The sequence below is a fragment of the Mesoplodon bidens genome (assembly GCF_964165515.1).
Source record: "Mesoplodon bidens genome assembly, chromosome: X".
In the NCBI taxonomy this organism is placed as follows: domain Eukaryota; kingdom Metazoa; phylum Chordata; class Mammalia; order Artiodactyla; family Ziphiidae; genus Mesoplodon; species Mesoplodon bidens.
In genome coordinates, this window is record NC_138163.1 from 123,829,542 (window position 1) to 123,942,712 (window position 113,171).

The 113,171-nt window shown below is 42.0% G+C and overlaps 2 protein-coding genes across 10 annotated transcripts in view; both read left to right on the plus strand.

Moving 5' to 3' along the window:
* MAP7D2 (MAP7 domain containing 2) overlaps positions 1 to 20,061 on the plus strand; it is a 112,738-nt gene extending 92,677 nt beyond the window's left edge. Inside the window, exons 9-17 of the mRNA XM_081222475.1 lie at positions 908 to 1,176; positions 1,754 to 1,886; positions 9,399 to 9,624; positions 10,378 to 10,482; positions 11,439 to 11,495; positions 11,947 to 12,025; positions 12,738 to 12,924; positions 16,571 to 16,846; positions 18,549 to 20,061. Coding sequence (XP_081078601.1) covers positions 908 to 1,176; positions 1,754 to 1,886; positions 9,399 to 9,624; positions 10,378 to 10,482; positions 11,439 to 11,495; positions 11,947 to 12,025; positions 12,738 to 12,924; positions 16,571 to 16,820 — 1,306 coding nt within the window. The 3' untranslated portion in view covers positions 16,821 to 16,846; positions 18,549 to 20,061. The remainder of the gene's footprint in view (positions 1 to 907; positions 1,177 to 1,753; positions 1,887 to 9,398; positions 9,625 to 10,377; positions 10,483 to 11,438; positions 11,496 to 11,946; positions 12,026 to 12,737; positions 12,925 to 16,570; positions 16,847 to 18,548) is intronic.
* Positions 20,062 to 31,993: 11,932 nt separating this feature from the next.
* On the plus strand, positions 31,994 to 94,679 carry BCLAF3 (BCLAF1 and THRAP3 family member 3). Of its 9 annotated transcripts, none has more exons than XM_081222122.1 (14): positions 31,994 to 32,094; positions 34,258 to 34,430; positions 49,314 to 49,388; positions 52,924 to 53,493; positions 53,863 to 54,516; positions 60,998 to 61,173; positions 62,682 to 62,796; positions 63,506 to 63,569; positions 65,029 to 65,144; positions 70,532 to 70,646; positions 73,346 to 73,441; positions 84,398 to 84,553; positions 85,682 to 85,855; positions 93,644 to 94,679. In XM_081222122.1, exons 3-14 carry the CDS (start codon positions 49,348 to 49,350, stop codon positions 93,671 to 93,673), a joined length of 2,307 nt encoding a protein of 768 aa, XP_081078248.1. In that variant the 5' UTR covers positions 31,994 to 32,094; positions 34,258 to 34,430; positions 49,314 to 49,347; the 3' UTR covers positions 93,674 to 94,679. The 9 variants fall into 9 exon arrangements, with proteins under 9 accessions (XP_081078248.1, XP_081078252.1, XP_081078253.1 ...); XM_081222126.1 differs by having other exon boundaries at positions 85,682 to 85,814; XM_081222127.1 differs by having other exon boundaries at positions 70,532 to 70,604.
* Positions 94,680 to 113,171: the final 18,492 nt, after the last annotated feature.

A 113,171-nucleotide genomic window follows, 5' to 3' on the forward strand; every position in this document is an offset into this window, starting at 1 on the left:
ACAGAAAGTGGAAAGGTGGTTGCCAGGGGCTGGGGAGAGGCGGGAATATGGAGTTAGTGTTTAAAGAGTACAGAGTTCTGGAGATGGACGGTGGGGATGGTTGTACCACAGTGTGAATGTACTTAATGCCACTGAACTGTACACTTCAAAGTGGTTAAGATGGTGAAGTTCATGTTGTTTGTATTTTGCCATAATAGAAAAAAATGGGAGCAGGGTCGTTCATTGCCTTATGCTGAAGCCAGATCCAACCCTGGTGCTCCTCTAAAAAGAGGAGGTAGGAAGATGCCTAAGGGTTTATTCTTACGTTGTGGTCAAACTTAAGTGAAATTCAGACATGACGTCACTGGCTGGGCTTCCTAAAATATTGTCCCTTCCCCCAGGGACATGTTCTAGATACCATATGTTCCTGTTAGGGTGATAATACTTCAGGGACTTCTTATTTATTTATTTATTTATTTATTTATTTATTTATTTATTTATTTATTTATTTTTGGCTGCGTTGGGTCTTCGTTTCTGCACGCAGGCTTTTTCTAGTTGCGGCGAGCAGGCGCTACTCTTCGTTGTGGTGCGAGGGCTTCTCGTTGCGGTGGCTTCTCTTGTTGCAGAGCACGGGCTCTAGGTGCGTGGGCTTCAGTAGTTGTGGTGCGTGGGCTTAGTTGCTCCACGGCCTGTGGGATCTTCCCGGACCAGGGCTTGAACCCGTGTCCCCTGCATTGGCAGGCAGATTCTTAACCACTGCACCACCAGGGAAGTCCTACTTCAGGGACTTCTGAGTGTGTGCTCCGCGTTACATTTGTTCCCCTTGAAGGATGAAATTGTTCAACTTTTTGGAACCAGGTGTCTTCGGAACAGAGGGTTCTGTGGTCAGGCCCGGTAATCATCTTCTGGCGTGGTTTTGGTTTTCCAGGGCAACTTCAAAAGCATATCCACAGTCTCCAAAGAACGTGAAGCCACCATACCCAGGGTCTCCGGTGAAGTACCGCTTCCCCACCTTTCCTGGCCAGGAAACACCCAAGAAGAAAGCAGAGAAAGAGAAGAGCAACAAGGAAAGGGAGGGCGCCCTGGCTCAGCAGGCAGCCGGCCCACCTGGGGAGGAGGCCCCAGAGAAGCACGTGGCAGACAGGCACGCCACCGAGAAGCATGAGGCCGCGGCAGGGAAAGCCGAGGGCAGTGGAGGTAGGCCCTCCTCGCCCAGCCGGTTCTCCCTCTGACTCCATCCACGCGGGAGTCTCGGGTTTGGGGGAGAGACGGGGATTTTTCCCAGAGACAACTCCATGCCCTCGTGCCACTTTCTCAGGCTTGCATGTTGCCCCGAGTCCTTCCCCTCACTCTCCTGAGGGTCTCCTGGCAGAGGAGACTAAGGGGCTGACGCTGCTCCTAGCTGTGGAAGCCCACGGGGGTGCTCAGCTGCATCCAGGCAGCGTCTGCCTTTCCCACAGAGAGGGTCTTCCTTTAGTCCTTGAAGCTTCCGTGACAGCTGCGGTGAGTTCACCCAGATAGGCGCAGTGGTGGTGGCTGCCTTGGGACTTGCTGGTGACCCTGTGTCTCCCCGTCCCCTCTCCACTGCCCTCCATGGTGGAATGCATCCAGGGTCACAGCCAGCCTGTTGCAGCCTCTCTGCTTGGTGGCTGATTGTGCTGGTCCTAGCAGCATTTCCCATCACCCACTGGGTTGGATTTTTCAATTCCAAGTGGTAGCTGCCATGTGAGTGCAGTCACTGTTTCATTTCCCTTGATCTTTTCCTCCAATGCAGCCTCGTGGAAGCCCACAGCGGGCACCACTGATGCAGGAGAGGCCGCAAAGATGCTGGCCGAAAAGAGACGACAGGCCCGGCTGCAGAAGGAACAGGAGCAGCAGGAACGTCTGGAGAAGGAAGAACAAGACAGGTGTGGGGGTGCTCAGGCCCTTTGAGACCGCGCGGGAACTCCCAGCTCCTGGATGTCAGTGTTACCAACAGCCCCTGTCCTCAGCATACACTCTAGGACCAGCCAGTCCTCGTAGAGCTATCAAAGGAGTTTGAGTTTTGTTTATAGAGTGAGGTTCTCCCTGAAAAGACAGGAGGTTCCGGATGTAGATATCTTGATTCTGCTTCCTGAATTGTGTTTTTTTCCCCAAAATTATTCTAACTCTCACCCCCAGGTAAGAGAAAGGAGGGTTGAGCAGAGGCTCCTAGCTGGGGCCGAAGCCGGCCTCATAGTCCATGAGACATGAGGTAGGGGGACTCCCATCCTGGAGCACGAAAGAAGATGTCATGACAGTGGTCCCTAAACTTTGGAGGGTGTCAGAGCCAGTCATGGGTTGTGGTGAAAATACACAGGCCCAGGCCATGTCCCGCTTCAGTAGCTCACCAGACTTTGAGAACCACTGCGTTGACCCCTGGGGCACTTGGTCAAAATAAAGACAGTTCTGCCTATTCTGGTCTTAGTATTCAGAGAGAAATGCATGTTGAAGGGCAAGGTAGATTTTATCATTAAACTGATAAGGGAAGCTCTTAGGATAATCACAGAGTACAGTCCAGTGCTGTTGAGAGGATTTAATGGGACAGGGAGCCAGCCATGTTGCCGTGCTTCACTCAACCATGGCGCTGAGTTTAATCAGTAATAGAATATTCTTCATCCTTAAGTGACCTTGGCAAGTCTTTTGTGGTCTGTCATTACACTTCTGCTGATTAATTTTTTTGAAGGGGGAGGGGGGAGGTCTGGCTGGTTCCTTCTTTGAACTCTGGACTTCTCTGATGATTTTCCCACCTCCGACCTTTTGGTCAACAGCAGCAGGTCTTTTTACTGAGTGGTGTGCTTGGGCTGGGTTGGGTGGGCCGCAGGATGTGTGAAGGGAGGCCCCAGGAGAGGAAGATGAGTCGCAGGACCTCAGTGATAGGGCTTGGGATGCGCAGGCCCTGAGCAGGTGAGTCGCGTGCCTGTAGCTTGTGCTAAGGAAGGTGCAGCTCTCTGCCCTCCAGCCAGCACCCTCTCCCGTTTCCTTCACAGCGCAGCTCCTCGAAGAATTGACTGTACTGCCTGTCTCTATTTCCTCTACTCACACTCAGTCTGCAGACCTCACACTCACCATTCCTCCTAATTGCCAGACTCCTAATCCATTTCTTGGTTGACTTTGACCGTGTCGCGGTCGCCCTTGCTTCTCTGGCCTCTCCTTCTCAGTCTCCTCTGTCTCCCGCTCAGCCCCTCACGCATCACCTGGGCTCCCAGCCCTCAGTCTTTGGCCAGCTTCACCTGACAAGACCTTCCCGAGCAGCGCTGCGCCCTCCTGCCCTGCCCGCGCCCCCATCACGCTGCCAGCTTCCTCTGGCTTCAAAAGCTTGGGGCTCGCATTTCACACAGCATCCGCATGCTCAGCATTTGGGGTGCTAACCCACCTCTGCTCTCATCTCCCTTTCTACCCTCATCCGTTCTTTGCCTTGTTTTACCATCTATTTCTGAAGCCGATTTCATCTTGCTCTGTAAACCTTCAATACTTTCTGGTACAAGCAAGGCATTAAATCACACATGGGTACTGATGCCTCCTGAGCCTGTGCTGTCCAGTACCACTGCCTCTAGTCCCAGGCGGCCACCGAAATGGAAATACACTAAGATCAAGTCCAATTCAGTTCCCCAGCCATATGGCCACATTTCAAGTGTTCAGTAGCTACATGGCTAGTGGCTACCACATCGGACTGCACAAATCTCTAGAATGTTTCCCTCATCACAGAAAGGTCTGTTGGCTAGCACTGGTCTAGAACCTGCAGGCAGTATTACCAACTGCTTTATGCTTTCCTTTAAGTGTGTCCCACACGCATCTCAAATTGAGCATTTCCAAAGCAGACCTTACTGTCTTTCTCGCAGACTTCCTTTTCCTTTCACAAGCTCTGTCCTCCACGTCTCCAGGCAACCAGATCAGAAGTGTCCGAGCCAGCTCTCACCTTTCCCCTCTCCTTCCTCGTCAGTGTCCCGTCCCCTGTCAGGTCTGTCTCGGCCGCCTCTAGCATCTCTCTCGTCTCCCTTCCCCTCCAGCCCCTCCTCCCCTCCTGAGCTCTGGCCCCTGTGGTCTCTGACCTGGACTGTGTCTGTGGCATCCGCACTGAGCTCCCTGCTCTGGGTCTCCCGGAGCTCATCCACTGTCCACACTGTGTCCCCAGTGCCTGTTCTCAAATAAGTGTCATTGTCCTGCTCCTGTCCTTTAACAAACCAGTGACTCCCCTGCCCACAGGAGGCCTGCCACGGCCTGAGCACCCCCGTCCCCTGCAGCTCCACACCTCCTCATCTGCTTTCACGCTGCCTCCCTTGGCCTCGAGCTCCTTGTCAGCAGACACATTTTCCATTCTCCGACTCGGGTCAAGCCCTGCTCCCTGTCAGCAAGCCTTTCCAGCCCTGCCCCTGGGAGAGAACAGACCTCTCCCCCTCTTCGGCCGCCCAGCCCGGCTGGTCGGCTGATCACAGAGCCTCCTCATTTGTTCACAGGCCTACTTCCCCCAACTAAGCCCCTTAAAAGGCCGGGGTACAGTCTTTGGATCACTGGTGTTGGTGCTCAGTAAACATACAGGAAAGGTAGAGAAGTAGGAAGAGGCCCAACTGAGAAGCCATTGCAGTCACGGGTTAAGAGAAGACAGCGCAGTGTGGTGGAGCTCGAGCTGGAGGAGTGAAGGCGGGTTCAACAGAAATGGGCCCATTCAGAGTCGACGCCAAGGTTTGATTCTAAGCATAGGAGAATGGTACACCCAATGGCAGATAAAGGAAGGACAGAAGGAATTGATTTTAGAGGGTAAAAACAAGCCATTTGACTGTAGATAAACTAAGTTTAAGGTGCCTGCAAGATATCCTGGTGATCAGAAATGGAATTGAAGCCTGGGGCCTAGGTAAAAATGAGAGCAATACACTTGACCCAAAATCAGTTTTCCTCTCTCTTACCAGAATATGAAGCTTTGCTAGCACCACGTGGGAGGTGAGAAAGTACAGTACCACACAACCAGGGCCAGGAACACAGCGGACACCTCTTGGGATAAGATCATCCTCACTCCTGTTTTGTGCTTAAGAGTCAGTAGTTGAAGCCACACAAATGTAGTTGCCAGATGAGAGAATATAGAGAAATTAAAGATACTTGAGCTAAACCGTGGAAAGCCAATCACTGTCACAAACTGGTGAGGAAAACGCCATCCGAGTCAGGGATGAGACTGCTCAGAGCAGAAGGGCTGACAAGGTGTCCAGACAGCTGGGCCCGGAGGAAGAGCAAACGCTGGTCCAGTCCCCGCTAGCAGTGACCCTGGGGCTCTCCTGGAAGCATGCAGAACAGGGCACAGTGCCTGGGCTCGTGGATGGCCCAAGATAGAAATCAGGATTCTTGGAGCAAGAAACCCTAGACCCTGGGTTTGCCCCGGGGAAGGCACTGGCAGAAACTAGAAGCAAAGAGATCTTACTGGGATTCCAAAATGAGTCACGTTAAGAAGTTAAGATAGCTGCTGTGGGCCCAAGTGGAAAGACAGTTGAGTTAGGCACCCTCCATCAGCAGGGTCACATAGCCAGGCTGCAGCTCGGTGTCCGTGCAAGAGTTGGCCCGGGCCCGGGCCCGGCCCTGCCAGCAGAGGTCCTGGCGCCGCTCAGCCCTGGCAGCTCGTCGGTTGAGCCTCTGGGTGGTGGACTGTCGGGGTAAGAGCTGGGCAGGCAGGGCCCGTCCGGCGCGGGGGGTGGCGGCCGAGTCAGGAAGGGAGAGCCAGGCCCTCACAGAAGGAAAGTCGAATGCCGCCTGCACCTGCGAGACGTGTCGAGGCTGAGGAAAGGCCATTGGTCTTGGGGTTTAGGACATGAATGGAGGTTTGGGGGGAAATCATGGAGAGGGGTAGAGACATAAGCAGCTTGACAGAGGTGAGAGGGCAGAGGCCCTGAACATCAGCAGAAAGCAGGGGAGAGGGGACTGAGGAGAGTTGTTTGGGATGCCTGAGGCCTGAGTGTTTTGCAGGCCGTGGGAAGGTCCGTGTAGAAAGGCAAAGCGATGGAAGGAAGAGAGGGGGACGGTGGAAGGAACTCGGGTGCGGGGGGGTGTGGAATTAATAGTGTGGTTGGTGGCATTTATAATCCTTTGCATCTAAGCAGAAGAAAGGGGGCATTTTCTGAGCAGGAATGCTGTAGAGGAGTGAAGTTTAGGAAGCCCAGACCAGGTGGCCCCGGTCTTCTCTGTAAAGTGGTTGATGATGCCATCGACTAAGGAGGATGTGGAAGACGGTGGAAAAGTGGAGGTTTGGACTGTTTCCCTGGGGCTCTGGGAGATGAGGATGGATGGCTGGCGTGGCGGCTGAGGTCCAGGGAAAGATGACCAGTCGGCCTTGTCTGGGCCTTACTCCAACCAGTGTTGACAACCCAGGAGGGCCCAGAGTGGCCCCCATGCCATCCCACAGATGCTCAGGAGTGGCTGGGCGGCCTGGGTGCCCTGAGAGAAGAGGGAGCGGATGCAGGGACGGCACAGAGCTGCCCGGGGCCGGTCAGGAGAGAAGGCGGCGAGGGATGGGTGAGGGCAGATCAAAGGGGAAGGTTAGGACATTGAAGGTTAAGCTTTTTTTTTTTTTTTTTTGCGGTACGCGGGCCTCTCACTGCTGTGGCCTCTCCCGTTGCGGAGCACAGGCTCCGCGGCCATGGCTCTCGGGCCCAGCCGCTCCGCGGCACGTGGGATCTTCCCGGACTGGGGCACGAACCCGTGTCCCCTGCATCGGCAAGCAGACTCCCAACCACTGCGCCACCAGGGAAGCCCGGTTAAGCTTTTTAAAATGAAAAATTTTAAGCACATAGGAAGGGAGAAAGTGAAACCCACGTACTCATCCGGAGATTGAACGAGTTGAGACTGAACATGTGTCAGGGACATGGTGCAAATGTGAGAGGGTGGGACGAGAGGGGGCCGGCGTCTGGAGCTTGAGAGATGGGGATCGTTACACAAAAGACCCTCACCGGTGGCCGGGAACGGGGATGAGGGATGCATCCACTGAATGATGACAGTGCACAGTTTTCTGGTACTTTCTACCTGGTGAGGAAGGGGGGTAGGTTTGGGGTGGGTGGCAGGAGCAAGGACGGGCGGGGGTGACAGAAGTACACGTGGGTCTGGTGAGCTCCAGAAGGAGCCAGTAATGACGGCAAGGGCAGTGGGGTCGGGCTGCCTGCAGCAGAGGGGCGCTGGGGAAATGACACCGCCATGTCCTCTCTGGTTTGTTAAGCAGGGAGAGAAAGAATGTTTATTGTTGGAGAGGATTTTGAGAGACTCGGTTTCACACAGGGAAAGCCAGTTTTTAGCTACTTTGGGGGAAGCAGAGTGTGGTTAACTGGAGGGAATTTTGTCTGTAGGGCTTATGGGCCTGTGGGGAGGAATTTCTGTTGTAGGTTGATGACAGGGATTACGGAGACCTAGGGGCTAAGAGGATGTGTTACTGCATGGCTGTGCATCGGGCACCTCTGAAGTCCTCATGGTAAAACGGAAGAAACCGAGTGGCTTTTCAGGTCCTAAGGATGAAGTAGCTTGTGGGTTAATTTATATACGTATCCTTTGTGTATTAACTTCTCTGAGACAGTCACAACTGGCTCCTTAAAAGAGAGAGAAATACTAAAACAGCGCTCTCATTAACCTTGGGAGAAGTTTTGTTATTGACACATCCGGTTTTTATAATCCTGTGTTGGGCATCCTAGTCTTTCATTGAGGAATCTAAGAACTGGTGAGTTTCTTTCTGACTAGGCCCCATAATGCTCTTCTCCAAAGTTCTCCAGAATACTTGTTAGTAATTTCAGTTGTTCCAGCTTTTAGGCACTGCACCCTCTGTGAACATAGAATACATTGTCATGTCCCATTGTAGTTTTAGGCTAATGTCTTTGTGTATTTTTTTACCTTTTAAAATATTTCTTTGGTGGCACATAGGCTAATTGCCTCCGTGATTCCTGAAGCCAACCGTTAGGGTGGAAGGATGTTTTTTTTAAGTCTTGATCATTTATAACAATATACCAGCGCCCCAGTAAGTCAGTGATACATGCTTCCAAATAAAGATAATTTCTGAAAAACATACACATTTACAGATGCGCTTAAAAGGACACTGGGAATTGAAGAGAGCGTTCATTTTAAACTGTAAAACAAACTAGCATTTGAGAATCTACGCAGGACCAGGCATTGTGCTAAGTGCTTCCCATTATCTCATTTAATTCCCACAATGATGTCGAGGAGCCAATAATATAGCTATTCCCTTTTTTTTAAAATGGGCGTCAGAAATGTTGAGTGACTTTCCAAGGAAGGGTCACACAGCAAGTGGCACAATCAGAATGCAGTCTTGGTCTTGCCCATGTGGCACATTGCCAGTCAGTAACTCACAGCAAAATGAGTATAGTTATCCACATTTTTTCATAGAAGAGGAAAGTGACACACGTGAGCAGGAAGAACGTTAGAAATGTAAAAACAAGCACTTAGACTTTACAGAGTTTTCCCTCACTGCTTAAGCTCTTTATCGTTACACCGCTGACCATTCACCTGTGGATGAAAAATGTCTAAATGCCTTTTAATTTTCATTTAGCAAAGAATAAAAGCTCAAATTTTTTTAAAGAATGCCAAAGTAAATGGAAAATAGATGCTTTAATTCCTTAAATGTCAAGTTTCTGTTGAGCATTTTCTTCCATTTGCTGCTTCAGAAGTCACATACTAATTAAAACCAAAGTGAACTTCTTGAGCTCCTAGTCACTGCTCTCAAACCGCTGACTGGCACAGATGTGAGAGTCACTGAGACACTTCGAGGTTTTTTTTTCTTTTTTTTTTTCTAGCTTAAGTTGTTTTCTTTTTTTTTAAACATCTTTATTGGAGTATAATTGTTTTACAGTGGTGTGTTAGTTTCTGCTTTATAACAAAGTGAATCAGCTATACGTATACATATATCCCTATATCTCCTCCCTCTTGCATCTCCCTCCCTCCTACCCTCCCTATCCCACCCCTCTAGGTGGTCACAAAGCACCGAGCTGATCTCCCTGTGCTATGCGGCTGCTTCCTACTAACTATTTTACGTTTGGTAGTGCATTTAAGTTGGTTTTAAATATTTATCCTACTCAGTTTTTAAGGAATTCTCATTCAATAAGAATGATGGGGCTGTGGTCATTTGTAAATTGGCTAGGGAACATCTGTGTCTTCATTACAGTCTATTCACAAATCAATACATTATTACTCTGGGTATCACAGAATTTAAAGTCCACCCTGGTTAATATTTGTTTTGGTAAGTGTATGGACTGGAGTGGCTTTCTGGGAAGGATGTGAGTCATTTTCTTAAGTGGATGCTAACTCACATGCATGTGTCTGTGCCAGTGTCACGTGTTATGCTCTACTGTTCGCACACAGCTCTGGGTAGTTTACCTTTTGGGCACGTCGTCATTGTCTTCTAACATCAGTTATGTTCTCAAAAGGCTGGAGAGAGAGGAATTGCAAAGAAAGGCAGAGGGGGAAAGACTTCGCCTAGAAGAAGCAGCCCGTAAGCAGGAAGAGGAAAAGAAGCGGCAGGAGGAAGAAGAGAAAAGGAAGGCAGCAGAGGAGGCCAAGCGGAGGGCCAAGGAGGAGCTGCTGTTGAAAGAAGAGCAAGAAAAGGAAAAGCAAGAAAAAGAAAAGCAGGAAAAGGCCATGATTGAAAAGCAGGTACTGTGCAAGTCTTTATATAGACTTTCCTTAAGGGCCTTAGTTAGTATTAGGTAAAATTAGTTCAATTTGGATGACTCATAATGTTTACTTGAAGTTTTTCTTTAACTGGGCTAGTTAATAAATATGAGTTACTTTGGGCAACGGAAGTGAAGTTGCTAGTATTTGCTGTACGTCCATTTGGGTTCCCCCGAAGGCGGACCCTGGATGAGAGCTTGGGTGCCAGTAGTTTGTTTGGGAGATGATCGCAGCAAGCTGGCAGGGGGGTGGGAGGAAAGCACGTTGCTGAGTGGGTCGCTGTGGGCAGCTGGAACTTGCTCCCTATGGAACTCTCTGAGAGACTGTGGACCATGCCTTAGAATTATCCCCCTGAGTGGTGAGGAAACTAGGTTATTTGTCTTCCAAGTCCTGCCCCTTATGGTTGCAGGTCACTGAGGGGAAATTAACTTCCTGAAATTTCTAGCCACATGCATACTTATGGCCAGAGACCACCCTCAGACACAAAAAGACCTTGACCTTGTAGGCAGACTGTCTGCAGGTGATTTGCATGGTGGACCGAGGTCATATGAGTGAGACCCAACCACGTCTGCTGTGTCATACAGCAGGCTGTGTAAATCCACATTGAATATTGGAGCAGCACCCACTTTTCGGTAGACAACGAGGTGGAGGAATATAGGTGCAAACCCCAGGGAATTAACTAGCGTTTTCTTTAGCTTAGTAAAGCCTATCCCTCGTCTTACATGTTTCTACCAGAAGGAAGCAGCAGAAGCAAAGGCCCAGGAGGCAGCTAGACAGATGCGTCTAGAAAGAGAGCAGATCATGCTACAGATTGAACAGGAGCGACTGGAGAGGAAGAAGGTAAGGGCTAAGGGATCAGGAGTACTTAGGTTGAGACAGGGACAGGAAGTGAGTCCAGTTATGTTCTGCAGTTGTTGGGTACGGTGCTCTTAGAATTGTTATTTAGGTTGATTTCATTGATCATACTGTTGTGTCTTTATTAGTTTTCTGTCATCTTGTTCTTTCATTTACTGAGAGAGGGGTATTGAAAGCTCCATCTGTGATTATGGATTTCTCCACTACTCCTTCCAGTTCTATACATTTTTGTTTTTATATACATAATTTGAAGCTCTACTGTTAGGTGGATTTATCTTGCAAATTATTAAATTTTCCCATTGAATTACCCTTTTATCATTATGAAACGTCCTTCTTTATCTCTAGTAATATTTCTTAAAGTCTACTTTGTCAGCCTTTTTGTGATTAGCACCTGCATGATACATTTTTTCACTTTGAACCTATGTGTGTCCTTATAAATGCGCCTCTTATAAACAGCATATGGTCAGGATTTGTTATTTTAATCCAGTTTGACAGTTTTTGTCTTTTAATTGGGGTGTTTAGGCCACTGAATTACAGGTAAAGGGTTTAAGGAGGCTGATTATAAAGGTCCGTTCTCATGGTGTCCAATCTGTGGCCTCCCCTTCTGCACCTCAGCCTGGCTTTCTTTAGGGTGGTCCTCTTGAATGGCAGGTAGTGATTTGTTGATTTCTAGGTAAATTAAGGAGAGGAAGGAGAAAGATGGGATATAAATTGTTGATTCTAGATACTTAACTAGTTCACTCCTTAAGCATTTGACCTTGTTCCTATGGCAGAGGTGTATGTCTGCAAAATCAATGGAAAACCTTTCTATACACATTATCCTCTGCTGATGTTTCTGTTTTACAAGTTTTGTGAGGAATGTGAAATTGCGTATAGACCCGGCTTACTTGTATATGTTTTTGGTCTTGTAGTCCTCTTACCTGCTTCTTTTTGGTTCCCAGAGAATAGATGAAATTATGAAGAGAACAAGGAAGAGTGATGTGTCTCTGGAAGTGAAGGTAGGCATTCAGAGTACCATTTTCCTAATTCATGTACTGAGAAGAACAGAATGGTGGAATATATTCAGTGACATTGTAGGTCTCAGAGAGGATTAACCAGAAAAAAATGGGCTCTTCCTTGCTTTGTTCCTGGCTAGATTAAGGAGGCTGTAGGTCCCTGAAAGGAAAGAGGAATCTAAGAGAGGGATTTCAGAGACGGGGTGATAACAAAAAATGTCCTCAGGGAAATGGGGGTAGGGATGCAGGGAGAAGCATTATAGTCCACAGATAAAAAAAGAGAATGGTGGCATATTAATAAGGGAAACATAGCTGATTTGTAATAACCTCAGAAAATTCAAAGAATTACCGTGGAGCAGACAGCTGGCCCAGCATGGTTCCAAACATCCTCTGATACTTTTCAAAAGCACTTATCTTTCTACATAAAGCCAACCTTCCCTCTGTTTGTTTTCAGAAAGAAGACCCTAAAGTGGAGCTTCAGCCTGCTGTGTGTGTGGAAAATAAGACAAAACCAGTTGTCCCCAACAAAATAGGTGAGCGTGAGGTCTGGTTCTTAGGTTCTTCCTTTCAGGAGGTGAGGGCTCCTGGCGCTTCCTGTGGGGGACTAGCACCCACGGGTCCTAAGAGCTTTATTACTGGAAGGGGCCTGTGCACTTTCCCCTCCCTTGTGGAGTTTCCATCTCCAGCACAGGTCTGTCAGGTGCACTTGGAAACCGGCGGGTTCCTCAGTTACTCTAATAATCCCAGTGCCGGAGCCAGGCCATCTGCTGGCCGGGCTGCTTTCCGGGAAGCTTAATTGATGGTCAGGTTCTATTAAGAACTGACTCTGCTGTTCTACGGCAGTTTCTTCTGCCTTCCAGAGTTCTGGATAGTCCAGCTCTTTTCTATCATGTATACGTAAAGCTCCTCAGGTTGGACTGTTTCGTGGCAGCCAAAGTCAGAAAACGCGTACCCATCTCAGAGTCACTCTTCACGTTTCCCTTTAGCCTTGTGGCTCAAGAGCTTGGGGACCTGTACAGCATATGACACCAAGCCTCCCGGGTGGGTCATGAGACCTGCACAGACACTGATGATGTCATTTGTCATCTCTTCCCGGTGGGAAGGTGACTACATGGGGTTCTTTTTACAAAAGATATTGCATTGTTGGTACAGTAGAGGATTCATTGCCTCCATAGATATTTCCCCTGTTATTTCATTGTTTGGGATATTTTATGACCGACAGAATGACTTTGTGTTCTCCATCAGAAATCAATGGCTTGAACACCTGCCAGGAAGTTAGTGGTGTGGAACGTGCTGTCCCAGAGAGTTTCCCCCAAGATGTTTTCGCTAATGGACTTAAACCAGTTGGGGGACTTGTTCATCTGGACGCCGTTGATGGGAAATCAAACAGTCTGGATGATTCAACCGAAGAAGTTCAGTCTATGGATGTGAGGTAAGTCCACTGCTTTTGCATTTGAGCCTCATCTCTTCCCCAGATACCTCCACCACCTCTTAGTTGATTTCTTCATCTTTTCCACACCCAAATCTTTCTACACACCTATGGTAGACACGGTTGCCATTCAGGAAAGCTAACAGTGGTAAATTAATATCCATGTTTTGGGTTGAGTTCCCTGGAAACAGAGCCTGGGACAGGGATTCTAGGGCATGGGATTTATCAGAAGAGAGCCCTCAGGAGAAAGGGGAAGGGAGGGAAGCAGGATTGGGCAGGGGGCGTCGCTAAGCAAGGATCTGGTCTCAGCTGGTCCCAGTGGAGCTCTGGAGGATGGATTTCCACCAGAGAGGGGTCTGACTGCAGTAAGGGAGGTGGCCTTCATGGCACTGTGTTTGTCAGCCATCGACTGTGGAGCACCCGGCGTGGGGATGCTCCCATCAGCCAAAGGAAATGGTCCAGAGGAAGGGCGGCAGCTGTGAGCCCACAGCGGCTGGGGGGTGGGTGCAGCCACAGGTAAAGGGGGTCTGGGTGGGGCACCAAAAAGGCCCACTCACTGTGTCCAGTGTCTCATGTTTAAGTAAACTTGTCATTGGAAACTTTCTGAAGGAACAATGTGCTTTCAGATCCTAACAGCTTAAGGAATTCTTGTTTTGTTTTTTTTTTAAATTTTAATACATATATATATATATATATATATATATATATATATATATATATATTTGTGTGTGTGTGTGCGTGTGTGGTACGCGGGCCTCTCACTGTTGTGGCCTCTCCCGTTGCGGAGCACAGGCTCAGCGGCCATGGCTCACGGGCCCAGCCGCTCCGCGGCATGTGGGATCTTCCCAAACCGGGGCACGAACCCGCGTCCCCTGCATCGGCAGGCGGACTCTCTACCACTGCGCCACCAGGGAAGCCCCTTAAGGAATTCTTAACTGGTATATGTTTGTGGGTAACATTGCCTGGCAACTTAATCCTGGACCAAAGGAGAGCTCAGTTAGCCCGGGGTTGGGGCAGAGACGCTGGAACAATGCAGTGCAGGGCAGTTGGGCTGGGGGTCCTCTCTGTGACAGGAGGGAACGCCAGTATTTTGTACAAGCTCTGCCTGAGCTCCAGCCTGCCGGAGCTTACACTTCTCTCCTTGCCTGTGAATACTCAGCCTCAGTCTGGGGGGCACAGGTGGAGAGCAGAGCCTTTCCCAGGGCGCACTGACTGCAAATATCCCAGCTCGTGCAGCCTGGCCTTGAGCCAGATATGGGAAAACCCAGGGTCCAGCCGCCCTGTCACCAGGAGAGTGAGTGCCGCGCAGCCTGAGAGTAGGGCCTCCTCAGGCCTTGCCACCACCCGCCACCGTCATGGCAGACTTCCTGTAAGTGGTACCACTCTGCCCCCGGGGGGTGGGCAGGGAACTGCTGGGGCATCTTAAAGGATAACACAGTACCTCCCGCCGCCACGTTGAGGCAGTTGTGCTTATTCTTTGTGCCTCTGGGTGGGGGCGCGGGACGAGACCTGGCACTGGCCATGGTTCAAGGAGGTGAAGGAGCTTTGTGTGTGCACTGCGCTCTTGGTGTGGCCACCTCTGCATGGGAGAAGGGTGACTCCTGGGGGCAGCACCTAAGCTTGTGGCGCCATTCTGTCCTCCGCCTGCTCTGACCAGCTATTCAAACCCTGGGAATGGAGGTGGGCAAGGCGGAGATGGGGCGGGTGTTCCCACTAATGAAGCAGTTTGCCCAGGCTCCCGCCACCAGAAGTGGCGTCAGGTCAGCTGCTGCCCCTTAACTAGGCTCAGTGTGAGGGAGACAGATCACCTGAGCTTCTGCAGTTCAACTCGTTTTTCTAGATTCTTCTCTAAGCTCTTACGGAGGAAGAAAAAAATCCAGACAAACCTGACAGCAGCCCTACTCTGGCTGTTCAGAGAGACTCCTGGCGAGGGGACCTCAGATCCCAGCCCACCACTCATCTGAGCTAGGCCTCTGGTTGACACACTATGAAACTCCTCCCTTCCACCTCTAGGGAGAGGAGAGAGAGAGAGACAAGGCCCGCGGAGGGGGGGCGGGGGGGGGGGAGTGGAAGCCTCACTTTAGCGAGGGCGCTGTGGGAGAGATCGGCTCTGCAGGTGGCCGGGTGGGTGGCGGGGGTCCTTGCTAACGACCTTCCGGGCCTCAGCTGAGCAGTCCTCCAGGTGGCTCCGGCAAAGTCTTCCCCGCACGGTCGCCTGCGGGGAGAAACGCTTATTGATTGCATTTTGCGGTGGAGGAAAGTGAGGTCTGGGGAGGGAAAACTGCTCCCCAGAGGCGGTGCTGCTAGAGAGAGGCTGCACCTAGGCACCCCGTGGTGATTAGACCCCCCCCCCTTCAGCTCACTTTCAGCTTCTGGCATTGGCTCTGTTTGCGTTTCCCATTTTAAGGGTTTTGGAAGTGCTTGGTTTCTCTGCAGTAGTGCGCTGGTGCCTGCGGGTTTTTACTTTCTTCCCATGGGCAGCGTGAGCTTGGCCTTCGCAGCCCTGCTCAATCTGAAACCACACACCTCAGATGGGACTTGAACCCATGGGCTGGGACTCAAACCCACCGTCTTTTTTTTTTTTTTTTTTTTTTTTTGCTGTACGCGGGCCTCACTGTTGTGGCCTCTCCTGTTGTGGAGCACAGGCTCCGGACGTGCAGGCTCAGCGACCATGGCTCACGGGCCCAGCCGCTCCGCGGCATGTGGGATCCTCCTGGACTGGGGCACGAACCCGTGTCCCCTGCATCGGCAGGCGGACTCTCAACCACTGCGCCACCAGGGAAGCCCCAACCCACTGTCTTTTATTTGAAATCACACACCTGGTCTCAGGACTTAATGAAGCTCAGGTTCTTTATGTCTCAGCGCAGAAGGAATTCAGCGAGAGGCAAAGTGATAGGCAAGAAGTAGATTTATTAATATAGAACGCTTGTGAGGGATACAAGTGGGCAGACAAGGGGGCTCTGCCCCAAGAACCAAGTGGGAAAGCCAGTTTATGTAGGGAGATACACACTCCAGAGAGAGAGTGCAGGCCATCTCAGAAGGTGAGAGGCCCTGGGAGGTGCACGTTCCATAGACAGAATACGGTCAGTCTGAAAAGGCGAGAGTGACCCTGAATTATGGTGTGGTTGGTTTTTATGGGCTGGGTAATTTCATTCGTTAACAAGTGTGAGGATTATTCCAACTCTTTTGGAGAGGGGGCGGGGATTTCCAGGAATTGGGCCACCGCCTACTTTTTGGCCTTTTATGGTCAGCCTCGGAACTCTCATGGTGCCCGTGGGTTGTCCTTTAGCATATGCTAATGCATTATAATGAGGGTATAATGAGGCTCAGGGTCTAAGGGAAGTCGAATCTTCCACCATCTTGGGTCTGATCGGTTCTAACCAGTTTTTGTATCCTCAAGGGCTATGTCATTTTTTTAAAGGTTGTGCCCTGCCGCCTTCCCTCCTGTCTCAAATCGGCTTCCCTTCTGTCAGTGTCTCAGACTTGAACTAACTTGTATCTTTTATAATGTGTTACACACAAGCTCTGGCTCTAAATCCATCTTCTCTGGAAAAGAAGAGTAGTATAACAAAATATGACAAATAGAATTAATAGTTTGTCTGTCTCTCCATCTCTCTCTCTCCCTCCCTCTCTCCCCCTCCCCCTCCAGTCCTGTTTCCAAAGAAGAGCTTATCTCTATCCCAGAATTTTCACCAGTGAGTGAAATGATTCCTGGGGTATCTCTGGACCAAAATGGAACTGGTAATGCTCGAGCACTTCAAGATCTCTTAGATTTCACTGGGCCCCCCATTTTCCCCAAGAGATCCAGTGAAAATCTCAGCCTGGACGACTGTAACAAAAACCTGATCGAAGGATTTAACAGTCCTGGCCAAGAAAATACTCTGAACACCTTCTGTTGACAAATACAACATCTCTTTAATGAAAGGTACAGTCTTTTGATGATAGTCTAAATCTGTAACTCTCCAACTGGGGTTTGTGAAGATGAGATAAACGTCACTCAGCCTCCTAGTCAGTTTTATTTTTACAAAAAGCAAACAAATGTGGACTCATGGTATGTACAAGAACTGAGATGGATTTCAAGTGAATCCTCATCTGAGAGCTTTCTGCGCCACCCCAGCATGCCCACCCCTGCTGTTCGGGGCCGGTGGGTGCGTGTAGAAGCACTGGCTAAAAGTTTGACCAACCATCTGTGTCAAGTAGCAACTTTTTACAGACAAAGAGAGAATGCTGTAACAGTGGTGCAAGGTAGTATTAATAAAATGAATTTCCCCCCTGGTTTTATTCAGGGACACCCCACATCCTATCTAGAATCACTTGTATGCATTGGTGAGTGTTGGACTAAATGGTTTGCTGTTCTGTTGACTTCCTCTATTCTTGGATCATACCTGAAGGAGTAAGGTGGGGGAAGAACTGAAGTTTGTGCCCTGAAGCATTCCCCGCCTTTGGCCTTTTTTTCTTGCCGAAGTGCTTCTAGAAGCTTCTTGCTTGAGTAAGATATCTATGGGTTATAAACACTGGATTTGTGTGTACTTAGTTATACTCACCTCACATTGGGTTTACTTCAGTTTGGGGCTTATTTTTGAATGATGAAAACCATAATTAGAATCTGTCATCAAATACTTTCATAACTTAATTCCAATTGCTCCTCCCATTTTAGACTTAAATTTTTCTATTCTCAGCATTATCTCAGTCACCTTATTTTTTATGATATTCCACTCCTATAACAGAACTTCAATAACTGATATGATTTAGTCCCAAATGAGGAAACAGGCTGGGGAGGCCACACAGCCGAGGTCACAGTGTCTCGTATACTTATTTCTACCTGACCTCAGCTGTTGGCTGTAGACACTGCATTTTGGAGTTTGCTTCTCTTGGCTCTTGGGGAAGCGGTTGTGGTCCTTTCACACATGAGAGGGAATGCATGACAGGCAGTTTTTAGAATAAACCATATCCCTGGTTTGGAAGAGCAGCCGCCTTCTTGGACACTTTAAAAAATTCACCTGAGCATTCTCTTTCCCTGACAGTTACATGGATTAATATTTAGTAAGAGATTTCTCTTGTTGTTAGCACACCTTGCACCCTTCGGTTCACTGACCTCACTATCAGTTAAGGACCAGAAAATCCACAAAACTTGGAAGAGTGTTCATGGCTTCTCAAATCTATTTCCTACATTTCTAACTAAAAGAAGTGCAAAATCCCTGTCCAAAAAAAATCTTGGCTAAATAATTGTATTCATACTGCTTGTATATTTTCATCTGTCATGTAATTCTAGTTATCAAATTCTTCTCAGCCAGAGGTGGCAACGCCCCCGCTGGAAATGTGTTTGGAAAGGTGTTGGGGGTGGCTGTCACAGTGGCTGGAGGCAGCACTGGGATTTGCGACATTAAACGTCCTGCAGGTTTTAGGACAGTCCCGCGAAAGAAAATTTGACCCCCTAAAAGAATAGTCCTACACAAAATGCTGCAGCACTTCCATTGAGAGACTCTGTAAGCCAAGGAAAATGCAATTACCAAGAAGGTAGAAACTCGCACACTGCGATCATTTCAGTGAGAGAGAATAGATGCTACAACTTGCAAAATGCTGTCTCTCCATTGGTTTCACCTGATTTTGGTTTTGAATTGCCACAGGTGGCGTTTGGAGAACCCATGAAGCTGCTGGTAGTCAAATCTGAGCTGCCGGCCTTCTGAAGAAGCTTCTGTCGTCCTTAACCGCTGGATTCCAAACTATTAAATCAAAATGTAACTGTATTCCTACTTAGTATGTCAAACGCTGGCCACTCTCAGTAGACCCTTGAGAAGTTGGCCTTGTCGGGCTTTAGCAGAGTTCCATGTTACATTTCTATTTATGAGCTTCAGCTGCTGATAAAGCACTTCCTGTACTCTATTATCATAGTGATCCTCTGAATAACCCGTGTGATTTCGGCTTGGAAAGTCACCTTATAACCATTCTTATCCCCAGACTTGGAGCATATAAACATTTAGCTGTCTTTTCTTGTAAATATTCTAGACATTTACCCAGACTCTACTTAAACATACACTGAAAACTTGGGCTGCATATCTCCCTGTCTGTGTTTAGAAGGAGAAGAAATTCTGGAACATTTCCCCCATCTCTGGGGTTTCTTTGTTGGAAGTTACTATCAAGAAGCCGTGTTTTATTATTAAACTTAGCCACCTGCAAAATGTGTTGCCCCCCATTGCTCCTTGGGCGGCTAGCGGAGTAAGTCTGGCTGAGTAAGGGAGCCATTGAACAGCATGGAAGGCCGTCTGCTCTCTTAGGCATATTCCTCCAGACTTGGGCACCTGAATCTCCAAGGACCTTTTCATGTTGTACCTGAAATCCTCCAAGCTGTAGTCACTCCAGACCTTCAAGTGGCCTCTGGACTGAATGAATTGTGCACCTCCTGCCCAGGTGGTTGCTTTTCATGTTGTTGCTGTTTTTCTCTTGGCTCTTGGGGCTTTTGTTTGTTTGTTTACTCAACTCTAATAAAACCAGGTACAAATGAAAAGCATAGTGCTCTGAGACAGGGGACCCTGAACAGGACCCAATATGTCACTTTAACAGGCTTGAACATAAAAACATCTGGACGGGGGACAAATGACGGTAGAATGTGTACTTTACACGTTTTACGCCATATAATAATGTGTTTTCTTCATTTCTTGTGATGAAATGTGACTTTCAGATTAAAATAACCTTTTCTTCTTTGAAACCATTTTTTTTTTGTCTTGTACAATAAAGAGTTTGGAAAGATCCATAATTCTGACTGAGGTTTGCAACCAGGAGATACAAAAAAAGTCTCCATAGTAATCTTGTTCATGTGCTCTTAAAACCAGCTACAGTGTAAGACTGTATTAGGTATGGAAACTGTGTACGTTTGTGTATGTGTATATACTAAATAAAATACATGCCTCCAATAATACAGTGCCATAGATCTTGATGAATATCGGGGGAAAATCCCTTTTATGACAAGCACATAGAAAATGATAGCATGGTCTGACTTTCCAAAAAACGCCTTGCCATCTTTCTTATAGCCCTGTTTTGCTAAATGTCTGTTTTCTTGCAATCTGTTGTACCTCACAGCACCATTGTGATCCTGGTGATGCCTCATTTGCACGATGTGTACCTTGTGTTACCGTGAAATACATTTTCATTGAAGAGTCTGATGGTGTGCTAGTGCTTTGTTTGCTTCTGTAGGCTCGATGAAAAAAATGTGCTGAAACCAAACCAGAGACCAGATTTTTGAAAACCTATTTGGAAAAAAAATTTTAAATCCTGTGTGGGTGTCCTTTCCCTGTCTAACTCATTAAAATTCCTCTATTGCCAGTTCCAAGTGAAACCAACTGTGGAAATAAGCTTCAGTGATGAGCTGTCCCAGGACATGATGAACTTGTAAGTATAGTAAAGTTGCTGTACTTTCATACCACTGATGCGAGGGATTGCTAGCTAGCTAAGATGCAGTTAACCTTAGTGTAATCTCCAAAAACATTCCATAGAGCAACCTGGCATTTAAACAAAATTATAATGGGAATGGTGACCCCTGTTTTCCAGTAAGCTGAAACCCACACCAACTTTTTTTTGGTATCTAAATCACGGCCTGTCTACTGCCTGGGAGACAATACCAGCCAAGACCAGGAGCCAGGAGGGCCAGGACTGGAATGGGGATGTCGGATCCTTGTGGTAACTGCTGGGCTGCCACCTCCAAAGCCGAGGGCCCAGTTAATGCAGCTCTCCCCAGCTCTGATGACAAAGCCTCTGGTGAGGGCACACAAGTGGACATCCTCATTTTTTCCATGTGCTGGCCTTTGACAGCAGCATTATAAGTAGCTTCCGTCATCATGAGCTCTAGCCAGAGGGTCGTAGTGATGTCTAGTCACTCCTGAGAGCAATTTCTATTTTGTGAACATTCTAAATTTTTCTTAATATATACAGGTTTCCTGTTAGTCAAATGCTTTTGTAATTTTTTTTCATTTGGAAAACAAGTGTAAAGAACTAGCTTGTTTCTAGAGTTGTTATACCCATTACATTGGGGCACAACACTGAGTGACCTCCATCCCCACTCTTTAGCATCACTCAGGAAGCACAATTATATAAGAAAATGGAGTGAGAGCTCTTAAGAACATTAGAAAAGAGAAACCTTTACAGATAGTTTTTTTGTGGGGAATCCATGAGAAACAACTGGGAAACCCAGAATAGTTCCACAGGGGAGCTAACCACTAAGTGAAGAAAAATTGATAGTTTTCTTATACATTAAAAGTAAACAGAAAATTGGGCTTCCCTGGTGGCGCAGTGGTTGAGAGTCCGCCTGCCGATGCAGGGGACACGGGTTCGTGCCCCTATCCCGGAGGATCCCACGTGCCGCGCAGCGGCTGGGCCTGCGAGCCATGGCCGCGGAGCCTGTGTGTCCGGAGCCTGTGCTCCGCGACGGGAGAGGCCACAGCAGTGAGAGGCCCGCGTACAGCAAAAAAAAAAAAAAAAAAAAAAAAAAAAAGTAAACAGAAAATGGATCCTAAAAAAACTCATAAAATTCCTAGAAAGAACAAGCTTTGTCTAAAACTTGACCAGGGGACATTAGAATAGATGTAAATGGAAAGACACGCCATGCCCCCTGAATGGGAAAACCTACACACCCGAAGAAGACGAGTAGGTGACCCACCCTCACATTTGTGTAAATTAAATGAAGTTCCACTCCATGGGATTTCTGTTTTGCAACTTGAAAATATAACTGTACAGGGAATTCCCTGGCAGTCCAGTGGTTAGACTCGGTGCTTTCACTGCCGAGGGCCCAAGTTTGATCCCTGGTCAGGGAACTAAGATCCCGCAAGCTGTGCTGCGTGACCAAAAAAAAAAAAGATGTAATTGTACAGTTCATGTAAGAAAATGAACACAAAGCTAAGAAACTTCTAAAGTGAGTTTTTTAAAAGGGAGGCTTCCCCCAACCAACAGTCAAATATATGGTAAAACTTCCATAATTAAAACAGTATAGTCTTTTTTTTTTTTTTTTTTTTTGGCCCTGCCATGCAGCTTGCAGGATCTCAGTTCCCCGACCAGGGATTGAACCCAGGCCACGGCAGTGAAAGCACGGAATCCTAACCACTAGGCCACCAGGGAACTCCCTAAAACAGTGTAGTCTGATAGAGAAATAGAATTTGGAATAGAAATAGAGATCAGCGACACATCCAAGAGAGGTGAGAATTTAGTGCATGATGGGACTGGGGTCGGTTGATCATTTGTTCCTGGAGAGAGAGAGCACGTGGTTTAGTGTCTCCTGAGGGTCAACCGACTTCAGTGTCTCTGATGGGCTGGGGATAAGGACCCAGAAGTTAGTGAGGAAATGATAAAGTGAGGAGTGGGGTCCAAGGTGTGGGTGCCAATTATGGTTCAGGGTTTAAGTTGGGGAAATTTAGACACGAGGCTTGGAAATTTAGACACGAGCCTCCAAAGACCTCCAACTGATGCCTCCCCCTCCCCGGGATATGCTGTGATCTCAGGAGGTGGGAAGCAGTGGCCTCCACTCACCATGGTTTAAGCTTCTCCTTCAGGAATGAACCTTAACAGTCAGCACGTTCTGAGTTCCTGCTGTATGCGAGGTGGTCCTAAGACTTGTCCAGGATATGAGGTAGGTGGGAGAGGGTTACTTTCCCAAGGACACACAGCTGGAACTTGGCAGAGCTGGGGTTGACCCTGGCGCCGCAGCTTTGGTGCCCCCAGGGGAGCTGACGGGCTCTCCTGCCCCTGAGAGCAGAAGTGTTTTGCTAGAGCAGGTGCTTATAGTGGAAAAGGGCCAGAAGCCCCGTGGAGAATCATAGTTCTGATTCTTTTTATTTTAAAAAGCTATTGAGATATCATTCACATATCATAAAAATTCCTTCCTTTTAAAGTATACAACCCTATCTTTGATTTCTTCACAGCCATGCCACCATCACCACCATCTAATTCTAGAAGCTTTTCACCTGAGCTCGCTTTTGTAAGGGTTATTATCCATATGTCTACTCACAGCAGCAGAGCTTGGCTTTACTGTTGGTTCAAGTTTCCATTGTACCTGGAAGCAAGACCATGGGATTTGAAAATAGTATTCCCTGAACCAGTTGCTCCCCCTTTCCCCCTAGTCTCCAACAGGCCAAATTAGGGTGGTGGTTATCTAACTCAATCCACGCCACCTGTTTTGTGTTGTTTCACGTTCTGTGTGCATAAATACTTTATCAGATGCCAAACATGGCCTTTCTATCAGACGCCCAATGTGGGCCTTTTAGGCCGATGAGAGACATGGAGTGGTGAGTGCCTTCAGCTCCGTGGTAAGTAAGTGAGAAGTTTCTGTGCAGTAGTTAGGAAATGCCAAGTTTAATTCTTCCGGTTGGCCCTGAGGGATGGTTGAGTGCTAGGGGAAAGGTCTAAAGCAGCCAGCCTTCTGGACTTCCAAGAAAGTATTAAGGCAAGCTTTCCCCATCTCACGAAATGCAAAATGTAAGGAACAGAGTCCCAAGGAATTAAACTTTTGCTTAAAGGAACTTCTTTTTCGAATCAGAGCCCACAGCTCTCTGTTGGTTGTACTTGTCTTTGAATCGCATTTTCCTTGTAGCGCGTGCAGGCTTATCTTTGAGACAATCAGACAGTTGTCACTAAAGAGGGGATAGCTAGGAAGGCACTAGGTCCTGCGCAGTAGATGTTCGAAGAGCTTGCGGGGTTGAATGCAGCCCCCGCAGTGGGTCTTCATGGTTGTTTTAGAACAAACTGAATCTTGCTGGCATCACTGGGAGGAAAGAAGCAACACCCATTTGCTCAGTGGAACTGGCCTTCTGAAGGCTTCTCAGGGGCCACCCCTGTATGGTGACAGCTCCGATGGCTGGTATGGGGTGTTCAGTGTTCACCGATGGTAAGAAATTATCCAGAACGTGGAAATAAGGCCGAAAGATAACAGTGTGCCCTTACAAAGCCCTGTGACAGCATGGTCTCAACAAAGCAGCCCAAGGGGCCACTGAGTCTCAGGGGATGTGACTTCCTATGACTGCCTGTGTGCTGTGACCTAGAACCCAGTCTCCGGAGTTATTCACTTGTAGACGGAAAGTTGCAGATGACTTTTGTCCTATAGAAAAGCTACCTCCAAAGGTTATCCCTGTTTGTCCCCGTAGAGCACTAAGCAATTTTGTATCTAACTTTGCAGTCTTCTCCGGCATTCTTTGCTCCACTAAGTATATGTGTGTGTTGCTGTGTGTATACTTACATCCAAGTGTGCGTCACAGTTCTGTATCCTCCCTTGATCCAGCTTTGTCATCCTGCTCGTTAATGAGTTAAACACTGTCAGGGAGGAAGAAAATTTACCTCTAGCCTTAACAGCTTCTTCTGGCTGATCTAAGAATTAAATCAACGTGAGACAGACTAACAGGAGAAAGTCAGATTTAATTTCATCTCTATGGGAACTCCACATACATGAGAGGGTCAGAGACCCCACACTGATGAAAGGTTTGGAGACAGAAAGGTAAACTGAGGTCCCTGTGCCATCCGAGCTGAGGAATGGGATAGTGGCTGGGGGCTTCCCAGGACAGGAGCGTCACCCAAAGAATGATAAGAAGAGCAGCTGTTTGGTATCGATAATTAGATGTTTGTCCTGCCATATAGATGGGGCCACTTAGATAAAATTTATTTCTGCTAATAACTCTTTTCTGGTCAAGAAAAAACAACAATTTAAATTCTTCTAGGTAGTCAAAGGAGGGCAGTAGTTTCTCTTGAATCTGCAGGGTCTCAGCGACCTTTAGCTGAAAATAATCCTCATGCGAATGTGGCACATTTGGGGGAGGCTCGCTCTGAACCTCAACAACACATTTTTGCCACATGCTCACTGTACATTTACGTCGCAATTACGCTTTTAACCTTTGCGAAGTTGTACTTTGACAGTGAGGATGCCTTAAGTCCTCAGCAAGCTTTGGGAAAGTTTAAGCAGCTGCTCTAATGGCTTTAAAGGTTCATATTAAATGCTAGTGTCACGGATGTCATGGTGTGCCACCTGCACGGCCCTCCCGTTTAGGACTGAGGTATTTGTCCTTCCGGATGTCTCCTTCCAGATGCTGGAGGTACAGTTTGCTGAGCTTTGTTGGTGGAGTTCCTTTCTAAGAATTGCCCTTGACTGAAGGAGGCTGCCTCACCAAGGTTAAATCCCCTCACTTGGGCAGCCTATGGATAGGCTGGATCCTGACTGGATTGCTCAGGTATATGAAGACCCTTGCCTCAAGGTAGGACAACTCAGAAGGGTTGTCCCAGCTTCAGAGCTCCCTGTGGGTTCACCTGAGGCCTTTGTTGAGAACGTATTGCAGCCCAAGTTCTGGCTGCTGCTTCCTTCACTCCCCTGCCCCGCCTCCCCCAGCACTCCCCATGCCCTTCCTGTGTGCTAACTGGTCTCAGAGCCTGTTGCTGGGGAACCGGACCCGAGCCAGCTAGGCAGTGTGCTAAGAGCTTTCCACGCATTCTCTCCCTTAGCCTTCAGAAGGGCTTTCTGAGATAAGCACTGCTGTTGCCATGTTCACTTTACCATGAGGGCCAAGACAGGTGAAGTCCCGTCATGTACATCCAGGAAGTACACAGCTGGGCTCCAAACCCAAGGTTTCCTTTGGAGCCTGTGCTTGCCCTGGCCCACAGCACTTCCAAGTTCCTGCCTGGGAAAATCACACAGACTTACCCGCTAGAGACTCTTGCCAGTCCACACATCTCCTAGTTATATTTGCAGGTTTCCCAGTTGAGCTCAACCAGCTTCCCTCGCCAGAAGTTGTTGCTGATTTTGCAAATCCCTGGGCATCTTCTGCTGAGGGGATTTGGTCTGTCTATTGCTCAGTTCCAGCAGAATACCTGCACCCTCCACCTGGGAACATGGACAGTTGGTAGGATAGTATTTTTTTCCTCATCCAGGAGGAAACCCGTGTCATAAATGCTCACTTATTAAGCACTTATGTGTGAATACCTACTCCCTACTCTGTGCCAAGCAGTTTGCTAAGGATGAGGATAGAGCAGAGAACGAGACTAGATATTGTCCCCACCTTCCTGGAGCCCATAGTCTAGCAGGGAAGAGAGAGAGTAGACAAATAATTTAACAAGTTCTTATTTGCAGTTGTGATGGGTGATGAGGTCAGGTTTGCTGTTATACATTTTCATATTATTACAGTTTGCGATGAGACATTTATTTGTCTGATTCTTGGAGTAATGTCTTGTCTATCTCCCTCACTGTAAGCCTCCTGACAGCAGGGCTGCCATATTCCTACTACCTAACACAGGTATTCAGTAAATATTTGTGAGTGAATAAACAGTTGTTACTGAGGAAAGTTTTGGATTCAAATCCATGACCTCTGATCTACATATCCTTCTGCCAGACCCACATTCTATCATGAGATGGCAGTCTCAAGGATCCTGGTTCTTGTCTTTGCATTGGATCCTCAGCACCTAGAATGGCACCTGCCACAGAGGAGCCCCACAATAAATCTTTGTTGAATGAATTTTTTAAAATTGAGAATAAGTGTACTAGTTTTGATCATTCCACTATACACGACACAAAGTAGCTTCAATATTAAGGTTATTTATGAATCACACATAATATGTAACAAGCTCCAAAGACAGCTAAATGACATCAGGATTCTGGGGCAGCACTTTTTTGAGTTTCTTGGCTCTTAGGAAGGCTGCTATGGCACCAGCATCCCATCCTCAATGCCACTGTGTCAAAGTTGTGAAAAAGTCAGTGGCAGGCTGCCCTTTGTACTGCTCCCTCCTTCTGTCAGGGAGGAAACTCTTTCCCGGAAGCTCCCAGAAGATTTCTGCTTCTCATTGGCCAGTACTAGGTCTTGCACCGACCCCTAAGCTAATCACTGGCCAAAGGGAAGGAGATGACCATGTGTATTAGTGAAGGTAATGCTGGCTTCTATAACAACCCCACCCTCCCCGCAAGATGCACAATGTCTCAAATACAATAGAACCTTTTTCTCCCTCCTGTGAAGTCCAAAACAGATATCCTTTATTTATTTTTTTAAATTTTTTTATTTTTTGTGGTACGCGGGCCTCTCACTGTTGTGGCCTCTCCTGTTGCGGAGCACAGGCTCCGGACGCGCAGGCTCAGCGGCCATGGCTCACGGGCCCAGCTGCTCCGTGGCCTGTGGGATCTTCCTGGACCGGGGCACGAACCCGTGTCCCCTGCATCGGCAGGCGGACTCTCAACCACTGCGCCATTAGGGAAGCCCCAGATATCCTTTATTACAACTCTCTTTTGAGTGGTAATTCAGGGACTAGGCCCCTTCCATCTTGTAGCTCCCTCATCTTCCAATTTTGTCATGTTTTTCTGCATTAAGCTGACAGAATAGGGAAAGAGGATGGAGAAGACACACTGCTTTCCAACCACCTTGGCCTCTAAGGGACACGTATCATTTCCACTCACATTTCATTGACAAGAACTAGTCACATGGCCCCACTTAGATGCAAGGGATGCTGGGAAGTATAGTCCCTGGCTGCTTTGTTTCTTACCAGGGTTAGTGCTATTCTGTGTAAGGGAGAGCACCAGTATTGGGTTGGCCAGAAAGTTCATTTGGGTTTTTCCATAAGCTCTTACGGAAAAACCAGAACAAACTTTTTGGCCAACCCAGTAATCTGGTGGCTAGTTAGTTGTCTCTGCTATGCCATGACTGGCTGAGACCACAGCCGTCCAATGGAAAGATAGTGGGATCCACATTTGTCATTTTCAATTTTTAAGTAGAGGGCCTGGGAAGAGATGAGCAATAAATATTTTGACTGTATTATTACGAAATCTACCACAGGGTCCATTATGTTTTCTTTCCCTACCAGTCTAAGGGAGAGTGAAAATTGGTGTGAACATTTAAGAAGAAGTTGTGGAGTACCTAACAAATATGGAGTTAAACAAAGCAAATTTATCAGGCAGATGAAAGGTTTGAGAGCTTAGTGACTTTTGAACTGGTGTCTGGGTTGTGCCAGAACACAAAACCAGACCTGCTTATGGTAGGAAAAGATATGTGAACTGAATCCATCAAGGATCTGGGCAGGAGCTTCCGGGGAAACACTAAGGATTTAAATAAGGTGAGTAGTGAACTTTTTTTTTTTTTTTTTTTTTGCGGTATGTGGGCCTCTCATTGTTGTGGCCTCTCCCGTTGCAAAGCACAGGCTCCGGACGCGCAGGCTCATCAGCCATGGCTCACGGGCCCAGCCGCTCCGTGGCATGTGGGATCTTCCCAGACCGGGGCACGAACCCGTGTCCCCTGCATCGGCAGGCGGACTCTCAACCACTGCACCACCAGGGAAGCCCTGAGTAGTGAACTTTTAAACAATTATTTTGCAGTAAGATTAAGTTTTAAACCTAACCTCACCATTTCTTTTTTGCCTTGCATCAATGTAGGTAGTTCACATCAATCAAAAAAAGTTTTTTTCAAAATAATTGCTGACTTGTGACACCTTGTTTTAAAACCACAAATACTGTATTGCTTTCAGAACCAGGGCCAAGCTGCTTCACATACTGCATTACAAAAGAGTTCATCAGAAATAATTTATGGAACCAGAGGGCTGGTAGCAGCTACCAAATCTTGCTTAGGAATTTGTCCTCCATCTCAGTAGGAAGACAGACGTAAAGGCAGTGACTGGAATGAGCAAAAAGGAATCTGCTGCATAAGCCTGTCTAAAAACATTTTCTTCCAAATAATATAAATCATTTCTGTCTGTGCTCCACTGTTGACAAAGCCCTTTAAAAAGTAAAGGTAAAGAAAGAACAGCGTCCACAAAAAAGTGCCTGTATCATGGGATGGAAGAAAAAGAGGAGGAATCAGGGCCAGCTAAGCATTATACATCAAATTTCACTGACAGTATTAAGCAACATAGCCAAAGTCCAATACTTAAGGAAAGAGAAAATTCACCTGGTCTGTCAGTCCTGGGTTATAAGCACTAATGTAGATGCTGAAGCCATAACCAACACAATACAAACCATCTAGACAAAAACTATGAGAAAAATCTGGGCCAACAGCATTGTCAAGGGATGAGAAAGCTATTCGTCCTACTTCTTCCTAATTATCTTATCCTCACATCAGCATTTAAAAAAGAAAGCTATACAGAAGGATGGCTGGAGATACATATCAGGGCAGCTGGCAGGTTTCCCCAGAAAACAGTGTCCTTCCAAAAAATGACTGACAATAGGCACTTGATCTAAGACTGTATCAAAGCCTGATATTCATTCTCTCTCCCTCTCTCTCTCTTGCTCTCTCTTTTAATATGACTTTTCTTTTTCTGGTTTAAGAATTAGTAGTTTAAAAACTACTCAATTTTATCAAGTCTCTACGTCCATCTTCTGGTTTACAGGAAATACAAGCCATAGAGAAGTGGTTCTCAAACTTGAGCCTGCTTCAGAATCTCCTGGAGGGCTTGTTGAAACTATGCTGGGCCCCACCCCCAGAATTTCTGATTCAGCTTTAAAGCAGAAGCTTTAAGATCCAATGTATGGTCCCACTCTTGCTCCTTCTCTTCTGGTATGACACCAGGAATGTCTCAGATAGCGTCAATTTCTTCAGCCTGGGTTCCAGACAGAAGAACCAAAGCTGACCCATGATGGACTTGAAATATAAGTGAAAAATAAACATTTGTTGTTATAAGCCACTGAGATTTGGGGTTTGTTATAGCGTAATTTATTCTTACTAATATAGAGCCCTTATATTAAGCATACTTGGCATTCTAGAGCAGGTTTGGCTTTGCATGAACATCAAAGAAAAAATAAATGGAAAGGCAGATATTTCATTTCTCTTATGCTTGTTCTGCCTCTGTATGTGTGTGTGCTATTCATATACACACTCAAGAGCTATGAAACCTTATGCAACCTACTTAACCTCTCTGTCCACAGAAGCAGCATATAGGGCGAGGGCCATCTCCTTGTGCTTATTATTAACCAGTAATAAGTCTGAACAAAAATCACCTTGTTCAAAGATGAATCAAAAGAATGTATTGATATATATATATATATATGTATATTTTGTATACTTCATTATGTGTGCGTATATATATATATATATATATATATTTGTGAAATATAAAATCTAATCGTGGAAGAGAAAGAAGAGCATACTTATGAAAATGACTGACTACGGAATCCAAAAGAGGAATTTTATGACCAGTTTACCATCCTTTTGCAAGAAGATAGGCCTTCTATAAAACCAGAACAGAAATTCATAAGGAAGTGAAACGGTGAGATGGAAAGTCAATAGGATGAGTTGAAAGAGAAGGATGGGGTGGGGGGAGAGAAGGAAATGACGGAAGGAAACAAAATTATCAATAATAGAAATTGAGTAAAAACAGAGGCAGAAATAATGCTTTTGGAAATCTTATCGGTAACATTGAAAGCAGATTGGAGGTCTACCAGAATGCTGAAAAACGGTAAACAGGTGAAAATGATAAAACAGACATTTACCACAAATAATTGCTCTTCCTAAAAGAGAGACCAGAACAAATGGAGCAGAAACAATTCTTGGAAGTAGAATGGAAGAAAACCTTCCTGAACTGAAGCAAATTAAAAGGTCTCACACCTTTTAACCAGACAGAAGGGATAATATGTGCAATGGAGTATTCATCTTAAACAGCAAACATTTCAGTATAGCCAGGGCATTGAGTACAAAGAGGAGGGAAGTTACAGAGGTAAGTATGAACCAGATAACGAAAGGCCTCATATACTATGCTGGGGAATTTCTCTCTGCAAAACAGGAAGCAAAAATCATGTATGAAGAGAGGGAAATGATCACTGGTATGGGGCTTAAAGAGAGTGGTAAGGGTTAGTAACAGCAATTGCTGGAAATGAGAGTGGTCACATAAAAGGATTCCTAAGAGGCACCAAGGCTGTCCACTGCGGTGAGTCTCCATAAATTTGTAGTGGTATCATTCTATCATAGTTGTGTGGCTTTTTCCTCCCAAGTAGTGCTTGGAAACATAGACGTGGGGATGGAAAATGCAGATAACTGGAGTGTTTCAAGGTGGTGGTTTGATGTTGGGACGTATCAAAGGGCAATTCAAGGGGCTCTGCTTACAAGAGTCATTGAAGTCAAAGGCCATGGGCTTCAGTCAGGTAGAAGGTTCAGGGGATGTGAGACCTCTGGTTTTTGAAGAACAAGTATATTGGGACTAAGGGAGAGATAGGACTACAAGGATGAGGATTGAGTCCAAATAAATGGGGTTGGTAAACTTAAGGTTTTAGCCATGAAGCTGTATAAAGTGATGGGTGTCTAGATTTTATAGAATGGGTACCTGGGAATGCGTGGATTAAGTAGAATAGAGGTAAAGTCATCTGGACCGAGGAAGTTAAGGAAACATGGTTTGGTCATGGGTGTTGGTTTCATCAGGATGATGGCAGTAATTCAGATGGAGAGGAAAACTAATGCAGTCAGTAGACGACAGTGACAAGGGAGGGTAGAAGGTCCACCAGATGGGGTGGACCCTGAAAGAGAAATCTTGCAAGGGGTAAAAAGAACATCAAAGTGTCAAGTGAGAAAGCTCCAAGAGTGAGGATATGCTACCTTTGGGGTGATGGATGGAGTGTGGGAGGAGAGAAATCAAAAGAGCAGGTAAAAATGAGTCAGTATTTTGAATTGCACGGTGGAGAGATGTTGGTACCATTAACCTATTTGGGAGGTACACAGGGGAGGTTTTGTTTTCTGGGTACAAGCTTGGTTTGAGGCCATGGGGAATAGTTAGAGATTGAGTAGGCAGGAGAGAGGCCACAGCCTTGCAGGGTCAGGTAGGCTGGCTCTGGAAGGGCTTTGAGGGACAAGCCAGGGGCTGGAAGGCTGAGGCTCATCTGCTCCGCTCATCTGCACAACGCTGGCAGATGGCAGGTTGCGCATGCGCCCTGGACAGAGAGGCAGAGGTGGGAACGGCCGGCAGAGGGCGCAGGCGCTCTGGCCGGAGCCTCCCGGGCGGGGCAACCCTATCTGGGAAAGAGTTGAGAGCAGAGGTCAGTGGGAAAGCGAGCTCCGCGCTGGGCAGCGGGCAGTGGGCGTGGCTAGGACGGGGGGCGGGGCGAGGCGGTTCCGGAAGGAAGTGGTTCCGGGTCCCGCGGCCCAGCTGCGGGAGCTGTGGTGCGGCTCCTCTGGGAGGCGGCGGCCCTGTGAGGGGCGAGGCCTGCGGGGCCGGCGGCGGCGGCGGGGGCGGCGGCTGCGGGAACTTCCCGGTCGGGTGAGCAGCCCTGGGGGGCGGGCGGCGCGAGGAGGTCCCGGCCTGCGGGGAGGGCGTGTCCGTCGCCTGGGAGGGGCGGTTCTTGGGTGGCGGGTGGGGCGGCGGGGAGGATGCGGAGGCCCAGCTCGGGATCCCGGGGGACTGCTCCCCTGCCCCTGCCTCTGGCCACCGGACCGGTGCCTTATTTTAGACGTGGCGACCCGGGCACCTGCTGCCGAGGCCCCCGAACCTCGCCCATTGTTCGCAGGCTTTGGTCCCCGGCGATTTGGACTGTTTGTCGTGGAGACGGGGGGAGGGCGGGGCGGTGTCCAGGGACGGTGCCCTTTTCCCAGAGGTGGCTCCGGACGCATCGCCTGCGGGACCCGAGCCGAGGAGCCCCCGCTTTGTCCTTCTCCGGAGGCTCTCCTGCCGCGCAGCGGCATCCTCTCCGGTAACGTCCAGAATGAGTAGTGAAGGCTGCTCTTTATCCTGCATTGTAAAGTAAAACTTGTCTTTTTAGAAACGTATACTGAAAATTGGCGCATCTCCTGTGCTTCTTTAGGGTGTATTAGGAAACTGGGCCGGCCACTGTCAGGATTGTCCTGTCGGTAGGTCGGGAGGAAAAGAAACGTGAGAGAAACTTATCCTCCCAAATATTTTCCTGCCGAGGTGCTTTTCGAGCTGCCTCTTAGGTGACTGCTTTTCTTTTCTGGAACAAAGTAAAAACTACAGGTAGAAATCAAGAAAGTCTCTCAGACTTCTGGCCAGGCAACCTTTTTAACGTTTTTCTGTATGCGAACTGGTACGAATGAAAGACGAATTTGAAAAGAAAAGGTTTTGATGTGGATTCGTGGTGAGAGCTTTATTTTTCAATGGTGTTTTAATGATAACGGTATAGAATGCTTTATTTTTTCATGTGGTATCTTTTAAAATGGCTGCTAAAATGTTCTTTTGAAAGCCCTGCCCTTGCACACCCTCCCCAGAAGCCTTTAAAATGTCTGATTAGAAACATTTAGTCATATTTATATACAAAATTTCTAAATATGCAAAACCACGGTGAAGAAGGTGCACTCTTTCACCATTCAAGTAACCATTGTGAATATGGTTACACTGGGGATGCCCCTCCAGTCTTTTTCTATGCAGAGACGAATGCATGAATTTTTCTAAAGTGGATTCTTTTTGGTAACCATTTTTTTTCCTGACTACATAGCATGCCATTATTTGGCTGCAGTAATTTATTTAGTCGGTTTTTTTTATTCTCAGTTTTTCACTACTTAAACACATTGTTGGTGAATTGTAAAACCTGCACGTCCATGATTACTTCCTTAGTGTACATTCCTAGATGATAGAATTGTTGGGTTTTCTAATGTGAATTTCCCTCTGGAAAGGATGTGCTATTTTGCACTCCCACCAACAATCTGTGAGTGTCCTTTTCCCCACCCTAGCAAAAGGCAACATTTAAAGAATTTCTATAAGAACACTTCGGGGCCATTTATGTTCTTCTCCAACCAAATACAGGTATCCTTCTCTGGCTATCACCTCTTTTTTTTTTTTTTTCCTTCTTATTTGTTGATGGCAATTTGGTTTCTCATCTTCTATTTCACCTTTACCAGTTTAGTAAAGAAGGGTTATTTAAGTGAGGCAAAGGCATTATAAAGTGAACAGATTTGAAGTCAGGGCTTCCTTGAATTCCAGCATATCTGATTACCTTGAACATGTCACTTACCTTTTCTAAGGGACTATTTCCTCAACTCTGAATTAGAGATTATAGTGCCTTTGCCTTACCTTTCTTACAGGGTGATTTTAAGGGTCAAATGAGACATTTATGGAGAGTATATTTAAACATACTTTGTCTCATTGCTAATTATTGCCATCTTGTAAAAATTTCAGAGCACATAAGCATCTTGATTTTTTAATGTAAATTTCTGAATTCAAAAAGCTGTTCTGTGATACCTTTTGCCCCCACCCTTTCACCCCTTAAATTTGAAGTATTATACTGCTGCCCTAGATTATATTGAAAATGATACCAGAGTTATGAAATTAGGTGAATGAATGAATCCACACATGTTGAAGGAGAAAATATTTAAAGGCACTATATATAAAGCTGAGGGGGACAGATAAAAAGCTAAATAAAACACAGACTTGGGATCATGATAAATAAAACATAGTCTTTGTGCCCTACAGGCTACAGAATATCGAGGCAGCTAGGGAGCATAAAAGCTGCTTTCCAAATTTAGATGGCAATTTTAGATGTGATGCAGGACATCAACTATTCTCAAGTGTGCTAAAGTCCAATTCTGCTGACCAAGCATCTACGCAAATGACCAGGCAGTCTCTTCAGAGTCATCTTTATGAAGGTAGGAGTTGCAAGGTGGGGAAGTGTGAGTATTGGAGTCTGAGAACCTGGATGCTGATTTTACGTCTTTCTCTTGGGGCAGGTTGGTTAACTTTTTTGAGGATTGGTTTCTTCACCTGTGAAATGGGGGTAATTCCAGCTTCCTCAAAGGCTTGTGAGGATTAAAGGCATGAGATAGTGTTTGCAAAACACTTAGTGAACTAGGAAGTACTGATACTCATGTGATCCTTCTTAGCTAGTGAAGACTGAGCTTCTCTAGTAAAGAAACTAGGACTCTTCCAACTTTGTATGGCTTGCCTCTAGCAGTCACTGGCACTCAGCACTGTTTGCCAAATTAACATAAAATGTGACCGCTGATAAAAATTCAGTCTGGACCTTTGAAGAAGGTAATATGTAAATGTGGAATATTGGGAGAGGTTGACTACATTATTTGGAGTTGATATTAGGAATCAAAGGAAACATTGAACTAATTGGACCTAGACTCATTCCTACTATGACTGTCATTCTACATTATGTCCCCAATGCCATGCACATAGTCTCTCCTTATCAACATTAAACCTGCTCAAGTTGCTCCCATTTCAAAACCTCTCCCCTAGACCCCTGTCACCCAGCTGCAACCCACTTTCTCTCCTCCCATGCCAGACAAACTTGTTAGAAGGCGTTGGTATTAATTGGCTTTCTCAGTTTCCTTACCTTCCACTTAGTCCTCAAGCCATGTATTAACACCTTTCATTTCTTTTATTGGGTCTCTGTGCAGCTGTTGCCATAAAAGTCTCCTTTCTTGAAACATCCTTCTATGCTCTGGGGTTCCCTCCTTCCTCAGAGGATGTTCTTTCTCAGTCTTCTTGGCTGGTTCATCTCCTTGAAAGGTTGATGTTTCTGTAGGCTTGATCCTTCTCGCGATATACCAGCTCTGGAATAATTTATAGAGCATTGAGGCAATCTGATGTTTGAAGGTTTGGTAGAATTCCCCTGTGAAACGATCTGGGCCTGCTGCTTTTTTATGGGATATTTCCTTAATAACTTTCTCTGTTTCTTTTATGGAAGTTGGTCTGTTTAAGCTTTTTAATGCAGTCAGTTTTAGTAATCTCTATTTTTCTAACAAATTATCCCTTACTTCTGGGCTTTTAAATTTATTGGATATAATCTCTTACGATTCAAAATTTTTCTTCTATTTCAATGGTTATTTCCCCTTTGCTCTTTCTTATTTTGTGTATTTGTGCTTTCTCTCTTTTTTCCTAGGCAAGTTATATAAGTTATTTAGTGGTTTATCCATTTTAATTTTTCCAAAAACTACAGAATTTTGAATTATTACTTAGATCTAGTTTTCTGTTCTCTTTCTCTACTTTTGTTTTTATTGTTTCCTTCCTTGTGCTTTGTTATTTTTTAGTTTTTTTTTTTACCTTGGAAATAAATTTATTTACTTTTATTCTTTCATTTTTATTGATAAATATGTTTAGTGCAATGAATTTTCCTTTGATCACTGCTTTAAATGCATCCTATAGCATCTGATATGTAGTGCTTTTATTGTCATTATTTCTTTAAAAATTTACCTTAGAGTATCCAGGAGTTGTTTAATAAGAGGTTTTAAAATTTCTAGGTGGAATTTCTCTTTTTTGTTTTTATTAGTAAATTCTAGTTTTATTGCATTATGATCAGAGAGTATTGCTTGTAATAGTTCTATTATGTGGAGGTTACTGATGTTTTCTTTGTGACCTAATATATGATTATTTTTGGTGATGTGGTGTGGGCACTTCAGAAGAGTATTCTCTAGTATCAGAGTGTAGAGTTTGATAAATATCCTTAAGATTTACCCTGCTGATTATGCTGTTTAGATCTTCTATCTCATTTTTGGCTTACTGAATCTGTCTAATATACCACCGAAAGTGGTATATGAAAGTCTCCTATTATTAGTGTTTCTATCTGTGTCTCCTTGCATCTGTTGTAGTTTTTGCTTCATAAAGGTGGTTGCAGTGTTATATTCATGTAAATATGTGTATTTTTATTTGTTCTCTCTTCATCGAGGATTGTGGCTTTTAGCATTAAAAAGTGTCTTTCTGGGCTTCCCTGGTGGCGCAGTGGTTGAGAGTCCGCCTGCCGATGCAGGGGACACGGGTTTGTGCCTGAGTTGGGGAGGATCCCACATGCCGCGCGGAGCGGCTGGGCCCGTGAGCCATGGCCGCTGAGCCTGCGCGTCCGGAGCCTGTGCTCCGCAACGGGAGAGGCCACAACAGTGAGAGGCCCGCGTACTACAAAAAAAAAAAAAAAAAAAAAAAAAAAAAGTGTCTTTCTTTGGCATGATGAATGCTTTGGGGCTTGAATTGTGCTTTGCCTGATTCCAGGTTTGCCACCCCTGCTCTCTCTTTGTTTCCATTTGCCTTGTATAATTTGGCCATCCTTTTATTTTTAACTTTTCACAATCACTTTGTTTTAGATATGTTTTTTATACAACTCCTTGTTTTGTGAGCCAAATTGTACCTGTTTATTTTAGTAGATGAGTTAATAAGCCCACCACATTTATTGTTAGGACTGGTATATTTGGTCTATCGTAATATTTTATAATCATGTGTATTTTGTTATATTTGCTATTTCTTTTTGCTATGAGGTATAGTTTTTGCTCTTTTATTTTAAAAAGAGGAAGGTTTTTATTTTTGTTCTAATGGTTAACCTTTGTACTTACACCTTTTAAAATGCCCTTACTCCCCTGTTTATTTAACCTGTTCTGTGTGTGAGAGAAATACATTTCATCCGTGAAATCAAAGTAGAATAATGGTAGGCAACAGTGGGGTTCTGTATCCACTTCCAGCTCCTCCCTACTGAGGCACTGACAGCACCCAGCCGCTGGGGCTGGGAGAATAAGCCATGCCCCGCTCTCCTGAGGTCTGGCTTCCTCTGAACTGCTGATCGCCCTCTTGTTCTGTGGGCTCTAACTTGGTCCTGTTCTGTGCTGCCAGTGTGGCGTCTTGGTTGTAAGGGCTTTCCTGGGCAATTCTTTGCATTTGTAAATGCTGAACTCACATTTAGTATGGGATCTCTGTCAGTTGATTTTTCTTTTTTTTGGTAACAGCTTTACTGAGATATAATTAACATACCACACAATTCACCCATTTAAAAGTCTACAATTCAGTGTTTTTTTAGTATATTCACAGAGTTGTGTAACCATCATCACAGTCTAGTTTTAGAACATATTCATCCCACCAAAAAGAAACCCTGTGCCCACTGCCCCCAATGCCCCCCTCCCCCCACCGCACCTAGGCAACCACCAATCTACTTTCTGTCTCTATGGATTTGCCTGTTCTGGACCTTTCATATAAAGCAATCATACAATATGTGGTCTTTTGCGACTAGCTTCTTTCCCTTAGCATAATGATTTCAAGGTTCATCCCTGTTTGACTGTGTGTCAGTACTTCATTCCTTTTTATGGCCAGATAATATTCCATTGTACAGGGATACTACATTTTGTTTATTCATTCATCTCTCAATGAACATTGGAGTTGTTTCTACATTTTGGCTCTTGTGAATAATGCTGTTATGAGCATTTGTGTACAAGTTTTTATGCAGACATATATATTTTTTTCTTTTGGGTGTATACCTAGGATTTGAATTGCTGGGTCATATGGTAACTCTATGTTTAATTTTTTAAGGAACTGCCAGACTGTTTTTCCAAAGTGGCTGCATCATTTCTTTTGAGTTTATTTTCCCTTGAGCACCTTGTAATTTATTCTTCACTTCTCAGATAATTTAGTCTTTTTCTCCCATTCTTTCCCCTTAGTTCGATGAATTTTTTTTCTGTCATATCACTATGTTTTTTGGTATGTTTCTGTTCTTAGTTTTTAAATTTCTGATTCAAGGTGAGGTTTTTTAAATATATATTCCTAAATGCTTTTGGATATATTTAATTCTGTTTGAGTATACAGTTAGAGTTTTCTTCTGATTCATGTTTCTTTGGGGAGGAATTTTCCTCAGTTGAGAAATTCTCTTTTTCCACTTTCTTGTAAACACATGGGGATCATCAGACTAAAATTTTTGCAAATCTAATGAGTATGAAATGGTATCTCCTTGTTTTAATTTTATCTTCCTAGTAGGCAGTGTTGAATATCTTTTTGTATGTTTATTGGACAGTTATGTTTCCTCTTTGTTGAAAACTCTAAGGATAGAGTTGCCATTTATTCAGGTGGAACAGACCTTGGGAGGAGCAGATTTTGGAGGAAGGTCAGGAGTTTGCTCTTGGACATGTTTACAGCATCCAATAGGCTTTTGGATGTGGAAGACTGCAACACAGAGGATAGGTGAGGACTGGAGATGTCAATTTGGGGGTTCTTAGTATATAGAGAGTATTTAAACCATGAGACTGAAGGAAAGTGCAGACGGGGAAGAGAGTGTAGACAATGAGAAGTCAAAGACTGAAGTCACTATTTAGAGGAAGACTGTGTTCACTATTTAGGGGTCAGGCTGATGAGGGGGGAGGTGAGGAAAAACCAGCAAAGGAGACAGAAAGCATTGTTAGAGGTAGGAGGAAAACCAGGAAAGTGTAGTATTCTGGAATCCAAGTGAAGAAAATGTTTCTGGGAGGAAGGTGTGATTGACCATCAAGTGCTGCTGGTAGATCCAGGAGAAGGAGGGAAAATAGCCATTGGATTTAGTAACATGGATTTCATTAGCGATCTTGACCAGAGCAGTTTGGTGGAGTGGAACGCTAGATTGGTGAGGGGCCAAGTAGAATGGGAGGAGAAGAATGGGAGAGAATGACTGTGGTATACAGCCAGCCCTTTGAGGAACTTGGTTGTAAATGGAGAGAGAGGTAGTAGGGTGACGGGAGGGATCTAATGGAGAGGGGGAAGTGATGTCATGGAAGAGGAGAATTGCTTTCAGCTGGGTGAGGGGATGTGTCCAGTGCTGTCCTGGTTGGGGTGGCCTTTTTTTGACACCAGCATCCCCTTCAGCATCCTCCTGGGAGTGGATGCCCCTGCTGTCCAGTCATCTTTCCATGTTCAAGGGCACACAAATTCACTCACTGCCCCTACACAGTTCACTCCGAAGGAGCAGTATAAATGAATTTCTCTTTTGTAATTGACATCTCCTTCTCCCCAGTCACAAACCCTGCTGGTGTTTCTGCCTTTTTTTTTTTCCTCGCCCTCTCTGTCTTAAAGCTTCCTTTGATTAACTTTGCTAGTCACAAGTAAGTTAGTTTAAATCAGGGATCAGCAATCTTTTTTGTAAAGGACCAGATAGTAAATATTTTAGACTTTGTGGGCCACGTACAGTCTCTGTTGCATATTCTTCTTTTTAAACAACACTTAAAAATGTAAAAACCATCTTAGCTTAGACTCTAGGGTTTAAATTAACTCTCCTCTCTTATGCATTAAGCCCCTGAGCTACTACTGTTCATTACTAGCTGATGCACCTAAAAAAGCAAATGCAAATAAACTTAACTTAAAAAAAAAAGCTTTATTGAGATATATTTTACAGGTTTCAAATGTACAATTCAGTGATTTTTTGGTATGTTTGCAGAGTTGTGCAACCATCTCCGTAATATCTGCTCTAATCTTCCAGCACTTGCATCACCCCAAAACTAACTTTTTTACAGCTTTGAGGTGTAATTTATATGCAATAAAATTCACCCATTTTTGAGTGAATAGTTTGAATTTTTTTCTTGTTAGTCATCCATTTTATGCACATCAGTGTATACATGTCAATCCCAATCTCCCAATTCATCCCACCACAACCCCCACCCTCTGCCGCTTTCCCCCCTTAGTGTCTATACGTTTTTTTCTCTGTTTCGGTGTCTCAATTTCTGCTCTGCAAACCAGTTCATCTGTACCATTTTCTAGGTTCCACATATATACGTTAATATACGATATTTGTTTTTCTCTTTCTGACTTACTTCACTCTGTATGACAGTCTCTAGATGGATCCACATCTCTACAAATGAACCAATTTCGTTCCTTTTTATGGCTGAGTAATATTCCATTGTATATATGTACCACATCTTCTTTATCCATTCGTCTGTTGATGGGCATTTAGGTTGCTTCCATGACGTGGCTATTGTAAATACAGCTGCAGTGAACATTGGGGTGCATGTGTCTTTTTGAATTATGGTTTTCTCTGGGTATATGCCCAGTAGTGGGATTGCTGGGTCATATAGTAATTCTATTTTTACTTCTTTAAGGAACCTCCATACTGTTCTCCATAGTGGCTATATCAATTTACGTTCCCACCAACAGTGCAAGAGGGTTCCCTTTTCTCCACACCCTCTCCAGCATTTGTTGTTTGTAGATTTTCTGATGATGCCCATTCTAACTGGTATGAGGTGATACTTCATTGTAGTTTTGATTTGCATTTCTCTGATAATTAGTGATGTTGAGCAACTTTTCATGTGCTTCTTGGCCATCTGTATGTCTTCTTTGGAGAAATGTCTATTTAGGTCTTCTGTCCATTTTTGGATTGGGTTGTTTGTTTTTTTAATACTGAGCTGCATGAGCTGTTTATATGTTTTGGAGATTAATCCTTTGTCTGTTGATTCATTTGCAAATATTTTCTCCCATTCTGAGGGTTGTCTTTTCATCTTGTTTATGGTTTCCTTTGCTGTGCAAAAGCTTGGAAGTTTCATTAGGTCCCATTTGTTTATTTTTGTTTTTATTTCCATTACTCTAGGAGGTGGATCAAAAAAGATCTTGCTGTGATTTATGTCAAAGAGTGTTCTTCCTGTGTTTTCCTCTAAGGGTATTATAGTGTCTGGTCTTACATTTAGGTCTCTAATCCATTTTCAGTTTATTTTTGTGTATGGTGTTAGGGAGTGTTCTAATTTCATTCTTTTACATGTAGCTGTCCAGTTTTCCCAGCACCACTTATTGAAGAGACTGTCTTTTCTCCACTGGGTATCCTTGCCTCCTTTGTCATAGATTAGTTGACCATAGGTGCGTGGGTTTATCTCTGGGCTTTCTATCCTGTTCCATTGATCTATATGTCTGTTTTTGTGCCAGTACCATATTGTCTTGATTACTGTAGCTTTGTAGTATAGTGTGAAGTCAGGGAGTCTGATTCCTCCAGCTCCTTTTTTTTCCCTCAAGACTGCTTTGGCTATTCGGGGTCTTTTGTGTCTCCATACAAATTTTAAGATTTTTTTGTTCTAGTTCTTTAAAAAACGCCACTGGTAATTTGATAGGGATAACATTGAATCTGTAGATTGCTTTGGGTAGTATAGTCATTTTCACGATATTGATTCTTCCAATCCAAGAACACGGTATATCTCTCCATCTGTTACTATCATCTTTAATTTCTTTCATTGGTGTCTTATAGTTTTCTGCATACAGGTCTTCTGTCTCCCTAGGAAGGTTTATTCCTAGGTATTTTATTCTTTTTGTTGCAATGGTAAATGGGAGTGTTTCCTTAATTTCTCTTTCATATTTTTCATCATTAGTGTATAGGAATGCAAGAGATTGCTGTGCATTAATTTTGTATCCTGCAACTTTACCAAATTCATTGATTAGCTCTAGTAGTTTTCTTGTGGCATCTATAGGATTCTCTATGTATAGTATCATGTCATCTGCAAACAGTGACAGTTTTACTTCTTCTTTTCCTATTTTTATTCCTTTTATTTCTTTTTCTTCTCTGCCATGGCTAGGACTTCCAAAACTATGTTGAATAATAGTGGTGAGAGTGGACATCCTTGTCTTGTTCCTGATCTTAGAGGAAATGCTTTCAGTTTTTCACCATTGAGAATGATGTTTGCTGTGGGTTTGTCATACATGGCCTTTATTATATTGAAGTAGGTTCCCTCTATGCCCACTCTCTGGAGAGTTTTTATCATAAATGGGTGTTGAATTTTGTCAAACGCTTTTTCTGCCTCTGTTGAGATGATCATATGGTTTTTCTCCTTCAGTTTTTTAATATGGTGTATCCCATTGATTTGCATATATTGAAGAATCCTTGCATCCCTGGGATAAATCCCACTTGATCATGGTGTATGATCCTTTTAATGTGTTGTTAGATTCTGTTTGCTAGTATTTTGTTGAGAATTTTTGCATCTATATTCATCAGTGATATTGGTCTGTAATTTTCCTTTTTTGTCGTATCTTTGTCTGGTTTTGGGATCAGGGTGATGGTGGCCTCATAGAATGAGTTTGGGTGTGTTCCTTCCTCTGCAATTTTTTGGAAGAGTTTGAGAAGGGTAGGTGTTAGCTCTTCTCTAAATGTTTGATAGAATTCACCTGTGAAGCCATCTGGTCCTGGACTTTTGTTTGTTGGAAGATTTTTAATCACAGTTTCCATTTCATTACTGTGATTGGTCTGTTCATATTTTCTGTTAGTTCCTGGTTCAGTCTTGGAAGGTTATACCTTTCTAAGAATTTGTCCATTTCTTCCAGGTTGTCCATTTTATTGGCATAGAGTTGCTTATAGTAGTCTCTTAGGATGCTTTGTATTTCTGCAGTGTCTGTTGTAACTTCTCCATTTTCGTTTCTAATTTTATTGATTTGAGCCCTCTCCCTCTTTTTCTTGATGAGTCTGACTAATGGTTTATCAATTTTGTTTATCTTTTCAAAGAACCAGGTTTTAGTTTTATTGATCTTTGCTATTGTTTTCTTTGTTTCTGTTTCATTTATTTCTGCTCTGATCTTTATGATTTCTTTCCTTCTGCTCACTTCGGGTTTTGTTTGTTCTTCTTTCTCTAGTTCCTTTAGGTGTAAGGTTAGGTTGTTTATTTGAGATTTTTCTTGTTTCTTGAGGTAGGCTTGTATAGCTATAAACTTCCCTCTTAGAACTGCTTTTGCTGCATCCCATAGGTTTTGGATCGCCGTGTTTTCATTGTCATTTGTCTCTCGGTATTTTTTGATTTCCTCTTTGATTTCTTCAGTGAGCTCTTGGTTATTTAGTAACCTATTGTTTAGCCTCCATGTGTTTTGTGTTTTTTATGTTTTTTTCCCTGTAATTGATTTTGAATCTCATAGCATTGTGGTCAGAAAAGATGCTTGATATGATTTCAATTTTCTTATATTTACTGAGGCTTGATTTGTGACCCAAGATGTGATCTATCCTGGAGAATGTTCCGTGCACACTTGAGAAGAAAGTGTAATTTGCTGTTTTTGGTTGGAATGTCCTATAAATATCAATTAAATCTATCTGGTCTATTGTGTCATTTAAAGCTGTGTTTCCTTATTGATTTTCTGTTTGGATGATCTGTCCATTGGTGTAAGTGAGGTGTTAAAGTCCCCCACTATTATTGTGTTACTGTCGATTTCCTCTCTTACAGCTCTTAGCAGTTACCTTATGTAGTGAGGTGCTCCTGTGTTGGGTGCATATATATTTATAATTCTTATATCTTCTTGGATTGATCCCTTGATCATTATGTAGTGTCCTTCCTTGTCTCTTGTAACATTCTTTATTTTAAAGTCTATTTCATCTGATAGGTGTACTGCTACTCCAGCTTTCTTCTGATTTCCATTTGCATGGAATATCTTTTTCCATCCCCTCACTTTCAGTCTGTGTATGTCCCTAGGTCTGAAGTGGGTCTCTTGTAGACAGCATATATATGGGTCTTGTCTTTGCATCCACTCCGCAAGCCTGTGTCTTTTGGTTGGAGCATTTAATCCATTCACGTTTAAGGTAGTTACTGATATGTATGTTCCTATGACCAATTTCTTAATTGTTCTGGGTTTGTTTTTGTAGGTGTTTTTCTTTTCTTGTGTTTCCTTAGAGAAGTTCCTTTAGCATTTGTTGTAGAACTGGTTTGGTGGTGCTGAATTCTCTTAGCTTTTGCTTGTCTGTAAAGCTTTAGATTTCTCCATCGAATCTGAGTGAGATCCTTGCCAGATAGAGTAATCTTGGTTGTAGGTTCTTCCCTTTCATCACTTTAAGTATATCATGCCACTCCCTTCTGGCTTGTAGAGTTTCTGCTGAGAAATCAGCTGTTAACCTTATGGGAGTTCCCTTGTATGTTATTTGTCGTTTTTCCCTTGCTGCTTTCAATAATTTTTCTTTGTCTTTGATTTTTGCCAGTTTGATTACTATGTGTCTCGGCGTGTTTCTCCTTGGGTTTATACTGTATGGGACTCTGTGCTTCCTGGACTTGGATGGCTATTTCCTTTCCCATGTTAGGGAAGTTTTCGACTGTAATCTCTTCAGGTATTTTCTTGGGTCCTTTCTCTCTCTCTTCTCCTTCTGGGACCCCTATAATGTGAATGTTGTTGCGTTTAATGTTGTCCCAGAGGTCTGTTAGGCTGTCTTCATTTCTTTTTGTTCTTTTTTCTTTATTCTGTTCCGCAGCAGTGAATTCCACCATTGTGTCTTCCAGGTCACTTATCCGTTCTTCTGCCTCAGTTATTCTGCTATTGATTCCTTCTAGTGTAGTTTTCATTTCAGTTATTGTATTGTTCATCTCTGTTTGTTCTTTAATTCTTCTGGTCTTTGTTAAACATTTCTCACATCTTCTCGACCTTTGCCTCCATTCTTTTTCCGCGGTCCCGGATCATCTTCACTATCATTATTCTGAATTCTTTTTCTGGAAGGTTGCCTATCTCCACTTCATTTAGTTGTTTTTCTGAGGTTTTATCTTGTTCCTTCATCTGGTACATAGCCCTCTGCCTTTTCATCTTGTCTACCTTTCTGTGAATGTGATTTTTGTTCCACAGGGTGCAGGATTGTAGCTCTTCTTGCTTGTGCTGTCTGCCCTCTGGTTGATGAGGCTATCTACTAGTTTGAATTTTAATAAAGATAATTTTAATATTAGCAGAGGAAAATATTCTAAATACTTTTTTTCTCACATAACCAGTAAATCTCACTTGTAAATATTTTCTCCCAAGTGACCTACACCTTTCCCTTTAAATCAGTAGTTTTATAGTCCTGGTGCCAGCAGAATCCGCATCACCTGGGAACTTGCTAGAAGTGGGGCCCACCCCAAAAGAGAACCCAGCATTCTGTGTTGTAACCAGCCTTTCAGGTAATTCTGCCGTGCACTAAAGTTGGAGAACCACCACTCTAAGGTCTATCCCTGTGTGGAACTGCTGGGTTGTAGGATATGAGCGTGTTCAAGTTTAATGGGTACTGCCAACCCCTTCCAAAGTGGTTATACATGTGTATACTCACCTGCTTAGCAGTGTATGAGAGTCCCCATCTTTCCGCAGCCTCACCAATACTCTGGAATATGTAACTTCAGGGTTTTTTGGTTTGTTTTTTTTTTTTTTTTGTCATTCTGACAGGTGTGGCATGGTTATGATCTGAATTGGTATTTACCCAATTACTATTGAGGTTGAACGTCTCAGATGTCCATAGGTCATTTGAGTTTTCTGTTCTGTAATGTGCTGTTTGGAGTCTTTTGCCTGTTGAAATAAATACAATTATGTAAACAAATAATCACAATGTATTGAAATAATTGCAGAATAAACTCAGAATTCCCAAGAAGAAAGAAACTCAGGGGGAAAGAAAGAAAGTCAAAGAAAGAATTTCAGGGGAGATTATGGTCAAACAGTCCTGAAAGAATAGGGATTTGTCAGGCAGAGTGAGGGAAAGCCATCTATGTGATATGAACAGAACAGCCTGATCAGGGAAAAGCAAGTAGTTTGCTGTGGTGGACGAACAGGATATGTGGAGGAAAAGACATTTATGAGGCTAGGAGAGAGGTAGGGAGTGACTAGATGTATGTATTTTAAATTTGTTTAATCTTTTATTGATTGTTGGGCATTTGGGTTATAACTAGTTTGGGTGGATTTTTTTCTTTCCTCTTATAAATGAAGCTTATATAAACATCTTAGTATATATAGCTGCTTTTTTCTTATAAATTATTACCTTAGAATAATACATTTAAACTGAAATTATTAGTTTAAAGGAAAGTAGGCATGATTAGTTTCATAATTTCTTACATATTTCAAGGTTACCTATCATTAGGGAAATGCAAATCAAAACTGTGGTGAGGAACCACTTCACCCCCACTAGGATAGCTATAATCGAAGAGACAGACAATAACAAATGTTAGTGGGGATTTGGAAAAATTGGAACCTTCATACATTGCTGGTGGGAATGTAAAATGATGTAGCTGCTTTGGAAAAGTTTGGCAGTCTCCCAAGAAGTTAAACATAGAGTTATTGTATGACCCAGCATTTCTACTCCTAGGTTTATACCCAAGAGAAATGAAAAACTGTGTCTACACAAAAACTTGTACACAAATGTTCATAGCAGCATTATTCATAATAACCAAAAAAATAGAAACAACCCAAATGTCCATTGAGAGATCAATGAATCTCAAAATGTGATGTACCCATACAGTGGAATATTATTCAGCCGTAAAAAGGATAAAATACTGATACATGGTAAAACCCTTGAAAACGTTATGCTAAGGGAAAGAAGCCAGTCACAAAGGATCACATATTTGTATGATTCCATTTATATGAAAGGTACAGAGTAGTTAAATACATAGGAACCAAAAGTAGATTAGTGGTTCTCAGAGGCTAATCTAAGGAGGAGAGGAATGGGGAGTGACTGCTAATGGCGTTTCTTTTAGAGGGGATGAAAATGTTCCAAAATTAGATTGTGGTAATGGTTATGCATCCCTGTGAATATACTAAAAACATTGAACGGTACACTTAAATAGGTGAGTTGTATGGTATGTGAATTGTATTTCAGTAAGTGTTTTTCAAAAAATAAAATGGATAAAAAAATTACCCTCTGGGAAAGATATACTTTTTCATCATCACTAACAGTATTTGGTGTCTCCCCCACAACCTTTGGGTTTATTATATTTGTTCAATTTAATAGGTATATACCCAAAGCTTCTTTAATTAAATTATAAATTCCCTCAGTAGAATGTAAGCTCCAGAGGGCAGGAATTTTTGCCTGTTTCTCTTCACTGCTGTCTCCCCAGAACAGTGCCTGGCAAATAATAGGTACTCAGTAACATTTGTTAAATGAATACTTTTTTTTTTTTTTACCGTTTTTATTGGAGTATAATTGCTTTACAATGGTGTGTTAGTTTCTGCTTTATAAGGAAGTGAATCAGTTATACATATACATATATCCCCATATCTCTTCCCTCTTGCATCTCCCTCCCTCCCACCCTCCCTATCCCACCCTTCTAGCTGGTCATAAAGCACCGAGCTGATCTCCCTGTGCTATGCAGCTGCTTCCCACTAGCTATCTATTTTACATTTTGTAGTGTATATATGTCCATGTGTCCTCCCCGTGTCCTCAAGTCCATTTTATAGTAGGTCTGCGTCTTTATTCCTGTCTTGCCCCTAGGTTCTTCATTACCTTTTTTTTTTTTTAGATTTCATATATATGTGTTAGCATACGGTATTTGTTTTTCTCTTTCTGACTTACTTCACTCTGTAGGACAGACTCTGGGTCCATCCACCTCACTACAAATAACTCAATTTCGTTCCTTTTTATTGCTGAGTAATATTCCATTGTATATATGTGCCACATCTCCTTTATCCATTCATCTGTCGATGGACACTTAGGTTGCTTCCATCTCCTGGCTATTGTAAATAGAGCTGCAATGAACATTGTTATATTTTTAGTTACTAAGAAAACACTTTCCCCTTTAGTGTCTTAATTTCATAGTACATCTGAACTAATTGTTCTTCCTAGCCTCACATTCTTTTGGAAAGAAGCAGTGTGTAACTAAATGAATTGAATTGAATGTACTTCTGGTGAGTGATCTAGTTCATGTCCTTTGATCTTATATGCTATTACTTCCTTCTGAAATTTATTATAATAGTAGTTTGCAAATGTTTGACTATGAGGACTCCCTTTTCAAACTAATGTCCACATAGTTATAGTTGTACTTTTTGTATCAGTCAGTGGAAAAACTACATAGTGACAAGAAGCCATTTATATTTTAACAGTGGCCATAGTATCTTCAGAAATTTGCAAAATAGAGGTTCTAATATATGAGACATATACTTATTCATTCTATAGTCTGTATATGGTGGCTGTATGTATTATTCATGGGCCCATGGCAGTAATTTTGAAAGCCATCAGGGGTTTGGAGCCAGTAAGTTGGGCACTACTTAATTATAGTATCAAAACTGAGGAAGACTACTGAAATGTAAATAATAGTATGAAAGTTTATACCCAAATCATGTTATTTTTAATTCAGCTCCTAAACCTATCAGTTTCTTTTAAAGCCTGAAAAATATTTTAAAAATCAAGTTTATATGTCTTTTAAAATTTACTTATTTGACATTATTTGTTTTAGCAAAAAATCAGAAGCAAACTAAATGTCTAATCATGCTTAATTAAGTTTTGGTATATATATCTGATAGAAGTTAGGTGGCAATTGAGTATGATTATTAGGCATCGTAATTCTTATTATCCGACAGTTTTAAAAGTAGGATATATCATCAAGTATTCCTAAAGATGTTGACTGTGATTATATGAACGTAACTGCGATTATATGTACATAACCAACCGCGAAAGTTGGGAAGGGGTAGTAGTGGTTGTGCTCAGATAGAGGAATTCTGGGGAAGTTTTTCCTCTTTTTGAAACACTTATTTAGCAGTTGCTGTGTGCCAGGCAATATTCTAAGCTCTTTTCATGACTTAACTCAGGGATCATCAAACTACAACGCATTTGGGGCCCTTTGGGGCCTGTTTTTGTGTGGCCCGAATGGTTTTTATATTTTTTAAGCATTTTTTTTAAAGAAGAAGATAATGTGATAGAGACCTTATATGGCCTGCAAAACCTAAAATAGTTACTCTCTGGCCCTTTACAGAAAAAGCTTGCTGACCCTTGATCTAATTCATTTTATCCTTACAACATTCCAATAAGGTGGGTCCTATGAGGAAACTGAGGCACAGAGGGCTTAAATTACTTTTTGTCATTGGCATTCACTGTTTTTAGAGCGGGTAGCAGGCCCTTTCTACAAACTTGCTAATATTGTGTTTCTTTGCAGTGTAAAAAGTGGATAGTGGCTCACATGTCAAAGGATGGCACGGTCACGCTCTAGATCCCCCAGGTGGAGGCACAGGTGAGCACTCCTTAGTTTAGCAGCGTAAGCATGGGTTTGGGGTGTGCTTCGACTTTCAAATTCACCAGTATTGTTAAGAACCTATTTTAATAAGCTCGTGGACTTGGTTATTCACAGTAGCTACTTTATAGTGATCGACATTGTATTTCTAGATTCTAGGACCTGACAGCTTTCTTTAATTATGGCTGGCAGCTAGAATTAATCCATAATAAAAGAATGCAATGGCCACAGCAAGGAAGACTGAGAAACACCTTTGAGAGTGTTATATATTTTGCATCAGTAAGTGGTTTAGAACTCTTCAGTGTTTATTCAGTTTAATTATTTTCATAATCAATATGTTTGAAGAAATTGGGAATTTCCTATGTCTTCTTCTTCATGGCAGAATAATAGAATTTTGAACAACTCAATTATAATTCAACTCTCCTCTTTGCTTGTTGGTAATATCAATAGTATATATAATTAGATTGGAACCATTTAACCAGTTTTTACTGTATACCTGCTATAGGCAGGTTCTGGGGCTACAAAGGCAAATTTGTGTACAGGGCCTCAGCAAGCACGCGGCCTGGCTGGGGAGATTGACACCATAGGCAACTATGATACTGTAGGAAAAGTGTTGTGCTACTGACTGGGACAAGGTATTCTGGATCCACAGGGAGGGAATAGTTTTGCTTTTGTGGAGCGGAAGGAGGGATACCAAGAAAGTCTTCAAAGAAGAGATGAGATTTTAGATGGCAATTTAAGGATGGGTAGAATTTCTTCTTTCTTTTTTTTTGGCCTCGTCGTGCAGCTTGTGCACTCTTAGTTCCCCGACTAGGAACTGAACCCGGGCCCTTGGCAGTGGGAGTGCGGAGTCCTAACCACTGGACTGCCAGGGAATTCCCAATGATGGGTAGAATTTTTAAATGCAGAAAGAGAGAAGAAAAGTATTCCAGTTAAGGGGATTACAAGAGCAAAGGTGCAGAGCTGTGCAAGTGACTAGTACATTTTAGAACTTTAAAGAGGACCACAATTACATACACAAAAGACAGATCAGATTTTTCATGTTAATACGGCTTGGTCATGATGCTTGTTCATTATGGTTCTCCAGTGACTAATCAATCATTTCTTCAACAGTTTTCATTTTGTAGTTCACAAGACCAAATTGTAATGGGGAGGAACTTCAGAAAGAAAAGGGAATGCAAAGAAGCAAATGGCTTGAACATGGAGGGCCTCACAGAGGTCATTTTGTTTCACCCTTTTGTGGTAGGCTCTGGTGAAGGGGCACAAAAGACCCTGCCAAGCTTAGTGCCTGATTTCTGGATGCCTTCTCAGGACTCTTTGTCACCAACTGTAAAGGGTCTGATATCTTACCCGACTTGCGAGCTAGCACATTAGTGTGTCACAAGGCACTTTTGGATCAGAGACAAAGGCCTTTATTACTCATATGCAGCAGGCAACTTGAGCTTCATGTTCCTGTGCTCCCCTTACCTCTAGTCCCCTGAGGGTGGGCGCTGCTGACATAGCTGAGGAACCCGAGCCCCATTAGGGACAGCAAGCAGCCCTGCCCAGCCTTTGCCTTGGAGGAGACATTGTCTTGTTATCCTGGACAGCAAGCACACTGGCCCTCTGCCCCTTAGGGAAGCCCTATCCCCATCTTCCCAGGCAGTTTGCCTTGGAACAAAAGCTTAGGAGGCATGCAGCGCACAAGACATCCAAGGAGAATTGTCTCCCAACAGACTCTTTGGGTCTCTTTTGTCCCTTTAGGAGAACTGAAAATAATAGCCACCATTCCAGCAATCTCCTTCAGAAGAAAGGGGCTCTGTACAATAGAACCCTGAGATGAAATATAATATCAAAGCAGTATTCCATGTGAGGTAAGGATTAAAGTAAGAGATTAAGTTTTTCATCAGTCTGGAAGACCTCAGCCTCTGGCTGCCAGCTTTTCTCCTTAGCAGTGGAAGAGATGAAGTCTTCCAGGAAGTCCTCAGAGGCTCCAGTTGCTTCTTCCTGTGAAGAGGTGCAGCCAGCTGGATGACAGAGTTTCTACTTCAGCTAAATAATGCACTTGCCAGTACATCTAGCTTGGTGACTCTAAAGGGAGATATTGGCAAGTCCAGTGTATAAATCCCAGTATGTATGTGAGGAAGATAAATCAGCCTCCTTTCTCGTAGGGAGGACCCAGACATGTCACCAAAAAGGAAAGGCTTTTACTCCTGGTTACTCCAACTCCGTGGCAGCTGCTGCAGAGGGGGCGATAACAAAAGCTGCAAAGGTAGCTGCCTCATTGGTTAGAAGACATTAAACCCTCAGGGAGGAAATTGGGAGATTGGACAGGTCAGATGGGAGGAAAGGTCCCCAGGTGCCAATTTGAACTTTGTTGTGTTCCAGATAGTGTCACTCCTCTCTCTTAACCTGAAGTCTGGGCAACTCAGGCTGTTTCCCCAGATACTCCTGGGAGCCTTCCTCCTCAGCTGGAATGAAAGGCTCCATGTTGGCAATGCTGAGGTATTGGAGAAGGTAGTTACAGAAAGGACGTGCTGTCCCTGGAGAGCATTATAGCTGCATTAAAGCACACATTCACCAAAGTTACAAGCTCTGGTTCAACAGTACACCTTTCATTTTATATGTAAGGGGACAGGTCTGGGAAAGAAAACTTACTTACGTCAGTAGTATTTACGGAGGGACTAAGCATGAGGTCCACGTCTTAAGGCCCTCTTCCTCCCAACCCCTCCACTTGCTGTTTAAGGAGGTAGTTTTTGCTCCTTGATATAAACTTAGTAGAGAGAATAGACAATCAATTGGGGAAACTGTGGGGTCAGTTTTGGGTCTGAGTTTGGATTTATTGTGCATCATAAATACTTGGAATCTAATTTAATTTCAGAGGTTATGTTCAGTTTTCCAGAGCCTCCTACATATTTACTTGTGTGAATCTAGCCCTCCTTCTGCTTATTTCTTACTTGACCATTGAACCTGATGTAAGCTTTTGTTGACTGGCCCTTTTGCCAGAGCTTTGCTGTCAGCAATCTTCCAAAATAGATCCTGCTGCGTACCTAAGCTGGTCCTCCTCCAACAGGATGGGTGTGCTCAGCTCATTTTGATAGGCACATGGGGTACATTAGTTCAGATGAAAAGAGCATGCTTGTTGAATCGGGTGGAAGCATAATCAGACTCCCAAGTGAACAATTTAGAATGCAAATATCGCAAATTGATGAATTTAATTTGAGTGGAAGAAGCAGGGAAAAGCAAATGTTTTTTTTTGTTTTTTTGTTTTTTTTGCGGTACGCGGGCCTCTCACTGCTGTGGCCTCTCCCGTTGCGGAGCACACGCTCCGGACGTGCAGGCTCAGCGGCCATGGCTCACGGGCCCAGGCGCTCTGCGGCATGTGGGATCTTCCCGGACCTGGGCACGAATCCGTGTCCCCTGCATCGGCAGGCAGACTCTCAACCACTGTGCCACCAGGGAAGCCCGCAAATGTTTTATTTGGGTAAGTCATGTTAAGACAGACTTAGTCTATTGTCTTAGAATGGACTAAACTTTTCTGTATTTGTTTACTTAGGTCTTTATCACCAGTACCTAGAAATTCTGAACACTACAAGCAAAGACCTGAGCATTATGGCTATGAATATAGGAAGGATCCAAAAAGACCCGTCACTTGGAGAATGGACAATGAGAAACATGGACAGAGTAAACCAAGGGTTCCTTCTCGTGAAACTCTACATTACCGATCTTATGAACACAGATCATCTTCCCCAAACATAAGAAGAAACTCTTTAGAAAATTTTTATACTTATAAGCCTCCCCAAGTATATTTACCAGGAAGAGGGGATGATAGTAACCGAAGATCTCATTATATGCCCAAATACTCAGAAGATGTACTCTACAAGGAGCACCAGAGGAATTGTTATCCCCAGAAAGTGCAAGGAAGGTATTTTCCTGATGACCACAGAGTTAGAGGAAGTGGAAAAGGAGGGAAACCACCTCTGAGGTCAATAGCAGATTCTTTTAGATTCGAAGGACAGTGGCATGGAGATGAATTGAGGCACCAGAGGATACAAGACGAAAAATATTCTCAGTCACTTAGAAGAGGCTCTGAAGATTTTGAGAAAAGGAGCTCTTTTCAGATGAGGTATAGGAAAACATTAAACCTGGGTAATTTGGTATAAAGACTCAAGTAAAAAAGTCTGTTTACTTTGTGGTTGAAGATAACCACCTTGAAAAGCTTTTGTCTAAAAAGATTAAAAGCATTGTAATGTAGTTTTGGTCTACTGGTAGTAGTGAAGTGTTTATTTTTAGAGTGAATCATGTTGATGGCTAGAATATTAAAAAAAAAAGATGCTATTTTCCTAAGTGCCTTGTGCATCTATGAGTTGGCTTCAGGGATTATAGGTTAACTTGCCACTGTGCTCTGCATTTAAAGCCATGTTGCCCAACATTCCACACACATAAATTCTCACTTCTCTCTAGTGCAAGTGTAAACTGCTTTATGTCAACACAGGTATCCTGAGGATCGTGATTTCAGAAAATATGGACACACATCAAAAAGACCTCAAGACGTGGAGAGGTATGAAAACAGAGAGCCTGCCAGGAGCCCGCAGTGGAAGTCCAGGCATTTTCTCCCTTCTTACCAAGAGAAGAAAGATCAGTGGAACCTCGGACCCCAAACTCTTCGATACGCTCCGAGGGAATTCCCAGAGACCAGTTCAGCAGCCAGGGTATCCTGTGACTATCGCCACAAACATCGTAAGACCTCAGATGGGGACCAGGACTTTTATGATGGAAGAACTCAGAAGTACTCTAAGGAGGAAGATAGAAAATTCGGTTCTCAAAAAGGCCCTGTAAATAGAGAGTCCGATTGCTTTAATGCTGGAAGAGGGAGAGAGACTGAAGGTGGGCAAGTCAAAGAGCCTTTTAAGCCATCTAAGAAAGACTGCACTGCCTGCACTCATTCAAATAAAAGCGATGTTGGTTTGAGACCCTGTAATGACAAACGGAAGGACAAAATAAAGAAAGAAGGGTCTGGCAGAAAAGAGAGCAACTCTTCCCATAACCGACTTGATAAGAGTAAAAAACTTTCTGACTGGAAACCTTCATCTTCCGTTCTTAGGAAGGAATCACTTACAGTTAAAGTAGATGTGAAGAAAACATCCAGGTATTATCTTTGTTTTTTTCTTAATGGTATGCAATAACTGTTTCTGCCACCTTTATTTGAAACTTTGAAAGTAGAATTAATGATGTGTTTAGAGTTTGAGCTGGGGGGCGGGGATTGCCTGGATTTTTCAAAAAAGCCCTCTAATGGGGATGAATCCTATGATTAGTAACATGGGGTGACGTCACGTCTGTTTGTTTCCACGTTTGTATCTCAAGATGCTTTTTGGGTGAAGGGCATTCTATCGAGTTGTTCCTCTTCGTGAATTTACATGTTTTTATGCTGCCAGATTTTCTGTATCCACAGATAGGCTGGGTGGTGCTCAAGGAGACCTGTTCCTTGCTTAGTTTCTCAGAGCCTGTTGCCTGAAATTCAGAGAATTTTTGACCTGGAAGGGACCTTAGCAGACCCTGATTTTATAGAGGAAGAGACTGAGGCAGTGAGAGATGAAGTGACTCATCTAAGTCCGTGCCTGGGCCTCAAATTCACATGTCCCCTTGTGATTCAAGGAGGTGGATGACTTAAATGTGGTTCTTGCTGCCGCCTCAAAAGGAGTGGTGCTCAACCGACTAGCTTCTCCTAGGTAGAGGAAATTAGGCTAGAGTCTAGAAAGAGGCCTATTTATAAGACATTTGGTTTAGCTCTTGATTGTTTAACAAAAAAAGACTACTTTTGTAATAGGTTATATTCTCCTACAGTGGATTGCATGCTTTTTTCTATTATGAATATTACCTCTTTATGGATTCTGAGAATAAGGCACTGACACTTGGATGTGTCAGCTAAGTCTGTTTGTTACCTTAATACACTACCAGTATGTGAATTAAAAAGTGAAGGACCTGGGGCTTCCCTGGTGGCGCAGTGGTTGAGAGTCCGCCTGCCGATGCAGGGGACACGGGTTCGTGCCCCGGTCCGCGAAGATCCCACATGCCGCGGAGCGGCTGGGCCCGTGAGCCATGGCCGCTGGGCCTGTGCGTCCGGAGCCTGTGCTCCGCAACGGGAGAGGCCACAACAGTGAGAGGCCCACATACTGCAAAAAAAAAAAAAAAAAGTGAAGGACCATGTTGATTTGGTGTATTTATGTTTACCATTGACTCATATCTGTATTTGAATCAAAAACTAGAGGGAACAAAATGTGATGGTGAGGGAGGTAAACCCACAGTCTTTTTTTTTAAACAAAATATATTTTGCTTCTTTCCTTAAAGTTAGATATGGCAGTCCCCCTCCCTGATATTTTTCTTACATTCATTGTACTTTCAAAAAATATTTTAAAATATACATATGTATATTTATATGTATGCAGAAAGAATTTATAAATATGATTATATTACAGAACGTCGGACAAATAGATGGGCAGGGGAAATCACCCATAATCCTACTATCCTAGGACAATTTTATTAATATTTTAGTACAGCTCCTTTTTTTTTTTTTTTTTTTTTTTGCGGTACGTGGGCCTCTCACTGTTGTGGCCTCTCCCGTTGCAGAGAGGTTATTTGTTGGTTAAAATCTAGAGAGGTTTTTGCACTTTTTTGGAAAGACTAAGATGGTTCATTTTATGCATTTGTTTACTTTCTTAGCTTTGGTCAAGTATTGATATATGTTCTTCCAGTTATTAATGCAGTTGAAAACATACGGTTATCACCTAGTGATTTTTCTAGATTCTAATTTGTATCTAGAATAGCAGTAGGTAGACACAAAGCCGATATTCTAGTGACCTACTTTGTCAGAAGCTGCGTTATCAGAGGTAGAAGTTACACAAGAGTCATAATTATATATTTCAGAATGAAGTTAGGGAGTCACAATATGAAAATCTGTACTAAGGTTGTTATGAACCCCAAACACTCACTGTTGTATACCTCTGGAAGTCTTGGGGCAGGTGAAGGGAGTTTTGGTTTAATGTTGGGTGGAGTAGGTGAGAGACTGAACTTTGGTCAGGCTAGGAAGGAGGTGAGAGGGAGGAGGAGAGCCTGCCAGTCTCCGGAGAAGAGTAAGCTGGGGCAGGTGGACCTGGACCGAGGCTCCTTTGACTTCTCAGGTGCTGGGACTAGGCATCTAGGATGAGAAGGTTGGCTAGTGAAGTTGATGTTAGACTGAGTGCCTCAGCCACATTTGCATTTAATCCTTTATTTCTCACTGAAGAGATATAGAGAGGGCCTCCCTACCCCCCCCACCCGGTCTTTCCCCATACTGAAAGGGGGATGAGGTGGGTGATGAGCCCCAGAAGACACTGGAGCCCACATGCTCTGAGGAAACAACTGCTGCCTAGGCTGCAGAAGAGTGAAAAACCACAGCGAGCATTGAAGGAAGGTAGCTTAATCACACAAGTTTACCTTTGATGGGCATTTGGCTGGAGGCAAAATAAGCTGTGGGTGGAGATATTTTTGTGATACACATACCTGCTACCTTGCTGTTATGTATCACAAAAAATCTAAGGTTTTCTTCTCCCTAATATTTCTCATATACATTTTCTAAAATCAAAAATTAATTGAGAGAAGGTTCCCTTTCATTCCTATGTTTCACCCTAGCTTCTCTTAGTGTCTCTTAGGGGTCCTAGTATAGGGAGATAAACATTCTGTTTGATGTTGGGATGCATAGGTTTTTGTCTTCCAGTGGGTGACTGAGCAGCTCTGTGACATTGGGCAGGTCACCTGGCCATGACTTTGGGGCCCAAATTAACTGGTAGTTCTTCCTGGCTCTGTCAGTCTGCTTCAGTTGGTCATATGTTGATAACTATTGAAGCTGGCTTGACAGGTTCATCATAGGCTCCTCTGAACTTTTGTATATATTTGAGATTTTCTATTATAAAAAATGAAAATTTTTAAATTTAAATTGGTCTAAACTAAGCAAAAAATTTTAAAGTAAGCTAAGAAAGTTAAAAAACAAAATTAAATTGGCCTCAGAATTTTAAGTCTGTCATCTTTTTAGCTGAAACTCACCACTTCATATTGTCCAAGTCATTTTCCATTTTATCATGTATTCCTTCAGCGGGTATTTTTTGAGGACCTACCCTGTGAGACAATCTGTTAGGGTGCCCTGGGACTATGGATCCACATAGGATTAGGTTTCTTCTCCTCTGGTCTTATAGACCACGGGATGACATTGGTAATACCACGGCACAAGTGGAGTGAATGTGTGAGGTGGTGTGCGACTCCACCATCCAAAGAATTGAGATTTACAGCTGCTAGGGTTCTTCATGATGATGTTTCAGGCTCTGAAGATAAATCCAAAAGAGAGCCCTGAGATATGTCTTAAATAATAGCAGGACCACCAGAAAAAAATAATACCTCTTCATATGACAAAAATCAATCAGATGGATACATTTTGGCGTGTGGGTGTACACGTGTATGTATTTACTTATTTATTTACATCACTAACAGCCATATATCCAAAACTGCTCCAAGGTTATGAGGGGCTTACAGATATTCTTTAAAAAATTAAACTCCTCTAACAAGATGGTCTTAAGTGCCTATTTTTAACTTCTCAGAGGAAAAGCTTCCGTCTGACTTTTCATGCTCCCTGCTCTCAAACCAGCCCTGTCGAGACGACTCCCTGCCAAGGCAGAAACATGGACGAGTGATTATGCCACAGGTTGATGCCACTGATGTGGTTTCCTTGACTCATCAGAAAGAATTTCATTAGAAGGCCCATATCCTTTCTCTCCTCCTAATTTGCTCCAAGCTTCTCACTGTGTATCTGATAACTAGTAAGAGACATTTAGTGAAATGTCTAGAAGCTAGAATGCTAGAAGCTAGAATGGCCCTGTAACAACCTCCACTAACAAGAGAATTACAAATGTTCTCTGTTTAAAGGGGTTTAATGGTACAAAAATCCTGTTCCATACCCAAATATCAGCTTTAAAAATTTTTTTACAGGAGAAAAATAAGATGTTTAAATGAAACTATAAAAATGATCTATCTATAAGGGGAAATCAGTTGGTAATGGTTTTTATTGCAGTCTCAGTTTCTCCCAAGATGAAACCAGCTGATAAAGGCTTCTAATTTTTCACCAGGTAATTAGTAAAATTTACTTGTAATTTTTTATTACTGGCATAACTCTCATCCCCACTCCAAGTCCAACTCTCAATTCATAGGAGTGCTGTGGTATACTCTGAAGCTACACTTAATTCCTGAAATTTTAGTGTTTAAACTTGTTATCAGTTAAAAAATGTACTCTAGAGACACCCTACAACAAGATTTTTAATAAAAAATATCAGTGATCATCCTTCGAGAAAATACACATGAAAATAGTATAACCTGAAATTTAGTCTTTTAAAAATAATTATACTTTTGCTATAAGGAAAAGTTTCTAGAAACTTTAGAATGCAAAATGTTCTAGGTATTTCCATTTACAGATTTAATCACCTCTTTGTTCATATTTTCCTTTTTATATTTCCCATGACATTACTGATCAACAAGTTAAGAATTTCACGAAATACCCCCAATACAAGTAGTTAAGCTGAAAAGATCAAGTGTTCTCATTTGAGATGCGTTTTAGACAGTTTTAAAAATTAAAATATAGCCAACACCTGTATTCTAATACTACATCTACTTCCGGTCTGATTAAATCTTCCAGGTTCTCTGTTCCCTCCCACCACCCCACCCCGATTTTCCTTCTCTGTTTAAGGATATTTCCCCTGACATTCACTTGAGTGTTGTGCATAATAACTAAGAAAACATTAAAAAGCTAGCTACATTAAACCTTAATTTCCTCTTCTACACATTAAGATCCATCCACAAAACCAACTGCCTGGCAAAACAACAGTAACAAAAACCCAGCCACCAAAACTAATGGATAATCCCCTGCCCTCTGGAAGCTTATAATAGATAACAAAATCTGTATGACACATGTAAAGTTTTCCTTTCTCGGTTTTCTTCCAGCTAATAACTATCACAAAGCACTTTCCGAGTCATTAGTTTGCTCATGTCTTCCTAAGGACACATTTAGAATTTTTGGAGTTGAGGGAAAAGGATTAGGGAGACTGACACTCCCTTAATTCAGCATCTCATTACTTTTTTCACAAAAGTCCCCTAACTGGCTTTGTCAACCGCAACACCCTTCCAAGACACCTGATAGAAGGCAGTCTTCTGGCGGCCAGAACTGAGCCTCCCACCCTCTCCCATCAGCTAATCCTGTCACATCAGGCTGGCAGTGTGGCGGTCTTACCTTCACACCTCCTGCCCTTCTATTTCCTTTCCCCAGACTGCTCAGATCACACAGCTCAAAGTTCCTGGGTGTGTTTTCTGCCTTTGTTAACCTATAAATGTAAAATGTCTTTCATTGCATCTCCACATGTCTAAAACACACCAATCTTCAAAGCCTAGCTCACACGTCAACTCCTGAAACTTGTTTTTCGGGAAGAGCCAAAAGCTATTCAGAGTTAAATGCAGAGGAGTAAGGTGGGTATAAGCCAGTTAGTGCCATTTTGGGTCCAAAATGAGGAATAAATATAAATAATGAGGCATTTTCTTCTGTGACGCATAAACTGCCTCCAGATGAAGAATATGAGTAGTTTTAAGCAGGAGTAGCATTATTGGATTAAAGTAAACTTTCCCACTAAGACATTTGGAAGGATTATGTTCATAGGAATGCTTAACCTCTGGGATGAAAAGCAAAACAACCAAGACATCCATTGTCTCGATATCATGACACCGACCCATAGGGCTATTGCAAAGATTAAATGAGATAATGTTTGTAAGCTCTGAGCCCCTTCGTTTGGCATGAATAATTGTTAGTTATATGTCATAATCATGGCTTTATAATGGTACTTAAAGGTCAGGAAAGCTCTTAATGAAAGTTGTAAAGATTCAAAAAGCATTAAAATGGTAAGATGGTTGGGGTTATATAATAAATGGTAGTATTTCTTTAAGGATATATTTAGGGTAAACACTGTCATTGCTCCTCATGATCATAACTTTGATAACAGCTAAGGCTATTTTCTGAGAGTTCAGTGAGACTTTGTAAGTGATTAAATTAATCTCAACAGAATTTGATTTCAAAATACTATTCTCAGCTTCTCATTATTGACATGGAGGTTTAAGGACCTTTATGAAGTCAGAGACGTTATTATGTTTGATATCAGCTTTTAAAGTATGGTAGTATTTCAAGATAGTGTAAGCTTGCTGGCTTTACAATTTTATGGACATTTGGGAGTAGAAAATAATGATTACTTTTTGCATATTGAGTGTCTTTAATGCCTTGCTGTATTTTTTGAAGTAAAAATTGTTTAGCTTAGAACTTTGAGGATTTTATTATTGAAGTGGCAGATATTTAATGATCTCTGATTTGAAAAGGAGAACTCAAAACCGTGTACCTATAGCTATTTTCTCCTACTCATTATTGTACATGTTTTATGGCATACAATTTAGTGCCTTAATTATAAGAAAAGATAAACATCTTTTTAGTTTTATAGCTATCTTGATTAACTTTTAAAGTTATTTTCTCAGTAAAATAGTCTCAAATTTAGTTAAACATTTACAAATTATTCTAGGGTTGCTTCTAGCTATTCCACAGAGAGACAGATGTCACATGATTTGGTTGCTGTTGGCAGGAAAAGTGAAAACTTTCATCCAGTGTTTGAACATCTTGACTCAACTCAGAATACTGAAAACAAACCTACAGGAGAATTTGCTCAGGAAATCATAACTATAATCCATCAAGTTAAAGGTTGGTATATTTCGCACATACATTAGGGATAACAAAAATAACGTACTGACTTTTCACAAGACATAGGTAAATATCTGTGATATTGTAGTAGTAATTAATATTTCATTATAAGTTAGATCATTAATTAGGAAATCTGTTGAAGAGAGTAGCACGTATTAATTCAAGCCTAGTTGTTCTTTATATGTAGTTCCAATAACTTGATACTTCAACTCATAGTAGATTACAAATTGAAAGTTATAAAGGAAGAGGTTGGCTGCTGCAAAAGACAGGTGTACTGAGAGCAGAAAGAAACAATAACTGATAACTGAATAGGAAGGAGGAAATAACAAAAACCAGATATGAAACTCAAGAAACTCAAGAAATCTGGAAGTATAGGTCATTTGGTCATATTCTTAAAGCCCCTGAGGGCATTACTGGTACTTTGTGCCATAAGGCTGTTGCTAAGCGATCAATAGAAGATTCCAGTTTGATTTGTTACACATGATGACATCAGGACATTGCATAATAAATACTTGAGAGGTTTACATTGAGCTGTTGTGTTTTGCTTTTGCTTCTGGCCAGTTTCCATTAATTGGAAAATTTAGTCATGTAAAATAACTTTCCTTATTGATGCTGCATAAATAAGGCAGTTGTGGGTATTATAAACTGGGGTCTTTCGAGAATTTCAAAATTTATAATTTTATATTTCTTACTAGATAACTGTGTTAATCTTTTTTACCTTCATAAAACATATTTTGCAAATGAATTATTTTCTCTGCAGCCCTCAAACTAAGGCATATATTTACTTTAAAGCATGCAGTTTGAAACAGTTCACCTTCTCAATTCCAGCCCCTCTTACCCAAAAGAAGTGTGATTCTTGGCAGACAGGGAGCTGGTATTGCAGAAAAATTCAGGAGGTCGTCCCAGAACAGGAACAGTAAGCTAGGGAAAAGGATTGCTTTAGCATTCTCATGGGTCAAGTGTATTATCTTTCTCTTTATTCTGTTAAAAGCTTGTAGCATAGCCACTTTCAGAATGTCTTCATGAACTTCAGTTAATGTTAAAGTAAAATGGCATTAGGAGGCCTTCTGTGATAGGTAAACATAACATTTAACATTTGTTCAGAATTGTTTTGATGTTTCAGGGTTGTTTTGGGATTTATTTTTTACTCTAGGTGAAGAGTAGAGCTCTATACCAGCTTTACTTCCTAGATGTAGGAAGATCTTACCTTGGAGAAGAAAGGTCCTCTCTTTGAGAAAGCCACTATCTTTTCCCCCCCGGCAAGTAAGCAGACATGTCAAATAGGAACAGAATCTTTGAGTTCATAAATCCGTTTACTGTTGCTTGGGCTTGGGAAAGGGTGTGAGCGCTACAAATTAGTCTGTGGAATAAGCTTAGGTCCCATATGTTTTCAAGAGAAAACAGGTTGGATGTTTTTTAATAGTCCCTTCTTCCTGTGCTTATTATATATAATCTTTTAAGTGGAATCAGTTTTACATTGAGATAAAACTTTTTTTTCCCTTTTGCAGCAGATTATTTTCCATCACTTGGAATTACTCTACATGAGCGTTTCTCAAAAATGCAAGTTACACAAGCTGCAGATGTAAATGAATTTAAATTGAACTCAGATCCAGAAATTCACAGGTAATGAGTGATTATTGTATGCCCATTTAACTCATGGGTATGAGCCTCAGAACAGATTGTGGGAAGGTGCTGCCTGCCTCCTGGGCTTGCTGTAGACTCTAGAACTGCATTTCCTGCCTAAAAACAGGACTAACCCAAGCAGGTACTGGGCCAGTGCACTTTGATAGACTAGGTTGTATTGAAGCCATGACTAGCATTGTTTAAATGTGTAGGACTTTGAAAATATTTACCTACCTAACTTTGATTCTGCTGTGTCTATAGTAATTGCCTACTGAAGTTAACACTGGAAGATGAAAGACAGTTGTCGAGCCATTGAAATCATGGGTTGCTTCATGTGGTCAGAAATGGCTGTTCTGAGGGCAGCCGGATGAAAACCTATGTCTTCTGCTGGCACCTGTCCAAACAGGTGGCGCGCCCTGTCTTGTGAGCTGAGTTGAATCAATGTTAGAATGCGGTAGATCACCGGAGCCAGGTTTAAGGTTACACAGACTAGTGATTTGAGAACCACTGAGGCGTCACTGTGATGTTGTTTACAGGATATGTATGTCCTGGGAGACTGCCGTATAGGTGAAAAACCACCTGGTAGCAGATTTCTTTTTCTTCCTCCAAAACACACCAGCTTTATTTCAAAATCCATTCTGTAATAATGGAATCAAGGTATCAGTGTATAACATAATTATTTAATTGTAATGTGCCTTTATTATTTTAGGAGAATAGATATGTCTTTGGCCGAACTTCAGAGTAAACAAACTATGGTATATGATTCACAGCAGGTAAGTGAATGTAATTTTTGATGAGAGATTATCTTATTGTTGGTATACTAATGGGAAAGGGAACTGGTCATTGGGAGTATAAAAGGTAGTTAAAGTGGGTGAGGAAGAATGATTGAGACCCAGGAATCTGAAATTTACAAAGCTCTCCAAGTGACTCTAGTTATCAAAAGGTTGCAGAGAGAACACTGGCAAAAGACAAAAATATGCCCTAGGAGAGACAATCCCTAAGGGTAACAGCTTTGTAAAATTGACATAGAATTATAGTGTTTAATGTTCATTTAAATTTCACACTGTAAAGCTTGCAGAAAGTATGTTTGATACCTGTTTTTTCCAAAGCAGTCATGTGGGATATATTTTTAAGTTGTATGTAGAATGAATGCAAAGGAACTTAGTTTCATGTGACACTGCTCTTCTGTTTACTGAAGATTGTGTGAAAGGTTCTATGGAATATGAACTAGAAAAATAATGGAAATAATACTGAATTTTTTTTATTGTTCCCACCCATACCACCTCCCTCCCCGCCATTTCTTTGCTAATTAGAAAAACTATCTTAACTAGCCCAGGGGGAAGAAGAAATATATCAAGTTCTAAAAGAACTGCTAATTTATTCATTGTGAGTGAAGAGTTTTTATAGAGGAGAGATTTTAATACATTTGTGATAGAATATATAAATAATATTTTCACTTGTGAATGGTTACAGATTTATTGTACTTATGGAGATAGGTTAGTTTATTGAATAAATGATACTTTCAGAAAATTTCTGCTCATCAAAGTACTGTAATAAACTTATAGGAAATTTGAGGATTTTAAAAACATCACCTCTAATTCAACCACTTAAGACAAAATATTATTTGATCATCTTTCCTTGCAGTCTTATGTCTAGCACTTTAACATACACTATCACAGTACATGTAGTTTTGGATGCTTTATCTTTTTACTTAAACTATAGTAACATTCCTTTTATGTAAAATCTCTGAACTCCCAATGACCTTTTTATAATTGAGGCTTTGTAAGTTTTAATTAACTTTTTTCAGTAAGTGTTTTTCCATGGTTACTTCCACATAGTCTACATTATCATAATTTAAATGCTTGTACATTATTCCTATGACTTAAATTTACCATAAAGTTATTCTTCCCTTCTCCTTTAAATTTTTTTTCACACTTAAGTTACTTTCATTTTATGGTTATTTTTTAAATATAATATTTTGAATATACTTGGGTAGATAGACTTTTCTTTGGTATAGAGTCCCAGAAGTGGGATTCTTGGTTCAGTGTTATGAACTTTTCTGACTTTGTATTGTCAATTGTGTCTCAAAATATTTTTATCAGTTTACACTAGCATGAGCAGAATGAGTACAAGGTAACTTATTTAGGACTTTTACTTAAGGTTCTTGTTCGATACGGTCTTTATACAACTAACAGTAATGTGAATGGTTTGTCTTCTGTCAAAATTCCTCAGACTCTGGTCAAAATAATAGATCCAAATGACCTACGACATGACATTGAAAGAAGGAGAAAAGAACGGTTACAGAATGAAGATGAGCACATTTTTCACATAGCTAGTGCTGCAGAGAGGTAATCAGTAGATGAAAAACATCCTGTTATCAGACAGCTTTTGGTTTTAGCATATTTTCCAATTTTCTGTGTGTGATGTTAATTTTCACTTTAGTGGAGGAATTTAATTCTTCAAATCCATTTTACATGTTTAAGTGAAATCTGTTAAAATGTTTCAAAGTTATTCAGTGGTCATCATATGCTATTTCATTGAAACAATAAAAATTATGGGGTAGGTGAGTATTTGAGGTCTTTGTAATCTAGAGGGAAGTGTAATAGCTTTTTTTAATATTAGCAGGAGCCAAGACCAGCAAATTTATGGACTGTTTGGCTCGAGCTGATTGAAACTCTGACACATTCTGCCCTTTAGATTCTGGTAGTCTTTGAATGTTGCAAAATTTCCTGAGGTCAGTGCCATCCTCTTTCAGAACTCTTTGTGGATGTCTGTCCGTGAAACAGAGGCAGGTGTTGTAGAAAATGCAGAAGAGACCTGAGTTTGAATCCTACTTCTGCCAGTTTACAAGCTGTTTGCTCTTGGGCAAACTTGCCTAGTTTCTGGAGCCTTTTCCTCTATAAAATGAGAATAACCAATTTATGTTGGACAGGTTAGAAATATTAAATGGACTGGCACATGTGAAGTACTTATGCCATGAGTGGCAAATTGATTGTCAGTAGATCCTTGTTTTTCTTTCCCAACCCTGTACCTCTTTTTAGGGGCTCTGAGTATTCTAGATTGGTCCCAGTTTATCCCTAGTCCTGAGAAATATGTAGAACTCATGGCAACTCTAGGACCTCATATGATTATGAGATTTAATTTAATGGGAAAAAATTTCCAGTTCACTCAAGGGTCCTTAAACTATTTGGATCTCCCAGAAGGTGAGAATGTATGAATAGGAAGGACCAGTGCTAATTCTCTTTCCATAGTCCTTAGTTTCAAAGATTAAAATATTTGACTAGACTTATAGGTCATGTCTATGGCTAACTAGGTCAAGATACATGGAGCTTGTTTAAAACTGGACCTGATACTGACAGTAAGTTTGGGACTAATTAAAAGATAGCAAAACCGTGTGCTGAGGCATATGAAACAATTGAAAATAGTTAAAATCTTGTCCCTTGGTGGGTGAGCCTCCAGTTTCCTAATATGACATGGCATGACTGTGCTCTTTAGTGACACAAGCTCTCAGTCATGCTTTTCTTGACTACTCAGCAAGTGTGAGAAACTCAGTGTACCAAGAAAAAGGTTTTTTAAAACAGATTTAAGATAATCAACATATTATAAAGACCATGTACGGCCTCAGAATATACCTTTACCCTTTGAGGTGATGAAGAGCTTGAGCAATGGAGTTAACACCTGAGTTCAACTCCTGGCTCTGTAGATACCTAGCTATGTGACTGACCTTGGGCAAGTTACTTAATCTCTGTTTTCTCAGCGTAAAATAGAGATAAGAAATATACTTACCTCACGGTAGTGGTGAAGATTAAGTAAAGTGATGCATGTAAACTACAGAGAAGTTGGTCAGCATTAAGTATTATTAATGTTAGCTTTGAGGATGACGTTGTAGGGTGCAAAGATGTCTTCCTGCAAGGTGTCTTTTTCTGGATCTGTTGAACTGTTTTATTCATATTGGATGGCTGGTGTGGCATGGTGGAGCCATGAGGTGTTTTTTTTTTTAATTCAGATACTACTGACCATAAAATTCACCTTTTGAAAGTGAAGAATTCAGTAGTTTTTACTATAATCACAAGTTGTGCAACTATCACCACTATCTAATTTCGAAACATTTTCATCATCCCAAAAAGAAACCCTGTGCAATTAGTTGTCACTCCCTATTTCTCCGTCCTCCCAGCCCCTGACAGCCACTAATCTACTTTCTGTCTGTATGGATTTGCCTATTCTTGACATATAATTGCAATCATATAACAGGTGGCCTTTTGTGACAGGCTTCTTTCATGTAGTATAATGTTTTTTATGTTCCTCCATGTTGTAGCATGAATATTCCTTTTATGGCTGAATAACATCCCACTGTGTGGATACACCACATTTTGTTTATCCATTCACCGGTTGATAGATATTTGGGCTGTTTCCACTCTTTGGCTATTGTGAATAATGGTGCTGTGAATATTTGTATGCAAGTTTTTGTGTGGATATATTTTTCACTTCTCTTCTGTATATACCTAGGATTGGAATTGCTGGTTCATATGATAACTAAGTTTAACTTTTTGATGAGCTGCCAGGCTATTTCCACAGTGGGTGCACCATTTTACATTCCCACCAGCAGTGTATGAAGGTTCCATTTTTAACACATCCTCACCAGCAGTTGTTATTGTTCATCCTTTTAAAAAAATAATATGGAAGCTTTAATCTCTCACTTTATCCTAATTCAATTTCCTTGTTAACATAAGAAAAACATTTTATCTTAAAAATTCAATTTATCAAAATTGACCTCATTAATATTTTTGCATAAACCTTTTTTATCAAGTCAGTGTATAGATTTCCATAGATATTCAGAAGAAATGAAATATGAGGAAATTATAAATCATAGGATGTAGCTCTTTCCCTCCTGTGTGATTTTTTTTTCCCCTTAAAAGTTGTATGCAGACTCTGTGTCTATGTTTGCTCACCATTGTATTCCTACTGCCTTGGGCTCAATTCATCTTTGTTGAATGAATGAAGACTTCCCAAAGGTGCAGACAGGACAGAAGATACTGAAATTGTAATGCATTTAGATCTTGATCACTCTTTATTCCCTGATACCTTAAAACCTTTCCCAAGCAAGCCTCACACCAGGGCATTCTGTCTTTTCTCTAAGACCCTGTTGTTCTCTATTTTTTCCCACTTTCGACCAGCCTCTTACCCTAAAGTCTCCATGTCTCCTCCTGACACACTGTTTCTCCCTCTTATCACCAGCATTACTAAGTTCCCTACACTGTCATTGAGGTGCTGTGTTATACGGGCGTGGTATGTGTGTGATAAAGCAGCTTCAAAATAGTATCAGTAGACTTTAAGAGGACATCAAACTGCCTAGATTTTCTTTTTAGCTAGGCAAGTTATAGAAAACATCAGTTTTTATTTTTGCTGTTGTAACAATCTATAATCTACTGAACTAGAGTTAACTTTATAAAGATCATTTATTCATCTATTCAACAAATATGTATATATTAATGTCTATGTTCTAGTCAGTGTTCTAAACACTGACTTAGAACACTGAATTTGCACCATTTTAAGCATACAATTCATTGGCATTAAGTACATTCACAGTGTTGTGCAACCATCACCACTACCCACGTCCAGAATTTTTCATCTTCTCAAACAGAAATTCAGTACCAGTTAAACAGTAACTCCCAACCCCCAGCCCCTGATGCCTCTATTCTTTCCATCTCTATGAATTTGCCTATTCTGAATACCTCATACATATATAAGTAGAATCATGCAATAATTGTCCTTTTCAGTCTGGCTTATTTCACGTGGCATAATGTTTTCATCCATGTTGTATCATGTGTCAGTATTTCATTAAAATAATTTATTCCTTTATAAGGCTGAATAATATTCCATTGTATGGATACACCACATTTTGTTTATCCATTTTTGTGTTGATGGACATGTGGGTTGTTTCCATATTTTGGCTATTATGAATAATGCTGTTATGAACACCAGTGTTGTCATTTTTTTGATTATAGCCATCCTAGTGGGTTTTAAGTAGTTTCTTGTAGTTTTGATTTGCATTTCCCTGATGACTAATGGTATTGAGCATTTCTTCATGTGCTTTTTGTGTGTCTTCTTTGGAGAAATATCTATTCAAATGCTTTGCCATTTTTTAAATTGGATTATCATATTTTTATTATTGAAGTGTAAGAGTTCTTTATATATTCTGGGTACTACCCGTTCGTCAGATATATGCTTTGCAAAGAGGGTTTTTTAGAGTCTATTGTTTTGTTTATAGAAGTAGTACATGCCAATGGTGAACATTTGGAAAAATATAGTAAAGTATAAAAACAAAAATATAAGGCATTCTTACTTTCACCAGTCAGGGATGATTACTGTTAATATTTAGTACATTTCATATCATTTATTTTTTCCAGGCATATATGTGTATATTTTAAACAAGTGAAATTATTCTCAGTATATGACTTCGCCCCCTACTCTTTTGACTTACTATCATATCATGAACATTTTGACAGAATATGGGGTTTTTTAACATTTCAAAAAATCCTGAGTGGCTATTCTATGTCAGGTTCTGGGGTCAGAGCTGGGACCACAGAACGAACCATCCACAGTGCCTCCTGTGAAGGGATCGCACCTTGCTTGGTGAGAAGGTGCACCAGTAGTTACAAACACTTGTGAAGACCTCAAAGTGCCACATGTGCACATAGCAGGGACACCTAGTCCACCTCAGAGGGGTCTGGGAAAGCCTTCTTGGAACAGGTGCAAGTGGGGCTAAATCTTGAGGTTGATCTGAGTTGGAAGGAAATTATAGCAGAAGGCACCCAATGGGCCAGTGCGTAGAGGCAGGCGAGTTTGTGGTGTGTGCCGAGAGCTGCATGGAGCTGATGATCCCGCAGCTCGGTGTGGGTGTTGCAGAGATTAGGATGGAGCAGCCAGCAAGGCTGCAAGGGCGTGCGCCGGAAGAGTCTTGGGGGTCAGTGAGGAGGAGTGTGGATTTGGTCCCCATGTCACTGGGGGTCCTGTGGGAGGAGTGTAGCAGGGCCGAGGCTGTGAGCCGTTTGTTCGCCACAGAGCAGGAAGGGTCTGAGGACCACTGTGGGAGAGGTGGGATGTGACAGGGAGAGGACCCCCCAAGGGCTGTGGGAATGAGGCCCTGGGGTTAGAGGAGAAAGAAGCCCAGGGAAGGAGCTCCCTCCCAGGTAGGGCTGGCCAGGAATAGCCCTTGGCGGCCTCTGGGCCTCACTACAACAAGAGAGGGGAGCCAGCAGTATCAGAGGCCCCAGCTCTGCCAGTGAGCAGGCCTGAGCCACTCACTGGCCTCTTCTCTGGAGCTTTCACCACTGAGTCTCTTGGCAAGAGGGGCTGTCCCGTGCTGCCAAAGGCTCAAGAGCCGTGACTATCTTCCTTCAGGAAACATATGTTCTACATATGTATGGTTTTGGGGGTTACAGCCCTAGGAAGCCTGTCCTTGGACTTCAGATTAAGAACCCTGGTCCTAGGAATATGGTTTTCCTCCTATCGCTAACTGCCAACTTGGCTAAATAATGTTTTTTGATAAATGAGAGTTTTAGCCCCGGTAAATATTATTTGTAATTTTAGTAGTGATAGATCATTGAGATTTTTTTTTTTACTGTTGCGCTGCTTTAATTGTTTCCAAAGGATGTAATTTGATTTCTCTTGTTTATTTGTCAGATAAATGTAAACTAATAAAAGATTCTTATTTTTCTCTCTTTCATTTTATTAGGAGCGATCAGCATTCCAGTTTTTCAAGGTTGAAGAATACTCATGTTGATGGATTCCAAAAACCTACATGTTTGGTAAAATCAAATTTTAGAAAATTTATTCAGCAACCTTACTTGGTAAGATTGCAGTTCCAACTTTTTTATTTTTGTATGTTCCATTTTCCTTCTCACATGTATCTATAGGTACAGGGATCACCAATATTTTTCATAATGTTTGTAACTGTTCATTAAGTAAGTGTTATGATTCTGTTGTTCAGTGTTAAGATTCTGTTGAGGCTTATAGTTATTATGACCAAAGAAATGATCATCTCATTTGATTTATCAGGATTTTATTGCACTTATTATAGTACTAGCTTTCTTAAGTTTTTTTGAAACAACTTTATTAAGGTATATTTTACATACCATAAAATTCAACCATGTAAGGTATACAATTTAATGACTTTTTGTAAATTTACCAAGATGTGTAACCATCACCATAATCCAGTTTTAGGACATTTTCGTGACCCCTATTAGAACCCTCAGGGCTATTTATTTATTCCATGTTCCCACCCACAGCTAACAACTAATCTACTTTCTGTTTCTAAAGATTTGCCTTTTCATAGGGCAGTTCACAGAGTGGCAGCTGGCTTCCATAAGAGCAAGTGACAGCTAGAAAGATGGAAGTCAGAGTCGATTTGTAACCTAATCTCAGAAGTGACATCCATACTTCCACCATACTCCATTTGTAAGAAGCAAGTCACTAGATACAGACCACACTCAAAGGAAGGGAATAGCGTAAGGGCCTGGATACTGGATGATTGGGATCCTGGTCAGAAGCCGCCTGGTACAGTCTTCCCACTGGCCCCCAGTGATTCACATCCCTTCATGTGCAAAATACACCCCCTCCCTCTCAAGGTCCCCCAAAGTCTCATCTCATTACATGTGTCTTTATGCACTTATTCAAATGTATAGGCTTAGCATAAACTCAAGATGACTACTAGGAAAGGGGTTTTATATGACTTTTCTTAAACTGGGGAGAGAAATAGAGGTGTGAAAGAGGAAGATTTGTGAGAAATACAGACTCCATAGCAAATGGAATAAATAGAAGGTTATAAGACTTGATTTTGGAGAAAGAAACCATCTTCAAACTGGGCGCCATCGGGCTTCCCTGGTGTCGCAGTGGTTAAGAATCCGCCTGCCGATGCAGGGCACACGGGTTCAAGCCATGGTCTGGCAAGATCCCACATGCCGCGGAGCAACTAAGCCCGTGCGCCACAACTACTGAGCCTGCGCTGTAGAGCCCGTGAGCCACAACTACTGAGCTTGCGTGCCACAACTACTGAAGCCCACGCGCCTAGAGCCCGTGCTCCGCAATGAGAGAAGCCCCCGCAATGAGGAGCCTGCACACCTCAACGAAGAGTAGCCCCCGCTCGCTGCAACTACAGAAAGCCCGCATGCAGCAATGAACGCCCAACGCAGCCCAAAATAAATAGAAATAAAAATAATCAAAAAACCAAAGGAAGCAACCACCACCTTTAGGGAAGAAAGCGTAGAGCTCTAGAAGCTTAGAGAAAGGCCGCTGTGAGCTGGGTGTGGACCTCCGAGGAGTGGGGGCTGCCCAGCTGGAGCTGGCTGTGTCAAAACAAAAAACAAAAAAAACTGGAGGCTGAACCAAAGGACCACTGCCAGGATGAAAAGCAGAAAAACAAACATACAGGAAGGAGCAACCCCGCCTCCTCTCTTCCAGCCTTCCAGTCTCCCTCCAGTGTCCCTGTGGGCGGGATCTAAGTGGGAGCTGGCTTCAAGGACTGACTCCCAGTCCAAACCCCAAGTCGAGTATAGAGTGTGAGTTGGGAGTCTGAGACAAAGCTTAGGTACTAAGCAGCACACATCCCATCGGGGTGCACTGGTAAATGGAATAGACAGAGCAGCCCCCAGGAGCCCACCACCAATGATCCCGTCCCCTCACCTGATGATGAAGTGTGGCCCACATTAATGCTGACTGAAAAGATACTTCATATTTGATCGAATGGCTTCCTGAATGGAGGAAAATCAGCCTGCGTGAATGCCCACAACGTGTAAATATTGTACCAAGAATGTTATATGCATCCTAACATTTAATCTTTACAGAATAGTCCGTTCTGCTAGAACGCAACATAGGCATTCTTAAAAAAAAATTGGCCCCGTCTTTTCCGCTCCCATCAAAGGTTTCAGGTTCTTTGTAGTTACAGTCTTAATACTCTGCCTTCTGATACTTTCCTAGTCATGGCAGGAGCATCTACTCAAAGCAGGTAACTGATTCAGCAGCACCTGACTCCTATAGCATTGAGAATTTGTGTTCTCAGACAGTGGCAACTCTTTAGCAACTCCTAGTAATAATGGGTTTGTTTCTCTTCTGGATGCCTGAATAAATACTAGATTTACAGTCCATTTTCTAAAAGGCACCCATTGTGTTAAACAGGAGTATGTATTTTGTTACACTTCTCACATTCATGAATTAAACCAACCCCTCACAAACTAGCATGGGTTACATGAAGGAAGACGTGTCTATGTTCATACAGCTAAGCTACATGCTACATGTTTTGTGTTCTTAATCCCAGGCATTTAAAACGTGTATTTTTTGGGGACTTCCCTGGTGGTCCAGTGGTTAAGACTCTGTGCTTCCAGTGTAGGGGGAGTGGGTTTGATCCCTGGTCGGAGAACTAAGATCCCACGTGCCACACAGTGTGGCCAAAAACAAACAAACAAACAAAACCATGTATTTTTTGAATGGTAAAATGAACTTTTAAGAATAAAATTTAAAGTATATTAACCATACGAATACTTTTTTCATGCAGAATTATACTATGCAGAGAAAAGACATCATTACTCACAAACCATTTGGAATTGAGGGAAACCATCAAAATACAAGAGGCTTTAGAAGAACTTTTAAGGTAGAGTGTTATTCTCCATCTAATTCTAGCTTTGGGTTTTTGCTTTGAACATAATGTTCTAAGTGTTAGTAAATTAAAAGCTCTTTTTGTTATATTTCAAATAGTAGCTTTAAATTAGTATTTCTGGATTATAGTTAACTGTAATCAGGTTAATGATGGCCCCTTTCCTCAGGACTTGATTTTCAAATATTTTTTTTATCAGTGGAACCCTTTTTCAAATATTACATGGAAACTCAAATACATAAAAGAGATCCAGATGGAGTGGCTCTAGGTGGAGAGGTGGGCAAGGTCCCAGACCTTCCCTTTATTTTTTTTATTTATTATTATTTTTTTTACATCTTTATTGGAGTATAATTGCTTTACAATGGTGTGTTAGTTTCTGCTTTATAACCAAGTGAATCAGCCATACACATACATATGTTCCCATATCTCCTCCCTCTGGCGCCTCCCTCCCTCCCACCCTCCCTACCCCACCCATCCAGGTGGTCACAAAGCACCGAGCTGATCTCCCTGTGCTATGCACTGCTTCCCACTAGCTATCTATTTTATGTTTGGTAGTGTATATATGTCCATGCCACTCTCTCGCTTTGTCACAGCTTACCCTTCCCCCTCCCCATATCCTCAAGTCCATTCTCTAGTAGGTCTGTGTCTTTATTCCTGTCTTACACCTAGGTTCTTCATGACATTTTTTTCTTAAATTCCATATATATGTGTTAGCATACGCTATTTGTCTTTCTCTTTCTGACTGACTTCACTCTGTATGACAGACTCTAGGTCCATCCACCTCATTACAAATAGCTCAGTTTCATTTCTTTTTATGGCTGAGTAATATTCCATTGTATATATGTGCCACATCTTCTTTATCCATTCATCCGATGATGGACACTTAGGTTGTTTCCATCTCCTGGCTATTGTAAATAGAGCTGCAATGAACATTTTGGTACATGACTCTTTGAGTTATGGTTTTCTAAGGGTATATGCCCAGTAGTGGGATTGCTGGGTCATATGGTAGTTTTATTTGTATTTTTTTAAGGAACCTCCATACTGTTCTCCATAGCGGCTGTACCAATTCACATTCCCACCAGCAATGCAAGAGTGTTCCCTTTTCTCCACACCCTCTCCAGCATTTATTGTTTGTAGATTTTTTGATGATGGCCATTCTGACTGGTGTGAGATGATATCTCATTGTAGGTTTGATTTGCACTTCTCTAATGATTAATGACGTTGAGCATTCTTTCATGTGTTTGTTGGCAATCTCTATATCTTCTTTGGAGAAATGTCTATTTAGGTCTTCTGCCCATTTTTGAATTGGGTTGTCTGTTTTTTTGTTATTGAGCTGCATGAGCTGCTTGTAAATGTTGGAGATTAATCCTTTGTCATTTGCTTTGCTTGCAAATATTTTCTCCCATTCTGAGAGTTGTCTTTTCGTCTTGTTTATGGTTTCCTTTGCTGTGCAAAAGCTTTGAAGTTTCATTAGGTCCCATTTGTTTATTTTTGTTTTCATTTCCATTTCTCTAGGAGGTGGGTCAAAAAGGATCTTGCTGTGATTGATGTCATAAAGTGTTCTGCCTATGTTTTCCTCTAAGAGTTTGATAGTTTCTGGCCTTACATTTAGGTCTTTAATCCATTTTGAGCTTATTTTTGTGTATGGTGTTAGGGAGTGTTCTAATGTCATACTTTTACATGTACCTGTCCAGTTTTCCCAGCACCACTTATTGAAGAGGCTGTCCTTTCTCCACTGTACATTCCTGCCTCCTTTATCAAAGATAAGGTGACCATATGTGCGTGGGTTTATCTCTGGGCTTTCTATCCTGTTCCACTGATCTATATTTCTGTTTTTGTGCCAGTACCATACTGTCTTGATTACTGTAGCTTTGTAGTATAGTCTGAAGTCAGGGAGCCTGATTCCTCCAGCTCTGTTTTTCGTTTTCAAGATTGATTTGGCTATTCGGGGTCTTTTGTGTTTCCATACAAATCTGAAATTCTTTGTTCTAGTTCTGTGAAAAATGCCAGTGGTAGTTTGATAGGGATTGCATTGAATCTGTAGATTGCTTCGGGTAGTAGAGTCATTTTCACAATGTTGATTCTTCCAATCCAAGAACATGGTATATCTCTCCATCTATTTGTATCATCTTTAATTTCTCTCATCAGTGTCATAATTTTCTGCATACAGGTCTTTTGTCTCCTTAGGTAGGTTTATTCCTACATATTTTATTCTTTTTGTTGCAGTGGTAAATGGGAGTGTTTTCTTGATTTCACTTTCAGATTTTTCATCATTAGTGTATAGGAATGCCAGAGATTTCTGTGCATTAATTTTGTATCCTGCTACTTTACCAAATTCATTGATTAGCAATAGTAGTTTTCTGGTAGCATCTTTAGGATTCTCTATGTATAGTATCATGTCATCTGCAAACAGTGACAGCTTTACTTCTTCTTTTCCGATTTGGATTCCTTTTATTTCCTTTTCTTCTCTGATTGCTGTGGCTAAAACTTCCAAAACTATGTTTAATAATAGTGGTGAGAGTGGGCAACCTTGTCTTGTCCCTGATCTTAGTGGAAATGGTTTCAGTTTTTCACCATTGAGGACGATGTTGGCTGTGGGTTTGTCATATATGGCTTTTATTATGTTGAGGAAAGTTCCCTCTGTGCCTACTTTCTGCAGGGTTTTTATCATAAATGGCTGTTGAATTTTGTCAAAAGCTTTCTCTGTGTCTATTGAGATGAACATATGGTTTTTCTCCTTCATTTTGTTAATATGGTGTATCACGTTGATTGATTTGTGTATATTGAAGAATCCTTGCATTCCTGGAATAAATCCCACTTGATCATGGTGTATGATCCTTTTAATGTGCTGTTGCATTTTGTTTGCTAGTATTTTGTTGAGGATTTTTGCATCTATGTTCATCAGTGATATTGGCCTGTAGTTTTTTTTCTTTTTGACATCCTTGTCTGGTTTTGGTATCAGGGTGATGGTGGCCTCATAGAATGAGTTTGGGAGTGTTCCTCCCTCTGCTATATTTTGGAAGAGTTTGAGAGGATAGGTGTTAGCTCTTCTCTAAATGTTTGAAAGAATTCTCCTGTGAAGCCATCTGGTCCTGGGCTTTTGTTTGTTGGAAGATTTTGTATCACAGTTTCAATTTCAGTGCTTGTGATTGGTCTGTTCATAGTTTCTATTTCTTCCTGATTCAGTCTTGGCAGGTTGTGCATTTCTAAGAATTTGTCCATTTCTTCCAGGTTGTCCATTTTATTGGCATAGAGTTGCTTGTAGTAATCTCTCATGATCTTTTGTATTTCTGTACTGTCAGTTGTTACTTCTCCTTTTTCATATCTAATTCTATTGATTTGAGTCTTCTCCCTTTTTTTCTTGATGAGTCTGGTTAATGGTTTATCAATTTTGTTTATCTTCTCAAAGAACCAGCTTTTAGTTTTATTGATCTTTGCTATCGTTTCCTTCATTTCTTTTTCATTTATTTCTGCTCTGATCTTTATGATTTCTTTCCTTCTGCTAACTTTGGGGGTTTTTTGTTCTTCTTTCTCTAATTGCTTTAGGTGCAAGGTTAGGTTGTTTATTCGAGATGTTTCCTGTTTCTTAAGGTAGGATTGTATTGCTATAAACTTCTCTCTTAGAACTGCTTTTGCTGCATCCCATAAGTTTTGGGTCATCATGTCTCCATTGTCATTTGTTTCTAGGTATTTTTTGATTTCCTCTTTGATTTCTTCAGTGATCACTTCGTTATTAAGTAGTGTATTGTTTAGCCTCCATGTGTTTGTATTTTTTACAGATCTTTTCCTGTAATTGATATCTAGTCTCATAGCGTTGTGGTTGGAAAAGATACTTGATACAATTTCAATTTTCTTAAATTTACCAAGGCTTGATTTGTGACCCAAGATATGATCTATCCTGGAGAATGTTCCATGAGCACTTGAGAAAAATGTGTATTCTGTTGTGTTTGGATGGAATGTCCTATAAATATCAATTAAGTCCATCTTGTTTAATGTATCTTTTTTTTTTTTTTTTTTTTTTTTTTTTTTGCGGTACGTGGGCCTCTCACTGTTGTGGCCTCTCCCATTGCGGAGCACAGGCTCCGGACACACAGGCTCAGCAGCCATGGCTCACAGGCCCAGCTGCTCCGCAGCACGTGGGATCCTCCTGGACCGGGGCACGAACCCGTGTCCCCTGCATCGGCAGGCGGACTCTCAACCACCGCGCCCCCAGGGAAGCCCCTAATGTATCATTTAAAGCTTGTGTTTCCTTATTTATTTTCATTTTGGATGATCTGTCCATTGGTGAAAGTGGGGCGGTAACGTCCCCTACTATGAATGTGTTACTGTCGATTTCCCCTTTTATGGCTGTTAGTATTTGCCTTATGTATTGAGGTACTCCTATGTTGGGTGCATATTTACAATTGTTATATCTTCTTCTTGGATCGATCCCTTGATCATTATGTAGTATCCTTCTTTGTCTCTTCTAATAGTCTTTATTTTAAAGTCTATTTTGTCTGGTATGAGAATTGCTACTCCAGCTTTCATTTGGTTTCCATTTGCATGGAATATCTTTTTCCATCCCCTTACTTTCAGTCTGTATGTGTCCCTAGGTCTGAAGTGGTTCTCTGGTAGACAGCATATATATGGGTCTTGTTTTTGTATCCATTCAGCCAGTCTGTGTCTTTTGGTGGGAGCATTTAATCCATTTACATTTAAGGTAATTTTCAATATGTGTGTTCCTGTTCCCATTTTCTTAATTGTTTTGCGTTTGTTATTGTAGGTCTTTTCCTTCTGTTGTGTTTCTTGCGTAGAGAAGTTCCTTTAGCATTTGTTGTAAAGCTGCTTTGGTGGTGCTGAACTCTCTCAGCTTTTGCTTGTCTGTAAACGTTTTAATTTCTCCATCAAATCTGAATGAGATCCTTGCTGGGTAGAGTAATCTTGGTTGTAGGTTTTTCTCCTTCATCACTTTAAATATGTCCTGCCAGTCCCTTCTGGCTTGCAGAGTTTCTGCTGAAAGATCAGCTGTTAACCTTATGGGGATTCCCTTGTGTGTTATTTGTTGTTTTTCCCTTGCTGCTTTTAATATGTTTTCTTTGTATTTAATTTTTGACACTTTGCTTAATATGTGTCTTGGCGTGTTTCTCCTTGGATTTATCTTGTATGGGACTCTCTGTGCTTCTTGGACTTGATTAACTATTTCCTTTCCCATATTAGGGAAGTTTTCAACTATAATCTCTTCAAATATTTTCTCAGTCCCTCTCTTTTTCTCTTCTTCTTCTGGAACCCCTATAATTCGAATGTTGGTGCGTTTAATGTTGTCCCAGAGGTCTCTGAGTCTGTCCTCAGTTCTTTTCATTCTTTTTTCTTTATTCTGCTCTGCAGTAGTTATTTCCAGTATTTTATCTTCCAGGTCACTTATCCGTTCTTCTGCCTCACTTATTCTGCTATTGATCCCTTCTAAAGTATTTTTAATTTCATTTATTGTGTTGTTTATCGTTGCTTGTTTCATCTTTAGTTCTTCTAGGTCCTTGTTAAATGTTTCTTGCATTTTCTCTATTCTTTTCCCAAGATTTTGGATCATCTCTACTATCATTATTCTGAATTCTTTTTCAGGTACACTGCCTATTTCCTCTTCATTTGTTAGGTCTGGTGGGTTTTTACCTTGCTCCTTCATCTGCTGCGTGTTTTTCTGTCTTATCATTTTGCTTATCTTACTGTGTTTGGGGTCTCCTTTTTGCAGCCTGCAGGTTCGTAGTTCCCGTTGTTTTTGGTGTCTGTCCCAGTGGCTAAGGTTGGTTCAGTGGGTTGTGTAGGCTTCCTGGTGGAGGGGACTAGTGCCTGTGTTCTGGTGGATGAGGCTGGATCTTGTCTTTCTGGTGGGCAGGTCCACGTCTGGTGGTGTGTTTTGGGGTGTCTGTGGACTTACTATGATTTTAGGCAGCCTCTCTGCTAATGGGTGGGGTTGTGTTCCTGTCTTGCTAGTTGTTTGGCATACGGTGTCCAGCACTGTAGCTTGCTGGTCGTTGAGTGAAGCTGGGTGTTGGTGTTGAGATGGAGATCTCTGGGAGATGTTCGCCGTTTGATATTACGTGGAGCTGGGAGGTCTCTTGTGGACCAGTGTCCTGAACTTGGCTCTCCCACCTCAGAGGCACAGCACTGACTCCTGGCTGCAGCACCAAGAGCCTTTCATCCACACGGCTCAGAAGAGAAGGGAGAAAAAGTAGAAAGAAAGAGAGAAAGAGAGAAAGAAGGGAGAGAGGGAGGGAGGGATGGAAGGAAGGGGGAAAGAAAGAAAGGAAGAAGGAAGAGGATAAAATAAAATAAAATAAAGCAAGATAAGATAAAATAAAGTTATAAAAATAAAAATAATTATTAAGAAAAAAGTTTTTAAAAAAAAACAACAAAAAAATGGATGGATAGAACCCTAGGACAAATGGTGAAAACAAAGGTATACAGACAAAATCTCACACAGAAGCATACACATACACACTCACAAAAAGAGGAAAAGGGGAAAAAATCATAAATCTTGCTCTCAAAGTCCACCTCCTCAATTTGGGATGATTCGTTGTCTATTCATATATTCCACAGATGCAGGGTACATGAAGTTGATTGTGGAGCTTTAATCCGCTGCTCCTGAGGCTGCTGGGAGAGATTTCCCTTTCTCTTCTTTGTTCTCACAGCTCCCGGGGCTCAGCTTTGTATTTTGGCCCTGCCTCTGCGTGTAGGTCGCTGGAGGGCGTCTGTTCTTCGCTCACACAGGATGGGGTTACAGGAGCAGCTGCTTCAGGGACTCTGGCTCACTCAGGCCGGGGGGAGGGAGGGCTGCGGATGCGGGGCGAGCCTGCGGCGGCAGAGGCCAGCGCGACGTTGCACCAGCCTGAGGTGCGCCGTGCGTTCTCCCGGGGAAGTTGTCCCTGGATCCCGCGACCCTGTCAGTGGCGCGCTGCACAGGCTCCCTGGAAGGGAGGTGTGGATGGTGACCTGTGCTCGCACACAGGCTTCTTGGTGGCAGCAGCAGCAGCCTTAGCGTCTCATGCCCGTCTCTGGGGTCCGCGCTGATAGCCGCGGCTCTCACCCGTCTCTGGAGCTCCTTTAAGCAGCGCTCTGAATGCCCTCTCCTCGCGCACCAGGAAACAAAGAGGGAAGAAAAAGTCTCTTGCCTCTTCGGCAGGTCCACACTTTTCTCCGGACTCCCTCCAGGCTAGCCGTGGCACACTAGCCCCTGCAGGCTGTGTTCATGCCGCCAACCCCAGTCCTCTCCCTGCGATCTGACGTCCGAAGCCCGAGCCTCAGCTCCCAGCCCCGCCTGCCCCGGCGGGTGAGCAGACAAGCCTCTCGGGCTGGTGAGTGCCGGTCGGCACTGATCCTCTGTGTGGGAATCTCTCCGCTTTGCCCTCTGCACCCCTGTTGCTGTGCTCTCCTCCGGGGCTCCGAATCTTTCCCCCTCCGCCACCCGCAGTCTCCACCCACCCCAGACCTTCCCTTTAAGCCTGCCTCTTTACCTCTGAGATGTAAGCACATAGCCATAGAGCCTTCTCCAGCATTCAATGATTGAAAAACCCTGCCCATAGACACACAACCCTCAGAGGCCTTCTGGATCATCAGAGAAAGACTCTGGTCCAACAAGCTTTGTTAAAGCATATTTCATCACATTCTAATTATTTGTACAGCTATGTCTGATGTCAGTGATACTTTTAATCAATGAACATGTTTGTTTTTGCAGAACACTTCATCCCCCAAACATATGGAATAAGAATTATAGTGCAAAATATTGTGTTTCTGTCTCCTTGCTGTCATAAATTGAGGTGCTTTTTAAATCCATTTTGACTGAATTTCGTGCTTATGATAGGTCCTTTTTTCATATTTTTCCACTCTACAGTGTCTCTTTCCCCTCCCCCCCAAAAGAAAAGAAAAGAACCTGTTTTGGGGTTTTTAAAAATTATTTATTTATTTATTTATTGTTAAACCTTTTTATTTATTATTTATATTTATTTATTTATTTTTGGCTGCCTTGGGTCTTTGTTGCTGCACGCAGGCTTTCTCTAGTTGCGGCAAGCGGGGGCTACTCTTCACTGCAGTGCACAGGGTGCACGGGCTTCTCACTACGGTGGCTTCTCTTGAGAAGCACGGGCCCTAGGCGTGCAGGCTCAGTAGTTGTGGTTCGCAGGCTTCAGTAGTTGTGGCTTGCGGCCTCTAGAGTGCAGGCTCAGTAGTTGTGGTGCATGGGCTTAGTTGCTCCGCAGCATGTGGGATATTCCCAGACCAGGGCTCAAACGCATGTCCCCTGCTTTGGCAGCTGGATTCTTAACCATTGTGCCACCAGGGAAGCCCAAGAACCTGAGGATTTTTTTTTGGTGAAAGTAGCAGGCAGTCTAGCTAGAGTAGTTAGCTCATTAGGAGGAAGTTAATATGAGCAGAAAGGTAGTATAAATGATCTCCAAACTGTAGACTTGGAGTGTACTTGAGTGATCTTCTGTTAATACTTTGGCTTCCTGAGTCAAAATTCTTGATGTCAGAAGATTTTTTTCAGGGAATTCCCTGGCCGTCTAGTGGTTAGGACTCTACCCGTTCACTGTGAGGGCCCCAGGTTCAGTCCCTGGTCAGGGAACTAAGATCCCACAAGCTGCATGGTGGGGCCAAAAAAAAAAAAGATTTTTTTTTTCAGTGGAAGTAACACAATTTGTAACCATTGCACAGGTAACATTTTTAGCCAGTGGTTCATGTACCTAAAAGCATGTGTGACATTAGGTTTTCAAAAATAGCTAGGGCCATAGACTGTATAAACATATTTTGGGACTTCCCTGGTAGTCCAGTGGGTAAGACTTCGCGCTCCCAACGCACAGGGCCTGGGTTCAATCTCTGGTCTGGGAACTAGATCCCACATGTATGCCGCAACTAAGAAGTCTGCATGCTGCAACTAAAACATGCCACAACAAAGATCCCACGTGTTGCAACTAAGACCCAGTGCAGCCAAATAAATAAATATTTTTTTAAAAAATATGTTTTATACCATCTTTTAATCTCTTAAGTAATGAGACATAAAATCAACTAAAAATGTAACGTCTATATAACTTAGAAACGGTGTAGGTGGGCATTCAGATTTAAGTGTTTCCTACATGTTGCACTTCTCATTGGTCAGATATAGTCAATTGTAGTAATTTTTCTAAGACTGTTATAAGATCTATTTCCTGTTACCCATTCTCCTTAAGGGAAAGGTCTTTAACATTAACTTATTTAAAAAATGTTTTTCAAAATATGTGCATTAATCTTTCCTTTTGACCAATCATTTAAAGCTGTGTAATGTTATATGGTTGTTTAGAAATTCACAATTCTTTATAGTAAAGTAGGGGGAAGAAATAATCCTTCCTAAGAAAAGGAGCTCTTTCATTAAAATTTACTTTTTACATAAATTGGACTAATTCAAAGCCAGATAGTAATCACCTTATTAGATATGTAAAAATGGACAATGTAAATCTCAAGATTAGCCCTGATGTATCAAGTTGGTGCAGATAGTTTTAACAAAATTATAGTGTCTCATTATAATTCTGTTTTACCTGAAATTGTTTGTAGCCTTAAGAAAATAATTGGAAAATAGGCCTGGCATAAATACTTTTTAATACACTTTTGTGTATCATTATGTATAGCATACCCATTTGTTAAATCATTGTGGAAAGAAGAATCTACTTAATTTTTATAATTACTCCTTTGTAAGATACCATTTGTACATGTCCCACATGGGACACACACAAATATTCATTGTCCTCTATGTCTATTGTAATATTGGGCAGTATGCAGGTCAGGAAATGTCTTGTTAAGTATAGCTCTTATCTTGAAAATATGTGCTGTAGTGGGATTTTTATGGTAAAGAAAGATTGACTCAAAAGTACTGACAAGAGGGACCTCCCTGGTGGTCTAGTGGCTAAGACTCCGTGCTCCCAATGCAGGGGGCCGGGTTCGATCCTTGGTCAGGGAACTAGATCCTACATGCCACAGCTAAGATCTGGCACAGCCAAATAAATAAATAAATATATTTTTTTAAAAAGGTACTAACAAGAGTAAAGTTAAGAGAGTTTTTGATTCTTCTTTTCAATTTTTTAAATTTATTTGGCTGTGTCGGGTCTTAGTTGCAGCATGTGGGATCTTTCATTGCAGCACACGGGCTCTTCCTTGTGGTGCATGGGCTTCTCTCTAGTTGTGGAGCATGGGCTCTAGAGTGCAGGCTCAGTAGTTGTGGCACGTGGGCTTGGTTGCCCCACGGCATGTGGAATCCTAGTTCCCCAACCAGGGATCGAACCCATGTCCCCTGCATTGGAAGGTGGATTCTTAACCACTGGACCACCAGGGAAGTCCCAAGAGAGTTTGTGATTTTTAAATAAATGTTGATACTTAATGTCTTCCCCCACCCAGTTGGGATTTGATATACTTCACTATGAATCAGAAGGATAATTCTGAGGTTTTTAAAGTTGTCTTTTTCTTAGTATGATAAATTTCAAGAATTTCAAATTTTAATTTAATAGTTTTAAAAATTCATTTATATAAAATATTTTTAAATTATTATTATACAAAATAAACTAGGAAGCTAGTTTGAGGAAAACATGCTTTATTACCATCATTAACCTTTTCCCTTTAAATATCTTTAGTACTTAGAATTAAGGGAAGCTCTAAGTTCCAGACCTTTTCCCCTTTTTTTTTTTTTTTTTTTTTTTGCGGTACGCGGGCCTCTCACTGTTGTGGCTTCTCCCGTTGTGGAGCACAGGCTCCAGACGCGCAGGCTCAGCGGCCATGGCTCACGGGCCCAGCTGCTCTGCAGCATGTGGGATCTTCCCGAACCGGGGCACGAACCCGTGTCCCCTGCATCGGCAGGCGGACTCTCAACCACTGCACCACCAGGGAAGCCCTCCCCTTTCTTATACTAATAAAATAGACTTGGAAGCTATAGTTTTAACATCTAATTTTTTTTTTCCTTTACAGACCAACTTTAGAGGTGGCGCATTTCAGCCCCAGTATAAATCAGGCCTAGTACAGAAGAGCTTGTGCATTCAGGCTAAATATCAGCGTTTACGGTTTGCTGGTCCAAGCGGATTTATCACTAATACATTCAGAGAAAGATTACTGAGGAAAAAAAAGGTTAGTTGGATTATGATCATTTAAAAATATTGACTGACTTTTGAACTCCTAAAGTATCTATGTTTAATAGATAAATTCAGTTTGTAATGTAATTTTGACTTAAGAAACAACCTAGATATCAACGTTCTTACTGCATGATAATTGAAGAATGCCTTAGTATTATACCTCAAATACTTTGAATATGCTAGCTGTTTGAACTTTTTACTTTAGAATTTCTGTTGTATGGTTAATCTTTGAAATGGAAAATCAGGTAAAGACTTTTAGCTGATATATTTTAGCCTGATACAATGTGAATTTTCTAGGTACCAAAAATTATTGAACTGACTACATAAAAAGGGTACATAATTACAAAATACACTAACTTTTCTTTTTTTCCCATTCATTTATGTTTTTTAATTGTGATAAAATACATATATCATAAAATTTGCCATTTTAACCATCTTTATACAATTCAGTGGCATTAATTACATTCACAGTGCTGTGCAACCGTCACTACTATATGCTAACTCTAACTATTAATAAAAAGTTTCATTACTTGATAATTTGGATTGCATACTCTTTTAGTTGTGGATTGATTTTATTTAAATTCACCATGTTGGTATTTGAAAATGCAGCATAAATATCATATAAAAATAACGTCTGCAAATTATATTTTAAATGAGAACAATAGCATTACTTCTGTTGAGGCATGTTTGTCAATTTTTGACTCATTTTTGTTAATAACTTGGGGCTAATATTTTCTTCTGAGTAGATGATGTATATCTAGTGTTGCTATCAAATAATCTAATTGTGGTTTTATACATTTTCTAACCTTCAGTGTTCCCATAAGTATTCATGCTTGTGAAGACTTTACGCTGAGCTTACTTAGTGATTTTAGTAAAACTTACTTTTCAAAAGATGGACCAGTAGAATGGAGTTGACAACTGATTTTTTTTGAAGTTTTAGCATTGAATAGAATATCTTCTGTAACTTCTCCCACCCCTTAATTTTAACTGAGTGCCTTAAAAGAGGTTTTTAATTTCACTGTGTATATCACTCTTGGTGTTAGGAAAGCTATCTCTTGTTTAAAAACATGAATGTAACTGGAGTCATTTTCCCCTCTCATACACCTCCCTATGTTGGACCAAGGTGCTGCTTCTCTTCCTGTCTCATGTGGCAAGTTTCTTTGCAGCAGATCTTCTAGGCATTCATCCCCAGTCACAGGTGGCAGCCTGGCTGTTCTCAAGGAAGCTGGTCATTGATCCCCACTCGAGGAGGAAGGGTGAGGCAAGCCTTTTCCTCAATTGCAAGGTTGGGTTTCAGGTACATACTGTGTGTTTTTCTTCTGTTAGCTCTGTGCTGAACTTTGATTGTTAGCTTCATTTAGCTCCATTTTTACCTCTGTTTTTTAGATGATTTGGGGCTCCTGAGTGCTTACTTGACTGTCTGCCTCAGCCTGCAGTTTCTATATTCTCATTGAACTTGCTCCATTTCCTCATCCTTTTCTTTGCCTCAGCTTGCCCCATTCCTGCTGGCCTCCCAGTTCTTCCAGACCACATTGCCTGCCAGCCTCACTTAACAACCAGTAGAAACCAGACATCAAGCCTTCATCTTGGGACATAACCAGTGTGTCCTAGAAAGAGCCACAACCTGCTATGGGTCTCCAGGCTTTAGGGCCTAGGCTTTTTGTATCATCTAGAATGTAGCAGTTCAGTTAGGGTCCTGGGCAGATCACAGCCTCGACTTCCTCTTGCCTTTTGCTGCCAACTGGGAGCTTTAGAAGTTGTCGCCACACACTAGATTTTTAAAGAACCAGTGTCTACTACTCTTTTTCTTGGGCCTACCATTCTGGATGTTGCTTCATAGATGTTCATGTTGTAGCTACTTTGACATGAGCTTTTCCAGCCTGGCTACTGTCAGTACCTGCAAGCAAGGCATAGCCAGGCTTTGTATAGATTTGTGTTTGAACTAGGCCCACCTCTATGAGCATGGCGTGAAATCAGGCACCCTACTGTTAGCACCCTTCTGAACAGTTGGGCTCCACACTCTCCTAACCTTTAGGGAAAGGAATGAGGCATCACACCTGCTCTGTTTCTGCCAAGGTCTGAACTAAGGTACTTTTTTTTTCTTATTAGTTATCTATTTTATACATATTAGTGTATCCATGTCAATCCCAGTCTCCCAATTCATCCCACCACTCCCCCACCAGCACTTTCCCCCCTTGGTGTCCATACATTTGTTCTCTACATCTCTGTCTCTATTTCTGCCCTGCAAACCGTGAACTAAGGTACTTACAGCTTACATGGCCTTAGAGCTGTCCTAGTAGTATTGTGCTTCCCTGGAATCCCATTCCATATGTACAGACTGACAATTTAGACCTATTACTCCATTTTACCTTGGATTTCATGCCCTAAAGAAAAGAGGTGAAGGCCTGGAATCTTTGGTTTCTTCCAGTGTTGCTTCATCGCAAGATTTAGCATTGGGGGGGGGGAACTTTGAAGGTCCTGCCCTGGAGAGAAGTCTTAGTCCAGGCAGTATCTGTACCCTGCTTTGGCTTTTTGTCCTACTAAGGACAAAAGTTCATTGTTTTCATTATTAGACCACCAACTAGATTAAGGATGCATGGTTAATTAATTAATCTAGGTGTCCTGGAACTTCTTGAACCTGAAATTAGATATGAACCTATGTATTTCCACATGCCTCAAAGTCCACCAGGAAAGTTTAGACTGGTCTTGTCTGGATTCCTCACTCCCCCACCATATTGAAATGTCTGGGCTGATCAGTCATGGCTTGAATTTCTTACAATGTTCATCTATAGTACAGTCTGTTTACTGTGCCATCAGACATGTGCTTCTTGTGTCCAGGGCCAAACAGCTTCCGGCAAGAGTTGGGGAGATCCTAGATGTGCTCCTGATATGTCCTCTTGTCCACTTACCAGAATAATCGTGGCCTCCCTAAAACTGAATTAGCTCCCCAGCTGCCTACAAAGTAGTAAGATTCCCAAGGAGTATTAGTAAAGTACAGAACTAAAATGCTTCCTCCTCATTCATCACGCACTTGTCATATTAACCCCATTCTGGCACCCAAATTCCATTTTATTATGTTTCCTTTCTCTTGGATTCTGTGCTTGGGGTGGAAGATGAGGAGATGGGAGAAATGTCTATTACCCCCTGGAAAGAAGCTTGTCTTTTATCCACTGTCATTCACAAGCGCCCCCATGAAATATTCTCTGCTCATCATAGAAGGTTTCCAGAAACTCTTGAGGGTCTGACTATGGACCAGACTAGGATGGAGAACCTATTCAAAATTCATGAAGCCCCCGCTGGGAACATTGCCTCTGAAAAACTTTTAGCAATTTTGTGTTTGGTCAGAAAAACATGGAGTTCCTCAGCATCCTAGACTCTGCAGTAGTCCCCAGGTACCTGTCAGCTCGGTGCCTACCAGAGCTCTGCCCCTGGATAGAAAGGGGGGAAGGAGAGAGCAGAAGGACACTGTGAGAAGGAAGTTAGAGACCGGGATTCATGGCTTTTGGGGTTGAAAAAAACCATGAAAGTCATGGGGTACAAAGATAGAACAGGAACCAAGATCAGATGAATCAGCAAGAACCTGTTATACTGCTGCTGTGTCCCTCGAGCTGAAGGATGCTGGGGCACAAAAGAAGTGATTATTGTGATGGTTGCACAACTCTGTGAACACACTAAAAACCATTGAGTTGTACACTTTAAATGGGTGAACTGTATGGTATGTGAGTTATATCTCAGTAAAGCTGTTAAAGATAAAATCGCACTTGCTCTCCTCCCCAGACCACTGGGTCTCCTCAGGGTCTGTAGCTCTCACAGCTAGCCAGCCAAGCTAGAAACTTGTCGTACTAACCCTCCCAGTTTTCCTTCTGACTGCGATTGTCCCAGGTGTTCTTATTTGTATCACTCATCCATTGCTCCATCCAATTCATTCATTTTAATAGCCGCATATCATTCCACTCTATGGATGTCTTATTTATTTCAGTGCTTTTCAAACCTCTTTTGCTTACATACCCTAAAATTATGAAAAATTATCTACCTCCTTGTACATTTTTAGGTTGGTATCTAATACTTTTTAATCATAAGTTTAACTTCTTATAAAGGATAGAATTTCTGGCATATTGTAAATAGAGAGTCTTAAATAAAACTGTTACATCATTGTTTTAAATCTCTTCAGTGAACCTGCACACCACAGGAATTTGGTAACTAACATCCATTTTTTAAAGTACACAGATGAGCTCTTTTAACAAGTGGGAAATTTTACATCATTCCTTTTTTTGGCGTTGAATTTGGATTCCATTCTGTTTGCCCCATAGACTTTTATCTTTGAAAGTCTTTTATTGCTCACCAAATCAAATTTGACACATAATATTAATAGATTTCTGTGACTATTAGGTGTTAAATATTTCTCTGGACTGAATGACCATTACAGTTGATCAAAATAACGTAAATGTATTACAGATTTTGTTAAGTATTGATCAGACAAAAGTTTTATTGGAAATGCATTTCTCTTTTCAATTAGTTCAGGTATTCATAGATAAATATTACTTATTAGTAGTAGAATAATAGTGTTCAATTATCAATTCCATTTTTTCTTTTTATAAATGTTAAGTCCTGAGAAACCTTGTTTATATGATTGTATAGATGGGAAAGAAAGAACTTTTATTATAGCAATGCCACTCCATTCTTTGGACTCACTCTAAATTATAGGCCAAAAAGTCACTCAGTGATCTATCCTCAAAAAGTATTTTGAATGTTCTTTTACTGACAGCTTGATTTTGTCCTCCTACAATTAAACGAAAGCAAAGAAATGGAAAGCATCCGACTTGCAGAAGTATGCTATTTATTACTAGCTGCTAGGGTTGGTTCACTTTCTTGGCACCGTCACCAGTATTTCCAATTTCCCCCTCTTTTGGTTGGGTCCCCAGGTAATGCAAAGTACTAAGATTCAGGATGAGAAGGTGTATCTTCCTAGTATAAAAGTGGGAGGTAGGGAATCAGCCTTAACCGATTGTACAGGCAGGTTATTTTGGAAAGCAAACATTGAGAATTTGAAGATCTGGAAATTGATTCCCTCCAAACTGTCTACCCACATACTCACTGGAAAGTCTTCATATACCCCTAAGGGTATGTGTAACCCAGTTTGATGATTACTGACTTACTTAACCAAGCGTCTGTTGATGACTTCAGGATAGTTTACAGGTTTTCATTATTTCCGTTAAACCACTGTGCACATTGACATTTTGGTACCTTGCCATAGCTCCCTTTTTACTCATTTTTGTTCTTACCAGAAGTACATGAAAGTTCCTGTTTACCTGCACCCTAGCCAGCACTCCACATTATTAATCTCTATTATCTGTTGTCAGTTTAATAGCAGGAGATAGTTCTCATTTGCCTTTCTTCAGTTATTAATGATGTGAACATATTTTTTATGTTATGTGTCATTTGTATTTCTTCCCTCAATTTCCTTAGTTCTATGTTTTACCAGTGTTTCTGTTGAGGGTTGGTACTTTTTCTTACTGATTTTTAAGAGCTCTTGATTTACTGAGGGTATTAACCTATCATATTTTGCTCCTGTTTATTTCATGTTAGTTGGCTGTTTATGGTGGCTTTTACATTACAGAACTTGTAAATTTTCATGAACCTGTCAAGTTAATCCTATATGGCTTTTAGATTTCATATCATGTTTATGCTTATAAAAATTCCTTACTGTGTTTCCTTTAAGTGGTTTTATGGTTACTTTTTTCAACATATAAATACTTGTTCCTTTTAGAATTTGTTTTTACGATACAATATAAGGGCAGGATCTGATTTTTTTCCCAGTAGATAGTCAATTTTTCTAACACTGCTTATTGAGTAATTTGTCCTTTCCCCACTGATTGAAAATGCCACCTTTACTGTATGCTACATTCTTAGGTATTCCTGGTCTGTTTGGGGAATCTTCGGAGCCTCTAACCTGCTCCCTTGCCTCCTGTGATTTGCTTATTCCGTTCCTTCACTAGTAACACAGTTATTGTCCCAAAACACAGTCTGAGTCATATCACTCTTGTGCAGACACCTTCCAAGGATTCTGTTGCCTATAAAAAAAGAGACCAGACTTGTTAGCCAGGTCCAGCCCTAAGCTGCCTTTCTAACCATACTTTTCCGTGCACCTTCTGTTTTTTGGAGCATAATATATGTTTTCATGTATTTTTTAAAATTTTATTTCTTTTATTTTGGGCTGCATTGGGTCTCCGTTGCTGCGTGCGGGTTTTCTCTAGTTGCGGTGAGCGGGGGCTACTGTTCATTGCGGTGCGTGGGCTTCTCATTGCGGTGGCTTCTCTTGTTGCAGAGCACGGGCTCTAGGTGCACAGGCTTCAGTAGTTGTGGCACACGGTCTCAGTAGCTGTGGCTCGCAGGCTCTAGAGCGCAGGCTCAGTAGTTGTGGCGCACGGGCTTAGTTGCTCCGCGGCATATGGGACCTTCCCAGACCAGGACTTGAACCTGTGTACCCTGCATTGGCAGGCAGATTCTCAACCACTGCGCCGCCACGGAAGCCCGTTTTCATGTATTTCTGTCTTTGTTGCTGACGTCCTCTTGGCTAGAAATAGCCTCCTGATCCTCATTCTTTTCTTATTAAACCCTGCTTTCCTTTTATGATCCACTATAAAGCCTTACCAAAGCCCCCTCTTTAGCTCTTGTTTCATTTGGTCTCTAACTGTTGCTGTTTACCTTCCTATTTCCCCAAATAGTTGATCATCTCCTTGAGGACAGAGGGTACCTCATTAGCGTTATGTCTCCCCCTATTACCTTTCATATAGTCCGTCTTTAAAAATGCTGTTGAATGGAATCTAATCTAATCATACACACACACACACACACCCACCCATCCATAGCTCTGAAAAGTTAGTGAACAGCAGCAATGGTGTCAGGGCTCCCCAAGACCACCCCGGGTTCAGTGATTCGCTAGGAGGACTCAGAGGACTCAGCATGTGGTGGTGCTCGTAGCTGAGATGTCCCAGCGGAAGGCTGCACAACACAATCAGCACGGGGATTTGGCGCACGGGCGAGTCCAGAGGACACCAGGTGCAGCTTTCCAAGAGTCCCCTCCCAGTGGAGTCACACAGGATGTGCCTGAGTCCCCCAGCAACGAGCTGCGACAACATGCGTGAAATGTTGCCAACCAGGGAGGCTCGTTAGAGACTCAGTGCCCAGTGCTGGTCACGTAGGCACCCCCTGCCAGGCACGTACCACATTCCAGACTCAGAGCAAGAAAGCAGGTGTTCAGCATAGACCATGTTGTTTGCACAATTTATGCACTCATCAGTGGTGGGAACCCTCCTGAAATCTAAGTTCTTAGATGCCAGCCAAGGGCCAACCTTATAATCAGGGCTTTCAAACCATAGCGGTCAGGTATGCTATATTAACTCTTTTCTGCACAGCCATATTTTTGAAGAGCTTATTTTCACAGATGATAAGTGCCTAAAGAGAGGTGGAAAGGATCAGTGTGTTAGAAATGGTCAGGGAATGTACACTAAGTACTGTGATTTCTACTCTCTTCACCAAAGAGGTAGGTTGTAAGCTGAGTCATGGAGAGCAGGACTTAGAATGGGCTACAGCCAAAGATCCATTTTTGGGAGTAGAATATGGAGTTGGGTAGAGACAGGGGTATGCAACTTATACAGGACCTGGAAATCTGGGTAGAATATAGAGGATGTGATGTGGTGACAGTAGGACATCTTCCTAGACTGAGAAGGAGAAAGTGGTGTTTGAGGCTGATGGCTGGGTGAGCAGGTTCTGGGAGGAGGCGAGGTGCAGGAAGATAAACAAGGAAACATTTGACTCAAGTGTCAAGTTATGAAAACCTAGAGGAGGGTGATGCTCGTATGTCTAGTTCAGCATTCTGCTTATAATAGGTTTTCAAATAACTGGGAGAATGCAGGGATCAATCCGAGAGATAGTGTAGAAGAAGCCATGTCAAGGGTGAATGTGATTCAGAATAATTCCACATTTTTATAAACAAGATATTTCAGTTGAAAAAGTTTTTCAGAATTATTATAGTTAGCGTTTCCTTTTACAGTTGTTAGTAGGCAACAGATATTTTATTTGAAGGTCAATGTAAATGATGTTTATATTATATAATGAGTAAAGAAATAGAATACAATGTATTCTGGCTCTGTTTAAAGGAATGATGTTGACAAAAATATATATGCATGTATTTTGAACATTTCATTAACCAAAATAGAAAGAAGAATTTTCTATCAGTACTGTTTTTGTTTGGAATTAAACGTTTCCATACTAATATAAGTGCCAAAAAATAAATCAACTTTTAAATTTCTTTCAGTTTTAATAATGTAAGATCCTAGTAAAAGGTAAGGATATATGTATTAATAAGTTTTTTAATGTCCCAGAAAAACATGTCATTCTACCATTTTTGCTCTTTTATTAGTTGCATGGTCCTATGTCCAGTTTGTGGCTGGTAATTTAACAATTTGCATAGCATCACAGTATAGAATTCACATTTGTTATCCTTTAATCATAGTCTTATTGTTATTGTGAATTCCTTTTCCTGTGTTTATTGAAGCCATACATCTTCGTACATTGTAGGTAACCATCCAAAAGCAGGAAAGCTTTCCCCGCTCTAATAGCTTTCTCTGCTGTTACCAGTCATGCTAGAAGAGTCCATATAGTTTTAGAATTAGATACCATATGATGACAAAGATAAAGTACCCATTTGAGGTTGTGCATGTGTCACATCAGGCTCTGTTCTTGAGGGACTAAGGTTTAAGAGTCTTGATTTTTTGTCAATGATGTCCCCAGTGAAACTCGCCCAAATAGCAGAATGCTGTTTTCATTAGCTTACTAATACCAGCCTATCAAGTGCCATATATATTTTTTGTCCTACTGACTTATCATTTGATATCTGCTTTGATGTGTTTCGTTGTTACTTTGTGTCTTTGGGAATCCATATAGCTTTGTGGGGATCTTGAGTGCAAGTGGTAATACATTAATTAAAATATTTTGAAAATTGCAATGTAAACAAAACTCTAGCTCAGATGTTTTAACCAATGCTTCTTTTGAAGTCTGTATTTCTTTTGTTTTCTCTCAATAGGAATATACAAACATTGCCCCAGCATTCTAATCTTGAATTGTTACAAATGGAAATGACACTACAGGATGGTATTTGGGAGCATCTTTTTGTCAAGAGTTAGAATTGGCAATAAAGCACTAATACTATAACTATCTTGATGAAATGACTTTATTTTTCCGTAGTGGAATGCTGCAACTTTTTTACACTTAACAACTGCTTTTAAATTACAGTATTCAATTTAAAAGTTGTATTAACTACAGCTTCTTTTGCAAAAAGTCTCAAAAGGGCATTATTTGTTGATGCATTTTTCTCTGGGCATGGTTTCATAGAGAACTGAGTTATATCCAGACGTTTCTATGTTGAAAGTTTTGCTTATGTAATAAAAACAAAAACAAAAGTACCTGAATTGTATAGTGTCTGTACATGAAAGAACTTTAAACAGTGGCCTTACGTAGCAATTTTTATACCAGATTTTTTTTTTCTGATGACATTTTGGCTTACAACTTGAAGTTTTCTTAAGCTTCTGAAGATCAAGGTCTATATAATTCATAATTTCATATTATGACATAAGAAGACGTAAGAAAAGGTGCTTCAAATTTTCCATCAGGTAGTTATGAGTGCACTGAATTTTTAGTAATTGGTTCATTCAGTTTTTTTCCACAACTATTTGCTCTTTTCCAACTTCAAAATGCTATTGTGGAAAATACATAAAGATTTTATAATCTGTATTCCATCTTACTTTCCCTCAGGGTAAGCTCATGCATATCATATTTTTAAAGGCTTTTAAAAAAAACTGACAGACAAAATCTCATATTCAGAAACTGTACTTTACTACTACAGCATTACACATTTTGCAAGCACGTATTATAAAGTGTTTATTTTCAGTTCAGTTGTATTGAGTACCTACTATGTGTAAGATAACATTGGTAGGATTTTAAATGATATTTTAGGTCTCAATACCTTATTTCTTTAAGTTTTCTGTGTTCTGCTTAATAGTACATATACATTCCCAATTAAACTTCTGTGAAATGTTTAATTATAATTAAATAAAATACTGTTGCTCCTTCTGCTTGAAGCAGTTACTTGCCAGTTTGTGAGAACATTATTTTAATTTCGTGTGAGAATTACAGCCCTTGGTAGGATCTGTTGATATTTAAACCACTGTTTTGCACTTACAAAGACAGAACTTTCTGCATCAAAATCTGGTAAGAACTTAACTTTTTCATGACTGGATCATGAAAAATCTTATTGCAAACGTTTAATTTTGTAAACATGCCTTTAAAAGATAGAGTAGCCATTTCCTTAGTGGGTCAGCAGTAAGGGGGCAAGACTGCTTGATGCATTAAAATCGGGTAATAAATTTAGATGGATGGCCTGTCTTATGCTGTGTACTGTCTCTATAGGTCAGGTTTTTTTTTTTTTTTTTTTTTTTTTTAGTAGTACGCAGGCCTCTCACTGTTGTGGTCTCTCCCGTTGCGGAGCACAGGCTCCAGACGCGCAGGCTCAGCGGCCATGGCTCATGGGCCTAGCCACTCCGCGGCATGTGGGATCTTCCTGGACCGGGGCACGAACCCGTGTCCCCTGCATCGGCAGGCGGACTCTCAACCACTGCGCCACCAGGGAAGCCCAGTTTGGTTTTTTTTTTACATTCCACTTACGGCAAGAAAAAAATGCATGCACACAGCAGTATGACAACTTTGTATTGTGTTAAGTACCCATAACATCTGCCTTAAATTTTAAAATAATTTATTTCATTTATTCCCATACTCTGAGGAACAGTTAAAATCCTCGAATAGTTCATCATTAGGTTAATGCATATTTATTGCACAGATTCTGTGCTAAAATTATAACAATGAACAAGAGAACAAGACACATAGAGCCTGCCTTTTTGGTACGTACAGCCTGATAGGGAAAATGGACATTAAACATAGAAATGTAACTTGGGGACTTCCCTGGCGGTCCAGTGGTTAAGACTCTACACTCCCAATGCAGGGGATGCAGGTTTGATCCCTGGTAAGGGAACTAAGATCCCACATGGTGCTGGGCGCGGCATGGTGCAGCACGGCCAAAAAAAGAGAAAAAAAAGAAATGTAACTGAGTAAACAAAGTTGGTTCTGTAGCTCTATTTTTACTTATTGTAGCACTTAAGGGTAAAATGGTTGATTCAATATTAATCATTCCACAACCGGTTTCCTATTTAGGCATATTTGAATATACTTCTGGTACTGTCTAAAAATGCAAAAAGCATGTTATTTGCAAAATACCTATTTGTAGCATGGATGTATTTAGAAAATATTGAGTGCATAAGATCTAATGGCTAAAAAGAAGGGCTTGCTTTATAATTTAAAGTATAAAATAAGGAGAGGGACCATGTCTGTCTTGTTCACCATAGCATTCCCAGCTGCCAGCATCCTACTTGACAAATGGTAGGAACTCATTAAATATTAGTTGCATGAATGAGTAACAAATACACTATGTCTATTAGGAATTAAATATCTAATTTTTGTGTGGAGGTTGAACAAAAGGTTATCCATAGCACTTTTTATTGACTGGAAAGAATTTGAATTCTTGAATGCGTAAGACTTCAGAAGAAAAGTTATTTTGATAAAGTCACATATCATTGCCTTCTCACCTTCCTCCTCTGTGTGGTAGGCCCTTCTCTGGCCCTGGAAGACAAAGGTAATAAGACACAGTTCCTGCTCTGAGACACCTAATTGACTGTTGGGGAAGAGATTCACAAAAACAAAGAACTGCAAGCTATAGTGTGAAGTGCTATACCAAGCGTAATATACTAAAGGTTGAGAGAGAAATTGGCATTCCTGGTTGAGCATCCGCTGGTCACATTTCTTTCTTATTGGTTTCACAGACCTCAAAGAGGCACTATTCCATTGGTGGTTTTGCTGGTTTTAAAATTTGATGGGTTGGGGGAAACTGGGTAAAGCATACATGGGATCTCCGGATTATTTCTTATAGCTACATGTAAATCTATAATTATGTCAATGTAAATTTCAGTTTTTAAAAAATCAGCCATAATCTTATCACAGATAAAACTACTATAAATATTTTGGAGGATACATTTTTTTCTTTTGGAAAAAACTATTATATTTACATTATAATAATTTATGTAGATGCATCATATGGACCATCTTTTACCCTATAAATCCTACATTTTTCAGTAGTTTTTAGAAAAAGAATGGGGATACTTTCAGGTGGAAGGAAGCAGGAAGAGTAAAGCTGGATCAGAAACTCTCCTTTTCCATTATCTGGCAAACTCAATAAAGGGCAGCCACAGATTCGCCAGCAGCAACCAAACAAGGAAGCACGGAGAAGATGCTAATGCAGCAAGGTGAGGTGTGACTTGCAGCCCCCCTCCACCCCTTAAGTAGCACTGAGCGAAGAAACTGGAGTGATGTGGAGCTCTGGTATGTACAAAGGGACTGGTACGGTGACCAGGTCATACAGAGGAGAGTCAAGGAAAATCCTTGGGAAGGTGAGGGCTTTGCTTCTGTCTCAGGACTTCAGGGAAAGGGGAAAGATTCACCAGAACAAGGCGTTCTCTGGGTCGCAGAGCAGCCTGGGGAAGCCACAGCTCACAGGATAAGATACACCTTTTGGTCCAGTGAGCACCAGTTCTGGACACTTAATGGGAACCCAGACGAGAGAGGATACCAGGTTCCCCAACGAAGTCCCACCAAAAGGAATGGTTATTAGCTCTGAATCCGTTAAAGTACACAACTAAGGTTTTAAAACTGAGGAATCAGAGTTGTAGAATAGAATGTAAATGTTATAAATCATGACAAAAATGGAAGTACGTTAATCAGCCGGGACGTGGTGGGGGTGGGGTGAGGTGGGGTGGGGGAAAATGGGATGAATTCTAAGAACTAACCACCTCATCTTTCATGGGCGGGTGTCATGTCAAGTTATGGTGTCTAAGACTGTATTATATAAAAGAGAAAAAAACCTAGTGTCCAACCTTAAGTTTTTCAGTCTTTTTCTTGACCTTAATGCAGTGGTTCTCAAAGTATGGTTCCCCAACCAACAACATCAGCATCACTCGTGAACTTGTTAGAAATGCAGATTCTTGGCCCCACCGCTGACCTACTGAATCAGAAGCTCGGGGGGTGGGGCCCAGCACAGTCTGGTTTTTTTTATACTGGATATTATGTATGTATGTATGTATGTATGTATGGCTGTGTTGGGTCTTTTGTTGCTGCATGCGGGTTTTTCCTGGTTGCAGTGAGCAGGGGCCACTCTTCGTTGCGGTGCTCAGGCCTCTCATTGTGGTAGCTTCTCTTATTGCTGGGCACAGGCTCCAGGCACGCGGGCCTCAGTAGTTGTGGCATGTGGGCTCAGTAGTTGTGTCTCACGGGCTCTAGAGCGCAGACTCAGCAGTTGTGGCGCATGGCTTAGCTGTTCTGCGGCATGTGGGATCTTCCCAGACCAGGGCTCGAACCCGTGTCCCCTGCATTGGCAGGCGGATTCTTAACCACTGCGCCACCAGGGAAGGCCCCAGAAGTCTGTTTTAACAAGCCCTCCAGGGGATTCGGATGCTCGCTCAAGAGTTTGAGAATCACTGGCTTACTTAGGTCTTTTAGGAACCAGTAGACCTTATGATGAAAAAATATGAATCTGAAGTTGAGCAGCACCTTCAGTTTCATTTCTCATTTTTTTTTTTTATTTTTTGTGGTATGTGGACCTCTCACTGTTGTGGCCTCTCCCGTTGCGGAGCGCAGGCTCTGGACGCGCAGGCTCAGCGGCCATGGCTCACGGGCCTAGCCGCTCCATGGCATGTGGGATCTTCCCGGACCGGGGCACGAACCCGTCTCCCCTGCATCGGCAGGCGGACTCTCAACCACTGCGCCACCAGGGAAGCCCTCTCATTTTTTTCTGTAGCATTCATATAAAGTTAACTAAAACTTTTAAAGATAAAGAGTATAGCAATTTTCACCATCAGTAGTGTCTGTACATGAATAGAGAGGTCAGGACATATGCCCACCCACTGTTAACACAGATGGTTTTTTAAGTGGTGGGATTATGAGTGACTCTTTGTGCTTTTCTGTATTCTGGTTGAATATAATGAACATTGTATCATTTTTATAAAATAAAGCCATTTTTTTAAAAAAGTGGTAGAATATCCTATCCATTGTATTTCTGTTACTAAAAATTCATGTAATCAAGCTTTACCTCCAAGGGCTACCTACTTCTCCTTAGTCCAGAGGGATTTTACTGCCTGTGTCCCTCCCACATCATCAAATGTGGATAAGCTTATTTATGTGTTGTGTTAACTTTTTAATAAAAATTATTGATTTCTAATAATTTATAATTACATATAATTTAAATTCACTTAAAATAGTATGTAAAAGGAAGAAAAATTCATTCATAATAATACTGCTCATATATATTTAGTATCAACTAACTTTTGCTATTTTTTATTAGTCTTTTTTTCTGAGCTTTATCTTTTTTAGTAGCTGAGATAATATTTTATTTATGTATATTCAACCTTTGCAGATAGTCACATACATGTTTAAAATGTGTTTGCAGTTTGTATGACATTCAAATTTACGTATTTTAGAGGGCATGGGATAGAGTCGTATTCTCAGAAAGCTAAAAATGTCTTCTATCTATCTATTTATTTATTTTTGGCTGCACTGGGTCTTCGTTGCTGCGTGTGGGCTTTCTCTAGTTGTGGCGAGCAGGGGCTACCCTTCGTTGTAGTGCACAGGCTTCTCATTGCAGTGGCTTCTCTTGTTGCGGAGCATGGGCTCCAGGCGCGTGGGCTTCAGTAGTTGTGGCACACAGGCTCAGTAGTTGTGGCTCGTGGGCTTAGTTGCTCCACGGTATGTGGGATCTTCCCGGACCAGGGCTCGAACCCATGTTCCCTGCATTGGCAGGCGGATTCTTAACCACTATGCCACCAGGGAAGTCCCCGAAAAATGTCTTCTAAAACCCTGACTTATTAACGTTAAGAGAGCTTGTTTTTGCTGTACGTATCATTTAAGCTATTAAAAACTAGATTAAACTTTACAGGTAATTTTGTAAAATAAATTCTTACCTCAAATTTTAATCCCTTCTAATGACACTTAATATTTAGTAAAGAAGAAATTGACTCCAATGTTGTGAAGTTCTTGCTGATGACAGTATTCTGCAAGGGATTGCAGAGAACACAGTGCGACTAATTTAATGGTCTCTTCACAACTATGGTGAAAAAATGTTGCCTAGGAGTTCCTCAAAAAGCTAAACATGGTATTACCATATGATGCAGCAATTCCACTCTTAAGCATGTATATACCCACAAGAATTAAAAGCAGGGACTTATAAACTTGTAGTTGCAGCATTATTCACAAAAGCTGAAAGGTGGAAACAACCCAAGTGTCCATCAACAGATGAATAGATAAACAAAATGTGGTCTATCCATACAATGGAATCTTATTCAGCCGTAAAAAGTAATAAAGTGCTGATATATGCTACTTTGTGCATGAGCCTTGGAAACATTATGCTAAGTGAATAAACCAGTCACAAAAGGACAAATATTATATGATTCTACTTATATGAAATATCTAGAATAGATTGGAAATAATTTTCTTTTTATTTTAAAAGCATTTCTCCATTGCTTTGGCTCTTACTCCCGTATATGTGAAGTGTTTTTTAACCTCTGAGAGATTTAGAATTTTCTCTTTTTCTCTGATATTCTGAAAGTTATCATCATGGGTCTTTTGAATGGGTCCTTTGTTTAGCTGAGCTCCTGTTGGGCCCCTTCTGCCTGGAGACTTAGATCCTTCCATTCTGTGATAATTTTCGCCTTCCACCATCTCTATTTTCTGAAGCTCTGTCCAAACCTCCCAACCCTCAGGGCAGCACCTGGCTCTCTGGGCTCTTTTTTCAATTGTTTACTCTTTTCATCACCTTTGCTTTGTTTTCATTCATTTTTGTCTGTCTTCCAGAGCCCCCAGCTGTTTCGGTGTTTGCTGAATTCAATTCTTTTCTCTTCCCTTCCTGGCCTTCTCCCCTGGACCCCTCTTCTCTGTCTCCTCTGAGGCCTCTCACCCTCTGTCTGCCCCCTTGTGCTGGTGATCCTGAGGGCCCATTCCCTGGCTCTCTTCTCTCCCTCCACATTTTTCTTGGATGATTTAATTTATATGCATGTCTTTTGATATCATGTGTTCATTAATGTTTTTTTTTAAAGCAATAGCTTCTGATGCTGGATTAGATTTTTATTTTAATCAATTCAGTTTTTTTTTTAAAGGAATTTTGCTTTTTTTTTCATTTTTTATTTATTTATTTATTCATTTATTTATGGCTGTGTTGGCTCTTTGTTTCTGTGCGAGGGCTTTCTCTAGTTGCGGCAAGTGGGGGCCACTCCTCATCGCGGTGCGCGGGCCTCTCACTATCTCGGCCTCTCGTTGCGGAGCACAGGCTCCAGACGCGCAGGCTCAGTATTTGTGGCTCACGGGGCTAGTTGCTCCGCGGCATGTGGGATCTTCCCAGACCAGGGCTCGAACCCGTGTCCCCTGCATTGGCAGGCAGATTCTCAACCACTGTGCCACCAGGGAAGCCCCATTAATGTTTTTTTAAAAAAGTTATCTCTACCCCTGACCTCTCTCCCCAAGCTCTACACACTTACTTCTATTTGTCACGTAGAAATTTCCACCTGAATGTCCTACAGCTATGTCAAACTCATCCTGTCTGAAACTGAAATGAACCCCAGAAGTGTTTTTCCTCTATTCATGATCTCGGTTAATAGCCCCTGGATTCACAGAGAAACTCAGAATCCAGGCAGTCCTCTCAGATGCTGCTTTCTCCAATTTTTGGGGAAAAAAAATCTATCCTTGAATGACCAAGCCATTACTTGATCTCACCTTTATCCCATCTGATCTTTGTAAATACCCAGTGTGGTGTGCAAGGCAGGTGGGGGGTAACATTGCCACAACTTTGAGATTACCAGAGGTTAAATGACTTTGCCAAGCTTATGTAGTTACTGAGTGGTGGAACTGGCAGCCAAGCTTTCAGACTCAGACTCGTCTGTTCTGACCCTAAGAATAAGAGCTCACGGGCTTCTCTGGTGGCGCAGTGGTTAAGAATCCGCCTGCCAATGCAGGGGACATGGGTTCTAGCCCTGGTCCGGGAAGATCCCACATGCCGTGGAGCAACTCAGCCTGTGCGCCACAACTACTGAGCCCTCGTGCCACAACTACTGAAGCCCACGCGCCTAGAGCCCGTGTTCCACAACAGGAGCAGTCACTGCAATGAGAAGCTGGCACTGCAACGAAGAGTAGCCCCTGCTCGCCGCAACTAGAGAAAGCCCGCGCGCAGCAACGAAGACACAACGCAGCCAAAAAACAAGAGCTCCCAAGTACTAAGCACTTACTCTGTGTCAAGCAATGTCCTAGCACTCTCCATATATTAACTCATTTCATCTTCACAGAAAGACTGTGAGGTAGGTACTATTATTGTCTCCATTAGGAAACTGAGGCACAGAGGAGGTAAGTAATTTGCCCAACGTCACCAGCTAATAAGTGCCAGAGCTGGGATTCAGACCCAGGCAGAGTTTCTTTCTTAAAGTCAGGTGTACTAAGGTATGACTTATATACAGTAAAATTCACCTTTTTAAAAAAATTTTTTTGGCCATGCTGCACGCCATGTGGGATCCTAGTTCCCCAACCAGGGATCAACCCCCACCACCACCGCCCCCGCATTGGAAGCGCGGAGTCTTAACCACTGGACAGCCAGGGAAGTCCCTGAAATTCACCCTTTTAAGGCATACAGTTCAATAGTTTTGACAAACCTATACAGTCATTTAATCACCACCACAGTCAAAATATAAAATACTTTTATTGCCACCCGAAGTTCCTTTGTGCCCCTTTGTGGGCATTCTCCTCTCCCACCCCAAGCAAACATGGATGTGTTTTCTATCCCTATAATTCTACCTTTTCCAGAATGCCGTATCAATGAAATCATGCAGTATGTGGCCTGTTGTGTCTGACTTATTTCAGTTAACATAATGCTTTTATGATTCATCCTTGTTGTTGTATATATCTCACTAATTCATTCCTTTTTATTGCTAAGTAGTATTACATTGTCTGGATGTACCATAATTTACTTATCCATTCGCTACTTGAGCATTTGTTCCTTCTACCTTTTGGCAATTACAGATTAAGTACAGGTCTTTACGTAAGCATATCTTTTTATTTCAATTGGGTAAATGCCTAGAAGTGAGATTGTCGGGTCAAATGGTAAGTATATGTTTAACTTGATAAGAAATGACCAAACTGTTTTTCTAAGTAGCTGTATCATTTTACACTCTCACCAGCAAAGTATGAGAGTTCCAGTGGCTCCACGTCCTTGCCAGCCTGTCATTTTGTTTGTGTTTTTAGCCATTCTAGTAGGTGTGAAGTGGCATTATCACACATTTCAACCAATTGTCTCTCCATCTATCTAAAACTTTTTTATTTGGAAATACACTTACAGAAAAGTTGCAAGGATAATACAAGGAACATCATTTGAAATACAGTTGGGTTTGTTTTTTTTTTTCAATTTGCTTTCAGTTTTGACTTTTTCCCTTTTCATCCTTGTTCATTTGATTTGGTTTTTTGAATATATAGAATATTAACATACTCCCACAAATCAAAACCATACAGAAGGATACACTAAGAGAAGTGTCACTCCGTCCCATATTCCTTTAACAACGTTCCCTCCCACTCCTTGTAGGTGACCAACTTCCAGCGTCTCCTGCCTGTGTTTTTGGGAACGACAAGCAGATACATGTATGTTTTCTTACTTCCCCTTTTTCCTTACGCGGAAGGAAGCATCTTTTATATCCTCTTTTGCACTTGGCTCTTTTCACTTAAGAAATCCTGGAAGTCACTCCCTGTCACTTTGTGAGGTTGTCCTCCTCCTCCTTTACAGCTGCAGTCCTCCACTTGTCCCTATGCCATTATTCAACCATACTCGTGTTCAGACATTTTGGTAGTCTTTGATATTTTGCAATTACAAATAATGCTGTAATCAATAACCTTGTGCATATTTATTTTCATCTTGTTAGAGGTGAATCTTCAGGGTAAATTGCAAGAAATGAGATTGTTGGGCGGAGCGGTAAACTGTATACGGAATATTCTTAGGTACTGCCCGCTCCACTCCACAGGAGTTGGACCAGTTGGAATTTCCCACAGCCTGGCCAGTGGAGTGTGTTGACAAGCTTCGAAATTTTGCCAGTCTGATCCATAAAAGTGCTATCTCAGTGTTGTTTTAATTTGCATTTCAACCAGAGATATTTTAATTAACTAATTAATTAGAAGTACAGTTGATTTACAATAATAGTTTCAGGTGTATAACATGGTGATTCAACATTTTTATAGATTGTACCCCATTTAAAGTTATTACAGAATAATGGCTCTATTTCCGTGTTGTACAATATATCCTTGCTGCTTATTTATTTTATACATAGTAGTTTGTGTCTCTTAATACTCTACCCCTATCTCCATAGTTCCTCTCTCCACTGGTAACCCCACTAGTTTGTTCTCTATGTCTGTGAGTCTGTTTCTGTTTTGTTTTGGTAGCTGGTATGATCTTCAGGTACTGAAACACATTTTACAGACTCCCAATTTGGTATTCTCTAGAAAACTCTCTGGAAATAGTTTTCATCCTTGAAAAATTTTAGCACACATGCCTCCCAAATGGACAGAGATGACTTCTGAGCCCTTGTACCAGTTGTTTTTTTTTCAGTTTGGTCTCTTCCTGTTCATGTTTTAGCTGGTAGGGACTCTTCTAAAGCTTTCTTGCCCCACCTAATGGGCAAGGAAGGGACTCAAGCTGCTTTTCTTGACTGCTGCCTGGAAACCAGTTGAGACTCAGAGCCCACTAAGATGTTCTAGCCTAGCAGACCTTAGCACAAAACAAGATTTGAAAGAGAACAAGATATGGAGATTTATAGTCATGGCTTCAACATACTCCTAGAGCATGGATAGCTAAACCATGTTTGGAGACTGTTAATAAAGGTTGTTGACATCTTTTCTTAGCTGTGCTAATTGCTACATGTGTAATCTTTGGTCACAGCTGTTGCTATAGTTAGTCTCTAGGGCCTCAGATGCTCATTTTAAAAGTTATTTATTTATGCAAAATGAAAATAACTTTTTTTTCTGGTTATAAGAGTAACGCACGCTTGATGGGGGACAATATCCTAGAAAGTAGGAGAAGGCATAAAGAAGAAAATGAAAATTTATTGTATGTATTCCTACCACTCAGTGGTAACCAGAGTTAACAGTTTGGTCTCAGTCCTGTGGGCCTTTGGCACATATATACCCACTGTGCATGAACACACACACACTCACACACACTCACATTTTCCTACTCTCTGTCTCTGTCTCCCCACATAAACTCACACACACATATGTACATACATACGTACATAACAAAAACACATTTTTCTACACATAATACACCCACACTTTTAAAAAATAAAAATTAGATAGTAGTGAACTTACTATTTTGTCTTTTTTCACAACATACAGTGAACATCTTTTGCTATTCATCATAAAGCTCTATAGCATGATAGTTAATTGCCTCATAGTAGTCTTTATAGCTGTACCTTAAACCTTTTTATCATGAACATGTATTTGTTTATAGTTTTTCAGCATCATGAACAGTGTCTGTGAACATAAATTTCTGTACATATGACTATTTCACTAGCATTAATTCCTAGAAGGAGAATTGTTGGGTCAAAGAGTGCATGTTTTAAAAAATGTTTTTAGGGAATTCCCAGGTGTCCTGTGGTTAGGACTTGGCGCTTCCACTGCAAGGGGCACGGGTTCCATCCCTGGTTGGAGAACTAAGATCCCGCCAGCCACGTGCCCCCCCCAAATTTTTTTTAATTAAATTAAACATAGACGCATTGGGGTAAGCATAATAATGCCACTCCACCAAAGATGTCCACGTCCTCATCCCTGGAAAGTGTGACTATGTTACCTGGCAAAAGGAAATTTGCAGGTGTGATTAAGTTAATGATCTTGCACTGGGGAGATTGTTCTGGATTATCCAGGTGTTCTGGATTATCCCGGTGGGCCAATATAATCACAAGGGGTTTTATTAGCAGAACGGGGAGACAAGGTAGTTAACAGAAGGAGCTGTGATGATGGAAGCAGAGTTCAGAGAGATGTAATTGCTGTGACGGGAAAAGGGCCACGAACTCCGGAACGCCAGCAGCCTCGAGTCTCTAGAATTGGAAAAGTCAAGGAAATGGGTTCTCCCGTAGAGCCTCTGGAGGGAGTTCAGCCAGGCCAACACGTTGATTTCAGCCCAGTGACCCCCATTTTGGACTTCTGACTTCTGGAATGGTAAGATAATAAATTTGTGTTGCTTTAAGCCACTCTGTCCGTAATAAGTGGTTACAGCGGGGACGGGAAAGGGCTCTACACACATTGTAAACAATTGTCCTAAATAAGGCTTCTCTTGCTATGAGTGGACCCCTGCTTTCCTCCCTTGTATTCCTCAGTTCCATTCCCCAGGGGGATCCACTTTCAAATCTTATACCTCTGTCTTCTGGATTTACCTCCTTATATCTAAATAACATACGTGGGCTTCCCTGGTGGGGCAATGGCTAAGAATCCACCTGCCAATGCAGGGGACACGGGTTCGAGCCCTGGTCCGGGAAGAACCCACATGCCGCGGAGCAACTAAGCCCGTGTGCCACAACTACTGAAGCCCGCCCACCTAGAGCCCATGCTCTGCAACAAGAGAAGCCCGCGCACCGCAACGAAGAGTAGCCCCCCCTCGCAACTAGAGAAAGCCCGTGCACAGCAATGAAGACCCAATGCAGCCAAAAATAAATTAATAAATAACATGCCTATACTGCTATTTCTTGACATTAATTTTAGGCACTATCTATTGAGCTCCTTTTAGAATCACCTCGATTACTCTTCCCAACTTCCCACCCCAAAGTTGCCCACTATATTATTATCATATTTTTTGGTTAATCAATATATTAATTGCTTTACATTTTATGACCACATATTGTTTGTTAAATGAACCACATAGTTTATACTATAGATTGTTTTCCTTTTTTTTTTACAGCTTGTTTCTCCTGATGTTAATAACTGTTTTGACTTTCTTATTTGCTTAGTTTTTAGGCCTCATTCAAATCCTCTATTAGTTTCCTATTGCTGCTATATAATAAGGCCAGAAGTCTAAAATGAGTCTCACTGGGCTAAAACCAAGGTGTTGGCAGTGCTGCATTCCTTCTGGAAGCTCTAGGGGAAAAGCCATTCCCTTGTTTTTCCAGCTTTAAAAGGTTGCCTGCATTCCTCGGCCCCTTCCATCTTCCAAGTTGGTTACAGCTGGTCCCGTCTTTCTCACGCTGCACCACTCTGACTCTTTTTCTGCCTCCCTGTTGCATATTTAAGGACCTTTGTGATTACATTGGGCCCACCTGGATAATCCAGGCTCCGCCCCTTCCCAAGGTTGGCTGATGAGCAACGTTAATTCCATCTGCAACCTTAATTTCTCTTTTCCATCTAACCTAACATATTTACAGGTTCCGGGAATTAGGATGTGGGCATCTTTGGCAGGGGTGGGGGGGCATTATTCTCCCTACCACGTCGTCCACCAGATCTGCCAAAGGTTATGAATAACATGTTCCGCATAGTCAGTGAATTCAGAACTCCCTCCTCGAGTTCTCCATGTTGTTTCAGCTGAACCGATTGCCCTCTGGTCTTGCTACACAGCGTCATCCAGGGATCGTCCTGTCACTGCTCTCTTGGGTGGCACCCTTAGTTTCCTGGGTCTCATGTCTTCCGTATTCTTAGTGTACTCCTTTCTCTGCTGGGGCACATCCTTCTGATGTTTCTGAAGGAAGAGTACATGGGAGGCATGCATTTGGAGTCCTCGCATGTCTGGAAATGTCATTCTTCCACTTTGATATTTGATTGATGGTTTGGTTGAGTGTAGAATTCTAGGTTGAGAGTCATTAACTCTCAGAATGTGGAAGGTATTGCTCTGTTATCTCCCAACTTCTAGAGACCTGATTGAGACGTCTCATACTATCCTGATCCCCAATCCCTTTGTTAAGCAACTTGCTTGTTCTCTCCGGAAGATTTTAGGATTTATCACTGGTATTCTGAATCTCATGAGACTATGTCTTGGTGTGAATCTTTTTTTATTCGTTTTCTTGGACACCTGATGGGCCCCTTCCATGTGGAGACAATTGGCCTTCAGTTTAGGGACTTTTTTTTGTATTATTGATAATTTCAGTCCTTCCATTTATTTACTTTTTTCCTGGACTACATATAAGTTGGACATTTGACCTTCTGGAATGATCTTCTATATTTCCTATCCCTTCTGTTCTATTTTCTATTTCACTGTCTTTTATTTTACCTCCTGGGAGATTTGCTTGACTTTATATAACAACTCTTTTATTCAGCTTTTTAAATTTTGGCTATAATATTTTGTATTCCAAGATCTTTCTCATCCTCTTGATTGCAACAACTTTGCCTCCTCTTCCCCCTCCTCCCCACCACCTTTCTCTCTTTATCTCCCTCTTTCTCTCTCTCTCTTTCTATTTTTTATTTGTGTCCTATCCTTGTTTCATGGATACAATATCGTCTCTTCACGTTTTGAGAATCTTTTACTGTTTGGTATTTTTTCCTCCTTATTTTATTTTATTAAAAACATTTTAATTGAGGTAACATTAGTTTATAACATAAGTTTCATGTGTACAACATTGTATTTCGACTTGTGTATACCCTACCACGTGCTCCATGGATCACCATACAGTTGACCCCCTTTACCCATTTCACTCTCTCCCTCTCCCACTCAGGTAACCACTACTCTGTTTTCTGTATCTAAGTGTTTGTTTTGGTTTAGGTTTAGTTCACTTATTTTGTTTTTCTTTTCTTTTTTTAGATTCCACATATCAGTTAAATCATACTGTATTTGTCTTCTCTGTCTTACTTCACTTAGCATAATACCCTCAAGGTCTCATCCATGTTGTCACAAATGGCAAGATTTCATTCTTTATTCTGGCTGAATAGTATTCCATTTTGTGTGTGTGTGTGTGTGTGTGTGTGTACAGATACTGCATCTTCTTTATCCATTCATCTGTTGATGGGCACTTAGGTTGTTTCAACCTTTTAGTGTTTGGTTTTTGATGAAGTCTTTTGTTCCCTGTATACTTATTTTTTTTCCCTTAGTTCCTTTTTTTGGTATGTATTTGTCGCTTTCCTTCACATGGAAATGTTTCTCAAATGTCTGGTGACCTTTGACCGTTGGTATTGAACACCAAGACACCTACAAGCCTTTTGGCCATCCTGTGAGCCTGGCAGGGGCTCTGGTGAGGGGTGATGGAGCAGTGTGTCAGTTGCGGCCTGGCAGGAAACAGATGCTGCACTTAAACTGGGCCATGGAGAAAGGTTTAATAAGGGATCATTTATGAAGATGTGGGCAGAGTTCAGGGGAAAGCAAAGATTAGATCAGTATGCTGTGGCCCAAAGGGCAGGAGGAGGGAGCCATGTTTGGAACTCCCTGAGGGTCTCCACACGGGAGGGCAGGGGTCAGGAGCTGTGGTCTTCAGCACAAGAACACAGCCAATCGGTGACACGGAAGGGAGGGTGTGAAGGGACTATATGCCCTGACTTTTCTCTCCTCCTGCCGTTCATCCCTGCCAGTGCCATCCACTGGATGAACTTGACACAAAGCCATCCATACTTCCAGTGCCCAGAGTGGGCTGGAGGAGGACCAAGGCTGGAAGAGGAAGGCCTCCTGCACAGCCTGTATCAGTCTGGGTCTGTCAGGAGAACAGAAGCCACTCTGCATGTTTCAGGTATAAAAAGTCGAATGTAGAATTAGGGCCTTGCTTGGGGGTTGGAAGAGCTGGAGTGGGTGGTGAGAATAGAGGTCAGAGTTGCTGCCCAAAAGGTCAGAAGAGCTGACACTTGAGCGCCTTGGCCCAAAGCTCCAGAATTGCATGCTGCGGCAATTCTCAAGAATCTCTGAGAAGATTCTCCCACCAATCGCCCCAGTTTACAGTGGCAAAGTGTTCTCAAAAGCTTAACGGGAAGCCTCTGTGAATCCCATCCGCCCACGTGTCTGGTTTCCACGACCTCCAGGGAACTAGTGTTTGGTTTCATTTTCTTGCACGTCTGCATCCGGGGATCTTTCCTCTCGGCCCCCTTGGTTTTCTGGAGAAGGAGCCTCCCATTCCCCACCCGTGGCAGGGAGGAGCGCCAGGCTTGGTCACTAGGGTTCCAGGAACTGGATCCTGTCGGGGTTACTGTCTGGCGGGGCAGGGGCAGGGTCAGGAGAGTACCGAGGGTCCAGCCGCTCAGTGTGCAGACGGCGACACTCTCGCCTGAACTGCGCATCCAAAGTGCTCGCTTCCTGGGGTCCGCTGAAGACCTCTATTTGGCAGCTTCCTGCTAAGCCTGATACCCCTCCCAGGCTGCTGTTTGAACCCCACCAGCGCCTTGCAATGTCTAGTCCTGTGTTGTTTCCTCTCCTGTTCTCCTTGTCCTTGTGGGTGGAGTCCCTCTTTATTCCTTTATCATCATTTTCCTGGGATTTGAGAGGGAAAGATGGTGACACATATAGCCAGTGTGCTTGGACGAAACAGAAGCGTGTATTTCTTAAGACTGCTACAAATTGTCAAATTAGGTGCTCACTTTAAGGTCCTGTAATAATAATTTTGGAATGTTTATTTGTTCAATTATAGTCATTATTTATTCTAAGATATTCAAATAAAGAAAACTATGAAATCGTAAAAGTATAACAACCTTTAAAAGCAACGTTTTTTGTTACTAAAATGATGCTCATTAAAGAAAATCTGGAATAGTGCCAGACACTAGCTAAGCACTTTGCAGGCATTAGTTCATTATAGCCTCAGGCCAATCCATTTTCCAGGTGAGGAACCTGAGGCACAGAAAGGTCTAGAAAGCTCCCAAGACTGTGAGCCAGTTAGTCCCAGGTAAAGCTTGAATCGTTCATTCCCAGGCCAGTGGCTGCACCCCCATCCTCTGCTGGTTCAGAAAATAGAAGGAAAAATGACCAAATACAGCCACGTGATTCCAAGATGGCCTTTTAACCTTTTGGAGCATTTGCTGCCATAGTTTTTAATGTATTTTCTAAGTTAAAAGGCAATTTTAAGTATAGGGTATGTGAAGATATGTATTCTGTGTTTTACCACTTGGTGTTATGTCATAAACATTTTGTATATATACAAATTTCATACCAAGCAAAACACTCTTAAGGATCCATTTACATTTTATATTAAGGCCACTGAATAGGAATTTTAAACCGTGAAAAAAATTGGATTGCTTTGTTCAACTTCAGACAACTCTGTAGTTTCTAATGGGATCAGACAGCTGTCTTTACATTGCCAGACCTCCCTGCTGAGGGACATAGGGCATTTAACTTCTCTAAACTTGAGTCTCCTCACTTGTAAAACGGGGATAGTAACATCTTACACTGTGGTCAGGAGAATGTAAAAGAGGATAGAAGAGTATCAGAGCTCCCTGCTTCTCCATAAATGGTAGTGATTATCTTAAGGTAGATTTTCAAAAGATAGGTAACACACTGTTTTTTGTTTTTTTTTTGCGGTATGCGGGCCTCTCACTGTTGTGGCCTCTCCCGTTGCGGAGCACAGGCTCAGCAGCCATGGCTCACGGGCCCAGCCCCACGGCATGTGGGATCTTCCCAGACCGGGGCACGAACCCGTGTTCCCTGCATCGGCAGGCGGACACTCAACCACTGCGCCACCAGGGAAGCCCGGTAACACACTGTTTTTGTGTAAGGTTGAACCTTTTTACTCCTTTATTTGGCCGCTGAGAAAAGGTCTGGTCTCTACTTGATAGGCTACTGGTGTTGTTTACAGTTAGGAAAGACTGAGGTGTATATAAAACTTCTCCAAAAATTTAATTATGAACACATGGCAATATTCCTTTAAAGATTCCCTTTTGTTCAGGACATTTTCTGGGAAGCGACTGGTTAGATAGATGATCGTCCTTAGATCATGCGGAGGTGGCGGGGGGCGGGGGGGTGGGGAAGAATGTCAGGCTAAAGATCACTACACTTACGACCTGAGGTCAGCTGAGGGGGTGGGAGGCTGGGGAGGTAGCTAGTTTCCCCGAAAAGAGCTTTGCCTCATTAAAGAGCGTCAGAGAATTCCTTAAGCATTTTTATCAGGAATTCTAATTTATTCCCAGAAGGTTATGAAATATGTTCTCAAAAAGTTCTGTTCCAGACAGGTTTAATATTTCACAATCGAATTTATGAGAAAAGGAAAAGGTGTTTTGGGAATCCTCCAAGACAAAAGTCCTTCCTCCCCGAGGTTCTCATTTTCTATCATTAGAGCACCAAAGAGAGTCACAAACTAAAAAGAAAAAGACAGAGTGTGTGGAAATCTTCATATATCTTAGTATCATTACACATTTAGAAAATGCCTGAAGGAATATTCCATCAGAAGTTAATAGTGATTATCAATTATCTCTGTAATAACCAATAATTGTGAACTTACGGAAGATTTTCACCTTCTATACTATATCTTTGTTTTATTAAAAAAATTTTTTTAATGAACAGTTATTACTTTTGTAATGATAATAAACACCAAATCTGTTTTCCCGGCTCAGAGGTGTGTGTCGCTGGTAGCTCCCTTGAGACCCTTTTCAAGGATCAACCAGTTTGTCAGATGACCACACAGGTCATCTGGGCTCCAGGGAGCTGAGGTCCAGCGAGGTTCTCATACTTGAGCTGGATCATAATTCCCTGGAGGGTTGGTTCAAACTTGGATCACTGGGGGCCCCCCAGAGTTCCAGATTCAAAAGGCCTGGGGAGGGGTCCACAGTGTGCATTGCTAAGTTCCCATGTGCCGCTGTAGCAGCTGCTGCTCTGGGGACCACACTTTAAGAACCCCTGTAGCCCAGGGGAAAAAACTTCAACAGGGGACTCAAAGCCAAACAAACATGTACATAGACTCATTTGTCTTATTTTTTTAGATTCCACATATAAGTGATATAATATTTGTCTTTGTCTGACTTACTTCACTTATTATGATAATTTCTAGGTCCATTCATGTTGCTGCAAATGGCGTTATTTCATTTTTTATGGCTGAGTAGTATTCCATTCCATTATATATATATATATATATATTTTTTTTTTTTTCTTCACATCTTCTTAAACCAGTTGTCTGTTGATGGGCACTTGGGTTGTTTCCATGTCTTGGCTATTGTAACTAGTGCTGCTATGAACATTAGGGTGCATGTATCTTTTTAAAATAAATTTATTTATTTATATTTATATAAATTTATTTATTTATTTAGGCTGCATTGGGTCTTCGTTGCTGCAGTGAGAGGGGGCTTCTCTTGTGGCAGAGCATGGGCTCTAAGTGTGCAGGCTTCAGTAGTTGTGGCGCACGGGCTCAGTAGTTGTGGCTCGTGGGCTCTAGAGCGCAGGCTCTGTAGTTGTGGCGCACGGGCTTAGTTGCTCTGCGGCATGTGGGATCTTCCTGGATCAGGGCTCGAACCCATGTCCCCTGCATTGGCAGGCGGATTCTTAACCACTGCGCCACCAGGGA

What these genes read in the sequence shown, in the direction of transcription:
- BCLAF3 (XM_081222122.1), top strand. Translation starts at nt 49,348, where the DNA reads ATGGCACGGTCACGCTCTAGATCCCCCAGGTGGAGGCACAG. An exon ending in TCCCCCAGGTGGAGGCACAG is followed by an intron (nt 49,389 to 52,923) that starts GTGAGCACTCCT and finishes TTGTTTACTTAG; the next exon opens with GTCTTTATCACCAGTACCTA. An exon ending in ATAGCTAGTGCTGCAGAGAG is followed by an intron (nt 65,145 to 70,531) that starts GTAATCAGTAGA and finishes TCATTTTATTAG; the next exon opens with GAGCGATCAGCATTCCAGTT.